The 143,274-nt window shown below is 50.9% G+C and overlaps 1 protein-coding gene and 1 long non-coding RNA gene across 3 annotated transcripts; both read right to left on the bottom strand.

Moving 5' to 3' along the window:
* Positions 1 to 53,670: 53,670 nt before the first annotated feature.
* On the bottom strand, positions 53,671 to 124,715 carry UMODL1 (uromodulin like 1). Its single transcript, XM_064379984.1, has 23 exons — positions 124,619 to 124,715; positions 120,182 to 120,424; positions 111,720 to 111,881; positions 110,569 to 110,690; positions 107,260 to 107,446; positions 105,303 to 105,443; positions 96,597 to 96,851; positions 94,476 to 94,588; positions 92,669 to 92,888; positions 87,469 to 87,606; positions 86,049 to 86,425; positions 85,439 to 85,898; positions 83,207 to 83,464; positions 81,157 to 81,269; positions 77,360 to 77,573; positions 75,461 to 75,598; positions 74,523 to 74,839; positions 72,489 to 72,634; positions 71,742 to 71,978; positions 71,160 to 71,319; positions 68,734 to 68,818; positions 59,046 to 59,248; positions 53,671 to 54,556 (listed from the first exon to the last, which is right to left on the bottom strand). Exons 1-22 carry the CDS (start codon positions 124,692 to 124,694, stop codon positions 59,067 to 59,069), a joined length of 4,344 nt encoding a protein of 1,447 aa, XP_064236054.1. The 5' UTR covers positions 124,695 to 124,715; the 3' UTR covers positions 53,671 to 54,556; positions 59,046 to 59,066.
* A 154-nt stretch (positions 124,716 to 124,869) lies between these two features.
* Positions 124,870 to 132,250, bottom strand: LOC105712114 (uncharacterized). 2 transcript variants are annotated; one of them, XR_010343944.1, is made up of 3 exons: positions 131,018 to 132,250; positions 127,441 to 129,007; positions 124,870 to 126,091 (listed from the first exon to the last, which is right to left on the bottom strand). It is a non-coding gene; the product is annotated as an uncharacterized LOC105712114 (long non-coding RNA). The 2 variants fall into 2 exon arrangements; XR_010343942.1 differs by having other exon boundaries at positions 124,870 to 127,561; positions 128,132 to 129,007.
* Between the last annotated feature and the right edge of the window lie 11,024 nt (positions 132,251 to 143,274).

The following is a 143,274-nucleotide window of genomic DNA, read 5'->3' as shown; positions in this document are numbered from 1 at the left end:
GTTGTTTTCAGTTTGGGGTTATTATAAATAAAGTTGCCACCAGCATTCTCGTATCTGTTCCTTTGTGGACACAAATATCCATTTTTGTTGTGTGAAACCTCCCAGGTAAATTGCCAGGTTACGGGACAAGAATGTGCTTAACGCTGGTGGATACTGTCAACCAATTTTCCAAATTTCTCCTGGCTTATACTCTCACCTGCAATGCGAGAGTCACAGAGGCTCCACGTGCTTGCCCTCACTTTGCACTGTCACTTTCTTTAAAATGCAATCACTCTGATTGGAGCATGGTGACCATATTATCAAGGTTTTAATTTGCTGTTCTGTACTGATGAATTTTTTAAGTTGTATTGTTTTGCTTTTAGTATTGGTTTGTAGAATTGCTTGATATTTCTGGATAGGTGCCCTCTGTCACACAGATGGATTTTGAATATGTTTTCTCAGTCTGTAGTTTGCCATTTACATTTTTGTTTGTTTTTGTGGTTTATTTATTTATTTATTTATTTGAGATGGAGTCTGCTCTGTCACTCAGGCTAGAGTGCAGTGGTACAATCTCAGCTCACTGCAACCTCTGCTTCCCGGGTTCAAGTGATTCTACTGCCTCAGCCTCCCAAGTAGCTGGGATTACAGGCATATGCCACCACGCCTGGCTAATTTTTGCATTTTTAGTAGAGATAGGGTTTCGCCATGTTGGCCAGGCTGGTCTTGAACTCTTGACCTCAGGTGATCCACCTGCCTTGGCCTCCCAAAGTGCTGGGATTACAGGTGTGAGCCACCGCGCCCGGCTGACTGTTTAGTTTTGTAATGGTGTCAGTTTTCATTTTTTGATGACAGAAGTTGAAGTTCTTAGCTTTAATGAAATCTAAATCTAGTGGGTTTGTGTGTATGTATGTGTTTTCTTTAAGAAATCTCTGCCTACCAGAAGAATAAAAAAATATATTCATATGCTTTCTTCTAGAAGCACCATTGTTTTCATTTTCAGAATGAAGTTTACGATGCATGTTGAATTAACTTCGACGTAGGCCGAAAGGTCCATTTTTCCCAAATGCTTTCTTAATGCCTCCAGCACTAGGGATTCATTGCCCTGGATCTTTGATATAATCAATGACCGTATATGGGAGGAAGGAAAATCTCTAGACCATCTGCTCTTCTCCACTGCTCTGTTTATCTGTCCTTGTACCAACACCGCACCATCTTAATTACAGTAGTTTCTAATTAAGTCTTGAAATATGATCCCCTAAGTTGTCCGATTTAGTATTTGTTCAAGGTTGTGTTGGCTGTTCTGGATATTTCTGTATGCATTTTAGAATCACCTTGTCAATTGCCATCAAAAAAGGGAGCGGGAGAGAAAGAAGAAAAGCCTGCTGGGATTTTGACTGTGCCAAATCCATAGATTAATTTGAGGAGAAATAATGTCTTCACACATTAAATGTCTTGAGCCATAAATATAGCATAGCCCTCCATTTACTTGTCTTTTAAATTCTATCCCGGCAGCGTTTTGTTTTGTTGAGACAGGGTCGCACTGCTGTTGCTCAGGCTGGAGTACAGTGATCACGGCTCACTGAAGCCTCAACCTCCTGGGCCCAGATGATCCTCCCACCTCAGTCTTCCAAGTAGCTGGGACTACAGACGTGCCCCACCACACCTGGCTAATTTCTTGTATTTTTAGTAAAGACGGGGTTTTGCCATGTTGCCCAGGCTGGTCTCAAACTCCTGGGCTCAAGTTATCTGCCCGCCTCGGCCTCCCAAAGTGCTGAGATTGCAGGTATGAGCCACCAGGCCCAACTCTCTGCAATTTTATGAAGTTTTCAGGGTTGAGTTCTTGCTCATCTTTATTATATTTTATTCTTAAGTATTTAATGTTTTTTATTTTATTGTAAATGATATACTTTGGTCTCACTGTCTACAAACATTTTGTTGCTAGTCTATAAAAACAGTATTGGCCTTTGCATATTGACTTTATAGCCTGCAGCCTTGCTAAGATCACTTCTTTCTGCTCTAATCTTTATTGACTTCTTTCTGCTTGCTTTGGTTTCGCTCTTGCTCTCCTTTTACTAGGTTCTTAGGTGGGAGTTTGGGTTATCTGTTTGAGGTCTTCCTTTCAACGCCGGCGTTGGCAGCCCTGGATCGCCCGCTAAGTACTGCCTTTGCTGCCTCCTGGGCCTTTTGGTATATGGTGTTTCTATTTATTTTCATTCATTTTAAAGTGTTTTTTGATTTCCCTTGTGATTTCTTCTTTGAACTATTGTTTATTTAAGAGAGCACTGTTTAATTTCACATTTTGGTGAATTTTCTAAGATCATTTATTAATGATAACACTTTATAGATTTGTTTAGAGATACTTGACTATGCTGTGCCTAAATATAATCCTTTAAAACTCATTCACCCGACTTGGATCTAATGTCTTGAATCTGTGGGTTGCTGTCTTTCTTAAGATTTAGAAAATATTTGTCTTTTTATTTATTCCTCTCCCTGCCTCCCTCCCTCCCTCTCCCTCCCCACTCGCCCCCTTCTCCAGGACTCCAGTCACACCTGTGTTGGTGTTGACCATGTCAACATAACGTGCTGTTTTTCCCATCTTTTTCTCTCCATGCTTTCTTTTGGATATTTTCTATGGATCCATCTCGAAGTGTATTAATCTTGTGTTCTGCTAAATGCAGCCTGCTGTTAAAGCCATCTGCGATACCCTCATAAATATTTATCTGTGCTTCTGGAATGGCCATTTGATGACTTTTCAGATTCCGTCTCTGCACTGGAAGGCTCACTCTTTGCACCCACCGTGTCCATTGTTCCCTCTGTTTTTAGCATATTCACCAGCATTACTTTTCAGTCTTTCATTGCTGACTTCCTTCTCTGGAGCGTGGCCCCTGAACACACAGCCGTTTCCAGAGGGGAGCAGGTAAAGCCGGCCTCCCACAGCTGCACTGCGTCTCACCCTGGCTTGCGGCTGCCGCGGTCAGTTTTGTCTTCCACGTGAGCATCATGTCTTAGAGTCCCCGGCATGCCACTTCCAGGAACCAGGCCAGGAGCTGAGTGTTGCAACCCATCTATAATAACAGCAGTGCAATCGCTCAAACTGCGGTGAGGTCACTGGCCTGTGACCGGCAGTCAAGGGGTGTCTTTCCTTTTCCACAAACGGCTTGGGAACCTGTCTTGGGCCACGCCAGGTCTATACATACAAATTGTGTTCACCATTTTCCCTTGAATCAGCCTATCCACATCCAGCAAGACGCACGCATCAACCTCCGCTCTCTGGCCACCTAGCTCTGGGTGCACTTGGATCCCTCAGCACCCCCCATCAGAGGTTGTGACTCCCCCACCCCCAGCTCTCCTGAGCCCCGGAGAGGAGAGCAGGACCCGCCTCTGAGACAGCACCGTTCCTGTAGCCTGAGATCAGCACGGCCCCTTAGCTGCAGGCGTCGTCTGCAGGTGCCTCTGTGAAGCCCGTCATCTGCCGTCCACCCATGCTCCTGTGGTGTCTGCCCTCAGCCAGCCCCTGTGGCTTCTCCAGCCAGGACAGCTGTGGGTGCCAGGACAGCTGTGGGTGCCAGCACCTCTAACAAGTATCTCAAGTGGGAAAGGCCTGAGTGTGGGGCTGCCTGGGGGTGACCGGCGCCCCCAGCCACATTAACCTTTCCTAGCCTGATCCGTTGGTCTAAGCCCGTGGGGCTGCTCTTGCTGTCTGCATCACCCGCTTGGGCAGTCTGAGGTCACCGCAGGCAGGATTTGTGTATGCACTCAGGCCACAAGGACATGAGGATGATGAGGGTTTTGCTTTGTTTTTTCCTGATGAGCCACAGGATAAGAAATGATTCACTTTGGGTCTGCTTGATTCACTCCTGAGATGTGGAAGGTCATACACTGAGGGTCCCTCTCTGTTCAAGCCACGGTCCTTTCTGTGTGGCAGCCAAGTGAGATGATGGGGCGTTCCCAGCGCCTGTAGGCCCAGTCACAGCATCACAGATGTGGGGAGCACAGGGATGTCCCTTCCTTCCCTTTGCTCCATTGCCTCAGGCATCGAGATGATGGCACGTGCCTCTGCAGCCCTGGGCATGCTGTGCCCTTCTTCTCAAACACACTTCCTGTCCCACTGCAGGGACCCGGCCCAGGGGATCTCCAGCTCCCAGAGTCCCTTTCCCAGCCCTTTCCCGATGGTCTAACTCCACGCTCCACTTCCTGCCTTATGGGGAGGCCCACAGCCTGGGAATCCCCCAGAGATTCTGATGGGGTGAGATTGGTCACCTCCCCATTCAAGAACACCTCCCAGGCAGAGAACGCCTGAACCTGAGCGTGCACAAGAATCACCAGGAGCTTTCCCACCTTGCTGGCCACGTTCTGGCTCGTTGGGTCTGAGGCTGCACATTTTGAACCAGCTCCTCGGGTCTAAGTGCCCACAGCACTTCCCCATTCCTTCTTGAAAATGGCATCATTGTAACATCGTCCCTGGCAGAGCGAGCTGACTCCCTCCCTGTCTGTCATGAACACATAACCCTCCAGCCCCACCCAGCCTGGCTAGGCCTCCCTGCCCCTTGCACAATGAGTGAGCATGATGCCAGGCCAATTCTGAAGCCAGGCTGCCCTGTAGAATCACCTGGGGGAGTGGCTGTTAAAATTGGTGATGCCACCCGTCACCCCTGACCCATAAGGCAGGACTCAGGGTGTGGGATGCAGGAACAGGGAACTCCGGTGGGCAGCTGGGGTTGAGGGCCATGCCTCGGGCCAGACCTGAGCAACTGGAGGTGGCGACACTCATGGCCAGTGTCCCGTCTCTTTCACAACGCTTTGCATTGTGAAAGAAGGGTTTGGGAATAGGAACACGAAGAAGGAAGCCGGGGACTTGGATTCCACGGCAGGGAGGCAGAGGGGGTGGTGTGGGAATGGGGAAGGCAGGTCACAGATTGTCACACACGATGCTTTCTGTACAACAGGTGTGGGGAGGGGGTAGGTAAGCAAGGGAAGGAGGGGACAGCCAGGACCAAAGATAGCGAACACAGAGCCCAGTGGCTTCACTGCTTTGCCCTGATCACTGAGGCCGGCTGCCCTGCCCTTCCATACGCCGATCTTTGGAGAACCTGCCCAGACAGTGTGATTCAGTGAGTGTGCGTGGCTACAAACCACACTGAGTGTGAAAGCATGCCTGGAATGCATGTCCCTCTGTTTTGCTGGACTCTGCAGGCAAATTTGTCTGCGTGAACAATGATCCATTTTAGATACAGCCCCCAGTGGGAACCCCACTCCCGGGAGTTAGACTTGGACAGACTGTGTTTCTTCATGATTTCATTTGTAAGCTTGGGGGGCTTGAGGCGAGTACAGACCGGCCACGCCTTCTTTCTCAAAGATGTTCACTTTCTGCACTGCTGTTGGCCCTGCCCTGGGATGCTAACAAATATCTTGAGCTCTGGGGCCGATGAGTTCTGGGATGTACGCTGCTGTCAGCAGTGGGATGTTTATTGTGTGTTTTCTGCAGAGAAGCAGCTGCTGGGTCCGTCCAGAGCAGGCCAGGTAAGCATGAGCTGTGACAGAAGATGAAATAGCGGTGACCAAAAACAAATACAGAGAGTCACCCTGGGCCAGAGCACGTTGCTCCCCAACACAGGAAGAGGGCTCCTAAGATGTTCCCAACTGACAGCGACAGAGTCTCACAGCCACACACCTACTGAATAGTTGCAGGGTGAAAGTGGAAAACCACATAAAAGTGTCTCCCGTAGCTGGGGCCGAAAGGCCTATGTGTGTAGCAGGCTGCCACTGGGTGTAATTCACAGACTGTCGTTGGCCAAATATCAAATCTGCTCACCAAGACAGTCCAGGTGCTGCCCGCATGGCTAGGACAGTCCCAGAGGCCGCAGGAAAACAAAAGGCCATTTGTGCATCGTGAGAGCCGAGAGGACAGAATAGCAAACCTAGTCGGTGCCTCCCTGGGGGTCCAGAGGATTTTGATGGCAGTAAGTTGGGCAATTCGGGGTCAAGATGAATCTTCCTCCTCAATGTGCTATGAACCTCCCACGGTCACCGCTGGAGGTGGACAGCGATTCCCTACCTTCAGGTCTCCAGGTGACGGCAGGGGCTCCGGGGAAGGGAAGGGGAGCTGAGTGGAGTAGGTTCACAAGATGGCATGAGACACCTGGTGGATGGGGCCACAGAAAGCTCACCTGTGGCCTGGAACCCTTGAGATCCTGGCCTGTTCAGGGCAGAGGGCAGGGCTCTTCCAGCACAGCAGAGCCAGGGGCAGCCAGGGAGTCACAGCATGATTACATTTCAGCCTTCCTGGCTCCTGGCTGCGCTCTGGCAAATCACAAGATCAGGAGTTTGAGACAAGCCTGGCCAATAGGTGAAACCCCATCTCTACTAGAAATACAAAAATTAGCTGGGTGTGGTGGTAGGTACCTGTAGTCCCAGCTACTCGGGAGGCTGAGGCAGGAGAATTGCTTGAACCCAGGAGGTGGAGGTTGCAGTGAGTGGAGATCACACCACTACACTCCAGCCTGGGCAACAGAGCACGACTCCGTCTCAAAAAAAAAAAAAAAAAAAAAAAAAATTGGGAGTCCTGTGTAAAAACCCACTCTAATAACAAAGGTTTTGTCTTTTGGAACCATAGAAATTTTAACTTTAAAACTCTGAACATTAGGATCTCTTTACAAAGCCTGGATGGAGCACTGGAGACAGGACCTTTAAAGTTACCATGGCTAAAAGCCCAGCTCCTTCACAGCCCCAGCTCTGCAGCGGGGGCCTCAGCGGCTGGCAGCAGGCGCCTCTGTCCACTCCCATGGTCTGTGGGCAGCGTGGACCATCCCGTGTTGGCAGTCCCAGGCGAGCCAGTGCTTTCGTGGGCTTATTGTTCAGAACTTAGAATGCATTTTCCCATTTGTGCCAGGGTGAGGTTCCCAGGCCAGTCCACAAAAGCCTGTTTTTGTTTCATTTGAGTATAGATTGCCTCACTGTAATTCCTCATGGTACCAAACTGTAGGACTCAGTACAGAGAGCTCTGCAACACTGCGGGTGCTGGAAAAATATTCCAAACTCAGCCCCTGGCCTCCAGGGGTACAGGCGTGGTCCTCCCTTCGCACAAGATCTCGGGCAGCCCACGCACCACAGCCACGCAGGCGCCGAGGAGTGCACAGGGGGCCAGGCGGGGTTCCGTGCAGGGGCAAGTGCGGCCCAGCATCATCAAAGGGTGGTTCTTGGCTTGAGGGGCAACCCCAGGCCCGAGGAGGGGGGATGGAGATGACAGGATATGGGTTAACACAGTCATTTCTGAAGGTCGAGACTGGAGAGCTCTGCTGGTTTCTAAACTGCACAGCAAGGGCTGATGGAGTGAACACCGACAGAGCTTCCGCCAGCACAAAGGATCTCACCTGGAGGAGGAGGCCGTTCAGGTTCATCTCACATGCCCAGTCGGATCCGTTGGTACGGCTGTCACTGCCTTAATTCCTGTGGAGCCAAGTCCGCACTCAGCAGGGTTCGAGGCTCTGATTGACTAGTGATGTCTGCCATGGAACAGGGCAGGGACGCTCTGCTGGGAATTTGCCAACCCTGGTCACATCTTCGCGAGGAAAGTCATACTTTTCGAATTCCCCGTGGAAAGCTGTGCTCTTAAATGCAAGTCGACACTTGGGTCATTTCCAGAAGTCCATAGTAGGAGCATTATTTTCCAAGGATTCTACTACTGGGCACATAAATCTAGAAACGTTCTATGTCAGATGGTGTCTATGCAAAGTCAGGGAAAAAGCAGGCAGTCATGTTCTGGGGAAAAGGTTTTGCTTTTCTCTCCACAGAATTAAGTATAGTCTAGATAGTTGAGATCACTAGTTTTGAAAAGTTGAATGTTTCTCACTTCCGTGTCCAGAAAAACTTAGCTACAAAGTACATTTATGGCCACTGTGTATTGCGCGTGAGCTGTTACTGTAATTTTATATTGCCATACTTTATATCTCTTTAAAGCTGTGTAGACACTAATATATTTTGAGAAGTTAAATAATATATTGTCAACTGATTTACAATATAGTTTAAAAGATGTATTATAACCAAAATGTTACAATTCAATCATTCTCTGTTTTATTTATTTATTTATTTATTTTTACTTTGAGATGGAGTTTCACTTTTGTTGCCCAGACTGAAATGCAGTGCGGCACAATCTCGGCTCACTGCAACCTCTGTTTTCCAAGTTCAAGCGATTCTCCTGTCTCAGCCTCTCAAGTAGCTGGGACTACAGATGTGCACCGCCACACCCAGCCAAATTTTGTATTTTCAGTAGAGATGGGGTTTCGCCATGTTGGCCAGGCTGGTCTTGAACTTCTAACCTCAAGTGATCCACCCATCTCGGCCTCTCAGAGTACTGGGATTACAGGCAAAAGCCACCACACCTAGCCCAATCGTTATCATTTTAAAGTGTTTTTCATCTATGACTGTCCTCTAAAATGTTAGGTATCAGTGAGTCTGGGAACTTCTCCATAAGCAGTTCTTGAGGGGCAAACAAATGATTAAAGGTCTCAAGGGGAGTTTCCTGGGAATCTGAGGATAGCAGAGGATTGTTGGCTGACTGCCATACTCATGCCACCCCATTGCAAGAGTTTGCACCATGGCACTGCTCAGCTCAGAGCGAAGCCAGAGAACTGGAACTGTTGACCCAGGAGCACTCACAGGGCTTGCAACCCGCTCCCAGCAGATGCAGGTGTTGGGCCTGGGGTTCATGTGGGAAGGGCTGGCTTCTGACCCTACAAACTTCAGCTTTCCACTGAAATCCACTGCCAAATGTTCATGCCTCTTAAATTTAAAAAAATACCTTTTTAGCAACATAACTGAGCTCAACCCATATGAAGTAACCCTATATAGGACATCTTTTTGAATGAAGAAAGGAATGAACCCATGATGAACAGATAGATAAAGAGATAGAGGATAGACACACAGATAGGAAGGCAGGGAGAGAGAAAGAGAGAGGGGCTAGATTTCTAAACGCGTGAATGCCGAGCCCAGCCCGCTTCTTGCTGAGCTATGCCTGACTTCCGCTCTTGGTTTCCATCTTAGCCCACGACCAGAGCTCTTCCTGGTTGTCAGCATTTAAGAGCCAACTTCTTAACCGCTGGCTGTCTCACTGTTGCTGCCTAGGCTGTGTGACCTGATCACAGGAAATACCCTGGCGTCTCTTTCTGGCTGAGTTGTTACTAATGCTCCTGCAGCCCTTCTCTACCTGCAGAAGAGAAGGAGGTAGCGGGCAAGGCCCCAACAAACTCTAAAAGCCTAGCAGTTCCAGACTGGGGGTGGTGGGCAGTTTGCCTTCCTGGAGCACTGTCCCCACCTCAAGTGGCCTTCCCGAAGAGCAGCTGCTATGTGTGAATTCGACTTAGAGGGCGCTCGGCCGGAGGAAGGAGGGTGCTTTTCAGCCAACACCGGCCTTACACAGTTAAGTAAAATAGAAATATGGACTTCTGATCAGCCACTTAGATTGGCTCCTTTATCATCACTGATCTCTTCTGTCAACCAGATTTTAATGTTTCATACTTTCTTCTAAGCAGATGTCTGTAAACTGCTTCCATTATTATGAAAATAATAATAACCTGTTGCCAAGTGCCTGCCCCATGCTCAGCACTCTACTCTCGGGACAGCCTGGCACTGTGGGAATTATTTAGGGTGACTGACTGTCCTGGCTTTGCCAGGACTGGGAAGGAGGGGAAAGGAGTTCCTGAAAAGCGGGAATTTCAGTGCTAAAACCAGGACAAATTGGTCACTCCAAAGTGATTCCCACTTTCCAGGTGAGGCAACTGAGGCACAGAGGAGCCCGTGGCTTGTCCAGGGCACACAGTGAGTGGGGCAGCTGAGTCCTGACCCCATTTACTCGGATTCTAGGGCCTGTGCTCCTGACCACGCCCTCAGAAGCATAGGCCTCTTCCTGCGTGTTCCTATGCACACAGAACAGTCCACTTGTCTTTCTCAGTGGTCTGGACATAAGCTTTCGGGCCATGGATGAACACTGCAGACATAAGGAACAGACATGAGCTGCAGCATTCAGCCCTCCTGTGGGGCACCCGCCTGTCCCTGCTGGGGTACCCAAACCCTGAGTCAGCTGCCCCCACCAATGGATGCCTCCCAACCTCCCCTGGCTCTCACCTCTACACCAGGCCTCCCCTCCATGAGCACGACTGTCACCCTACTCAAACCCGTGTCCCTCCTCTAAGCCAGGGCACTGCCCCACCCATGCCAGAACAGACACCTACCCTGCTCAGCCCACCTTGCGACTTTAGGACCAAATTATTCAAAAAACAAAAAGAAGCAGAAGATCTCTTTCTAAAACGAAGGATAGATTATAACAAAATAAAGGTACATGAAACGATGCTTAGAGCCTTTTTGACTCCCAATGCACATATCAGATACCAATATTAAAAACGGTGTATTTCTGCTGTGGACCCCCAAAATCCACATGCTGAACCCCTGATCTCCAATGTGATGGTGTCTAGAGGTGCAGCCTTTGGGAGGAGGTAAGCTCACGAGGGCGAGACTCTCACGTTTGGATTGGTGCTCTTTTAAAAAGAGAGAGACACCGGCATGTTTGTGCTCTGTCATCCCTACGCACGGCAGGACACAGCAAGAAGGCTTCTGTCGGCCCGCCTCAAAGAGGGCCCCCACCAGAACCTGATCCTGCTGCCACCCTGATTTCACACTTCCCAGGCTCTGGAACTGGGAGAGAGAAATGCCTGCTGCTCATGAGTGGCCCAGTCCCCATGGCAGCCTACGCTGACTAAAGCAGACGGTGGCCCTGAGGAGTGGGATGCTGCTGTAACCGAGACCCACAAAGACGGATGCAGCTTTGGAGCTGCATGATGAGTGGAGGCTGGAGGAGTTTTGGGGTCCATGCTAGAAGAGGCTGAGATGGCTGTGAAGGAACCCCTAAAGTCAATTCACTGAGGGCTCAGAAAGGAGAGAGGGGAGCTGGAGGGAAAGCATTCATCTTCTCAGAGGACACACAGGCAACCGTGAGCAGAATGCTGGTAGGAATACGATGGCAAAGGGCATTTGGGTGAGGTCTCAGAGGGAAATGAGAAACGTGGCATGGGACAGCGGAGGAAAGGTGCTCTTTGTTATGAAGCAGCAAAACCTCGGCTGACTTGTATTCCTGTTCTAGTGTTTTGTGGAAGGCGGACCTTGCAAAAGATGAAATGGGATCTTTAGCTGGGGATATTTCCAAGCAAAGTTGTGAAGGAGTGGCTTGGTTCCTCCTGACGGCTTATAGTGAAATGTGAGAAAAGATAATGGATTGAAGGAAGAATTGCTAAGCAAAACGGAACTAGAACTTAAAGATTTGGAAAAATCTCAGCCTATCCATATTGTAACAAATGAGAAAGCATGTTGAGAAGAGAACACAGGGTGTGGCCTCCAGAACTGTAAGAAATGACTTTCTGTTGTTTAAGCCACGCACTGTATGCTGTTGTGTTACAGCAGCCTGCGTTAGTCCGTTCCCACGCTGCTGGTGAAGACATATATGAGACTGGGCAATTTACGAAAGAAAGAGGTTTATTGGACTCACAGTTCCACATGGCTGGAGAGACCTCACAATCAAGGTGGAAGGTGAAAGGCACATCTTACATGGTGGCAGAAAACAGAAGAGAGCTCGTGCAGGCAAACTCCCCTCTTTAGAGCCATCGGATCTCACGGGACTCATTCACTATCACGAGAACAACAGGGAAAGACCTGCCCCCACGATTCAGTTACCTCCCACCGGGTTCCTCCCACAACACGTAGGCATTCAAGATGAGGTTTGTGTGGGGACACAGTCAAACCGTATCACACCCAAACAGACCAAAACATCCTTCCATAACTTCCTCTTTACTCATAACACATAAGTAATTGTGAATGTGTGTGTGTGTGTGTGTGTGATTTATGTGAGGTAGTTTTTCTTTCAAATCACTATGAAATTGTACTAGCTATGTTACTTTTTCCATATTATGAAAGCATTCCATGGCCATATGTGCAGATCCTACCCATGATTTTATTAGCCACATCATCTTTCATTGAATGGTAAGTGTCATGATTTATTCAGCTATTCTCTGATGTAGGAACATGAAATCTGCTGCCATTTTCTTTCCTGCTGATTCTGGCAGCTCTAGCTTTTCTTTTGTGTGTGCATTCTAGAAATGGTCAATAATATATTCTTTCTCTATTAGCCATGGATTTTCCTTAACTAATAGTTTGTTTTTAAGAAATTGACTGTTTTACATTATTTTTTCCTCTTATACTTGAAATAACTTGGGCTTGTTTGTTTTTGAATGACCATGTTGTTTATCCCTGGCTGACCTAAGATACTGAGATACTCACATTGTAACAGAAAATGCTACGGGACTATTCTGACTGATATAAGGGAATAATGAGGCCTCATCAATCTGAAAAGCCAAAAAGCCATGGCTCTAAGCAGTGGTGCTGATCCATGCTTAACAATCAGTTTTTGGGGTTAAAAAAAAAAATCCCTGACTTCTAGAGTTTGCCAAATTCCATGGTGTAAATAGTGCTACCACTGACCAACTGAAAGTGACCAATATGACTTCCCTGGACACACCCATCACGGAGTATTTCCACCATCAACGACCTCCAGAACCACAGAATAAAATGGGATAACGTAACTAGGAATTGATAAGGTTTGAGGATTCAGTACTTTGGGTTTTAAAATAATCCAATTTTGGACAAAGCGTGGGTTTAATGAGTGGTCCCTGCTGGCTCCAAGTCCCCACAGCTTCACTGGAGCCTTCACCTCTTCCTCCTCTTCTTCCCCCACCGCCAAACGCACACGTGACACATGTGAGGCTTACCAGAGCAACGAAATACTCTGCCCAAGGAATTCCTCACTTCTGGCACAAAGAAATTGCTTATGGTTTAAAAAAACTATTTCCCCATCTTCTAACCACTAATGTTATTAAAAAACATGAGGCCCAATTGTCCAGTGGGTCCCAGGTATGTTAACTCAGAGAGCTTCTCTTCACTTTTCTAGGCACACACACACCACAAACTATGCACACAAACTACGCACACCACGCATATATCCCCCATATACACCACATGCACATCACATACCACACATATATACCACACACACACATACCACACATATACACTACACACCACACACAAACCATATACACACCACACACACCCAAACACACATTTACCACATGCATACCACACACACACGCACACACACACACCAAACATATACACCACACACACACCACACACCATACACACACATTACCCATGTACCCAAACACACATTCACTACATACACACCACACACGTGTGCACACATATCACACATACGAACCACACACACAACACACACCTCAGACACATATCATTTATACAACACACAACACATACATCACACATACCACACACACAAACCACACACATCACACACCTCACACATATACCACACCACACCATACTACATCATATACCACACACACAACCCACACACCACACACCTCACACACATACCACACCACACCACACATACACCACACACACGCTCCATACACACACCCCACCACACACACGCTCCATACACACACACCCCACCACATACACACACTACACACACCCCACAGACACACTCACATCACACACACATACACTTTTCCCTCTTCTAATAAACATTTGGCTTTGAATAGTTTATGCACTAAGCAATTTCAGAATAGTTGGTATGTTTTTACACTTGTCTGCCTTATTTGTTTAATGTCATGGGGTCCCAGGCCTTAGTGATGTGTGTGCTCTGAGAGTCAGGCCAGCAGGCCTGGATTCCAGCCCTGGTCCCTCAGCTGAACAGTCTGTGATGCTGTACAGCCACACCACCTCTCCAGACCTCTTCATGAATAGGCCGGATGGTGTGGGACATGGTGCTGCCCCAAACATAAAACCTAGAAGAACAAAGCCGTAGCCAAAGCCAGGTTTGGAACGCTCATGGCCGAGGATGGCACAGAAGTGCAGAGTCACGGCTGGCTGGGCTCTGGGACTAGAGGCAGGTGTTGAAGGGTCAGGAGTGAGATGGGGATGGAGATGGCGTCCCTGCTTAGAGCAGGGGTCAGACCAGCCCTGCTGACGGAAGCCACTGGAAAAAAGCTGCTGCTGCTGGCTGGGCTGGGCTAGGGCTTCTCGGCGGAGAACTGTGGGCAAGGGAGGGAAGAGGCATCACAGATACGGCACGGAGAGTTCTGCTGGACAAGCCCCAGCCCCTGGGAAGAAGGAGACTGGCCTGGGTGAGCCTTGGGAGGGAAGGGAGCTGGCAGTGAGAGTTGCTCCTTGGTGGGGACAAAAAAACAGAAACCTAAGTTCTCACGCAACATGAGCCTGCAAACCACAGTTCTAAAACATATGGAGACGTCTAACAATCCACCGGCTTTGAACACCTTACTAAGCAGTTTCAGAATAGAGTTTTTATAGTTGTCTGCCTAATTTGTGATGCTTTCAAAGCTTTTTTTTTTTTTTTTTTTTTGAGATGGAGTCTTGCTCTGTCACCCAGCCTGGAGTGCAGTGGCATGATCTCAGCTCACTGCGACCTCCACCTCCCAAGTTTAAGCAATTCTCCTGCCTCAACCTCCTGAGTAGCTGGGACTACAGGCACAAGTCACTGTGCCTGATTAATTTTTTTGTATTTTTAGTAGAAATGGGATTTTGCCATGTTGGCCAGGCTGGTCTCAAACTCCTGACCTCAAGTGATCTGCCTGCCTCAGCCTCCCAAAGTGCCAGGATTACAGGCGTGAGCCACTGCACCTGGCCTTTCAAAGACTTTTTTAATCCCATGGAGTCACATAACTAAGTGCAGAGCATTCTGAAAACCGGAGCTAGCAGACCTAAATTCCAGCCCAAATGACCAACCCCCAAGCCAACACTGGAAACGTTAGAAACATGCATTCACATCAAATGAAGTTAATTTTATAGGACATTCTGGCAGAAATACTGAAGAAATCATTTCAATGTCAAAGAAGTAGAATAAATTATTAAATAAAGAAAAAAGATATAAAAAGAGAATCACATTTAAAATTTTGGAAGTGAAGAGTAGAATAATTAAAATTTTTAAAAATCTTTATACCTGGGCAAAAAAAGTAAAAAGAAGAAATTGACATAGATAAAAGTAGAAGTCGCTGAGTTAGAAGTCAGACACAGGAAGAGTGAATGAATGGTCTAGTTCTTTGAAAAATATCTCTGGGATAGAAAATTCAAAAGCCAACTACAAAAGTTGGTTTTCTGCTGAATCTTGAAGCTGCATCACTGTGGTTTGTTATATGATTCTACTTTTATGTTTAGAGATTTCTATATAGAAAAGTAAAAAGAGAGAAGAGAAATAGCAGGAAAACATTAACCAAAGAATACATGTAAATATCAGAAAAATAAATTTAAGGCAAAACCATGAGCAGTAAATAGAGTGTCAGTACTCAATGACAAAGCTTCGATTCACCAGGACAATGAAACACATCGTCTGCAGGCAGGAGGGGGCCTTTCCCCAGCTCTCATCCTCAGTGTCTGCTGGCTTTTCCTAGGAGTGTCAATTCCCAAATACTTCTGGCCTGCCCTGCCTTCTGTAGTTCCAGAAAAGCCTTCAGACACAGAGATGCAGGCACTGCTACTTGTGAGTTATACGGAACATCCCCAAATGACGGGGCCCCAGGGACATAGGTGACACCAACCGTGTCTGCGACACGAGAGAACACAAGCATGTTTCAGGCACAAGCAGAACATATACAGAAATTTACCTAAAGCCGGGACACAGAGAAAAACTCAAGAAATGTTAAAAGTTTGGTTTCACTAACATCTTATTCTTTTCCACAGTTAATAATTAAACACAAAAGAACTGGGGAGAGGGAGCGCATGTTTATGAATTAATAAGTACACTCTAACTCACTCATGGGTCAAAAAAAGAAACTATGTGGAAATTACAAAATAATACAAAAATTAACTCAAGATGGATTAAACACTTAAATGTAAAACTTAAAAGCATAAAAACCCTAGAAGAAAACATAGGCAATACCATTCAGGACATAGGCATGGGCAAGGACTTCGTGACACAGCAAAAGAAACTATCATCAGAGTGAACAGGCAACCTACAAAATGGGAGAAAATTTTTGCAATCCATCCATCTGACAAAGGTCTAATATCTAGAATCTACAAGGAACTTAAACAAATTTACGAGGAAAAAAACCAAGCAACCCCATCAAAAAGTGGGCCAAAGATATGAAGTCACTTCTCAAAAGAAGACATTTGCATGACCAACAAACATGAAAAAAAGCTCATCATCACTGGTCACTAGAGAAACACGAATCAAAAGCACAATGAGATAGCATCTCATGCTCATGCCAGTCAGAATGGTGATTTTTAAAAAGTCAGGGAACGATAGATGCTGGAGAGGCTGTGGAGAAATGGAACACTTTTACACTGTTGGTGGAGTGTAAATTAGTTCAACCATTGTGGAAGACAGTGTGGAGATTCCCCAAGGATCTAGAACCAGAAATACCATTTGACCCAGCAATGCCATTACTAGGTGTATAACCAAAGGGATATAAATTATTCTACTATAAAGACACATGCAGCATATGTTTATTGCAGCAGTATTTACAATAGCAAAGACTTGGAACCAACCCAAATGCCCATCAATGACAGACTGGATAAAGAAAATGTGGCACATATACACCACAGAATACTATGCAGCCATAAAAAAGAGTAAGTTCGTGTTCTTTGCAGGGACTTGGATGGAGCTGGAAGCTATCATTCTCAGCAAACTAACACAGGAACAGAAAACCAAACACTGCATGTTCTCACTCATAAGTGGGAGTTGAACGATGAGAACACATGGACACAGGGAGGGGAGCATCACACACAGGGCCTGTAAGGGAATGGGAGCAAGGGGAGGGTTAGCATTAGGACAATTACCTAATGCACGCAGGGCTTAAAACCTAGATGACGGGTTGATGGGTGCAGCAAACCACCATGGCACATGTATACCTATGTAACAAACCTGCACATTCAGCACATGTATCTGAGAACTTCAAGTAAAATTCAAAAAAAAAGAAATTAAAAAATAATATTTCAGCCATAATACACTATCTTAAATCTTTATTTTATTTTTTTTGAGACAGAGTCTCACTCTGTCTCCCAGGCTGGAGTGCAGTGGCACGATCTCTGCTCACTGCAGCTTCTCCTGCCCAGGTTCAAGCAATTCTCCTCCCTCGGTCTCCTGAGTAGCTGGAATTACAGGTGCCTGCCACCGCACCTGGCTAATTTTTGTAGTTTTAGTAGAGATGGGGTTTCACCATCTTGACCAGGCTGGTCTTGAACTCCTGATCTCATGATCCATTGGCCTTGGCCTCCCAAAGTGCTGGGATTATAGGCGTAGCCACTACACCCTGCCAACTATCTTAAATCTTTTTTTTTTTTTTTTTTTTTTTTGAGACGGAGTTTCGCTCTTGTTACCCAGGCTGGAGTGCAATGGCGCGATCTCGGCTCACCGCAACCTCCGCCTCCTGGGTTCAAGCAATTCTCCTGCCTTAGCCTCCCGAGTAGCTGGGACTACAGGCATGAGCCACCATGCCCAGCTAATTTTTGTATTTTTAGTAGAGACGGGGTTTCATCATGTTGACCAGGATGGTCTCGATCTCTTGACCTCGTGATCCACCCGCCTCGGCCTCCCAAAGTGCTGGGATTATAGGCGTGAGCCACCGCGCCCAGCCACTATCTTAAATCTTAAAGTGTAGATTAAATGTTTCTTAAAGAGATATTGGAAACTCTAAAAGCTTACATTAGAAAACAGGAGAGGCTAAAATTATAATGAATTAAGCTTCCAATGTAAGAAATTAGAAAAAGAACAACCAAATAAGCACAAAAATCCCAGAAGGAAGAAAATAATAAATACCAAACTGACGTTGGTGAATCAGAAAGCAAACGGCACCAGGTGCCTGCACACAGCTCAGATCTACGTGGTTTCTGTCTCATTCCAGCTGTGGCCTCAGCCAACAGCTGCATGGAGACGCCATTCTCTGCCAGCTGACCGCCCTCTCTTGTTCCTTGGACGAAGAAGTCTGAGAGAATTCCAGTAGGTCCCAGCAGGGTCAAGAAAAAAAAATTCAACAATTGCTCAGAGCAGTGGCCAACATTTTAGAATCCAAGAAATAAAATAATTCTTTCAAGCACAGTTATTTCAAGGTTAAATAACTGTAAATGAAGTTTTTTAAAAAAGTTTCAGCAAATTTTAAAAATTACTACCATCCAGGGCACTTTCTCAGACCTCAACGCAATTAAATAAGAAATCGACAGCACAAGCACTTCAAAAGTACGTTTAGAAATTAAAATGTCCTGTTAAGTGACTCAAGGATTAGGAAATGGCAGTTCCTAACCCAAAAATCATTTGGGTTAGGAGATGCCAGCTCCACCTGAATGGACGGAGAACACGTCGTATTGTCATAGATGAATATTACCCCCAGAAGCAATTTCAAAAAATCAACAAACTCAAAAGTGGGTTCTCTGTAAAAACTAATAGAATAGACAAACATCTAGCCAGAATGACTTAGACGGGGAGGGAGGGGGAAAGAAAGGACGGAGGGAGAGAAGAGGCAGTCAAGAGATCAAATTATGACCAATGAAAGGGGATTTAATGACACTGAAAAGTAAAACACATCTAAGAGATACTATGAATAACTTTGTCCAGTGAATCTGAAAGCAGCAATGGAATGGATAATCTTCAGAAAAGTAAACATCACCAAAACGGAATCAGTAGGAAATCAAAGCCTGGAAAAACCTATAACCATTAACATACATTGATTTGGTCATCAAAATTCTCCCACCTCCCTAGAGATTCTAGATAGAATTTCAGATGAGTTTTCATCAAATCCTCAAGAAATAGATTATCTTCATCATACACAAATTATGCTATACATGCACACATTAGCATTTATAAAAATGCTAAATTGTTCAGAATCCCTGAAATCAAGTTCAAAGAGTATTGGTAGAATAATATTCTTCACAGCAACGCTTTTAAGATGCTAGTGTAAGTTTAACTAGGGGAATATACATGTACAATTCAACCAAAAAGATTTACTATCTAGACTATATAAGACTCTATTCAGGCCAGGCATAGTGGTTTATGCCTTTAATCTCCTTATTTTGGGAGGCCAAGGCTGGAAGATTGCTTAAGCCTAGAGGTTCAAGACCAGCCTGGGCGATGAAGCGAGACCAGGCCTCTACAAAAAAATACAAAATTTAGCTGGGACCTGTAGTCCCTGCTACCTTGGAGGCTGGGGCAGGAGGATCACTTGAGCCAAGGAGGTTGAGGTTGCAGTGAGCCAAGATTATATCACTGCTCTCCAGCATACGCAACAGAGACCCTGTCTCAAAACAAATCAAAACAAAAACTGATATTTTAAATGTGCAAAGAATATGAATAGGAAATTCACCGAAGAAACTCAAATATCCACCAAGCACATAAAAAGATGTTCAGATTCGTCAGTAAACATGGAGCTGTAACTTAAAACAATGATAGACCATGTCATACTTGTTCACATACTTAGACGTTTTCAGACTGTCAATAACAAGTGTACCCCAGCATGCAGATAACAGGATTTCTAGCACATTCTCAGTGGAGAATAACACGATACAACCATTTTGGAGGGCGGGTTCATGGCATTTGGTGAATTTGAGGATGTGCATCCTATGTAACCTGGTCAAGATTACCAGATCAGTGTGTGGCAGTGCCCAGCTCTGTAGAGGGCTCTGCTCTGCCCATTAGGCTCACCTGCCTCTCAAAACAAGCGGATTAATCATGTGGGATTATCAATCTCTAATGACATTTGGGCATTTTAACAAGTCCACGTTTTATTCACTCTCATGACCTCATGATTTGTTTTCTAATAACATAAAAAAGAAACTTCCAAAGTGTTTAATCCAAATGGAAAATCTAAGCACCAAATGTTAGCTCCTTGAGTGTGTCGGTACAAGAGATGTCAACATTACAAGCAGAGAAGAAGAAAAAAACAGTGGGTGTATTTTTAGCTTTACTGTTAACACGAAGTATTCAGTGCAATCATGTGAGAATGTTTCCAAGAACATCTCAACCACTTAAAAATGGCCTGTTTTCTAAAAAGAAACCAAATGTATTTTGCTGGAGGAAATCCACGCTTCTACGAAGTCAGATTGGATTGTTCCCTCCCACAAGGACTGAATCATGTAAGGGACAAGGGACTGCTTTTAAATGACTCCTCACCAATCCTACCCACGTGTTTCGTGCCCCTAATATTTTTAGCTGAAGGAACATGGGAATCCTCATCTCCAGCACCTTTCTCCAGATAAGGAAAATCGTCTGGCATTTCCCCTATTTCACTGTGAGTGTGAGGTTAGCTTCTCCCCAGCCACGTTGTAGTCCTTCTCAGCTCTGGGAAGCGCATTGGCAGCCCAGCAGGAGGGCTCTGGTGAACCTCAGCTCTTCCAGAGGATGCACTGGAAGTCCAGTTTGGGGTCTGCATGTTCAGATCTTGAATCTTAAAGCATGCACCATTTTGAGGTTCCAGAAAGGAACACTGAAGCAGCTGCACTGTCTCTTGCTGTGACTATGTGGCCATCAAACACCTCCAGAAGGCTCTGGCGGCTGAGCGGGTGCAAGAGCAGGCTGGTGCTGGGGGTAACTATGATCTGGGAGGGCAAAGGGCAGACCCGGGAGTAGAACAGAAGGAAAACACCTTTGTAAATCTTGAAGGAAGCAGGTCTTGAGTCCATTTAAAAGTGTTTACTGAGCACTGGCTAGGAAGACACTGTGCAGAACCCAAAGCTCTGAAAAACTTGGTCCCCAGCCTCGAATTGCCAGGCTAATTAATGAAGCTAAGTTCTGTGCACTTGCACACACATGCTCAGACACACAAACACACGTGCCCACTCGAGCATTCAAAACATGACAAACATTTAAGCAGCATTTGATCAAATGTCCATATTCTGCAGAAGGCTAAAGGAGACAGAACTTGCTGTGAGATGAAGCAGGATGGCTTCTAGAAGGAGGAGGGAAGTGTGCCATGTCTATATTGGGGTTAAATCCGCAAGCATCACATCCTGTATGCAGGGAAGAGCCCACTCAGTGGATGGCCAAGTCAGCAAAGGAGAAAGGCTAGGTTCCCTGATTTTAAAGAGCTAAAGTGATTAGTGCTCCATAAAGCCAAATCCAAAACTGTGGTTTGAGGTCATTTCTTACTAAAATAATCAGATTTTAAAAATCCACATGGTAGCCAAGGGAAAGCAAGCGGAGCCAAGAAGCTGAGAAGCTGCGAGGGGCAGTGGGAGTGACCGGGAGGCTTCTGCAGCTGGCAGGTGGCTTGCGTGAAGGGGTGCGGACAAGTGCTTGAAGGATATTGGGAAAATGGATTGACATTTTTAAGGCCATTGACAGGAAGAATAAGGACATCCATGGAGCTCGCCTGCAGGAGGAATGCCCGGCAGGTTGAAGGTCAGTCTGTAAAGGAATTCAAATAGCCAAGGACGGTAGGTGGAACAGCAGAAATTGCCAGGAAATTCCCGTGTTAAAAAGCTCACTACTTAGCGGCATTGAGGGATGACTTGGCTAAATTTCTTAGAACTCTTTTTCCTCCCTCTTTTTTTTTTTTTTTTTTTTTTTTGAGACATAGTCTCGCTCTGTCGCCCATGCTGGAGTGCAATGGTACATTCTCGACTTACTGCAACCTCCGTCTCCAGGTTCAAATGTTTCTCCTGCCTCAGACTCCCAAGTAGCTGGGATCACAAGTGCCAGCCACCACGCCCAGCTAATTTTTGTATTTTTAGTAGAGATGGGATTTCACAATGTTGGTCAGGCTGGTCTTGAACTCCTGGCCTCAGGTGATCCACCCTCCTCAGCCTCCCAAAGTGCTGGGGTTACAGATGTGAGCCACTGTGGCCAGCCTCTCAGAATTTTTGAAATCAAGTTTGAAGTGTATATTGCTAGAACAAATGGCCTATGTGTGAGGAAATAAAAGTCAGACCAAAAGCTTAGCACAATCAAAGCAGTAATAACAGAGACAGCAGGCAAGGAGGTCTAATATAAAACAGTGTACATTTATGTATTGAGATCCAGCCTTGTTCCAGGGAGGATTAGGAGGATATCATCCACACTATTTGTAGGCCTATCAACATTAAGTTCATTTAAGACATGAACTAAGGGCCAGAAAAACAGGATCTGGTGAGTTTTGTGTGTAGAGTACCCTTCCGTGTCTTTCTGATGTCAACCAACCCTCTTTCCCAGGAGGGATTGTTTCCACCTGGCCCAGGTGGCGCTGACATCTTGCCAACCGTATGATCCAGCCCTGACCAGTCAGAGCACACCGCCTGCTGGCTATGGTATTGGTTTAAGCCCACTCACGTGACTCAGGCTGGGCCAATCAGACTCTCCCCTGGGCCCCAGGCAGTGGAGCCGATGGGAAAAGCTCTTTCCCTTCATTGGTAGGTTGCACCAAGGAGAATGTGTAGCCCAAGGGTCCACCTGCCTCCTCTCCAGCCTGGCCCAGAAAGCGCCTTTGAGAGATAGGAGGATGGGAAGGGGCTGGGGGAGGCTAGTAGCATCATTAGAGCCTGGCCAAGGGCCACGTGGGTGCACCCCAGACTTTCCACTTGTGTAAGCCAAGGGGCTCCCTGTTTTGCTTAGGCCGGTTTGAGGCTGCTTGCTGCTTAGACTAATACAGCCTTTCACCACAGTGGGGTGATAAACGGCATTTTAAAGAAATTACAGATAATAATCCCCCAAAATAGAAACAGAACTAGCTGTTAACTCAGGCCACTGAGAGAGGAATGAGCTGCAGTTTAGAGGTATAGAGAAACCTTTGCATTTATACATTATTTCTCTAAACTAATTCTCTGTGTCTCTCTCCTTCTCTCTCTCACCCACACACACTTTAGCAAGTGTTATGAGATGAAATCAATGTTCTCAGGTGCTAGAATGTCATTAAATACTTCAGAGTAGTAATTAACTAAATGGTACCTGATCATTTTGGAAGAGTTCATGGAACTTCTCAAACAATACCTGGCTCACTTTCTTAGAGTAGTTTTTGAATTAGTTAAATCAGGCTGAACACTTCCAGAAAACTCTAAGCTCTAGGGGTGATGGCTTTTTTAAAGGCAAAGAAGATACTGACCCTATCGTCTGTGGTGGAGTTGTTGGGAGTCTTAGATGATGATCTGGAATGTTCTGGAACAGATGTGTAGCCTCTCCTCCTTGAGGAGCCATGTAGGGTGTTTCCTGCGGAAAATGCCCTATCCCGATTTCCCTTGGAGGACCTCCTGGGCTCACTGCCATTCCCTGGGCAACCTCTAAATGAGAGTTCTCTTCTCCCGTGCCATCACACCCGGCAGCTCTCCACACTGGCCAGGGGCCAGATGGACCAAGAACAGGCTTTCTCACGGGATCCTGGTCTTAGCCTTCAGGCTCAGAGAGGTTCTGGGTTCCAAGGCCCCCTGGATGCTAGGAGCCCCGGCCACTAACTCGGCTGATCACCACTGCTTACCTGGCTGGGGCCTCACCCACGTGCTCAGAGGTATCAGCGCTTCCCAAGGGATGCCCCTCCTCCACACTACATCTGCTGCCCACTCTGAGAATGCAGGTGCAAGAGAGACCACACCGGCCCAGGAGTCAGAAGACCCCTATTGGGGCCAGCTCTGTCTCAGCAAGGGTTGAGGGAGGGGTGCATGGGACCTTGGCAGGTCACAAAAGGTCTCTGAGCTGTTGAACTTAATTTTAATTTTACATTTAAAAGAAAATTATTTAGCTTTTTAAATAATGTTATAGATGCCTTAAATATGCCTCTATGAAATAAGTCCTATTCTATAATAGAAAGTTGAAACTAGCTGGGTGCTGGGCACAGTGGCACACGCCTGTAATCCCAGCACTTTGGGAGGCCGACGTGAGTGGATCACGAGGTCAGGAGATCGAAACCATCCTGGCCAATATAGTGAAATGCCATCTCTACTAAAAATACAAAAAAATTAGCCAGGAGTGGTGGCACATGCCCGTAGTCCCAGGTACTCAGAAGGCTGAGGCAGGAGAATGGCTGGAACCCGGGAGGCAGAGGTTGCAATGAGCTGTGATCACGCCACTGCACTCGAGCATGGGCAACAGAGTGAGACTCCGTCTCAAAAAAAAAAAAGAAAAGAAAAAAGAAAGAAAGAAAAGGCAGGACGCAGTGACTTATGCCTGTAATCGCAGCACTTTGGGAGGCTGAGGTGGGCAGATCTCCTGAGGTCAGGAGTCTGAGACCAGCCTGACCAACATGGTGAAAACCCATCTCTACTAAAAACACAAAAACTAGCCAGGTGTGGTGGTGAGTGTCTGTAATCCCAGCTACTTGGGAGGCTGACGCAGAAGAATCGCTTGAACCCGGGAGGTGGAGGTTGCAGTGAGCCAAGATTGCACCACTGCACTCCAGCTGGGAGACAGAGCAAGACTCCATCTCAAAACAAAACAAACAAAACTAGCTGGGGACGGGGAGAGTGGGGAGAGTATTATTTTTGTTTATTTATTTATGTAGAAGCTTTTATTAAAGCACATTGTGAACATTTTTCTAATCATTCCAACATTCAAAGATTTAAAAGTTAGAGAAAGGTCAGTAAAGCAGAGTGAAGTATAACATAGTGCTGTAATTGTTCTGAACCCAAAATGCTAGAAGAGAAATATTTCTACAGCCTCAGTTTTAGAACTGAGAACACTGTTGCACATTGTGAGGCAGCTTTAACTGTTCCTGTGGCACACAACCGCTTTAGAAAGCATTTGGGGTATCACTTTAAAGCTCTGGGCATGAAATTTTCATACCCCAAATAATTAATAACACCCACACTATTAGCATCCAGTGCTCCACTTTAGTCGCAGAGAATTATTTGCAGTTGGTGATGCTGCTTAGATGTCTCAGTTTCCCCAGTGAGATGTGAGGGCTAGCATGGGCTCTGGTCCACTTCCCGGGCCCAGCTAGAACACGGATCCAGAGTGACCCACTCTCTGTTTCCAGACTCCACCCACAGTCACATTTGTTCACAACACAGACACACCCAAGGCCTCCAGACACAATGACGCACCAAACAGGGCCACGTTCAGCAGTCCCCGGCGGGCAGCCAAACTCATCGTCCACCTGAGTCCTGGTTTGTGACTTTTGAAAGTCTATTTTCTTGAAAGCACTCTATGATGGTCCATGATTTCCTCTTTCCACTTGCCACAGTTTGAATGAGAAGCTGAGCACTGAGAGGTGAGGACGGAGGGGAGGATGCGCACATAAAAGTTATCAAGGGGAGGATGTTTATCTGGTTGCGTGGGCTAGAGCCTGCCCCAACCTGTGTGTGGCGTGTGTGTTTCCGCAGGCTCGTCATTCCTTCATTCAGTCCGCCAGTCGCGAGGACAGTCAGGAAATGAGTGACAGTACATTTGTTGACCTCCTGCCGAGTGCCAAGCATTGTGCTAAGGTTACGAGATGAATAGATATTGTTTCTACTCTCAAGGGCCTTATTGTCTAATGCAAGAGAATGACAAATAAATAATAACAGCATAAAAATGCTGCAACTGAAGTACAAACAGTACATTCTGGAAGCAAGAGGAAGAAGCCATGTAGTTGCTGTGTCATTTTGACGTCTTATGTTAATGATGTTTGTATTTAAAAATTCTTTTTCCATTAAATTGTGATTGTAAAAGAAGTGCTTAAAAATGATGTGGAACGTATTGTGGGATTCCTGACAGGTGTAAAAGTAAAATGGATGAAAACAATAGTGCAAAGGAAGGGTGGGGAAATGAGAGTACACAGTTACGGCTGTAAGATTCTTACACTATGGGGAAGAGGTGCCCTGTCATGTGGAGCCGGCCTGTGTCAAACTGAAGATGCCCTAGAGCCTGACACTAAAAAGCAACAGAGCAATCACGAAATAACAAAAAAAAAGGTACAACCAACAAGCCGGTTGTAGAGATGAAACGAAACACTAAAAACCACTGAATTTAAATTTTAGGTTATGGTTATTTTGCCATGGTTTAAAAAAAATGCTAAATACTAAATTGATCAAAATAGGAGAGGAAAAAAAGGAAAAAGAAACAAGTAAATGATGCGACAAATGAAACAGATCACAAGATGGTAGACGTCAACTCAGCCTCACCCAGATTGCCTCACGTATAAATGGGCTAAGCACTGCAATTAAAAGACAAACATTGTCAAACTGGACAAGAAAGCGGGGCCCAAATTGATGCTGTCTACAAGAAACTGATTTTAAATGAACATAATGGCACAGATCGATTAAAAGTTAAAAAATGGGAAAAAATATACCCTATGTGTATTGGGCATGAAATTAGCTGGCATAGCTTTGTTAACATCAGGCAAAGTAGACTTTAGAACGAGGAATACTACCAGGGATAGAGAGGGACATTTCAGAATGATAAGGAAAGAAATGTATTATGAGGATCTAACAATTCTAAATGTGAATGAACCTAATTATAGAACTTCAAAAATACATAAAGGAAAAGCTGACAGATCTCAAAGAAGAAACAGACAAATCAACAATTAGAGTTGGCAATTAAACATTCTTCTCAGTAATGGAGAGAACAAGTAGATAGGAAATTAGTAAGAATATGCTCCTTAGGGACAAAATATCAGCCACTATCAACCTGCTTGCCCAATTCATAGCTACTGACACTCCACCCAATTACTGACAAATACACATTCTTTCCAAGTACGTGTGGTATGCTAACCAAGACAGATCGTATCCCAGGCCACTAAACAAATTACAATAAACGTAAAGTGGTTCAAATTATGTAATACTTGTTTTTTAACCATAGAATAATTAAACTAGGAATCAGTAAGAGAAAAATATATGGAAAATCTTTTAAGTATTTGGAAAATATAACTCACATTTCAATAGCCCATAGGCTAAAGAAGAATTACAAAGGAAATTGGAATATACTTTGAATTGAACAAAAATAAAATCACATCACATCAAAATTTGTGGAATGTAGCTAAAGTAGCACTTAAAGAGAAATTGATAGCATTAAATGTTTCTGTAAAAAAAGAACAAAGGCCTTAAATCAATTATCTACATTTGAAACAGAAGAAGAGAGAGAAAACAAATCAAATTTAGGAAGAAAGCAAATGATAAACCTAAGGGTGGAAATCAATAAAACAGGAGACAAAAAAGGAACAGAAAAATCAATGAAAATAAAAACAAGTTCTTTGACAAGATCAACACAATTAATACATCTCTAGACAGGAAAATGAAAAATTTTTTTAATGGAGAAAAGACAGAAGTCACTAATATCAGGAATTATAAAAAAGGACATTACTACAGATACTATTAACTTTAAAAGAATAATTAATAAAGGAATACCATGAATAACTTTATGCCAGTAAATTTGACAAATTGGTTAAAACACATTTCTTGAAAAATACAAACTACCATAGCTTATTCAAGAAAAAAATCAATAACCTGAATATTCCTATATCTATTAAAGAAATTGAATCTGTGGTTAAGAGCCTTCTTCAAAGAAAACTGTAGCCCCAGATGACTTCACTGGTGAATTCTAAGAAGTATTTTAGGAAGAAATAACATCAATTCTGTAAAACTCTTTTTAAAAAGCTTAGCATTCTTTTTTTGTAGAAATTGATAAGCTGATTCAAAAATTTAATATGGAAATGCAGAGGACCTAGAACAGCCAAAAGTTTTTTTGAAAATGGATAAAATTAGAAGACTTCCACTACATACTTCTAAGGCTTATAAAGCCAGAGTGATCAGGACATTGTAGTATGGATATAAACATGGACGCAAAGATTCATGGCACAGGACAGAGAGTCCAGAAATATACCCGCAATTAATTGCTGACAAAGACGCTGAGGTAATCAAATGGGGGAAGGGATAGTCTTTCCAACAAATGGTACCGGAACAACAGGGGATCCATATAAGAACAAGAGAAAGGAACCTCAAACCTTCCCTCACCACAAATGCATTGAACTGTATACTTACAATGGGTGCATTATTTAACATGCAAATTAATCTCAATAAAGTTAATCTTTTAAAGGGCTGTTTATTTTTTCATTTTTATTTTATTTTATTTTGAGATGGAGTCTCTCTCTGTTGCCAGGCTGGAGTGCAGTGGTGCAATCTTGGCTCACTGCAACCTCTGCCTCCCAGGTTTAAGCGATTCTTTTGCCTCAGCCTCATGAGTAGCTGGGACAATAGGCGCCCACCACCATGCCCAGCTAATTTTTGTATTTTCAGTAGAGATGGTGTTTCACCATGTTGGCAAGGATGGCCTCGATCTCTTGATGTTGTGATCTCCCGCCTCTGCCTCCTAAAGTGCTGGGATTATAGGCGTAAAACCATCTAACTTTTTACTTTACGAAGGAAGATATATGATGTCTAAAAGGTTCATGCAAAAATCATCAACATCAGGAAAATACCCACAAGCCACAATGAGATCACAACAGAACGGCTAAAATGGGAAAGAATGGCAACACCAATTGTTAGTGAGGATGTGGTGTGACTGGAACTCTCACACATTGGGAAGCAAAATGGCACAGCCATTTTGGAAAAATGTCCAGCAGTTTCTTCTAAAACTAAACATACACCAGCCCCATGAGCTAACCTCCCACGCTTAGATATTTACCCAAGACAAGTCAAAGCAACAAAATGATAGTTCAAGAAACGGTAGCTTTAGTCCCTGCAGCCAAATCCTGGAGTCGGTTTGTGTATCCGTCATCAGGAGAGCGAACTGACAAGCCATGGTGCACTCATGCAGTGGGGCAATACTCATCGCTCAAAAGGCTTGGCCTACCATCGCATGCAACAGTGTGATTCTCAGAACACCATGCCAAGTGAGACAGATCGTGCACAAGAGTACGGACTGTGCGACTCCGTTTATACGAAGGTCTAGAGCCAGCAAAACTCATCCCCAGGGAAGAAAATTCAGCACTGTGGTTGCCTCAGTGGTTCCACAGTGCCTGGGAAAGGTCACAGGGGATTCTCAGCTAATGTTCTGTATTGTGAGAGAGGTTTAGATAAGACTGAAAAGCTATGCACATTGCTGTTTGTAAATTTTATTTAAAAAAAGAACTATAAACTCATAATGAACTCTAATTAATGATATGCATGCTGCAACTTTTGCAAAGTGAAGTGTATTGGCGTCTACAACTTACTGTAAAACACATCTGAAAAACCAGTGGATTTGTAGACAGAGGAATTGACAAATGTGCGATAAAGCAACAACAGAAAAACGTTCATTTTAGAATCTAGGAAGAGTTTGGTAAACTTTTCTATAAAGGGTCAAATGCACATTGCAGATTTTATGTACCAGACAATCTCAGTCACAATGGCTCAAGTCTTCATCCATGGTTGCAAGAAGCCAGCCATAGTCACTGTGCAAATAATGAGTGTGCCGGGCTTCTGTGGTAAAATAAATACAACTTCATTTATAGATGTTGAAGGTTGAATTTCATATAATTTTTATGTGTCCCAAAATATTTTTCTTTTGGCTTTTTAACCATTTAAGAACAGGAAAAGCATTGTTAGCTTGCGGGCCGTACAATAATGAGTAGGGAGTGAGCTTTAGCCGACGGGCTGTGATTTGCTGACCCCTGACACAGGAGGAGGGTGTGTGGGTGCTTCCTGCACAATTCTTTCAACTTTTCTGTGTGTTTAAAACATTTTCATAGTAAAATATTGGGCACAATAAAAAAGAAATTAAATACATTACAACAGTTATTTTCTTAAAAGTCTCCTATTAGTATTGTGACCCTGCATGTGCCTCACTGTACGTCCCACAATTTTCACCTTTTGCATGTTGCAGCAGCTTTTTGGCACATAAATGTTTGTAATTGGGACATATCTCTTGTCAATTGCATTCTTTATTATCCTAAAGAACCCATTCTGGTCTTCCTGGGTGCTCGTCTCTCTGAACTCAGCCTTACCTGACATTAAGGAGACAAAGCCAGCTTCATTTCTGTTTGGAGCTATCCGTCCCTTCTTCACCCATCCTTGCATTTCACAAGCTTTCTCAGTCACAGAGCTTTAGGACTACCCGTAGACCCACCCGGGATTGAGTTTTTGATTCTTCTGTTTATCTCATTTATATTAAATGACCCGACGTGTTTGATCTTGGTTCTCCTGTACTTGTACGTGGGACGCTTTCTCTTTTTGTCATAAAAAGATACAACATCAACACACGGCTTCCTCATCAGACGCTTTGCTGGGTAACTCTTCCTTTAGCCCACATCCTCCACTTCTCAGAACCAACACAGGTGCAGGTGCCCCTCTGCCTGCGCATGAAGCTCACCTCCCTGCTACACGCCAGCTCTTGCCTTCGTGACTCGATCCTTCGTGGCCTTTTCTGAAATGTGTGCCTGCAGGATTCCGTCTCCATTTCTTCCTGCACCCTTGCTCCTCCCAGGCTGGAGTGCAGTGGCATGATCTCAGCTGACTGCAACCTCCACCTCCCAGGTTCAAGCAATTCTCCTGCTTCCACCTCCCAAATAGGTGGGATTATAGGGGCCTGCCACCATACCTGGCTAATTTTTGTATTTTTAGTAGAAATGGGGTTTCACCGTGTTGGCCAGGCTGGTCTTGAACTCCTGATCTCAGGTGATCCGCCCACCTCAGCCTCCCAAAGTGCTGGGATTTCAGGCGTGAGCCACCGTGCCTGGCCAGGTACTGCTTTTGGCATATCTTCCACCTCTCCTATGGCTTGAGGTCTCAGGTACACCCTGATTTTACTTCAGACAGAGTTTATGTTTCTTATTCCTCTTGTTGTGTGCAGGTCTTCCTAGATGTTAAGTGAAAATGTTGCCCTTAGACCACTGGTTTTGTTGTTGTTGTTGTTTTGAGATGGAGTCTTGCTCTGTCTCCCAGGCTGGAGTGTAGTGGCTTGTTCTTGGCTCACTGCAACCTCCACCTCCCAGGTTCAAGCAATTCTCCTACCTTAGCCTCCTGAGTAGCTGGGGTTACAGGTGTGTGCCACCACACCCAGCTAAGTTTTGTATTTTTAGTAGAGATGGGGCTTCACCATGTTGTCCAGGCTGGTCTCAAACTCCTGACCTCAGGTGATCCGCCCACCTTGGCCTCCCACAGTGCTAGGATTACAGGCGTGAGCCACCACACCCAGCCTAGAACACTGTTTTTAAACTGGAAGTCTTGCAGTGTATTTTAAATCAGCTTGATAATCATCATTTATATTTTTATTGAGCTTTTTTCTATTTAAGAAGAAAAACAGATGCTTTCCCTATTCAAGGAGAATCTAAAGCCATTCTTTTATATTGCTGCTTAGGATAGTAAAACAAGTTAGTCCAGAGGTCAATGTAATATGGTTGATAAGTAAACCTTATAAATGAACCAAGCATGAGTAAATAGAATTTCTCCACACAAGTAAAACAAGGACCATAGTCTCCAGGTTAAGAGTTATAGAAAATAAACCATCTTATTTTATTTATTTATTTAGTGAGTAGACTCTCATAGGGAAATTACTTCCAACAAGTGACTCTGTTTTATGACAGCAAGATGCATAACTGGTTTTATGTACAATTTTCCAGATAACTAAAGGTCTTTTTGTTCTCTGCAAGTGATCTACACACATTTTCAGCACAGTCTGCCTATTACACGATGTCAGACACACCCACACTGGGACTCGAACTCTCAGATGCATTTGTCCGGCACCTCTGCCCCTGAACGTTCTCATTCGAGTGTCCTTGCAACTTCTGGGCTCTGGTGCCAGCCATAATTTTACCCAACATCGAACCAAGATCTGGGGGTCAAATTAGTTTTTCTCCTTCCTCTGGCCACAGTTGCCTGACTTTGGACAGCTGCCTTTGACCCTGTGTGCAGGCTTAGAGGTTGTCACAGTCAAGAAGCTCCACCTCCTGGCCAAGTGTGCGGCTTGGACACAAGCCAGGCCAAGGGGACTCTAGTTTGCAACCCCGATCAGGGTGATGGAGGGATGGGAGTGAAACTGTCAAGACCAATTCCCCGCTGGGCAGTGACCTGTAGACTCGACCACCTGGACCCCCAGAGCTGCCTGGAAACTGCCCTTTCTTGGTTGGTTCTTTAGCTTCGAGTTCCCACATACCCTAGCCTCTGGGATTCTCAGCCAGTTCTGTATTCCAAAGACCTTGACTAGCTCCTCTGATCATTAGCCCCATTCTAAAACCCAGAGGCCCACGCCAGGGTTAAGGATTTTCCCAGGTAGTCTGCAGGTTGGTAGGCCAGGCATTCTAATTAGGTCAAAGATGGCTTAGAAACCAAGAACAGGAAAGTCAGGGGCACGGCCACCATGAGGAGAGCCCAGGGACCACCAACACATGGCAGAGAGTCCTGAGTCAGGCAGGACGCCACCACGGGCAGTGGGAGGCGGCACGTGAGCTCTCTCTGCGTTATTTCCCATAACTAGTATCTTATCTACTCTTCTGGTAATAATTGTCTCAAAATAAAAAGTTTTAAACGTAGAAGTCAACAGGCTCCCACCCATTAACTACCCAACACACTCCCCAGGCCGTGCACTCGGACCTGGGGCTCAGCTCCGGCTGCACTGAGGAGTGGGCACCCGGCACATCCCGCATAACCAACTTCCACTCCATCAGCAGGCCTGTCGGACCCCACAGCCCCCGAGCCCTAACATCTCCACGTCCACTCCCGTTCCCTCCTTCACCACCGCCTCTTCATCCGAAGCTGGCAGGGCCCTCTGTTCACAGCGACCCCGTTCCCCATTTCTCCAGCAACTGTTCCCCAAACCCTCCTCCTCTGCCTCTTCCAGGCTGTGTTTTCGCCTCCTGCCCTCCCGCCCACAAACCTGCCCATCTTGCACAAGGCGAAAACAAACCCTTGACTGCCTCTTACCATTAGCAGCCCAGGTCCCCAAGGAGCAATCTGCTCTTTGCCTCCATTCCTCATCCCTCACCCACTCCCGCCCAGCCATGCAGTCTCACCCTCACTAGCTCCTGCCCAGCCCTGTGAGTCTCCCTCTCTCACTCACCCCTGCACAGCCCTGTGAGTCTCCCCTCACTCACCCCTTCCCAGCCACGTGAGTCTCCCTCTCTCACTCACCCCTGCACAGCCATGTGAGTCTCCCCTCACTCACCCCTTCCCAGCCACGTGAGTCTCCCTCTCTCACTCACCCCTGCACAGCCATGTGAGTCTCCCCTCACTCACCCCTTCCCAGCCACGTGAGTTTCCCTCTCTCACTCACCCGTGCACAGCCATGTGAGTCTTTTCCTCACTCACCCCGCCCAGCCATGTGAGTCTTTTCCTCACTCACCCCACCCAGCCACGTGAGTCTCCCCTTCCTCACCCCTGCACAGCCATGTGAGTCTCCCCTCACTCACCCCTTCCCAGCCACGTGAGTCTCTCTGTCACTCACCCCTGCACAGCCATGTGAGTCTTTTCCTCACTCACCCCTGCCCAGCCACGTGAGTCTCCCCTTCCTCACCCCTGCACATCCACACAAGTCTCTCCCCACTTGCCCCTGTACAGCCAGGTGAGTCTCCCCCAACTCACTCCTGCACAGCCTTCCAAATCTGCCCCTCACTCACCCTGACTCCCCTCTTTCCTAACAAGTCCCCCTGCAGAATCTGGCTTTGCTGGTCCTCCGCCTCACTGGTAGCTTTGCGTCTTCCCTCCCCTGCTCCCCTTCCCTGGGCTGCTGGAGCCTCTGCTCACCCCCGCTCTGCTACTTCCTCTGTCTCCTCTGAGGTGGCTTCTAGACTCTTTCTTTGTCTAAAGAATAAATTGGGGAAAGGCAGCCTTCCTGCAGACCTTGTTGGAGTGAGGCTATCATAACTATTTTGAAAACTCAAAAGGGCTGATGATGGGGATGTGTTTGGTGGTGTTTATACAGAGAGGCCTGTGGAAGGTGGGTGCCGTTTACGCAGTGTGGCCTGAGGGCGGCGTGTGTGCCTGTGTGTGAGAGTCTGTGTGTCTGTACATCTGTGCGTGTCTGTGTGTGTGTATCTGTGTGTCAGTGTGTCTCTGTATGTGTTTGTGTGTCTCTGTGTTTGTGTGTGTCTCTGTGTGTTTGTGTGTGTCTCTGTGTGTGTGTATCTGTGTGTCAGTGTGTCTCTGTGTTTATGTGGGTGTCCCTGTGTGTATCTATGTGTGTCTCTGTATGTGTGTATCTGTGTGTCGGTGTGTCTCTGTGTTTGTGTGTGTCTCTCTGTGTGTATCTATGTGTGTCTCTGTGTGTGTGTATCTGTGTGTCAGTGTGTCTCTGTGTTTGTGTGTGTCTCTCTGTGTGTATCTATGTGTGTCTCTGTATGTGTGTATCTGTGTGTCAGTGTGTCTCTGTATGTTTGTGTGCGTCTCTCTGTGTGTATCTATGTGTGTCTCTGTATGTGTGTATCTGTGTGTCAGTGTGTCTCTGTGTTTGTGTGCATCTCTCTGTGTGTATCTATGTGTGTCTCTGTGTGTGTATATCTGTGTGTCAGTGTTCTCTGTATGTTTGTGTGCGTCTCTCTGTGTGTATCTATATGTGTCTCTGTGTGTGTGTATCTGTGTGTCAGTGTGTCTCTGTGTTTGTGTGCGTCTCTCTGTGTGTATCTATGTGTGTCTGTGTGTGTGTATCTGTGTGTCAGTGTGTCTCTGTGTTTGTGTGCGTCTCTCTGTGTGTATCTATGTGTGTCTGTGTGTGTGTATCTGTGTGTCAGTGTGTCTCTGTGTTTGTGTGCGTCTCTCTGTGTGTATCTATGTGTGTCTGTGTGTGTGTATCTGTGTGTCAGTGTGTCTCTGTATGTGTTTGTGTGCATCTCTCTGTGTGTATCTATGTGTGTCTCTGTATGTGTGTATCTGTGTGTCAGTGTGTCTCTGTGTTTGTGTGCGTCTCTCTGTATCTATGTGTGTCTCTGTGTGTGTGTATCTGTGTGTCAGTGTGTCTCTGTATGTTTGTGTGCGTCTCTCTGTGTGTATCTATGTGTGTCTCTGTATGTGTGTATCTGTGTGCCAGTGTGTCTCTGTATGTGTTTGTGTGTGTCTCTCTGTGTGTTCCTGTGTGTGTGTGTATTTGTGTGGGTGTCTGTGTATATGTTTGGGTGTATCTCTCTTTCTTTCTTTCTTTTTTTTTTTTGAGATGGAGTCTCACTCTGTTGCCCAGGCTGTAGTACAGTGGTGTGATCTCGGCTCATTGCACCCCCCGCCTCCCAGGTTCAAGCAATTCTCCTACCTCAGCCTCCTGAGTAGCGGGGATTATAGGCGTGTACCACAATGACCGACTAATTTTTGTATTTTTGGTGGAGATGGGGTTTCACCAGGTTGGCCAGGCTGATCTCAAACTCCTGACCTCAAGTGATCCGCCAGCCTTGGCCTCCCAAGGCTTGGATTATAGGCGTGAGCCACTGTGTCCAGCCTGTGTGTATTTCTGTGAGTGTGTCTGTGTGTCTCTGTATGTGTCTGTGTGTGTCTGTGTGTTTATCTCTGTGCGTATGTCTGTGTGTGCCTGTGTGTTGTAACCTGCTGAGGTCAAATACACACACACTTGGTAGCCCATGCCAGAGAGTCATTGTCACCCAAAGCCCAGGGCTCCTGAGCGGAGGTGTCTCAATCCTGCTTGCAAACTCATTGACAACTCTGTGATGTTCCCAGCCGGGGCTGCCTGAGAACAATTCTTGCCCCTAGCTCACCATCCACCGCCCTCAATTTCTCTGGACTACAAGGAACCTTGGTTCCTCATGCCACAGTGACCTTGTCTCAAAAAGGAGACCTGAAAGGGGAGGTTGGCAGGGGGCAGGGGCTGGGCCGAGCTGCTGGAGGCCAAGTGGGAAGGGCCCATCTCTCCCCTCCATCTCTCCTCCTGAGCGACCCTCAGGCCAGTAAAGCCTCCTGGAGAACATACAGGGGTTAGAAGCACTCAGGCTCCCAGGCTCATCCAACACGTCCCCAGCATGGGTTGTTCCCCTGGCCTGGCACCAGACGCACACCCAGCACCCGCACTGCCTCAGTTACTGCCCTACAGCCCCAGGGAGGATATTTCCTTCCAAGATGAGGATGTGGGAGGCCCTCACACTGGCTCAGCGCCGCCCCCCCCACAGCGCCTGCCTGCTGGGCTTGCAGAGTGAGCAAGGATGGGGGTCAGCACTGCACTCTAACCCAGCACGTGTCCACCGATTTCACACTCCAAGCAGAAGAAGAGGCAGAGGAGGTGGGGGCCTCCCAGGATGGGGTGCCACCACCTAGTGGGGTGGCGGGGACAGGAGAGGAGGCCCCGCCTCCCAGCCACCAGGGCTCTGGAGGGAGCGTGAGGGCAGAGGATGCCACAGGTGCCCATGCTCTGTGGGAACCGCAGCCTGCATCGGAGGAGCTGGCAGATGGCATTGGTGTTTTAAGATCACAATATGGAGTATTCTGTGGTGGTTTCAGGGCCTCGGTGGAAGGGCTGTCCTGATGCTGACATTCACCCAGCATGCAGACTCCAGTCTCCCCGCCCAGGTATCAAATGAACATAGCCCTGTGTGCCCACGTGGACTCGTGCACAGGGAAAGGGCCTGCCCCCTGCCTGGCTTTGGAGGCTGCCAGCCAGCACTGCTATCATTGTGATGACCTCACTTGGCATCTCTGGGACCCATCAGGTCTCCCCTCCACTCCCCCACTGTCATCCCATGATGAGCAGCTGCACTCACCATGGGAAGAGAAGGAACCCCACGTGGCCCCCAGGGCCCCACCATGACGGAAGCCTTCACACCTGGCTGACTGTGCCGGGGCTCCCGGGGGCTGCCTCCCAATTAACTGCCTCGCCTGTTCATCCTCTGAGCACACCTGGCTGCAGGGTCGTGGTTCCCAGGGTCCCCTGGGGGGAACACGAATCTGCCCCCTCTAAGTCTTGGGTTCCACATCCCTCATGCCTCTGTAGAAAGAAACTCCTCTGTCAAGGATGTCAGGTGCCTGCTGTATTGAAGCAAAAGGGTCCAAAGGGCTCTTCAGACATAGGGGCTGAGACGAGGCATTTTCCAATGCTCCCCACCCATGTGCCAAAAGTCTTCACGTGCCAGGACCCAGGGCCCCTTCAGAACCACATACCCATCAGCGCCTTCCCTCCCCTTGTCTGTTTTATTCTGTGCCTGGGAAGAGGCCTACACTCTTTATTCAGTCAAGAGCAATCCTAGCTCCTTAAGTGAATATTCTATTTGTTCTATTGAGTGAATGTTTATTGAGCATCTACTATGTAGGGAATGTGCTAGATTCTGAGGCACAAAAAAAGAGTTGTACGGCTCCACCAACGAGGCAGCCACAGGCCAGCCCTAAAGCCAGAGAAGCAAGCACGATTCCCGCAGGGTGGGATGGGGAAAGCCTGGGACCCTGAGAACACGGAAGGGCAGTGAGCCCACGCAGGAGCCCAGACAGGCTCTTGGGGAGAACGGCTGCTGAGCCGTGCCTGAAGGACCAACAGGATGGGCCAGGCAAGGGGACGGGGTGGATGGGGTGGGTCATCCCATGCTTGGCAGAGGGCGTGGGTGCAGCAGGAGGGCTCTGGAAAGTGTGCACAGCTCAGAGGACGAGAGCACAGAGTGTGGAGCCGGGAAGGTGAGGCTGGCAGGTGGGGGTTGGGAGGGAGGCTGTGGTGTGCTGGTAAATGTTTAACAACCAGCTCTCTGCAAAAGAGATGTGCGTGTAAACATCCATACATCCGTTCATTCTAAATTTTATCAGTACAAAGGAAGCATGCAATTTACCAATTTACAAATAATACACAGAAGTTTTTATCCTACATTCCATAGAGCCAACTGGTCCACACAGAAGCTTTTGTTGATTTTTTTGCCAAACTCTCTTATTTGTAGCCAACCTGTGGCTGCAATTCACCTATGATTTGACAACTTTTTGTGCTATTTACAATGTAACAGTTACAAGCATAAAACACTTGTAGATTAACCTGCATTAATCTAATATTTCATTTCCTTAAGTCTAGATAATCAATAAGACCATAAAATCAAGCTCTGACTTGTAGCACATGCTGACTTCCGTGAGTAACTACTCTCGTGACAGTGAGTTCCAAGCCGTCAACGTGACAAAGCTCAATGCAGAGACGGGCGCGCCGCAGCAAACCACCTGCTAGGCAGGATTTCTGCCAAACAGAGATAATAACTGCTGCAGCATAATTAACACACAATTATATCATAATAATATCATAAGACGTACAATTAATAGATTATATTAAAACAAAGGTAACAAATGCTCAAGACTCATGTTATCTTTGTTGTAATGCAATTTATTAGTTGTACATTTCAGCCGTTCCCCACTGGGCTCTCACAAGCCGGTGTGAGCTGACTCCAGCACGTGCTGCCGGCAGGCACAAGACCCCGGGAGGACCGCACAAGCCGGTGTGAGCTGACTCCAGCACGTGCTGCCGGCAGGGACAAGACCCCGGGAGGACCGCCAGGCCAAGACACAGAAAGGCCACAGAGAGCACAGATCTGAATGTGTCAACCAGCTGAAGCCCTTTCCGCTCCTAATCCTGGAAACTGTGTCTTGGTTGCCTTACATGGCAAAGTGAATTAAGGCATCAGGTGGAATGAACATTGCTAAGCTACTGACCTTAACATCAGGAGATTATTATGGGTTATCCTGGTGGGCCCAAAGTAACCACCAAGATCCTTAACTGTGAAAGAGGAGGCAGAAGAGAAGCTCAGGGGGATGATAGATGAGAGGTCCTGGATGCCAGCGCTGCCTTTGAAGAGGGAGGAGGGGCCAAGAGCCAAGGCCTGCTGGCGGCTCTCGAAGCCAGGAAAGGCAGGAAGCGGATTCTCCCTAAGCCGAGCCTCTGGAGGAAGCAACCCCACAGTACTTCGATTTTCGCTCAGGGAGACTGTGTTGGGCTTCAAGCTCTAGACCTTTAAGAGAAAAAATCTGCGTTGTTTTAAATGACCAATTGTGTGGTCCTAGAGGACCCTAGCACAGGAGCCCTCTGCATTTGAACATCCCATTCTTTCATGCTGTGACCCCAGGCTCTGTGGGCTAACAGCTGGGGGGCTCGGGCTGACCCTGCCCCACGCTGATCTATCCTGGGGCCCCAGGGCAGTTCCTCAGCTTCACTGAAGGGGAGCAGTGACAGCAGTGTTGACCTTGTCTGATTGTTATGAGGATTAAATGAGATTATAAATGTGTAGGGCTCAGTACAAGATGGAGCGCTATGAAGCTCTCCGTGGCCATGAGCTGTGATTATTGTGAGCACAGGAGGGTTGTGTCCTTATTAAGCCCGCTTCTCTGGGAAGACTGGGCTCTCTTTTTCCTTAAGCGGCAGTGATTGAAAGGCAGCCTGCGTCCTCAGGACAAGGACCACTGTGCATTGTTTCCCAACAGATGCAGCCGGAGTCTGCTCAGTCCCCCAGGCACCATGGCCTGGGGCCAGCCAGGCTGATGGTGTTTTCGTGTTTGCCTTTGTCCGTCCATGACTTGGGAGAAAGCCATCTTTGGGTGTTATTCCCTTCAAATAGATCAGCAAAGTGGAAAATTCCCCTTTTCTCGGCCACAGCTGGACGGGGGTATCAGGACTCCCACATTGCGAGTCCCCAGTGGCTCACGTTTTAGGAAGATCTGCAGATGTCTGCCTCTAGCCTGACTTGCATTCTCGCCTGGGAGAAGGTTGGGGAGGCCGGGCAGGTGAACCGCCCTCCAGACCCAGAGGCAGAGACAGGCACCTGCAGAGCAGCCCTCATCTTCACAAAAGCATCTTCTGAGAGAATGAGGGATAAACGCCCAAGACCCAGTCTTCTGCGTCTGAGGCACCCCACACCCCGCCTCAACAGACTCCACCCTTTACCCTCTAGTGTCTGACAAGTTGGCAATCCCAGGTCCTTCCAGATCAAAGGTTTGGGCTTCAAAGACTGAAAAAACCCACAGATTGGACTTGCTGCCAGAAGGGTAGACCAAGGGCAGCTGGAGCGGGGGATCCCAGGCTCCCCTTTTTGTTTTGTTTTTTGAGATAGAGTCTTGCTGTGTCCCCCAGGCTGGAGTGCAGTGGCATGATCTTGGCTCACTGCAACCTCCACCTCCCGGGTTCAAGCGATTCTCCTGCCTCAGCCTCCTGAGTAGCTGGGATTACAGGTGCCCGCCACCATGCCAAACTAACTATTTTTGTATTTTTAGTAGAGACGAAGATTCACCACGTTGGCCAGGCTGGTCTTGAACTCCTGACCTCAGGTGATCCACCCACCTCAGCCTCCCAAAGCTCATGCTGGGATTACAGGCGTGAGCCACCGTGCCTGGCAGGCTCCCCTTTGTGCATCTGCCTCCTGGCCCCTCCTCCGCCCACCCTGGTCTCGTGTCTCTGATCTGTTCCTCTCTCCAGCCTAATCGGCGTCCAGGCAGATCCGAAGTGGAGGGTGGTCTGGGAAGGAGGACAAGCTCCATGGCCCTGAGTGTGAGAAGCTGGGGTCCACCTCTCCCTCGCCAGCAGGTCGGGGAATGGCCTTTTCTCCAGGGGGAGGTTGGGCCTTAGGAGGAAGTGAAAGCTTTGCCTGGGGAGGCCATCTGGGCGGCTCCTATGTGAAATCAGTCCTGGAGAGCTGCGGCCTGGGTAGTGAGTGCCCGCGTTGCTGGATCGTGAAGCATTGGGACAAGGTTTGAGTGTCCCACGCACAGTGTCTGTGAATTGCAGGGAGACCCGCAGCCTCTCGTTTCTGCAGCATTGCAGGGGGTGCAGAAGCTCACTGCAGACAAGGGAGAAATGCCTCCTCGCTCTGCTGCCCACGGAGAAGGCAGCCACAGGGCGCTGTGGGATTCCAGTGACCAGGCAGTTGGGGGAGGGAACCCTCAAATCGCCGTTGCTCAAAATGCCCCAAGTGCGTGCGGGATGTTTCTCGGGGCAAGTTCAGGCACTGGAAGATCCAAACTCAGTAGGGACATTCTGGCCAAGCAGAGGGGCCATTTGCGGGGCTGGGCCAGGCCTCCAGGACGTATCCGGCCCCTGCTTGCTGCCCCATGACAAGCTCCGGGGCCAGAGCCTGGGCCTCCCCCGGCTGCCCCGGGCCTCCTGCAGACCACACTCCTGATGGTCCCCGGCAGCTGTCTGTCCCGACCTGCGATCTGGCTCCATGCCTCTCCACCCTCTCTGCTCCCTAGGAAGTTCTCTGGAGACAGGGCTGTGTGTCTTGTTTCTCTTTATCTCCCCAGAATGTCACTTTGCTTTGGGCACAGTAGATGTTCAGTAAATATTCACTTCACACAGCAGCTCCACGATTTATGGCACAACGCCCCATAGAGGCAGGCCCTGGGGATGGGGTCGCTGAACCTGTGACTCTGATTATCACTGTTGGCAGCTGTCACACTCCACACCCAGATCCAGTCACCAGGAGCAATGGAGCCTCTCTCAGATTCTGAAATCTGCAAAGAAGACCCCAGTCTTGCTTGCAGCACTGTGGAGAGAGGGCCACCTGCCTTCCAGTACCCCCAAAACACTTGTAAAAGCATGGTACACCACCAACAGATGAGCAGATAAAGAAACCGTGGTAAATAGACACACCGGAATCTTATTTAGCCATCAAAAAGGACGGAATCCTGGCATTTGAGATGGCGTGGATGGAATTGAAGGACACGGTGGCAAGTGAAAGAAGCCAGGAGCAGAAAGGTCAATGTAAGGTGGTCACCTCGGCGGGAGCTCGGACATGCCCACCCCCCCCCCCCCGCCTAAAAACCACGCCACCACTCCATGCCCACTTCTGCACTCAGCACACAAATCTGTAGCTCTGCACTCAGCACCTAGCCTGCCGTTAAACTCCCCTACGCCCACTTCTGCACTCAGCACGCAAATCTGTAGTTCTGCACTCAGCACCTAGCCCGCTGTTAAACTCCCCTATGCCCACTTCTGCACTCAGCACACAAATCTGTAGCTCTGCACTCAGCACCTGGGTAGAAGGTGTTGAAAAACCGTGCCAAAATTTAAAAGAAGCCCCACCAGAACCTGCCCAATAGCATTTTGTCCCGTCCAGGTCCCACTCCCCCGGGCGGCCCGCTCACCGGAAATCCCGCCTACCTGCCAATGGCAGCTTGCCCCATCCACGTCCTGCTTCCCCACAACCAATCAAAATGCCTCCACTCCCTATAAAACCCCATGCCCAAGAGGAGTCAAGCGCGACTTCTCCAGCCCCTCCTGTCAGACGGCAGAACCTCGCCCAGGAGCCGATTAAATTTCTTTATTCCAGTCACTGGCCTCAGTTGCCTCATTCGAACCTCGCTTGCTTCATTTAAACCTTACAGTCAACACTGCATGAACTCACGTGTAGAAGCTAAAAAATTTGATCTCATGGAAGTGAAACGTGGGACAGAGGATGCCAGAGGCTGAGAAGGGGAGGGAGAGGGAGGGATAGGGAGACACTTGTTGAAGGATACAAAATTGCAACTGTCTGGGAGGCATGGGTTCTGGCGGGCTACAGCCACAGCTCACAGTCACGCAAAGTTTCAAATAGCTGGAGGGAGGAGGCTGATGTTCCCAGCATGAAGGAATCCGTTTGAGATCATGAATCTGCTGATGACTCTTATCTGATCATTACACATCATCCGTATCAAAACATCACCATGTACCCCATCAATGTGTACAATTATTGTGTCAAAAAACACTTTTAAAAAGTGCGGGCACCCTCTAGTTCATTGAATCGGAAAGACTGTGTGTGGGGCCCAGGAGCTGCTGACAAGCCCCAGGTGGTCCTAAGATCTGGGAAAGTTTGGGAAGACCCTTCCGGGATCAAGTGCACGATGTGGCCCAGAGTCCCGCTAAGAGTGTCCCTGCGGCATCACACATTTTGATATTCTGACTCCACAGATGGGCAAACCTGGGCCGGCCACCTGCCCTTGGAGGAAGGGCTGAGTCCGACAGGGCCTGCACATCCCCACTACAGAACCAGGAAGGCTTCCTCCAGCCACTGCCTCCAGTCAAGCCGAGCTCCCGAGGTTGAGTTCACGGCCTCATTCTCCGTGGCGACGTGAGCATGTCGTGTGGACAGTGGAAGGGACACTGGCTCCCTCAAACTCCCCCCAGGTTGTCTCCTCCGGGCCTCCCCCAGGCCCAGCCTCTTTCTCACCCCCCAGCAACGCCCAGGGGTCTGTGAGGGTGATGCCTGGGCCGCGCACCTCTGGGAGCTCCGGCAGGCTGGTCCCTCTCGGCTCAGCCCCATAGACGCAGGCCCCCCAACACCCAGCCTCGTGCCTCTTCCTCCATCTGTTCACTGGGGCCAGAGAACTTTCTGGACTCCATTTAATGGGAATTGCAAACCCTCAGGAAGGGAACCTCAAGTGCTCATGGCTTGGCTTGTCTAATAATTCTAAAATAACTTCTCCTACTACCAGCCACAACCCCAGCTAAGACCACGGAGACTACGTGAACACACACAGACCCCAGCTCACACCTTCCCACCAGCCGCCGGCCATGCCTGGGGCGCCCCTGCTGGAAGGTTCAGGGTCTCTGGCTGCCTGCCTGGTGGGAAGTCCCCTTCCCCGTGGCCTCTGTGGAAGCCACATCCCGCGGCTTCTCTGCCCCCTGCTGCCTAATACACCACCCCAGCCATCTCCTATTACATGGTAGAGAAGGTTCAAGCCTCAACATCTTCATCCTAACAGACGGGGGAACTCCCACGCCCTCACACCCCACTCTTACAGACACCTGCAAAGCTATGACCTGGTGGGATCAATCAATTTTCCATAGAAAAGTCTGCATGTGAATTGTATTTTCTCTCACCTGTAGTTCCTTGGCGTTTTGTTGCTGTTGTTTCTCTCCCTGAAGTGCGCTGCTGAACTTTGCAATTCTTGGGCATCCCGGCATCATCGCTGTGAAACAGAAGCCCAGGCAGGTCATGGGTCTGGACCCGAAGGAGGAAGCCTGGCTGAGCAGTGCCTGGTCTCCTGCCCTCAGTCCTAGTGAGGCAAAGCCCCTCCCCAGGAAGCAAGGCGTGGCCTCAGGAGACAAGCCCGGGCACCAGCAGCAACAGCCCTTGTCACTGTTGGGGCTTCACGGGTCATGAAACAGGGCAGACACCAGCAGGGAGCCTGGAATTCCAACCATCAGGGGCTGTGAACGTTTTCAATCAGATCTATTCCACCTTCATCAAACCCATGTTCAGATCCATGTCTGCGCCCCTCTGCGTCCACCTGAGGTCACTTCTGCCCAGTGCTGGAAGGCTGAAGTCGCCGTGGTTACTGATATGTTTATTTTTGCTGAGTTGATGGAGGTTTCTGCTACTTAAGAAAGAGAATTTATAAACACCTTTGGAGATGTGTAGAATAGAATGCGGCCAAAAGGACGAGGGGCGCCTGCTCTCAGCTGTGCGCCGTCAGCTGCACACACCAGCTGTCCTTCCAGCAGGCGAGCATTGGTTCTGCACAGCTGAAGTCAAGGAGCTCCGAGCTTGAGCTAACGCCCACTTGACCTTTAGCACAGCTGCACCTGGGTGCTGGGGGTGGGACAATCCCACCCTGCAAGGAACTCAGAGCCAGACAAGGAGGGGCTGACCCCCAACAGCCGGGACGCGTCTTCATGGGACTCATCCCATAAAGAGGGCTGCTCCATGGGCGGAGTCACCCTCAGACACACACACCCTCCCCTCCAGACCACCGGTGGGGTTGGGGTGTCCAGCCCTGCACACTCCACAGGACTGGCTCCTGCTGGGCCTGGGGATGACCTCCAAACCCTTGGAATATCCTGCCCGACAAGCATGTCTTTGTAGGCCTGGGACCTGGGGCCCTGCTGGAGGGTTTACCCTAACTAGGGGATTTAGGTGAAGGTTTGCCCGGGTCTTCTGGGACCTTGGGCCACACTGTGTCGCATTGACCTCTTGGGGGCTGGGGGCTGAGAAGCTGTGGGCAGTCAAGTGGGTGCTCCATGCCTTCATGGCTGACCCCCAATAAAAACGTGGGCACCAAGGGTCATGTGCACTCCCAGGGTGGCAGCAAGGCGCTGTGGGTGTTGTCACACATCAGTGCTGAGGGAACGAGTGCTGTCTGGTGACCCCACTGGGAGTGGAGCCGAAAGCTCGCACCCAGCCCCTCCCGGGCCCCACCCTGGGGGCGTTTCTCATTTGCTGATTTTAATCTGCCTCCTTTGCTGTAAGAAACTGTCACTTCTGTGGTGTGTGGGTCTTTCCAGAGAAGCATCAAGCTAGTCCTGGGGACGCCAGCACATCCTTCCTCCCCCATAAACTGCCCCTGACTACAGCCTCTGTTGGAACAGGATGGAGATGATCCTGCCCCTTTATGAGAGAAGGATTTGCTGTCTGAGATTTGACACATTTTATCATAACGGGGGTCGGGGGAGGTAGCTATGGGGTGATGGGGAAAAGGACAGACTGGTTCCCCAGTCCTCACAACCTCCTTCCCTTGCCACTGAGACCTGAGAGAGACCCATCACGTGGCCCAGCTCAGGTCCCGGGGGTCAGGCTCCAGAGAAGCCGGGCATCAGCTCTCCCGTCCCGTGCTCCAGGGCTCAGTCCCGCACAGCCTGGTGCTGCTCCCGCTGATGCGCTGGGTCTTGCTCCCAGCCCCGTTTCTGAACCCCAGGGCCTTGGTGACCTGCCCAGGTGTGGCGTGCTTATCAGGTCGACGCTGCTCACGGATGACCGTGGGCAAGCGCCCCCTTCTCTCTGCATCCAGTTTCTCTGGCTGAAGAATAAGGAAAACGTTTCCTGCCGCCAAGAGCACATTTGAGGGCATCCTCTCTGTGAAGTGCATAGTTCACTGCCCAGCACAAAATAAAAGTTCAACATTCGCATTAGAAACCTTGCCAAAGCCAGGGAGTAGAGTCTCACTCCCGTGTCCCAGTCAGCCAGCGTGGCAGTGGAGAGCGCCGGCCCTGGATGGGTGTCCCCAGCTGGCTGCTCGCCCCCCACCCCCGGTGCAGCCTGCTGCTGAAATTTGGACACGCCCTTCCTTGCAGTGCCACCCTGTCCCTTCTGACTTGGTGTGGCCTTGTGTACAGCAGCCACTCTGCTGAGGCCCGAGTCCTGCCTGCAGCTGGGGCCACCCCCAGGATTTTCCTGATAGAGCTCACCCACCCTGCCTCCTCCAGATGCAGTTAGCGGGGCACCTATAACTGCGTGCAAAGCCACCACAGGTGCCATGCCTGGGCTGGGGTCGGGGGAAGTGCAGCGCTGCAGACGCTAAGCTCGAGCTCTGGGGTCAGGGTGCCTGGGCTGGAATCTCAGCCTCGCCGAGTTGCTTGTCTTCTGTGAGCTCCTGAGTGCCCATCTGTGAGATGGGGGTGGTAACAGTTCCCAAACCACGCTGTTCCTGGGGGGCGTCATTGAGATCATGTGTGTAAACTTCTTAGCACAGCATCCAGCCCTAAGAATGTAACCCATCAATATCTGCTCTTGCTATCCAAGTTCTGAGGGCACTGGTTATGCAGCTTGATGAGACCGCTTAACGAGCCTTGGCATCAATTCCTCACCTGTGAAGCTGGTAGGATGCCCGGTAACTGCACGGTCTTTGTGAGGATTGATGATAAGATGTGCCTGAAGGTCTCTAAGCCCACAGTCCTGTACAGCCCAGCAGCTGTGCTACACTCTGTAAGCTCACGTGGATGGGCTGGGTGGTAGGGTCTAGCTTTGAATAGGCTGAACGCTCCTTCCAGAAGCACTGGTAGGCCCAGGACCACAGTGGAGGAGCTGGAGCCAGATGCGAAATCAGAAGCAGATCAGGGACACCCCAGAGTGCCAGGCGGCATCACAGCACAAGAACCACAGGGCTGGGCAGGGCACGAAAGACACCGAGACTCTACCTGTGAGTCGTGCCCCTGCAGTTGAGAAGAGCTTGAAAATAACTTGAAGGAGAAGCAGAGAAGTTGAACGAATCAGTTGTGCTCCTCCAGTTCAGAAGAGCTTGACAATAATTCGAGAAGAGGCAGAAATGTTGACTCTAATCAGTGGTGAAGCCACCGGGCAATGGGCACAGATTAATCCAATGGCAGGATCGGGGAGTGATTTACGTGAACCAGGGGCACGCCTGGGAGACTGGCCCCTCTCGGGGATGTGGAGGTCTGTGTCAGGGCAACTTCTGAAGTTCTCATCAGTGGCATCACAGAATCATCTGGATGGCTTGTGATTCCAGGTCTTAAGCCCAGACTGAAATCATGCACATTCTTGCTACAGAAAATTGCTTCCATAGTGGAGAAAGCTCTTTAACTCCACGTAGGTTTACCATCATGTGCCGATGGTGAAGTAAATCAAGCCTATCATGTTAATACTTTCCTGCTGTGTTCTGGAATAGTCTGTGTATGTGTTTGAAAGCGTTTACAGTGTGTAAGAGAATGAGGCATAGCAGAGGCTCCCACAGCACAGATTTTCCTAGTTGATTCCCCAGAATAGCTGATTCTGGTTTAAAATGTGCCATTCTCTACAGACCAGTGATTCTAAGTTGAAAGGTGTGAGGGAAACAGACTAGATACGTGAGCAGAGCTGGAATGTTTCCTGGAGTCTGGGAGCTGCCTGTTCACAGGTGTGTCCTTAGAGTCCTCCGGGTCGGGCAGCTGAAGAGCCTTAAAGAGAAAATCAAATAAATGTGTAAGTTCAGTGTAAATGTCTGCGGGAATTTAATTAACAGAATTGATTGTTTATGAGGGTTTTTATCAACTGAGTTGGTCAAACATTAATCAAAAGTCCCTCGGAAAGAGATTGCCAAAAACTCCCAGATGAATATAAACAAATAAATAAGACTCATGAATTGAATTTACTTAAGGAAAACTAATCATTTTTAAATTAACCTCAATAAATTATGTATTAAATGTTCAAGCAGCCATGAAGGTGTTTTCTGTGTCCAGCAGCCTCCCGGAACAACCAAGCCCCTGGCAGCCCTGGTCAGCCCCAGGCAGGAGACTGGAGCCAGGATGCCATGGAACTGAATGCCGAGGAGGAGCCCAGAACCAGTGCAGGACAGTGGGAGGCCCAGGATGGCGACAGGGATCCAGGGGCCACCTGCTCCCCGCAGCTATCTCCTGCCTGACTGCCGGTGGGCAGGTATGGGAGGCACCCGGCAGAGGAACCCAGCAGGCTTGGAGGGTGTAGCTGTCACTTCCATGCCCCATGGATGACCCAGTGCCTGCCTCTCCCCAGCAAGGAGGGAGGGTCAATGAGGGACCTGTGGCTGGGAAGCCGAGGCATCTGGGCTGTGGGGCTGCCCAGAGGGAGAACCAGAAGAATCCCTGCAGATGAACAGGCCGCTGAGGAGGGCTCGCCTGGGGGCATGGGGTCCTATCTGCCCGCACGGGGATGCAGCCGGCCCTTGTAAAACCTCGGAGTTTGATGCACCTTCCAGGAAGGAAGAGGATCACCCAGGAGGGGCCTGATGGGTCAGATATTAGAAATCAGACAGTCCCAGGAAATGCTGTGTGTGATCGATAGGAGGAAGTCAGATCATTGTGGCCCTGATAAAGTGAAAGGGGGCTGCGTGAGAGGGGCTGTGTCTGGGGAAGAGCGGACCTGCCCCGAATGAGGCCATTCAGCCTCCGATTGGTCACAGCCAGTCCTTCATACGGTGTGACTAACTGGAGGCTTCCAAGGGCACCTAGGGTGTTACCAGATTCTTTTAGCTTAATGGAAACCCTAAAGAACATGGTCTTGGGGCTCCTGAGCTGCCTGCTGCAGCCGCTCCCACCCCGTGGAGTGGTTTAGCTTCAGTATATCGCGCGCGCGTGACCGTGGTTTGGCTTCAGTATATCGCGCGCGCGTGACCGTGGTTTGGCTTCGGTGTATCGCGCGCGCGTGACCGTGGTTTGGCTTCGGTATATCGCGCGCGCGTGACCGTGGTTTGGCTTCGGTGTATCGCGCGCGCGTGACCGTGGTTTGGCTTCGGTGTATCGCGCGCACGTGACTGTGGTTTGGCTTCGGTGTATCGCGCGCGCGTGACCGTGGTTTGGCTTCAGTATATCGCGCGTGCATGACTGTTATTTTGTTGCTTTCTTTGTCTTTCCTCGCTTCCTTCTTTTGTTGCTTGTTTGTGCGTTTTGTTTAACTGTTTTTTCAGCACAAAGAACCTGAACAACACCCAGTCAAGACCCTTTATCCGGTAACAGAACCGCTTTGGTGTCCTGGGTGTTGCAAGTGAGGATCTACAGTCCTTGATAAGGGGAATGATTTCTGCCCACCCGACTCAACAATCCGGTCGCAGGGCCACTCCCTAGGACCCATGACTCCCCTCAGTGTCCACGCCTTGGTGCCTGCCCCTCTGGTGTCCACCCTGCTCCCTGCACGCCTCCCATGCCTGGCCAGGGTGCATGGACCTCTGACAACTCAGGGTGCATGACTGCGAGGGTGCATGGACCTGTGACGACTCAGAAGGGCACCCAGGCCAGAAGCATGTCCGTTCTGTGTCCCTTGTGGAGCCTGCAGAGTCACACTGTCCCTTCCCTCTAGTCCTCAGCGCTCCTTCCCAGGAGTCCCACCTCGCACAGGCCATCTCCTGCCATGGGGACAAGCCTCGCAGAGTCAGCCTGTCTGGGCGATTGTCCCTACACCCTAAAGCTCTTGGGGATCCCCAGGGCTCTCCTCGGCTCCTTCTACTCTGACAGGCCTCTGCTGTGTGTGCACAGCCGGGCATTCGCCAGCCCCTGTGCACAGACCCCAGCCAAGGGCCTTTGCTCTGCCAGCGCGAGGTGGGGTGAACTCCAGGTCAACCCAGACACCAGTGGTAGCAGGGGTGGAGAAGAGGTCAAGCCTGATTCACTGAACGATGACCCCCCAGCCCAGCCAGTCGCCGCTCCAGCCTTGTTTCTGACCCCGCTTTGAAATATGCCAGGAGACGGGTCAGACTCTCGCCCCTCGCCCACCCCCATACCAGAGCCCGTGTACTCCTGGGGGCACCCAGGGCCACAGATGCGTGGTGTTCTTCTCCCGGAAGAGGGCTTAGCCATTCCCCAGTGGGCCTTGGGCTTCTGGGGTTCTGGGTCCCTGGAGGTGCTCATGTTCAGACACCATTGGGACCTCAATCTTCCTGGCCCAGGATCCCAAGCTGTGAATCATTGTAAAGTGGAAGATCTGATGGAGGTTGAAGACCCGCCCAAGCCAGGCAACATCGGCAATGCTGGACGTGAAGCCCACAGCCCACAAGAGGCACTCAGCACCCAACACTGTGCCGAGGAGAGGCCCACGGGCCTGTGTGCAGGGCGCCGCTGCTGCTGTGATTTCAGCAGCGGGATTTGTGCTTCGTACCTTGGGAGCCTGTGTGCCGGGCCCTCGGTGGGCATCACTGATCCTTACAAGGGCCTGCAATGCGGCCGCATTCCACAGAACGCAGAGCCTCAGCACAGGTGAGACTCCCACTGCAGCCCTCTTCCCCAAGAGGGACAGAGACAGGGCGTGGGGTGAACAGCAGACATTTAATACTCCCTCTCCAGGACAAAGCAAGTGCTCAGACTAAAGAAGACTGATAACCACCTGGTCACGGCTGAGGACAGGCGTGGGGAGCCCGTGTCCAGCCCCTCTTATCCGATGGCTTACGGTACGCATGGCCGTTCTGGATACTCACTTCTGGCTTAGGAGCTCATTTGGCTACCTTAACAGACTCCATCGCCCTCCACAGTAGATGGAGGTGTCACTAGGCATTGCGTGTGTCCCTTCCACATGCACAGGTCCTCTCCTGAGCCACAGGTATCTCACCTGGGCCTCCCCAGCATCAGCTCCTGGGGCTGCTGGCTCCCTGCCACCTGTCTTAGTCACCTGTCTTAGTCCATCTGCCCCTTTCCTCCCAGAAACAGGAAGCAAGGGAAAAGAAGGTGTCTCCCATTCTTGAGAAATCCAGATAGGAGAGTGGACGTCCGTGCTGTGGACGCCTGTGCTGTGGATGTCTGTGCTGTGGACCTCTGTGCTGTGGATATCCGTACTGTGGACGTCCGTACTGTGGACGTCCGTGCTGTGGACCTCCGTGCTGTGGCACCACATACACTCATTTGTCCTGCACTTTGCAATCACTCAGTGCTCTGAAGACCAGCCTCACCTTCTGAGCTATTTACAGGGCCTCTAAGGCACCACCTTTGCTCACATATGCCCCGGACCCTGCAGGTCACACAAGAGGCTCAAACCCAGTGAAGGAGAACAAACAAGAGAACCCAGGGCTGTGGTTGCAGCGGAAACACAGGTTTCCCACAGGCATGCTGGCCACTAGATGGCTTATGTCGCCATCTAGTGGCCAGCATGGAGAGCTGCAGCCTGGGCCAGGCAGCCCATTGAAGGCCCCAGTGATTCTCCACCTCCATCAGACCCTCCGCTGCCATCAGACCCTCCTACGCCACCAGATTCTCTTCCATCACACACTCCATCTCCATTAGATCTTCCACTTTACAGTGATTCACAGCTTGGGATCCTGGGCCAGGAAGATTGAGGTCCTAATGGTGTCTGAACAGGAGAACCTCCACGACCCAGGACCCCAAGAGCCCAAGGCTCACTGTCCATGGGGAACCCCTAAGCCCTCTTTCCACATCTCAGAGGTACTCTGAGTTCTAAAGTCTGCAAAGGACTTCCTTCCCGTCCCCCACAGGAAGCAGAGGGTGGCATGCACTTTACACCCAATGTGCTCAGTTTAAATTGCAGCTCCTTCGTGGCCAGCTGCTTGACTTCAGGAATGTTGCATACTGCCTCCATTTCCTCACCTGTGAAGCGAGAGCAATCATTTGTGGAGGGCTTATAATGAGGCTTGTACAGAATGCGTCTGCCTCTCTCTCACACACTCTCCCCTTCCACAGACAGGAGGACTTGAGCTGCCCACTCAGTCTGTGAAGAGATCTTCTGGGGAATCTCCATGAATCCCTTCAGGGCCAGGGAATCTCCATGGCCCTGAAGTCTGGCCTCACAGGCTGTACACTGCACAACCCTGGGGTGACATCTGTACTGGAGAGAAGTGAACAACTTCTACAGACATCCAATGGCCACCCTGGGTCCCCCCTTCCTCCTTCTGTTTCAATAGACTTTGGATTTAATCTCTTAAGCCATGCCCGTGGAAACAGTCTAGGATTGGAGGGTTTAAGCTACAAACAATATGCGTGCTGAGAATACTCTTAAACCGCAGTCATGACACAGCAGCACCCAAAGCCTTCCAATGAAGAAATGTGAACAGGTGCGCAAGACCATAGGCATAGACATGCATTTTTCTTAGTTTCTCTCCCTTCCTTCCTCCAGAGGCCTCCCTGGATTTACTGCACGTATTAGAGTATCCACAGGGGTTTCTCTTCAGGTGGATTGTGAATACTTGAGGGCAAAAACTCTGCCTCATTCTTCTTGTCTTCTTCATGTCAGTATATAAACTGGGACTCAACACACATTCCTTGGTTGAGTGGATGAAGGGATGGATGGATGGTTGGTTGAGTGGATGGTCGGGTGAATGGATGGGTGGTGGAGTGGATACTTTAGTGGATGGATGGATGGAGAGGTGGATGAGTGGGTGGATGCGTGGGTGAGTGGTTGGATGAATGGATGGATGAATGGCTGAGTGAATGAATGGATGGATGGCTGAATAGATGAACAAATGGTTAGATGGATGAATGGATGGACAGATGGGTGAATGGGTGGATGGGTGGGTGAATGGATGGGTGGTGGAGTGGATACTTTAGTGGATGGATGGATGGAGAGGTGGATGAGTGGGTGGATGCGTGGGTGAGTGGTTGGATGAATGGATGGATGAATGGCTGAGTGAATGAATGGATGGATGGCTGAATAGATGAACAAATGGTTAGATGGATGAATGGATGGACAGATGGGTGAATGGGTGGATGGGTGGGTGAATGTATGGATGGATGGACAGAGGAGCAGATGTGTGGGCAGGTGGACAGATGGGTTGATGTGTGGATAAATGGATGGATGAGTGGATGTGTGGATGGGTGGACAGATGTGTGGATGGGTGGGTGAATGGATGGGTAGATGGTTAGATGGCTAGATGGGCGAATGAAGGAATCAGGTCAGGGGCATCTCACAGCACACGTGTAATCATCACTTTCAGCACCTAGCATGGCTCCCATCATCTGATTTCAGTGTCTCCCTCCCCTACAAGACCGTGTGCTCTGTGGGGGCAGGGCTCTGTTTGCCTCCTTCACCATTTTGCCCAGAGCTCAGGGCTTGAAGCACCATGAGTGTTCAGGAAGTATTTGTTGAAGAATAGACTTGGATGGGGGAGGTAGGATGAGAGGAAAGCACGTTTTCATTATTATAGAAAACACAAATGAACAGACATGGCATGTATATTAAGATTACATGAAAGCTATAGACAAAGTTTGAAAGACAGGGTTTTTAAATACACGCCAATGACTTTATCTGAAATCCAGTGAGCCACAGAGTCATGGGGCTCAACACCCAGTTTTACTGAATATGTCGTGCTCTTCCAAGGAAGCAAGTGAAATTTCCTCAGCCGACATCAGAGCAGCTGGTGGTGACTTGGGAAGAGCCAGAGATGTGTTCCTGGCCTCCCCCGAGTGCCGACACAGCACCAGCCCTCGGTGGAGGCCCAGTGAGCCTGCAATGTGACCATCCCAAATGGCGCATCCAGCACAACCAGCCACGGTGCAGTGTCCTGTGCAATTGATTCTACTTATCAGAATCTGTGATCCACGCGTATTACCACTGTCATCCTTTACTGACTCTGAGAATATCCGGTAAATCAAAATATCCCTTTTCCCCAAATATTCTGTATGAATGACAATTAATTATATTCAACAAAGTTAATATCATGGATTGAAAACTAAGGCCATGTCATAGTTCTAAGTTTGTTGAGGAAAAACACTCTACTTTCAAATATGAGCTATCTAATACAATTCCAGTTTATTTCAAATAAAGTACAAAGCATTACCACTCAGGATGGTATAATGGAGAAAATGCTAGACTAAAATGCTTCTGTTTTAGAACCATTTTCTTGCTAATTCATTCTATGACCTCAATTAAGTAACTCATCATCTCCTCTGCTTTCTCATTGCGTAATGGCTAAATCACAGCCCCTCCTGTGGTCGGATTATGTGAAAAAAAATGGCTGTGAAAATGCTTAGAAAAATGTAGAGTGATGTGTATATGTTATTTCTACTTACTAAAAAGATTGTCATATTAATGGAGTGCCTTTTGAGTCGCTGTTGTGTAAATAAAAGCAATACCTTAGTACACAGGAGAAAAGCTGAGGAGCATAAACATCCACCAGAAATAGCATCAGCAGCAGATTTCTAAGACCGACCTATTTTTAAAAGAGCATTAAGAGCACCGTCAGGTCTCTCTGAGAATGTGGAATATTCTATATCTGCCAAAGAGTGACGAATGTGAAGGGAGAGCAAGCCCAGGAGGGTTCCGTGGGCTGCTGTGGAGGGTCACAGGTCTGGGAGGTCTGGGCTGTGGGGGCCATGTCGGTGGTGGTAGAGCCGGGGCACCCCCAGCACTGCCCCCATCTCCCGTAGCCCCTTCATCTGCCTGTGAGGTGTGGCTCCTCTGGGACCCACAGGACAGCCCGCCTCTTGGGGGAAGACGGTGGCTGCCGTCATCTCTGGGCTCACTCAGGCGCTGGCAGTGCACACCCATCAGAGCAGACCCACGTTAAGGCTTGAAGAGTTAAGAATCGAGGGATGGATGGAGATGCAGAGAGACACTGGGGATCCCGGGGGAACCCGCCAGGGAAGCTCCAAGGTTCTGGAAGCAGGTTGACTCACGGCGACCTGCATGGAGGAAGAGGTCACCCGGGTCAGCTTGCAGGAACGAAAGGTGAAGCTGATACAGAAAACCCCAGGAGGATGTGTGTTGGAGGAACCACCAACCCGAGGGCGTGGCGTCTATGCTGACCGGAGAGGGACAGATGCCCCAAATGAAAATCCAGCCAGCCACTACCAGAGTGCACAGTGGAATGGGGGCCATGGGGCTGTGCCTGCTCTCAGGTGGGTGACGCTCTCACCACACCAACTGGTGCAGATACTTCAGCTGGACAAGCACACCTGGGGCCCCTGCACCTTTGCACCATCCATGGAGAACCCACCAGCACTCTGGGAACATCTCTGAGTGGGGCTGCCCAAGGACCAACCTGGCAGGGGGTGGGTGGGTTGGCTGATGGTTTTCAAACAGCAGATGTCTGGGAACTTTAGAACTAGTGATGAGACCGTTCTCACTTCAGAAGACAGAAGCCCCAGGAGAACAAGGAAAGACGAGAGGCCAGTTTTCCCTCGGATGTTTTGATTTTGAGGAGGGGACATTCAGCATGACCTTGGCACCAACCCACCAGACTTCCTTAGAAAGCTAGCAAGACAAGTGTGGGCCTCGTTGCTGGGATTCACATCTTAAATATTAAATAAGAGGCACTGACATTTCCTCGTAACTCTATCCAGGGAGGTGACTGGCCTCTAGCACTGGCCCCATCTGTGATGTAAGAGTCCTGAGACCCCAGAATAATGTGCACATTAGTTACCAGGAGTCCTGGCAGGAGAGGGGGTAAGACAAAGCTAGACAAGCGTCCCTCTCACACTGGCCGACTCACATCCACAAGCGGGTAGCCCAGCGAGGGCAGCATGGAGGTTGCCTTTCGGAGACGTGTGCTGTAGACTTTTGCTGTGTGACCTGGGAGGATTTCCTTGAGTTCTCTGGGCCCCATTTCCTCATTTTAAGATTGAGGCCAGTATCTACCACACGTTGCTGAGTTGTTTCAAAAATCTGTTATCTCAAGAGAATAAGGACCTGAGCACAGGCAAGACAGGCTTGGCTGGAGAAGCTGCCTGCCTGGTGAAGAGGGGGCAGGCTGGTATTGACAATGTCTCCTGCCCAGGATGGAAGGCAATACGATTTGTGACGAGGGGTCTTCATGACCCAAACCCCATGGGCCACAAGCCAGAGGCCAAAAGCTACCAAGCTAAGGAAGCTTATTTATTTTTCTCTATTAGAGTGTACCGTTGAACTGAAACTTCACTGCTGTCCCCTGCCCCATTTGGGATTCTCAGAGGTGGCTGAGGACCCAGACCACAACTGAGCAGCGCCTGCCTCCCCGGGAGGCTCAGAGGTCCTGGGAAGTTTCTTTTCCTGTTCCCACAACAGTTGTTCCTTCTAAACTGGGACACCTGGTGCCCCCACTGCAAGAATTATGAACCCCCTTGCACAATTGCTAAAATACAAATTCTCCAGGTCTCTGATGAAGGGGAAAGGCAAGGGCATCATTCTAAGGGCCCATCAGTCACGTGCATACTAGCCTTAGAAAGGCTCTAAGGTGGCTGGGTGTCATGGCTCACACCTGTAATCCCAGCACTTTGGGAGGCTGAGGCTGGTGGATCACTTGAGGTTAGGAGTTCAAGATCAGCTGACCAACATGGTGAAATCCCATCTCTACTAAAAATACAAAAATTAGCTGGGCATGGTGGTATGCACCTGTAGTCCCGGCTACTCGGGAGGCTGAGGCAGGAGAATCACTTGAACCTGGGAGGCAGAGGTTGCAGTGAGCCAAGATTGTATCACTGCACACCAGCCTGGGCCACAGAATGAGACTCTGTCTCAAAAAAAGAAACAAGAAAGAAAGAAAGAAGGAAGGAAGGAAGGAAGGAAGGAAGGAAGGGAGAAAGAAAGGCTCTAAACTTGGTAGCTAAGAGAGCTGACCCCAGAGCCAAATGGAAATCCCATGCAGTCTCAGCTCTGCCACCTCCTAGCCATGTGACCTGGGTCATCTATTCCTTTCTGCCCTGGATTCCCACCTATAACACAGGATGCTAGTGCACAGTGCTAAGGACGATGCCCCACCCACGTGTGGCCGCACAGCCAGCACTCTTGGCTGCTGCTAACGTTAGTAGAAAACATAGTTCCTTTCCCAAGAGCCTGTTTTGGGGGCCAGCGAGAGAAACCTGCCTGGGGAGAATCCTGGAGAGAAGGCAGCTTAGGTCTGGGAATACGTGCGTGGAAAACCCTAGCAGCGGCATGCTTGGCCTTCCCGCCCACCATTTGAGGGCATCCAGAACATTCTTCATTTGGGGTCTTGGCTTAGAGGGTTGGCAGCTGATATGGTGTAGACCTGCATTCCCCACCACGTTTCATGTTGAATGTGATCTCCATGTTGGAGGTGGGGCCTGGTGGGAGGTGGCCGGATCCTTCATGACTGGTTTAGCACCATCCCCTTGGTGCTGTCTCATGACAGAGTCCTCACAAGATCTGGTTGATCAGAAGTCTGTAGCACCTGCCCTGACCCCTTCCTCCTGCTCCAGCCATGTGAGACATGCCTGCTTCCCTTTGGCCTTCCACCATCATTGTAGGTTTCCTGAGGCCTCCCTAGAGGCCAATGTCACCGTGCTTCCTGTACAGCCTGTGGAACCATGAGCCAACTTCTTTTCTTATGAATGACCCAGTCTCAGGCATTTCTTTATAGCAGTGTGAGACTGGCCTAATGCAGAAGTAGTGATGGGTCCATGGGAGGGTGTTTCCTGGGTGGAGACCAGAGGGACCAGGAGAAACCTTCACACAATAACATTTGTTGAATCGAATTCAATTGGATGGGAAAACCGTCTGCTTCCCCAGGGAAGCAGCGTTCCTCATGCTAGAGGAAAGGAAATGTACTTCAGACAGGAGAGAAGATTCCTCCCATGGTCTGCAACCTCCGCAGCTAACAGGGGCATGAAGAGAGAGGGTTGGTTCCCCTAACACCGCCGGAGCTGGGGAAGCTGGTGGTGGCCTCTGGGGAGGCCGGCCAGTGTGGCGGCATGCGGTAGGAAGGTGCCCCAGAGCTGGCCTCACTCCACGTGGCCTGGGCAAGTCAGGTCTGTGGAGGAATTTTCCGTTTCCATCGTTTGAAGTTACCATGAAGCAGGCTTCTCTCAGTAAAGGTTTTTGCAGGAGAAGTAGAGAGAGAACAACAAGAAGAAACGAAAACGCAGTCACCTGTAAAGAAATACTCTGGACGAAGGAAGCCGTGCTCAGTTCTGCCTCCTGAGTGGCCGCGTCCTGCCAGGTGAGGCGGATGCAGGGAGAACACACGGGTGAGGGAGCAGTGCCTGGACTAGAGCCCAGCGTGGGGGCCCAGATCAGTCCCAGCCCCCTGCATCACCTCTCTAACCACGGGCACCTCTAGAGCATCTGGAGGCAGCAGTCACATGCCCTGCCAGATAAGCCTTGTGGTCCCTTCTCTTCTTCATTTATTTATTTATGTTTGAGACAGGGTCTTCCTCTGGAGTGTAGTGGGGCGGTCTTGGCTTACTGCAACCTCCACCTCCTGAGCTCAAGCGATCTTCCCACCTCAGCCTCCCGAGTAGCTGGGACCACAGGTGTGTGCCACTATATCTGACTTATTTTTGTGTTTTTTGTAGAGATGGGATCTTTCTATGTTGCCCAGGCTGGTCTTGAACTCCTAGGCTTAAGTGATCCTCCCACCTTGCATCCCAAAGTGCTGGGATTACAGGCATGTTCTTTGTTGGAAAAACCTCAAAATCTTTACAAAAGTCACAGTCTTGGTGTTTCCCACTAAAGGTTTATGCTAACGATCCTGCCTCCATCAGCTTGTCATTCATTTGTGGCAGACTATGTGCAGACCCAGGAAAAACAAGTCCACGGGGCAGATCAGCCTCCAAAGGTCTTCAGCCTCGAAAGGTCATATGCAAGTCAGGGCTGTGGGCCTGAGCAGCGAGGTGTGTGGGTGCACTGTGGTGTCCATGCCACATGTGACAATCCCTGCAAGTGACGGGTTTCAGGGACACTCAGCGGAGGACAGTCATCAGGACCCATCAGCGATCGAGGGCGCAGGACCCCACAGCGGGGCCTCTCGCGCATCTTCCCATTTGAATCTCACACCCTGTACGTGGCCGGGACTGTTACCACATTTCCTTTTACAAATGCGGAAACCGAGGTATCAAGAGGCTCAAGACCTTGCCTGGGCGGCCCAGAGAGTGAGTGGCAGAGACAGGATTTGTGGTGGGCACCTGGGTCCCGCGGTCACCCGTGTGGCACGCTGGTATCATGAAGCCAGTCCAGCGAGCGTGTGAAGCAATCAAACCTTCACCAATGTACCTACAGTTTCTCCTCTCTGCCTCCTCATGGCTGCCTTTTCAGAAGGGAGGCTGCACACCCTGTAAGGAGCCACACAACACAGACGCACACACAATCTACCCTTGGCCGAATCCCACTCTGCCGTCCCCGTCACCGTGGGTGGCCAAGGCAGGACCCATGCATCAGAAGCGCCCACTCCGCACCCACCTTCCTGCCAGCCTGCGCCTCCTATTCGTAGAACACCCGGTAGCTGAAGTTGTCGGACTGGATTTTAAAGTTGTATCTCCCATTCATTCTCCGGTAGCGCACGATCAGAAAGGTGGCTGCTCCCACCACCAGCACAAAGATGGCCACCACAGTGAGGACCACATAGCCAGCGCCCAGGCCTGCTTCTGCACGTGGAGGCTCACCTGGGGGAGGAGACAGGCACAGGTGAGCGATCTGCCCGAATGGGAGGAAGGCGATAGACAGTATGTGTTTTATCGTCCCGGTGAATCGAAGCTTTGCCATTGAGTCCTGACACTATTTACTGCTCACGGTTTTGCCTTTATTTTTCTGATATTTACATGAATTTGTCAGTTTATGTTTTCCTGCTATTCCTCTTCTTTTTATTTTTTATATAAAAATGGCTAAACATAAAAGTAGAGAGAATTGTATACCAAACTACAATAATACATCTTCAAGAATCAGCAGAAAATCGACTTTTGTATTTTAAACCTGTTTTTAAAGAACTAAGTTGGCTTTTGAATTTTCTATCCCACAGATGTTTTTCAAAGAACCAGACCATTCATTCATTCTACCTGTGTCTGATTTCTAACTCAGTGACTTCTACTTTTATCTATGTTAATTCTTTCTTTTTACTTTTTTGCCACGTATAAGGTTTTTTTTTTTTTATTTCAATTATTCTACTCTCCATTTCCAAAATTTTTAAGGTGATTTTCTTTTCATATTTTTTTCCTTTATTTAACTCTCTACCCAGATCTGGGGCTGATGGATCTGAAGCTTGGGGAATGTGAGGCCCACGTGTGCACCTGTGTGGCTGTGGGTTATTAAAGGTGAGGCAGGTGTCCAAGCCCAGGTCAGCACTGCAGTAAGGACAGAGCAGCCTGGGGAGGCCTGGGCCACGGGGGTGCTGGGAGGAACCAGCAGGTCTTCCTGTGGGGTGGGGAGAGCCCAGCCAGGTTCCCTGCATGGAGACACAGGTTGGGCCTACACAGGCTCCACAACACAGAGGAATGGGCCGTCCCCAGGCCCAGAGGAGCAATTGAAAAACACCCTAAAAGACGTGAAAACAGGGACTCCAACAGCTACCTGCACATCCGTGTTCACAGCACCAGCCAAAGGGTGGCAACAACCCAAATATCCGCCACCTGGTGAATGAATCGACACAGTGTGGCCCCAGCATGCAACGGAACGTCACCCGGCCAGGGCGGGAACAAAGCGCCGACCCACTGCAATGTCAGTGAGCCTTGAAGACGTCACGCTGAGTGAGAGAAGCCAGGCGCCAGAGGCACGTGCAACACGATCCTGTTCATAGGAACTGCCCGGAACCGGGCAGAAAGCTGAAGGGCGATTTCCAGGGAGGACGGGAAGGCAGATGGGGAGTGACTAGTGCCTATGAAGTTGCATTTAGGGTGAGGAAAGCATTTTGAAACTAGATGGAGTTGGTGGCTGTGCAACATTGTCAACGTACTAAACACCACTGAGTGATTTACTTTAACACAGATAGCTTGAGGTTACGTGAATTTCATCTCAATTTAATTTTTTTTTTTAAACAGAGTCTTGCTCTGTCGCCAGGCTGGAGTGCAGTGGCACAATCTCAGCTCACTGCAACCTCTGCCTCCCAGGTTCAAGCGATTCTTCTGCCTCAGCCTCCTGAGTAACTGGGACTACAGGTACCCACCACCATGCCCAGCTAATTTTTGTATTTTTAGCAGAGACAGGGTTTCACCATGTTGGCCAGGATGGTCTCAATCTCTTAACCTTGTGATCCACCTGCCTTGGCCTCCCAAAGTGCTGGGATTACAGGTGTAAGCCACCACACTCGGCCTTAATTTTTTTTAAAAACTGAGCTGCCTGAGAAAGATGCCAGCCATCTGCCAGCTCTCTGGCCAGCCCCCATCAACCCAGGGGGAGAGGTGGCCCCTCCCCACTTGGTGGCCCCGCCCTGGGGAGTGCACCTTGTAAGTGTGTAACTCATCATCAAGGACATCTGTAGCCACGTCACAGCCACATCCTGCAACATGTTTGTCCCCACCCAGTCCCCTCCATCTCGGGGTGTTCATCCCCACATATCAGGAAGGTCCACTTTGGAAAGAGCCTTCCTGGGCAACCAGGAGCACTTGAGATCCCGTTTTCATTCGCTGTATTGATTTCCGGGCAGTCTGCCCAGAGTGGATGCTGCTTTGGGTCCCCCGAGAAACAGCACGGGGGCGTCGCCATCAGCAAAACTGTTTTAACAGTGGCACTGGAGGATCCCTGGGATGCTGAACAGTAAGTTGGCTAGAATCAGACCACCCCTCCAGAGAGAGGAACAGGGAACTCCCGCTCCTCCAGCCAGAGTGATTGCAACCTCCCCAAGGAACAAAGCCCCCCAAACCCCGGCTGGCCACCTCCCCAGACAACTCCTAAATCACGATGGCCCCTAAATCCAACCCCAAAGAGCTCTCTAGTGGACCTTCCTCCTGTGCCTTGAGTTACGGGCCACCTTGCCAGCACAAGGCGGGATGCCGCCCTGAGGATGCTGGAGCAGAAAGACCAAGGAGACCCAATCCTGCTGGCCCCTTGCAGCCTGGAATGGCCCCAGACTGTCAGCTCTGGGAAAGACACATCCCTGTTCAGTCGCCACCTCTCCAGCTAGGTTTCTGTGACCTGCAGCTGTGTGCTCCTGACTGATCCACTAGCTCAGGGCTGGCCACAACGGGTCTGCAGACCAGTGCTGCCCACTGACTGACACCAAAGTCCAGGAATGGTTACTCCCCAAGGCGAGATTAGCTAGAAATGGAGAACAAGCCCTGAGAACTGTGGATCACAGTTTCCCACAGCCATTGGCAAGGTCCGGCCAAACAGGGCATCTCCCTGCTCAGAGAGGTTCCATGCCTGTGGCGTGAGCTGTGTGTGCATCATGACCATAGGACCACATGTCAGTCCGTGATGCGGGGGAAAATTAAATGATGGCCAGGACTCTGAGCCATGGCTGCTTTTGTAAACGGGGATATAACCCAGTGAGGGAAAGGGAAGAATTCAAGTGGGGCTCAAAACCTAGATGACAGGTTGATAGGTGCAGCAAACCACCATGGCACATGTATACCTACATAATAAACGTACACATTCTGCACATGTATCCTAGAACTTAAAGTAAGATAAAAAATTAAAAATAAAAAATGAACCCAGGTGTAGAGGAAACAGGGCCCTTCCAGAGGTCTGAGTTCCGGTTCAGCCACTGCCTGGGGCTCCTCAGTCTCCTCACTGCTGAGCGGCCTCAGGAATTGCTGCAGGACCTTCCTGCCGGGACACTGAGCACTCCCTGGACACTGTCCTCAAACTTTCTCTGCCTTTCAGCACAGGGACATTCTCATGAATGTGAAATAATTGGGGAAGCTAGGAAAGGAAACACCGTGGAAGATTTCCAGAAAATGAATGCAGAAATTATGATGCTGATATGCTATTTGTTGGTAGCATACATTCAGGGAAGATGCCCAAATGGATGCTTTCTTAAATTGTCAATACACAGGGTTATCTCTGTGTTGAATTGTGAACCCCTCACCTTCTGCAAAAACAGATACGTTGAAATCAAATGGCCATACTGCCCAAACTAATTTATAGATTCAATGCTATCCCCATCAAGCTACCAATGACTTTCTTCAAAGAATTGGGAAAAAACCACCTTAAACTTCATATGGAACCAAAAAAGAGCCCACATAGCCAAGACAATCCTAAGCAAAAAAAAAACAAAAAAAAAAAACACAAAGCTGGAGGCATCACACTTACCTGACTTCAAACTATATTACAAGGCTACTGTAATAAAAACAGCATGGTACCAGTACCAAAACAGAGACATAGACCAATGGAAGAGAACAGAGTCCTCAGAAAGAACACCACACAACAACAACCATCTGATCTTTGACAAACTTGACAAAAACAAGCAAAGGGGAAAGGATTCTTTGTTTAATAAATGGTGTTGGGAAAACTGACTAGCCATATGCAGAAAGCTGAAACTGGATCCCTTCCTTACACCTTATACAAAAATTAACTCTAGATGGATTAAAGATTTAAACATGAGGCCTAACACCATAAAAACTCTAGAAGAAAACCTAGGCAATACCATTCAGGACATAGGCATGGGCAAAGACTTCATGATTAAAACATCAAAAGCAATGGCAACAAAAGCCAAAATAGACAAATGGGATCTAATTAAACTCAGAGCTTCTGCACAGCAAAAGAAACCATCAATAGAGTGAATTGGCAACCGACAAAATGGGGAAAAAAATTTGCAATCTACCCATCTGACAAAGGGCTAATATCCAGAATCTATGCAGAACTTAAACAAATTTATGAGAAAAAAACAAACAACCCCATCAAAAAGTGGGCAAAGGATATGAACAGACACTTCAAAAGAAGACATTTATGCAGCCAACAAACATGCAAAAAAAAGCTCATCATCACTGGTCATTAGAGAAATACAAATTAAAACCACATTGAGATACCACCTCACACCAGTTAGAATGCCAATCATTAATAAATCAGGAGACAGATGCTGGAGTGGATGTGGAGAAATAGGAACCCTTTTACACTGTTGGTAAGAGTGTAAATTAATTCAACCATTGTGGAAGACAGTGTGGTGATTCCTCAAGGATCTAGAAATAGAAATACCATTTGACCCAGCAATCCCATTACTGGGTATATACCCAAAGGATTATAAATCATTCTATCATAAAGACACATGCACACGTATGTTTATTGCAGCATCGTTCACAAAAGCAAAGACTTGGAACCAACCCAAATGCCCATCAATGACAGATTGGATAAAGAAAACATGGCATATATACACCATGGAATACTATGCAGCCATAAAAAAGGATGAATTCATGTCCTTTGAAGGGACATGGATGAAACTGGAAATCATCATTCTCAGCAAACTGACACAAGAACAGAAAACCAAACACTGAATATTCTCACTCATAAGTGGGTGTTGAACAATGAGAACACACAGACACAGGGAGGGGAACATCACACACCAGGGCCTGGTGAGTGGGGTTTAGGGGAGGAATAGCAGGGGGTGGGGGGATTGGAGAGGGATAGCATTAGTAGAAATACCTAACGTAGATAACAGGGTGATGGATGCAGCAAACCACTACCATGGCACGTGTATACCTATGTAACAAACCTGCATGATCTGCACATGTACCCCAGAACTTAATGTATAATAAAAAATAAAAATAAAAATAAAATAAATGTTTGAGATGACAGACATGCTAATTACCCTTATCTGATCACTAGATTTCTGATCACATATCAAAATATGTACCCCATGAATATGTAAAATTATTTTATTTATTAATAAAAAATAAAATATTGAAAAAACAACTTGTTTCAACCAAAAAAAAAAAAATCCTGACCCCCAGTACTGTGGGGCATGGCCTTATTTGGAAATGGAATTGTTGCAGAACAATTAGTTAAGATGAAGCCACACTAAGGCAGATCAGCCCTTAGTCCTACGTAACTGGTGTCCTTATAAAAAGGCGGCCATGTGCACATGCACACACAGGGAGAAGGCCGTGTGCAGACGGGGGCAGAGACTGGAGGGAGGTAGCTGCAAGCCAAGGTCCCCCAAAGATTGACCACAGCCAGCAGAAACGAGGAAGGCGCAAGGGAAAACTCCCCCCTACAATGTTCCGAGAGACTGAGGCTTTGCCAGCACCTTGATTTTGGACTTCTGGCCTCCAGAAGTGGGAGAAAACAGATTTCTGTTGATTAAGCCACCCAGGCTGTGAGATTTTGTTACAGAGGTGCCGGGACATCGTGAGTATGATGTGAGGGCTGGGGTGGATGGAGGCCTCAAAATGAAACCAGCCCAGTCCCCTGGGGACAGAGAGAAGAGGGTGGGTTATAAACAGCCTGGGTCTGCACTCTCAGGCCCAGCTCATGCAGGTACCAGCTGTGTAAGCTTAGGCACATTCCCTAAAATCTCGGAGTTGCTCTCATTTCTTCCCTGAAGTGGAGGTGATGGTGATGGCAGAGACAGAGCATGGGAGCTCAGAAGCTGTGGATAGAGGTGAGGTCCTGAGGAACCTGTCTGCCAGCCTCCTCTCACCTCTGCAGTCTCCAACCGTGTTTCTGTTAATACAGACTATTAAAATGTAGTCAAGTCCCCACCAACTGGGAGACTCCATGTGTCTAAATTTTGCTGTGTATTTGTATGAGTCATAGATCAAACAAAAGCTACTAACACAATGAGAAAGAATGTTGAGCCACATGAATATGTAGTCATTGTTCTTGAGCCTGAGCAATTACACCCTTATTACATTTGGTGCTTCCTGCTTTGGTTACGCCAGTGTAGTGCTCTACTGGTTACAAGTGAAAAGTAGCACTTATCAATAACTTCTATGGGCCAGGCTCTGCATGAAGTAGGAATTATTATTATTTCCATTTCACATAAGGCACAATTCACATGCAGCATGCACAAACTCACAAAATTATTAAGTGTCAGAGTCAAGCTTTGAATCCAAGGAGCCTACTTTCAACCTCAAAAATCTTAGCCTCACAAAGGATTCTTAGTTATCATTAGACACTCACAACAACCTTACAAGGTAGGCAGGGGCATGTTGCAAAGAAAAATCAGAGCATCTGAAACATAGTAGATGAATGAATTAATGAATAAGTGGATAGATGGATAGATAAATGGATGAATGGGTGGATGGATGAATGGACAGATGGATTGATGATGGAGGATGAATGGATGAATGATGGAGGGATGAACAGATGATAGAAGGATGGATGAGATGGATGAATGGGTGGATGATAGATGAATGGATGGATTAACGAATGGATGGATGATAGATGGATAATGGATTGATGGATGACAGATGAATGGATGGATGAACAGATGATAGATGAATGAATTGATGGATGGATAAATGGATGGATGAATGGGTAGATGATAGATAAATGGATGGATAGACAGACATATGGATAGATGGATGGATGATGGATGAATGGATGGATGGGTGAATGGATAGATGATGGATGATGGGTGAATAGATGGATGATAGATGAATGAATAGATGGATGAATGGATAGATGATAGACGGATGATAGATGATAGGTGAATGGATGGATGGATGAATGAATGGATGGAGATAGAGGGATGAATGAATGAGTGGATGGATGGATGATAGATGAGTGGGCGGATGGATGGATAGATGATATATGAATGAATGAATGGGTGAATGGATGGATGGATGATGGATGAATTAATGAATGCATGGATAGATGGATGGATAGACAGATGGATGATAGATGAGTAGATGGATGGATAGATGATAGATGAATGGATGGATGGATAGATGGATGGGAGAATGGATGGATGACAGATGGATGAATGAATGAATGAATGGGTAGATGGATGGATGGATAATAGATGAGTGGATGGATGGATGATAGATGCGTGAATGATAGATGGATAGATGGATGAATGGGTGGATGGATAGATGGATGAATGGGTGGATGGATGGATGAATGAATGAATGGGTAGATGGATGGATGGATAATAGATGAGTAGATGGATGGATGATAGATGCGTGAATGATAGATGGATAGATGGATGAATGGGTGGATGGATGGATGGATGAATGGGTGGATGGATGGATGAATGAATGGGTGGGTAGATGGATGGATGGATAATAGATGAGTGGATGGGTGGATGATAGATGAGTGGATGGATGGATGATCAATGAATAGGTAGATGGATAAATGGATGGATGGAGAGATGGATGGATGGATAAATGACAGATGGAAAGATGAGTAGATAGATGTATTGGGGGATGATGGATGAACCACGCAGCTCATAAGTGTCAGACTCTATAATCGAACTCAGGTGTCCCAACTCCAAGTCTCATGCTTTTCATCCCCTAGTCATGGCATTCCCTATAATATCAATGAACGAATGAGAAGTTTAATTTCTATTCATGAAAGAACACATTATCTATTAATGAGAACACATTTCATACATATGCCATTTCTTATAGGGTGAAAGAAATAGGCTGACCCATTCTTCCCAGCAATTTAAGAAAATGAAGAGTGAGGAGAAGCAGGTTGTCCCGGCACCTCGACCAGCAGTCACCTGATGATCAGCCCAGGGGCCTGGGACCCAAATCTAGAGATTCTGAGTGCATAGGCCTGGGTGCGGCCTGGGACCTGTGTCTACTTTTTTAGTTTTCCAGATGCTTTGGGTGAGAACCAGCAGATGAGTCGAGAAAGAGAAAGAGCAAGAAGGAAAGAGAGAAAACCAAAATAGCAGTGGCTTAAAGGACGTGAAAATTTCTTTCTTCCTGGCATAAAAGTGGAGGTCAGAGCCCAGGCCTGCCTTGGCCCCTTGCCCACAGTGTCCTGGGGAAGCCAGATCCCTCCAAGGACTGGGTCCCATGGCCCTAAAGAAGAAAGTGGCAGGCGGGGCACAGTGGCTCACATTTGTAATCCCAGCACTTTGGGAGGCTGAAGCAGGCGGAGTATGAGGTCAGGAGTTCGAGACTATCCTGGTCAACACAGTGAAACCCCGTCTCTACTAAAAAATACCAAAATTATCTGGGAGTGGTGGCAGGCAACTATCATCCCAGCTACTTGGGAGGCTAAGGCAGGAGAATCACTCGAACCGAGGAGGTAGAGGTTGCAGTGAGCCAAGATCGTGCCACTGTACACCAGCCTGGGTGACAGAGCTAGACTCCATCTCAAAAAAAAAAGAAGAAAAAGAAAGCGGCAGACAGTGGGCACAGACATCTTTTAAGGAGGGTGTACCTCTAAACGTTGTCACATGACTATTCCATTTACATCTCATTGGTCAGAACTTACTCACGTGGCCACACTTAACTGCCAGGAGGTTGGAATTACAGTTTTTATTTCTGGCAGCCATGTACCAACAAAAGCCGGGGACTTGGTTCCTATGAAAGGCGATGAGGACAGACACTATGGGACAGCTAGTGGGTTCTCTCTCAATACCCAAAGCACACAGTTTCCCCCAAACCAATTTTTTTTTTTCAAAATAAGATGATAGATCATATAGAAAATAAAATGTTTTTTCTGGAAAATTGATTTGGGGTTTTGAAAATGCATGCAGTTAATTGGCTGATGGAAGTCTTAAACTGAGGGGGAACAGACATGCCATTTTTTGCATCTTTTGGATAAAACAGCTTTCTCTTGATGAATGGATAAATGGGTACACATTTGTGCACACACGCACGCACACACACATACACACAAGTTGGCATGGCCTGATTATAGCTTGAATTCTTATATCTTAAAAACTACTCGATGTATTTGCCCAGTGTCAGAAAACACCACTGGCTTGATATTAAGCAGCTCAAAACATTCATTATGTAACTTTGTGCCTGACCTCTTGAAGCCTCAGTCTTTCCATCCGCAGATGAATATGGTAATTGATGGTGCTCCCCGGGGTTGCTGAGAGGAGCATGTTACATTCTGCATGTGAAGAACTTAGCGCCATGCTGACACGTAGCAGCTCTCAGTGAATATTAACTATTGGTGTTTCTATTATTATAAGCCTTTCAGAAGTCTCTCCAGAGTTCCACATTTCAAAACAGTTGCTTTTCTGTATACACGCTGGTGAAAAGGCATTGGCTGCATCTATTCCTTAGTTGACTAAACCAAGTCATCAACTCACCTTCAGACCGAATGAGGGGTCCCCAGGACATCTGGTGTGTGGCAGAGGTTTCACTATTTTTCAGCAACCGAAAGTCATTGCAATTCTGGGTGTTTTTTTTTTTTTCCAAGGAGAGAAACATCAAATTAGTTGAACAACATTTATGAGAAAGTAGCTCACCATCAAGGATGATCATCTGATTCATACGATTTTATCCTGCTGAAAGTTGCAAGGCAAGGGGGCTAAGTTTAGCCAGACGAGTGGGTGACCTGGTGAGACCAGGGTGGGGGGGTCCCGATGCTATGAGAGGCAGGCCCCGGCATCAGTGGGGAAGGAGCTGAGGTCTGCAAGAGCAGCAGGCTGGAGCAGACCCCTTGAGCTGCTTTTGGTTCCTAGAGCTGGTTCCTCGGATCCCTTGAGGACCGAGTCTTGGTCACAGGCCTCAGAGTCCCTCTGTGTTCTCCAAAGGCTGCGGCAGCCATTTGCTCCTCTTTACATCTTGGCCTTACAAAAAAGGCAGCCCGGCTCAGTGACACTGTGGAATCTGCTCACTATATGCCTGAGGTGGGTTGCAACATATCCTCCAAAAAGGGACTGAAGTCCTAAACCCCAGCACCTGTGAATGTGACCTTATTTGGAAACAGATAATCAGGCTGAGGGCCACAGGGCCTGCTGTCCTGATGTAAAGGGGAAATTTGGACACAGACACAGACACAGATGTGTGCCGAGGGAAGACGAAGCAAACAGCGAAAATGCCATCTACCAGCCAAGGAACGCCCCAGGCCACCAGAGGCTGGGAGAGAGCCCCGGGACAGATCCTTCCTTTACAACTCTCAGAGGGAAGCAGCCTGGCTGACACCTCCAGCTTGGACTTCCTGCCTCCAGAACTGAGAAAGTACGCGGGGGAAGTAGAAAAGCTCCTTTTTAAAGTTTCTTTTCTTGTTAAATTATAAGTGTGCTAATAACTTTGTGAAGCCCTATCCTATTAGCTGTTAGACACGCCATGCTTACGGGCACGTAGTACATTCTACATCCTTGTACTTTAACCAAGATATCTGTGCTGGACGTGCTCACAGGCATGTCCCAGCTCTCCACTGCTTTTACCTGTAGAAAACTTTTAAGTTATTAGCCAATCGGGTTTTAGTTTAGATTGTGAGGTCTGGCTCCAGCCAACAGAGATCAGACATGGCAGTAAGGATGGCCCCAAATGCGTAAGGGATAAATTTGTCTGTTTTCCTATGTTCATTGTACTCTCATGGCACAATGGCTAGCGAGGGTACCCTTCCTGCAGTCCAGGAAGTAAAAATTGTGTTGCTGAAAGATCCTTTGTCTCAGTGCTAATTTTTCTTTGTGGCACCGAGCATCTATTTCCAACAATAAATGTCCATTGCTTACGCCACTCAGTTTGTGGTGCATTCTTACAGCAGCCTGGAAAGCTCATACACTATCCATCCTAAAGGAGCTTGGGAGAAAACACCGTGTGCAGCGCTCTTATTGTAAAGAGCTTGAGAGCCAGCCACTCCCTGCAAAGACAAATCCTGGCGGTGGCTGTCAGTGCTCCTGTCGCCTCTGAGGCTCCGATGGAACCAGGGGCAGGCTCCTCGTGTGTGGCCTTCAGCCTGCTGCCCTTAGGACCTGAGGTTCCTTCTGTCCCATTGCTCAGGAAGATCTACTGTTTGAGCAAAACGGACATGAACAGAATCAGCCTTCCCTGTGTGTCTTCCCTATCCACGTCCTGCAGGCGCTCAGAGCTTGGTCACCTAGGAAAACAGCTGCATTCTGCGACGCGTGCTCAGGTGAGCACAGAAGCAAGCACACCCTCCGAGGAGAGAGAAGCATTCGGTCACTGAGCAAAAGGCACTGGAGCACTCTAAGCTGTCCCCTGCCTCAGACAACAGTGGCCGCCATGTGGCCACCTCATGCACTTGTCTGTGGTACAAAGAACAGCTTTCAAACCTCAGGATTACAAAGCATATTTCAAATTCAAAAGTCTAAGGATGCAGGAATGTAAAATTGCCCCTGCATGAATGTTGAACAAAGGAAAGGGAAAAACAACTTCATTAAATAACAGAGTGGCTGATATTCGGTATGTTCCATCAATGTTAAAGAAACATTTTTATACGTACAAACCACCTTAGAAGCACTAAGTATCACGGCCAGACAGTGCCGATGTGACAGTCGGTTGAACATGATAGCCTCAAGAGGGACTTAACTCAGTCACTGAGAAATGGGAAATGCCACCAATTCACATGGGTCCTCCACCCAAGCGCTGCCTGCTGCGGAAATACCATTTCAGACACGGAGTCTGCAGGACAAGCACAGCAACTTCGCCCAGACGCCAGCACCCCGGCCACTTGAGCCCCAGGCTTTTATTAACAGAGCCTTTCCTTGTAACAGTAGGGAACGCGAATCCAACCAAACGTTTCGAAAACCAGAAAAACACTTACAATTTTGCACGTGGCCCCGGGGGAGTCCATGCAGACGCGGAGTTTGCAGTGCAGGTAGACAATGGAGTTGTTGATGAAGGAAAAGATCCTCAGCTTGAACTGGGCCTTGCTGGAGTTGCCGTTCTCAATCACGTGGGTGTATGTGTTGGGCACGGGGCAGCTGAGAAGACAGGAAATGGGACTCCTTGGTTGTCAGTAAGCACCGCTGTCTGTCCTTCTCAGATGAGCTTACTCACGACTACATCTGAAGACGCTCACAGATTCCACAGGCTCCGGGGGAGTCAAGGACAGGCCGCCTCATTTATTCCCCAAAACGCAGGTCCTTGACAGCACTTGCCTAGAAATCCCACAGAGCCCAGAGCCGCCACACAGCCAGGCCAGGCAACAGCAGTGCCCGCACGAGCCCCACCTGTTGTTAACGAAGCATTGCTAGATGGGGGTGTCTGGACTCCTGAGCTCTACCTGTTAGTAACAAAGCCCTAGGCATTGCTGAACAAGGGCACCTGCACTCCGGAACCCTACCTGCTGGTAGTGCTGGATGGGGCATTGCTGGATGGGGCTGCCTGTGCTCCTGAGCCCTACCTGTTGCTAATGAAGCTGAAGGTGACCGGGTCCCGGGCGTTGCTGGACGGGGTTGCCCAGCACTCCATCAGGACCACCTTGAGGTTGCTTTTCTGCCTGTAGAGCCCCACTTCGATCTTGACGTCATCGCTGGCAGACACACTATGATTCTGAGGTATGGGAGAGTCTCCAATAAACAACTGCATTTCGGTAACAAAATTCCCAGCGCCGTGGAGGTCCTCGATGACGGTGTAAACCCTGCAAGAGGGAGCAGCTTGCAGGAGGTGTGTTTCAGGAGGCGCATTATCACGGCCCCTCTCGTTCCCACTTCTCCCCCAACATGCAGCCCCAGAGGAGCGTGAGAATGAACGAGAAGAGAGCACATGGAGGCTGTTTCTTCAGGGCAGGCTGGTCCAGGGGTGGCCTCCCTCACTTCTGATGGTGGAGGTGGCAGGTGAGGGACCACCTAGCATAGAAAAAGTGGTGCCTGATGCAGGCTGTGTGTGGGGGCCTGCCGGTGGCTCACTGCAAGTGGGGCCATCCGATGGGACTGGCCAGGGGACATACTTGGCCTTCTCCAGCTGGCCCTGAGTGGAAAGTGGAAATGAAGGCTGGGGAGCCGGCAGCTGCCAATGCAGCCTGGCCAAGCCCGTTTGCATATTCTGTCTCAAGGAAGGGTCCTTAAGTGGTTGAAACCCTAAAGAACTCTCAAAGGGCAGGTGCTCTAGACGCACGTGGTGTGGCGCAGCGGGGGCGCGTCTCCCTTACCCCCACTCTGGAGTGAAGCCGGAGGATGTCAGCAGGTCGTTCTGGAAGGCGCAGTAGATGGGGCTCAGGATCTTCAGGTAGTGGATGATGCCCTCTGGGGGCGAGTCGTTCCTCAGTGTGGTCCTCACCACCGTGCTCGTCACGTTCTGATCACAAAACGGGGTGTGAGGAGTTCCCAGGCCCCAGCCGACTCCCCATGCCCTGCTGTGGACCACAGCTCTAGGTGCTGGGGTGGACGGGGGTAGGGGTCTTTTCTAAAGCCTCTCACCAGAAGCATTGAGACCCTGGCGATTCTCCCAACCACAAATTGCCTAAGAGAGCCTAAGGGTCGGCCTCTGCTGATTCCCCGTTGACCCAAGGGGGCAGAACCTGAGCCTGTGCGGATTTCGTGGCAGTTGCACAAATAAGCCTTTCTGGGAAACTTAGTTTCTGACAAGTGTCAAAAACCTCCAAGAGCTCCTGTGGATTCCAGGGCCTGGGTGACTCATCAGAGACACATTTCCTTTTCTTTCCACATGCCCCAAACCCTGCTGCACTTAATAATCAAGCCAGGTGTGCTCAGAAAAACACAGAGGTAGCTGCTGGCCGCAGAGCCCCAGGCGTGGGAGGCGCTGCCTCTCCACTGGAGCCGCGGGTGTGCGGGGGTGCTCTGAGCAACAGGCAGGCTGTCCTGTACCCTCAGCCCCTCCACCTGGCCCCACAGCCCTGCAGGAGCCCTGCGTAGGCTTGAGGATGCTGTAGCAGCCTGGGCCACATGCACCTCTCACCCCAGACCTCCCTCACCACGGAAGCTGCCGAGAAGCCACAGTAGCCACGGATCACTGCCCATCCCCCTGCAGACAGCCCTCGGGGCTGCCACTGCCTGGCCTCCTGGTGGGCATCTAAGAATCTTTAAGGGAATAAAAACTAATCCCGGGCAGTTCTCCTTAAGTTGTGCAGGTTGAGGGGTTGAGGGGGTGGGGAACGTTTTATAGCTGTTGAAATAGTTCAGGTCCCTTCTTCAGCCCAGGGAGGGTCCAAGGAGCCCCTGAGGGAGTGGAATGAGCTCAGCAGAGTGGGCTGTGCCTCCCAGGCAAGCTTGCGCTCTGTGACAACCTCGGACTGTCCACCTGAATCCCTTAGCTTCCTGGCCACCCTCAGTCCCAGCTCCAGGCTCCAAGTGGTCTCCACACCGTGGAGTCACCTGACGTCCCCACCTCCCCACTTCGTCTCTCGGCCTCTGGGACTTTCTGGCCTCTGCTCCCCAGGGCTAGCTCCTTACTCAGCCCTGAGGTCCACATCCCAGCCTCCTGCTGAGGACACCCCATCACCCCGTTCCTACCTTGTCGGCTCCCAGACATTGACGCCCCATGCCTGAGGGAGCGGGCTCTGGGCTTCATCTGCCAGGTTTGCCCTGCCCAGTGCCAGAGGCCACCCTGTCCCCACTAGGGGGTGTGTCCAGAGCCCCAACCAGAAGCAGCGCCCCCCTGCCAAGGCACCTCGAAAGGCAGAGCCACAGGGACGGGGCTGCGTCACCCAGGTAGGGCAGCTTTGACCCTAAATTCCCATGGACCCCGCCAAGCACCCACACACTCATATCCACACATGACTGCTTGGCTTTCCTGCCACTTCTGGTCCCCTGGCTCTCCATCCTGTCCGTGCAGGCAGGAGTTTTAATCCCTGATTCTGAAGCCTGTCCCAGGCACTTTTCTCCAGAGTCCCTGCTGGGTGGACTCACATCTCCCTTCTGCTTCTGGGGTGCAGCCGGGTCCCTGGTTGAGAACTCAGCCCTGTCCTGACCCCCCTTGCTGGGTTCCCCTCGGAGCCAGAGTCTTGCCTGGCCCCCCCATATCAAGGCCCATACGACCTAGAACCCTCTGTGCCCTAGCATGCATCCTGAGCCCTGCACCCAAGCGTATATCCTAAGCCCTCTGTGCCCTGGTGTGCATCCTGAGCCCTGCGCCTGAGTGTGTGTCCTGAGCCCTCTGCACCCTGGCATGCATCCTGAGCCCTGCGCCTGAGCGTGTGTCCTGAGCCTGGCTCTCCCAGCCTTACGCTCTGCATGACGGTCCCACACTCGCTCCAGCCGGCCTCCAGGAGCACGTGTGTGCCATTGCTGCGGCTCACGTTGCAGGAGGGGTGGCTCAGATACAGCGAGGACTCAGGGATGGATTCCTGCTGCAGGAAGCGCTTCTGGATGGTGACAACCACCTTTTCGATCTCACAGAGCACCCTGACTGCTCCGGTCAGGTTCAGCCGTTGGGGCAGGCCCTGGGGGGTGGGGCTGGTGCCTTGCACAAAGGCAGCCTCGGTCCCCGCTGCGGTGAGGGGCCTCTCTGGGCTGGTGGCACTCTCGCTGCCAGCAGAGTCACCTGCAAGGCACAAGGAGGAACAGGGAAAGAGTGGCTCTGTGTTTAGGGTTGGCATGGAGGGGAGGGAGTAAGGAGCAGAGTGGAGCTGCCCTGCACTCTGCGGCAGCCACACCTGGGAACTGCATGTTCCAGCCACAACCACACACACACATGCACACACGCCACATACGCATGCACACACACATGCACACACACATGCACACAGACACACTAAGTCCACTAAGGCCCCTCTTAACAGGAAAAGTGCTGGCTGGAAAGAGTGGCCGAGAGGAAACAGTCCCCTTGTCGCTTGTCCACGGCTGCGTGTTTCACACGTCAGTCGTTCAGCATCTGCACGTTCACACCTCATGTACAATGGATATCAGAGCCAGCACTTGGAGAGATAAAGCACCGCCCAGAAGCCTGGACACGTATGAAAGAATGGGAAGGAGCATGCACACACATGCACACACGCACGTACACATGCGTCACACGCACACATGTGCCCACATCTCACACACACAGCAAACTTGCCCAGGACATAAAAATACGACCTCATAGGGACAAGAAGCCCTTTGCACGTGAATGTCCTTAAAAAACCCGATGATGAGACAACATTCCAGAAAAAAATGATGACGTTACCTTCACAGCGTCTCTCAGAATATTGCACAGAGAAGTCGGCGGCGCCTCCCTCGCAGCCACAAGTGAAAGACCCGACGGTGTTTCGGCAGGCTGTCCCCGGCAAACAGTCATCCTCCTTCCTTTCACACTCGTCGTAATCTGCACAACATTTAGAACACAAAACACGAACACCCCTGGGGCTTGCAGGCTCCCAGCAGCCTCTTGGGGGTGACGGCGGGGGGCGGCGGGGGCGTGTTGTGCATCTCACAGACAAAGCTGGAAACTCCAGCCAGAGCAGTCCACAGTGAAGCTCGCCAATTCTGGAAGAGTATGGGAGGCTTCCTGCTGCTGGGGCCGGGAGTGGGCTAGGGATGTCTGCAGGGCTGTTCTGGAAGGAGGAGTCTGGCCCAAGGCTGGGGTGGGGGGTGGGCATCTGGGCAGAGCAGAGCCATCCCTTCAGTTCCAGGAAGTGACCAGGAGATACCCAGGCCCCGAGACCCACCTTGGTCCAGCCCAAGGCACCCAGGCTGTAAGCCCAACCCCAGGCAAAAGGCCCTCAGGCTGTTTGTCTTTCACCATGACACTCAGTTGCTTACTGACAGCAAAATAGGTTTACTGCAGAACATGGATAAGAACCAGAAAAGCATGGCCAGGGGCGTGTTGGCATGTGGGCCTACTTCCTTCCGGCCCTTTAAAATGCAGGCACGCTCTGAGAGCACAGCTCGCCTCTGCCACCAACTAGCGGCATGCAAATCCACAAGCCTGGATTCCCATGTTTGCACAACAACCTGGGGCAGGGCCACGTGGTAACTTAGCACCTTCACTGTCACCAGACCAGCTGGCGATTTCCAACTCTTTGGCTTTTAAAGTAACGCTGAAGATGAACATCTTTGTATTTAAACTACAGTCCAAGCTGAGACTAAATTCATTAGGACAGAGTCATTAGAGGTAATGTTTCAGAATCAAAGTGGATGGCCACTTTGAAAGCACTTGGCTTATATCACCAAATTAGTTTCCAGGAAGCGTGAGCACATCCTCCTCCCCCCGGTAATCTGTGTAAACACCTGCCTCACTACACTTTCACCAGGAAAAAGAAAAGACCCTTTTTGCAGTTTGATGGGCAAAAAGTGCAACGCGTTTTAATGGGGAAGGCTTTGGTCACCACATCTGTGTGGGTCGCTTGTGTTTCTTCTTTTACACCTCATCTGTGTAGCTCTTTCGCGCATTTATCCATCAGGATCTTAGCATTTACCATCTATCTGTATGATCTCTCTATATATTGGGGATGTCAATACGTCATCAAATTATTGAAAGTTTTTTTGTTTACTTTGCTTTAAAATTGTGCGTTTATTTTGATTTATCCCTGCACGTAGTCGGTATCTCATCCTTTTCCTCTGAAAATCGTATTTCCTTTAGGAAGTCCTTCTTATTTTAAACATCAGAAAGATATTAATCTTCAATTTTTAAAAAGTCTTTGGTTTCTGATACATGTATCTATAAGCCATTCATCATTTATGTTCAAGTATGATAAGAGAAAAGAGTGCACGTGGTCTTTTTCTCCCTGCTTTTCTTGTTAATTATTTTTACTGGGATCTCCCTGGGAACCGTGCTTGGGAGAAAGTCTGGCTGCAGAGAGGGACACGTCTGCCTTCTGTCCATGGAAACAGGCAGCCGAGGAGCGGCAGACCTGAAAAGAAAACAGCACCCCCGGGAATCTGCAGATTCACCTGAAGATGTTTTCAACACGTCAACCGCAAACGTTATCATCATAATAAGAGGGAGGGACAGAGATGTCCCTCTATTTCACATGTTCATCTAATTCCGGGGAGGAAGGGCCACCACACAGCCTCTTTCAGAAGTGCAGGGTCGTGGCTGCCGCTGGTTTGGGAGCATGGGAGGGGCCGTCCCAGCCTCCCGTACCCTGTATGTAGGTGTCTCCTCTGATCACCTCCAGCAGAGGCGCGGTCTGGAAAGCGGTGAGGAATGCAGAGGACACCTCCTGGACATCCAGGTCTGCGATGATCAGCAAGTCAAACTCCACCACGACGCTGCCGTTGGTGACACCAATGACTTCCATCCTGACCCCGCCGGCGTCCACGTGCTGACGCAGGGCAGCTGGCAGGGAGCCCCACACCTGTGGGGGAAGAGGCCATGTGAGGGGATCTCCACGCTGAGAGAAAACAGGTGCCTGTCCCAAGGCGGCTCCTCCTGGGAGTCTGCCCAGAAGCTGGGCTGGCCCGTGGCACAAAGGTCAAAGCCACAGGCTGGTTCTGGGCCCTTTCCCATCTGCCGTGTTTTCAAGCCCAGCACAAATGCTTGGGAGCATCTCTGATACGGGAAGAGCCCTTGCTTTCCCATAAACCAGCAAATGGCTTCAGAAAGACACCTGTGAGTAGAGGATGGGACTTGGGGCACAGGCAGAGACCCTTCCTCATGGGGCTTAAAATTTGCTGGGGGCTCACAAGGGCTTTTAGACCCTCATACTCCTGTTTTGAAGCCACAGAGGGCGGGGGGCTGAGTGCGGGGTGGTGTGGAGGGAGGCCATCTCTGCTGCTTTCTCTGGAACAGCCCCTTTGCTCCTGGCACTGCAGAACATGCCCCCTTTCATCCTCCCTCCCTGCCTGTCCCCAGACTGCTTCCCATGAGCATTTCCACCAACCCTATCAGGACAGTGGGTTCCTGACCCTGAACGGCCTGCTTTCTACTCTGTCCCTTCGGGCAGAGTCACACACCAGACACTCTATGATTCCATGCTGACCCATCATGGTTAAAGCACCCAGAAAGGCAAACAATCTTGTAATGAGCGTCAACCATCCACAGTGCGAATCTCCTATGGAAGGGGCTCCCCCAGGGGTTGTCCTCACAGGTGCGGTGGCCCAAGGCCCGGGTCACGGACTCACCTCCCGGCCTCTGAGTCACCAAGGGGAACAGATCCATCGTCCCTCTCAGGGACCTTGGACTCCAGGGAGACCCCAGCTGCCCTTGGGTGGCACGGGCAGATGACTGTTTCCATGATCATCTTCACAATCAGTTCTTCCCTCTCTTTTTCTCTCAGGGGAGTCTGTCATAGTCTTGGACTAATGTCACTTTCAGCTGCATTTCAAATCAACCTCTAAGCAAAGTTCCAGGCCCCTTGCGAGGAAGTGGCGAGGAGCCAGGGACCGAGGCACGCAGACACTACCTCCTGGACATCCACGTCTGCGGTTACCAGCAAGTGAAACCCCGAAATGTCTCTTAACATCCTACTTCTGTGATTAAGTTGTATAAGTATTTGCTGTCCTGAAATTCTAGGCAAACAGAAAAACAGCAACCCCAAAAATGGGCAAAGGAGGAAATGGCTCAAAGAGGAAACATTAATCAAGAAACTCGGGAAGGAAAGGCAGCCGCCTCGTTTGACCACTAGAACCTGGTGGAAGGATTCAGCGTTTGTCGTTTAATATTGTAATTACTATTCAACCTTATCAATCAAACCACATTATTAATCAAGCCATATTATTAGTCAAACTGTCAACAACTCTTGAATGCACGCACCGGGAGCTGGGAATGAGCTAAACCACCGGGACTGTTCCGGAAGGCGGCGGGATCTTTTCATCCATGGGTGAAGTGCTGGGGGTTCCAGCCTTGCTATGATGTTACCACAGCAGACCACTAGGTGGCGGTGTCAAACCCTCTCTATGCTGAGTCTTAAACTCCCAGACTCAGGGAAAGCTACGATGTGAGATTTCAGGCAAACGAAATCACTAGATTATGACAAGGGCACTCCCTATAGCTCAAAAAGTCCGTAAGAATGCATGTCAGTAAATGGTAACAGATAGACTCCCAGAGAATGTGGAGGGGATGGCAGGGAATGATGCAGGAAAGAGCAGGAAAAGAACTTTGGTTGAGGAAGGACATTGCAGCAATATTTATTTATTTATTTATTTAATTTAAACAGCATTTCACTCTTGTTGCCCAGGCTGGAGTGCAATGGCACGATCTCAGCTCATCACAACCTCCGCCTCCGGGGTTCAACTGATCCTCCTGCCTCAGCCTCCCCAGTAGCTGGGATTACAGGCGTGTACCACCACACCCGGCTAATTTTGTATTTTTAGTAGAGATGGGGTTTCTCCATGTGGGTCAGGCTGGTCTTGAACTCCTGACCTCAGGTGACCCGCCCACCTCGGCCTCCCAGAGTGCTGAGATTACAGGTGTGAGCCCCCGCGCCCGGCCCCACAGTACTATTTATAACAGAATGGGGGAGCCACCCAGTGCCTGTCAGTGAATAAATGGATGAGCCTGCATGATAAGGTTGCACCCTAGCCATAAGAAGAAATGCAGGAGAATCGCTTGAACCCGGGAGGCAGAGGTTGTGGTAAGCCAAGATCACACCATTGCACTCCAGCCTAGACAACTACAGCGGAACTCCATCTCAAAAAAATAAATACAGAAATAGTGCTGACACATGTTGCCACGTGGATGACACCCGAAAACCTCATTTTAACTGAAAGAAGCCAGACACAAAAGTCACATATTGCACAGTTCTATTTCTTTGAAGTGTTCACAGTGGGCATATCCATAGAGACAGAAAGCAGATTCGTGGTTACCAGGGGCTAGAGGAAGTAGCGAGAGGGAGTGACTTCCTTTTTTTTTCTTTTTTTTTTTTTTTTGAGATGGAGTCTTGCTCTGTTGCCCAGGCTGGAGTGCAATGGTAAGATCTCAGCTCACTGCAACCTTTGCCTCCCGAGTTCAAGCAATTCTCCTGCCTCAGCCTCCTGAGTAGCTGGGATTACAGGCGTGTACCACCGTGCCCGGCTAATTTTTGTATTTTTAGTGGAGATGGGGTTTCATCATGTTGGTCAGGCTGATCTCAAATGCCTGACCTTAAGTGATCCACCTGCCTTAGCCTCCCCAATTGCTTGGATTACAGGTGTGAGCCACCGTGCCCAGCTGGGAATAACCTCTAATGGGTGTGAGATTTCTTTTTGGGTGATAAAAATGTTCTGGAATTAGTTAGTAGTGATGGTTGCACAATTTTGCAAAACAGTCTAAACTACTGAACTCTACAGTTTAAAAGTGAAGATTTTATGGTCTATGAAATAGACCTCATTTTTTAAAGGCTTTAAAAAAAAAAAAAAAAAGGACGGAATTTCTGCTTCATAGGTTCCACAACTAACAGGTTTCACTGGACAGAAAATTATGTGAAGCAAGGATGTGGCAGAGGAAGGGTCGTGTCTGCTGACTGTGTCTTTGCCAGGGAGGATCCAGGGATACTCAGAGAGCCAGGCCAGAGTTTAAAGTCCTGGCTTCCTTCAGAAATGAGGAGTTCATAGGACCTACAAGTCAAATTCCTAGTTGGATGAAACTAGAATTCTTTTTTTTTTTTTTTTTTAGACAAGGTCTCACTCTGTCTCCCAGGCTGGAGTGCAGTGGCACGATCTCGGCTTACTACAACCTCTGCCTCCCAGGTTCAAGAGATTCTCCTGTCTTAGCCTCCCAAGTAGCTGGAATCACAGGCATGCGCCACCAGGACTGGCTAATTTTTGTATTTTTTTGGTGGAGATGGGGTTTTACCATGTTGCCCAGGCTGGTCTCGAACCCCTGAGCTCAGGCAATACACCGCCTCTGACTCCCAAAGTGCTAGGATTACAGACATGAGCCACGGCACCTGGCCTAGAATTCAATCAGCCTTCCACCCCTTCCCTCCTGAAAGGAATTAAGGGCTGATATCGCCAACTCACCGTCCTGAAGAATAGTTCTAGGAAATGTTGATACTCCTGGCTGCTTGCATTACCAAAGGATTCTGAGTACCCGACATTTGCGATTCTGACCTTTCCAGTGAGCTTCCGGGCCGCTGCAGGATGGAGGATAAGCACATTTGGAATTGGCGATGTATTTGATAACAGACTATCAATTCAGTCTTAAAAAGCGTATTTTCACATCCGGGAAGAACATCACACCAAGGCTGGGCTGTGCTCTAGAAGGAAGGAATAGTGCCGGGGGCCCAGGGAGACAGCCCATCAGATTCAGGAGGACACAGGACAAAGCCTGAGCCCAGTGAGAGAAACTTCCAGAGCCAGCTCAGCCCCTGCAACTCTCCCCACAACACACACACAGCCTTCCTTCCTTGCTGCCGTTACCCATGCCGGGGTGTTCAAACAATTTACCAGCAAGCTGGAGTGACTTAGAGCACGTGGAGGCACCATTAAATAACTTTGCCAGGGCCACAGGTGCAAACTGGGCTGTCCCAGGTACACCAGGACTCAGGACCCTGGCCAGGTCTCTGCTCAGTGCCCATATGGCCACAGGGTGCCCAGGGGCCTTGTTTAGAGCCAGCCCTTCTTCCTCCCCCAGCAGCTCCACCTCCCCTGGTCTATGGGCAATCCCTGTTTCGGTATCACCTGTTCCATCTGAATCTTTTCCCTCCATGGAGGGCTTCTAGGAGTATGTGGTACATAAACGTGGCCCAGGAATGTCACCACCCCATCCTGGCCTTGGCATGGCAGCCACGCCAGTGTTCAGTCAGTCCCTCTAGATATTTGCGAAGCACCTGCAATGTGCCAGAGGCATTCTAGACAGTGAAGGAGAAAGACACAGCTCTCCTCTCAGGGGCTTAGAGTCCATCTCCCCAGAGTTTCTCACTCAGGCTCAAGACAAACCACAGAGCCATTCTGCTCTGCATTCCTGGGCCAGCCCCAAACTTGCTGCCCCTGAGGGCCTCTGCTTCAGTCTCCACGGCTGGCATGGGCAGCCCAGTCTGAAAGCCATCAGCAGCAGGACAGGTGCACAGGTGAGAGCAGGTGTAGACTTGTCTGCAGGCTCGGGGTCCCACATGCAGCCTGTCCCTTCCAGAGCAGCTGAAACCTTTGGAGGCCCAGCTCCGGCTCTCAGATGCCAGGGCCACCGTGCCTGACCACCCAGCCAGCACTGATCTCCCTCCTCTCAGGCTGGTCGTGAACTTGCACAATTAACGCCATGCACTCCATCTGCTGTATAACTTCCCAGGCCATGGCTGACCAGTGCTTTAAAGCACATACACAGACGTTCTCGACTCTTATTGCTGCCTCCCATTAGGCCATCTTACACCTCCCTCAAGGAGCGTGCACCCCACTGCACAGGCCACTGCTGTCAACGCTTGGGAAGCTGCCTGCGGTGTAGCAACCAACCTGCAACCTCACACACGCCCTTGACTATTCAGGAAAGGTACGCAGAAGAAAATACCCAGGTGGCAACGCTAATGGAAAAAAATAGGAATTTCATCCAAATACGTGTAACATTGTCACTGCTCAGCTCAACAGCAGAGTCTCTGTTTGATTCGTTATGGCTCGATTCTTTACTTTGTGGCCCCGGGCTCTGGCTCCAGCAGGCTGCTCACAGATCATCTGTGTGCCTGTTGATTATCTGTTGATGTCCTTCCTGAAAGCCAAGTCCTTTGAGACTGTTGAGATCAGAGGGAATGGGTGCAGCTCAACAGACGGGCACCGCACATGTCTTCTGTGCTGCATCCCCATGAGGACACGTGCGAGCCCGCACCCGCAGCCTCCAGGCACAGTGTGCAGCCCTCTGCCTGTGCCCAAAGGCTGCCTAATGCCTTTTCCTGAATAAGCTGCCTCCTACCTGGATGTTCTTGCGTGCCTGCTGAGGATGAAGCTGGCCGGATACCCCTAAGCTGAGAGGAACAATGACACCTAGCAGCCCACAAACAAATCCAGCTCTCTTAAGTCTTAACCCACTGAAAGTCTTTTTCGGGCCTTTTATTCCTCTCTTTAAAAACAAGTGGAAGCCCATTACCTGTCCTCACTTTCAGACGAGTTCTGGCTCCTTCTTTCCCACATGCTTTGGCCACGATCTCCACCAGGTGCAAGACCCCAGGCTCCAGCCCCGACAGGGTCACACTCGTGTTCCAGGTCTCTAGGACCACAGTGGGGCTCCATGCAGAAGTCAGAGTGAGTTGGAAGGCAGAGCCCAGAGCGAGACCCGTCTCCCACGCCAGGTGGAAACCTGTGCTGCTCACACTGGAGACCACGATCCTCCCAATGGAGACGGGAACTGGGAAGTGGAATACAAACAGCAAAATTAAAATCAAGTCATTCCTAGGAGAAAGGAGAAAAGAAGCCTCCCCAATACCAAAAATCCAATTCATCACCATGGGGACATGAGTGATTTGCAGGTGGTGACTGCCAGGGTAAGTCTTGTGATGGGTGAGTCAGATCCTGTACAAAGCTCCCGAGCTTGGGCTTCCTGGGACTGCACCCCTGCCCCTCCTCAGGATGATAGCAAATGGCTTCTGGTTTTGTTTTCTTTCAGCAGATGGTTCATATACATCCCTGAAGCCCCTGGATTTCCCAAAATGAAGGCCTCTTGAGAAGGTTCTTGGTGGATCCTCAGATGGACTGTCCATCCTTGACCCTTGGGTGGATTTACCCAGGGTCCACCTAAGGGTCAGGATTGGTAACAGTGCTGGCCAGAGAGCCATTCTTACAGGAAGACCCCAGGTCCCTTGGAAATACTGACTTACAGGGGCTTAAGAATTTAGTCTTGACCATGTTGGAATACAATTAGAGAACTTAGTATTTTGACGTACCAAGACCTATTTTAAGTTTAATATTCTACCTTTGCAAAAACTTTAATTAAAGATGTTATTAAAAAAAAAAAAAAGATTTAGTCTTGGAGCCTGTACTGCTTAGCAGAGGAAATGCATGGATGGAGATCACTTTTAACAGTTAATTTGGGTGAAATCCAGAGGCAGGCTATCTCTGCAAGCTCACAGGACTGTCATGGCCGAGACCCAGTTCCTGCACTCATCTGCTGTGAATCTCCTGAGATGTCACCTAGGGGCTTGGTGATGGCTAAATATTCTACAGGTAACATGGAACTGCTGGGGGTTACAGTAGGACAAGGGGTGCAAAACAGCTAAGGGGGTGCAGGAACCCTGGATGTGTAGAGCAGAGGGGGGCACGAAACACTTATGGGGTAAAAAAAAACTGGGTGTGCAGAAAAGCTGACAATGCAGAGCATCTGTGAGGGTGCAAAACATCTGGGGGGAAGAACAGCTAGGGAAGTACAGAACAGCTGTGGGGGCAGAACAGCTGAGGGTGCATGAAGCAGCTGGGGAGTCACAGGGCAGCTGGGGAGATACAGAGCAACTGGGGAGATACAAAACAGCTGGGGAGGTGCAGAACAGCCGGGGAGACGCAGAACAGCCGGGGAGACGCAGAACAGCCGGGGAGACGCAGAACAGCCGGGGAGACGCAGAACAGGTGGGGAGACGCAGAATAGCCGGGGAGACGCAGAACAGCCGGGGAGACGCAGAACAGGTGGGGAGACGCAGAACAGCCGGGGAGACGCAGAACAGCCGGGGAGACGCAGAACAGCCGGGGAGACGCAGAACAGGTGGGGAGACGCAGAACAGGTGGGGAGACGCAGAACAGGTGGGAGTACAGAAAAGCCAGGGGTGCAGAAAGGTTGGGGCGCAGCACACGTTGGCGTGCAGAGCAGCTGCCGGGCTGCAGAACACTTGAGAGGGTGACGGAACAGCCGAGGGGTGTGGAACAGTGCAGATGCAGCACAGCTATGGGCATGCAGCAATACTGCGGGGTGCAGAGTTGTTGTGGGGTGTCATCACACTGATCAGGGCTGGGGAGGCTGGGGCACAGCCCTGCTAGGAGGCAGGACAGCTGGGGTGGCCAACACCTCAGGGGATGGCTCCAGTACCTAATGTGACAAGTAAGCCCAAAGACTGCTCCTGAGGCAGACCTCTGCCCCAGCTGCTGCAAACAGGGAGTCCTATGAGGTGGGAGGAGAGGGCTGGGACAGGTGAGAAGACCAAGCTGCCTTCCTAATTCGACCAGAAACCATCTGCTGGACACCCCTGTTTCCTTATGCACAAGATGAGGATGCCGCCTGAGCCAGGCTAGCAGCCTGTGCCTCCACAGCTGCAGGAGATATGCCACCCGAGGCTCACATAGGCTGCATGGCCCCTCTTGGTCCTGGGCCCCAGCATGCACCATTGGAGGAACTCACCACAGGCAGGGCTCTCCAGAGGTGTAAGGGTGGGGGTCAATGGCAGGTCTGCAGAGCTGGAGGGTCCACTGTCCTCATTTTGCAGCCACGTGGGATTCAGAAGTGTTTCCCAGGTGGGACGGGTGGCATGCCATACGATGTGGCCAGTGGGGTCCTTGGTAGGGGAAGGCCAGGAGGATGGCTCCATGGTGGAGTTTCCCAGTAACTGTTCAGGGAGGGCCAGTGGGCCATCTGTGGCCCCAGGAGGGAAGTTGTGGGTTGACCCAGGAGTCTTGGGGGAGGAGGTGGTGCTCGCCTGGCTGGTGCTCGCCTGGCTGGGACTTGCCTGGCTGGTGCTCCCCTGGCTGGTGCTCCCCTGGCTGGGACTCGCCTGGCTGGTGCTCCCCTGGCTGGTGCTCCCCTGGCTGGTGCTCCCCTGGCTGGGACTCGCCTGGCTGGTGCTCCCCTGGCTGGTGCTCCCCTGGCTGGTGCTACCCTGGCTGGTGCTCCCCTGGCTGGTGCTCGCCTGGCTGGGGTTTGCCTGGCTGGTGCTACCCTGGCTGGGGTTTGCCTGACTGGTGCTCCCCTGACTGGTGCTCCCCTGACTGGTGCTCCCCTGACTGGGGCTCGCCTGGCTGGGGCTCCCCTGGCTGGTGCTACCCTGGCTGGTGCTCGCCTGGCTGGGGCTCCCCTGGCTGGGGCTCCCCTGGCTGGAGTTCGCCTGGCTCCCCTGGTCCATCCCCAAACCTGGGACAGTGCTGGGCGCCTCCTGCTCCATGCCTTTTCCTGTGTTGTTCCTGTCATACCCAACCACACTGCTGTCCCCTCTCCTGGGTGGGGGCCTTGGGGTCCAGGCCTGGCCTGCTGCCAGGGTGCCCCGAAGGTGCCCAGGGCTGGGTGACAAGGTGAAGTTCTCTAAGCCGAGGGCTGTTGTTCCCATGCCAAGAGCTGGGACCGTGACCCCTGTTGCCGCAGACAGCCCACCGCCCGTGGGGCTCACCAGGTCACCTGCCAAGACACATCCACTGTCAGAGCCTGCTGCATCCTGCCCACGGCCCGCAGGACAGACAGCTCTGCATCCCACGTGGACCTGGGCAGGGAGGCAGGCGGGCTCAGCCGGCGTTGAGGAGTGTTTCACTGGCCAGTGTTTACAGGCTCCCTGGGGCTCCCTGAAGGCAAGTCACACATTTCCACCGGATAAATGAGGAAACTGAAGCTGAGGGTGAGGGATCCACCTGGCAGGGGGCTACAAAACCCCGACTTGAATGCAGGGCTTGGTTCTCACAAGCCTCAGATTAATCCATCAGGACTTTGGGAAAATGGGACAACTTCCCCCAGATTTGTGCTCAGTGTGGGACTTGGTGCTGCCATTGGCTTGCAGGACATTAGGCAAATAAGAAACACAGGGGAAGTCAGGCTTGGGATGTTAGGAAGCGGTCAGCACACACAGCGGCTAAGGAATATTCTCCCAGGGAACAGGCCTCAGCTGCTGACTTCCAGCTAAAAAGGCCTCCTCAGGGGCTGGCAAGCCGGTGTCTGGGGGCCTCTGCCACGCCCGCATCCGGGCAGACATTGCTAATCAGGCACTGCATTTTAGGTCTGCACGTGGCCTCCTCCTGCTGCTCAACTCAGCACCCCAGGTATCCCCAACCCACCCATCAGGACTGGCCCACAGAAAAGACGTGGGGCTGATACAGCAGGTCTAGAGTTCAGGGGCCCCCCTCGTGACTTCCGTGGACCCAAGGAACTTGGCCTTCACGGACCCCTGTGCCCCTCCACTTAAAAATCTATCAAAAATTACACTTTATAATGGCATTTGGATAGAGATGAGTGTCATCCAGGCTGGATTCATTGTTTTATGTATATTTACTATCTTTCTATTAATTTCTCTTCTGGTTTTAAAAGAGATTGAAATGAAACATTTCTGTGAGCCCCTAACATTACCATAGGTCCTCGGCACTGCGCCTGATGGAGGATCGGACCTTGCCTCACCCCCAGATCCCCACGCAGGGGGCCTTCCCAGAGTTGGCGGAGTAGGGGAGAATACACACCCTCACAGATCCGGCCCACGCGGGAGGGCATGGCGTCCCTGGCTGTGAGGCACTGGCAGGTGTATGAGCCCTCCAGATTGATGCACCAGGCAGCCGGCGAGCAATCGTGCTCCACGCTGTCCACACACTCGTCCCAGTCTGCCGGGGGAGACACAAGGTAAGACCCAGGAGAAAATGGCCAGAGGGATCAGAAGACAGACCCATGCTGGAAGGAGTTCTTCCTGGCCATCTTTGCAGTGAATGGTCGGAGCAGGGGCACTTTTGGGGCAGAGGTGGGGCATCCGTCCAACACCCTCGTGACAGCTATGGCCTGCCTGTGCCTACCTTCACATTGGTTGGCTAATTTGGGGGCAAAGATTAGGAAATGTTGGTTCCTTTGGGTGATATTAGCATCCACAGGTGTGCATATATCTCTCTCTTATTTATTCTCTGTTTCCACACCCAAAAACTTGAAATGCTTTCTCCTCTCTTTGATGTGCCCACATTCTCCAATACTTAGTGTCTCAACCAAGAAACAGAAAAATGACTGAGCCGGTGGGGGGGGTCCACCTGAGTCTAGCATGAACTCGCCGTGCCACTTTAGACCACCCAGGTGTCTCAACGGGTGTGCACTTCCTCCTGTGCCCCAAAGACATGGGAAGTCATGTCACTGGGGGGCCTGCCTGGGGGAATGTCGGCGGGGAGGACAATGCAGTTCCCATGGGGGTGACTGAGCTGAGGTCATCGGGGCGGGCCCTGCGAGATGGTGACAGTGCCTTCTGTGAGTGCTTCTGCAAAGCAGCAGGTGGAGGTGCCCAGGAACCAACCCATGCCCAGACTGCCAGAGAAGCTCCAACTCAGTTGGAATTTAAGCCATGACGCGGGACCAGTTCGGTTGCATGCAAAGAAACCCCTGCCGCTGAGAGCTCAGAGGCTCGTTTCACCGTTTTTCCTGTTGTGCTGCTTTCTGTCTCCACAGAGGCAGCTTCCCTGGAGAACAACACTCAGCACAGCTGCCACAACAGCTGTGCCACCACGCTGGCATGGCCCAGAGGCTGCCTTGCCATCAGAACACTGCTGGTGCCAGCCCACACCTCTTCCTGGGGTGCCACTCAACCCCCAGCCTACAGGTACCTCTCCTGGGGGTGCTCCGGGTTGGGGCTGGAGCATAGGCTGGCTGGGCTGCAGTCCACGGAGGACAGCAGAGGCACCAGGCAAGACGCTGGCTCAAACCACCAAGCACCTGGTGTCTATTTTGGTGCGTGGTGATTCACCTAGCCTTCACTCCCCCGTCCCCCCAGGCAGCTCCCAAGCAAGCTCAGAGGAAGGCGCTGACAGCTGTATTTAGTCTTGCATTAAGCCTTGAGGCTTGCCGGCCCTGTAGTTCAGAGGAAGAGGCAGGTGTGGGAGCAGAAGAGCTGGCAGTGAGCCTCTGCACCCTCCCAGGCTGGCCAGGCGTGGGCATAGAGGGGGCGGGAGCCCAGGGCAGGATGCTGCACGCTCTTCCCACTGGCCCTTCAGCTGGGACAAGGGCTGAGCCCTCTCCTGGAGTGGTGGGGGCAGCTGCTCCAGAGGCTCCCAGCCCAGGTGCCCCTCCTGAGCTGGCCCCACCCACAACAACAAGCAGGAGAGGGTCTGGGAGCAGGTAGAGACCCCAGACTCCCTGGGCCACCGTGTCCCAGCAAGGCGTAGGCTCCTAAGTAGGACCATGAGCTGTCATTCAGGGCCCAGGGTGTTCTCTGGAAGTGGTGCCCCTCAGACTCTCCTGGGGGCATGTGTCAGATTCACACTGGGAGAAAGAGGGCACAGAGCACCTGGGCCTAATGCCACTGCGAATGGGTGCTGGACAAACCGCGGTGCCCACGAGCCTAAGGAAAGGAAGCAGCCTGCAGTAGGTGAGCCTGGCCAGCAGGCGAGGGGGACGCCAACAGCCCCAGGCCAGGACCCTCGCTCACGGCCCTTCTCCCACTCTACAGAGGGGCTGGAAAGGCCTGGCACAGTGGCGAGGCTGGTGGGAGCAGGTGGCCAACTGGAAGCTTTGGGGAGTTCAGCTCAATCTGCTCTGACTGGCCCCAGGAGAAGCGGTGTGATTCCAGGGTCCCAGAAGACCCACACGGCCTCTCACCCAGAAGGATGCCAGCGGGGATCCCACTCCTCTGGCCAAGGTCGGTGCAGAGGGTTCACAGCGGTGCCTCCTAGAAGCCCAGTGATGGCCCTCACTCTAGGACAAACAGGCACGGTATGAGAATCTCTCCTGAGAATGGGAGAGAGGAGGAGCAGGGGCCGTGCTGTTAGGAGCAAGAGATTGAATGGGAGTGATGTGAGGGCCAGAGAGAGGAGCCCTGAGAGGAGGAAGGACCAGTGGGAACCCAAGGGTTGCTAGGGGACCTTCCTAGGTGAGCTCTCAGCGAAGATATGAAAGTTAATCCTGGAAGAGAGTTAACCCTGCATGCTGGAGGAACATCAGAAATGCCCTGTCACCATGCACAGGTGCTGGGCCAACCCACGCGGGCACTGTCCCTTGTTACCCCACCGCCACAGGAGGGGACATGGTGCTGAAATCTTCTCATTTCACAGAGGAGCATCCCGAGGCCCAGAAAGAGGAAGTCATCTGTGCAGCGTTGCATAGTGAGTGAGTGTCAGAGCTGGGATTCCAACCCATTCCACCGCCTCCTATGAGGCAGTGAGCAGGAGGCATGGCTGCGCTGAGGGTTCGGCTCATAGGCACAGGGGCCTCCCAGCGTGGGACCTACCCTCCTGGGGAAAGACTGGACACGTGGCCACCTACACAGTTCACCATGACTGGCTCAGGGAACCCCAGGCCCCAGGATGGATGGCCTAAGGGTAAAGATAAGGTCATGACAATCTGACTCCTGCACGGGCCGCGGCCCTCCTCACCCACGGGCAGTGCGGGCTCCTGAATGACTCAGGGAAGCTCCAGTTGTGCCAACGACAGTGTTTCCATGTGGGCCACAGTGCAAATGCCTTTTCTTCTTCCAAGGAGCTTGGTTTTTTCTTGGTTTTTTTTGCAGCGTGGTATCGAATGTCTTCTGCAGGTCCTCACCGTGAAGGTGGGGCTCTCGGGGAGGGGTGGGAGTCCCCCTGTAAGCTGGGCTCGGGCCTCACGCTGCTTCCCCAGGTAGGGGCGGTGCCCAGGGTTGCTCCCCCAGCCCTGGAGTCTGAAGACATCAGTGGTGACGGAGCCAAAAGACAGCAGAGGCAGGGCTGTCTCCCCAGCCACGCACAGAGCAAGGCGTGACCACTGCTGGCCACACAGCCAACCCCACAGCTCAGGGACTGGCCGGCAGCAGCACCTCAGCTCTGAAAGTTGTAGGAAGCAGCCCACAGCCTGCGAGGACCCTGACGGGCAAGAGCCTGCCCAAGGAGCTTAACACCTTCTGCGGGGCCACTGGAACTGCATGGGGAATGGGTGATGGGAATACTTAAGACAGAGCATCCAGTCCTCAGGATACAAGACATGAGCCTCCCGTGGCTGCCATCTCGAACACCACTAGCTGGGGGGCCTGAAACGACACAGATGATGTATTCCCGCCATTCCAGAAGCTGGAAGTCCAAACTCAAGGTGTCGGCTGGGCTGCCCTCCCTCTGGGTGCCAGCAAAGGAGCTTTCCTGAGCCTCTTCCGGCGGCCTATCTCGTGGCTCCACGAGTCCTCAGCTTGTGACTGCATCGCTCCAATCTTGTGCCCTGTGTCTCTGTCTCCACCTCTTGTCTCATAAAAAGACACTTGTCACTGGACTTCAGGCCCACCCCAAATCCAACGGCAGGAGGGCCTCATCTTGACATCCTCACCTTAATCATATCTGCAAAGACCCTTATTCCAAATAAGGTCACATTCTGAAATTCCAAGTGAACATATCTTTTTGGAGGGGCCACCATTCAACCCATGACATCCCTGCTGTCCAAGTTCTCATTTGGCAGGGTTCCAGCACCGCCTGAGCCCTGGTCCCAGAGGACAGGAGGAGGGAGGCAGGGAGGTGTGGAGGACGGGCTGGGCTGCATCCGTCTGAAGGCTGAATCCCTCTGAAGGTTGGATCACGGGGTCACACGCTGAGCACCCTGCTGAGGGTATAACTGTGGACCCCACCCTCAGGCCCTACCCTGCAGCCCAGCTAGGTGGGGTCTTACTAGGTACAAGGGCCATTGCAGTATGTCCATCCTTAGGGGTTGCCAAGTGAACAGGGTGACCCCCAGGCCGAGGTTTCCAGGCACGATTTCGAAGCACAGACATCCCCCAACCCACATCCCTAGTTCTTCCCAGCACCTCCTGGTGGGGGAAGTTTGGGACAGCAAGCAAGCATATGGCTAAGCTCCAAGACCCAGCACCCCAGGATACGCCCACTCCACAGACTGAGCCCAGAACTGGAGCTTGTGGATCTAGACACTGCGTATGGCCTCACAGCGAGGAGAGAGCTTTGTGCCTGCTGTGGGATGGCAAAACCCTGGTCTCCGTGCCTCTCTGTGTCTCTCTTTATCTCTGTCTTTTCGGCTGTCCTCTGTCTATGACCTCCTGCTTCAAGGCAACACCAAGCAAAATGAAATAACACACAGGGTAATGAAATAGACCCACAGAGGCTGGGCACAGTGGCTCACACCTATAATCCCAGAACTTTGGGAGGCTAAGGTGGGAGGATCATCTGAGCTGGCCAACATGGTGAGACCATCCTGGCCAACAGGGTGGAACCGTGTCTCTACTAAAAATACAAAAATTAGCCAGGCGTGGTGGTGGGCGCCTGCAATTCCAGCTACTTGCAAGGCTGAGACAGGAGAATCACTTGAACCCAGGAGGCGGAGGTTGCAGTGAGCTGAGATCATGCCATTGCATTCCAGCCTGGGTAACAAGAGCAAAACTCTGTCTCAAAAAAAAGAAAGAAAAAAAAATAGACCCACAGGTGGGCAATTGCACAGCTGCCCAGAAGTGCTGGGGGGCCCTGACCACAGACACAGTGAACTCCTGTCCCTTTCCCCTGAGGGGACCCTCCAGCCCCATTTCATTCAGTGTCCTGGGCTGACCGGTGAGACGCAGGTGGGCTGGTTGTTCAGGGCTACTGCCCCAGCCCCTGGTTCTGGTGGAGGAAGCTAGAATAAGGATTTGCATTTCTTTACCCTTTGAAATAAAGGAAAGACTGACTCAAATAAAGTCGCCAAGAGCACTTGTGAGCTGGAGGGCAGCAGGCAGCAGAGCGGGCAGACAGACTGTACCTTGCACGAGTGTCCCCTGCTGGTCAATCTGGAACACCGTGCTTGCCAGCAGGGGCTGGAGCATGGGGGCCAGTGTGGAGACACTCACAGGAACACTGGGGTCCTGCACGGTGAGCCTGAGCCTCACGGCCACGCTTCCCGCCTGGAGAGACACGATCTGCATCCTCAGTTTCCCACTTCGGTACAAGTCAGACACCACCGGCGGGAAGGAGCTCTCAACCTAGCCAGGAAGAGGCAACAGCTACTCAGACAGGGCAGACATCCATGCACGTCTTCACGACCGTTAAGCAGGGTTCCAGGCATGACCGATGGATGGCGCATGGACCGGTTTGTCTCCTCTACAATCAGCAGGAGGCCTCTCAGAGCAAGCAGAGAGCCTCCTGTTCACAGCACCTGAGCTGAGCTTTCCCTGGGACGGCCGGGCCTGGCCTAGTGTGTGCTGGAGACTCACAGTGACCACTGCAATCAAGCTCCCAGTCGTGGAGCATCAGATGAACAATCCCCTCTTGAATGTCCTGAGAACTGGTGTGAAGGTCACAGGTGTGAGTGTGCGAGAAAGACTACTGGATTGATTGATAGATGGATTGATAGATGGAGAGGCCTCACCAAGGAACAATGCCTATGGCCATTTGGAGCTGTCCCCTCACTAGGCTGTATCCTGCAGAAAACACACACACGGAGCCAGGTGCTCAGGACTGCCCATGCCCAAGCAAGGGAGATACCAGCCTGGTTCCCTGCCTTTCCTCAACCCCACACTTGCACACACAATGAGTTAACATTAAAAAAGAGGGGATGATCTGAAAACATGCAAAACTGGATTCCCCTGCAGGCAAATGTTGGGAAGCATCCTCTGTGGCTCTCCGGCATTTCTACGTACCTGGCAAGTAGAAGCACTAACTCCCCTTTTGTTCCAGAATATCCTTCCAAGGATGTTTGCATAGTGAACAGCCTTGAGAGGGAGAGATAGTGGCCCCTCCAGAGCAAAGGGCAGGCTTGTTACTGTCCAATGTAATAGATAATTTCTACTTCTGGAGCAAGTGCCTGCACCCATTATAAAAGATTCAGGTTCCCTAGGATCAGGGTTCCTCAGCTCAGGTGCAAACCCACTTTGGGTGCTTCATTCCCCTGGGCCCCTGTGCATCACCTCTGTGGGACTTGGGTGCAGGAAATGGCACAAAAGCACATGCATGCTGCCTGCTGTGCTGTGAGTGATACAGTCTTTTGTCTCTGACCCAGGAGTCTCATGTCTTCTGCCAGCATCCATGAAACTGTGGCAGACTCACTTGTGAGTTTGCAGGGAGGGTAAAACCTCAGACCTTATGTGATTCTTGGCAGCTTAGGAAGTCCCCCCTCTCTCCGATGCCCCATCTGTGGATAGATGGTGCTTCACACTGGCTCAATTCTCCCTGGCTGTCTGCTGATGTCTCCCTTTAGCCACGAGGGAGGAATGGATGCCGTGATTGTCGGTAAATGCTTCGCTAATGAAGCTACCCCAGAGCTGGAAGACAGAGCCCTCAGACAGAAGCTTCCACAGAAAACCCAGCAGTAGGATTAAGTGGTGTAGACCATTTGAATAAAGGCACATATTTTAAAGATGGACGGCCCCAGTACCTGGATTAAGTACCGAATGAAAGCAAGGGGAAGCTTTTGAAAAATTAATTTGCGTTTGGCCTCCCCGGAAGCTGAAATAACATGTATTTTTGCCACAATCCCAGCGGAAGAGCTGGGCAGGAATTAACGGCTTCTGTTTGATGGCCTCACTCAAAACACCCAAGAAAAGGTTTCTGTGTCTGCATCGTGGCTTTACCTCGTGAAGCAGTTGTCTAGAAAAGTCCTGGTACTCCACGCTGCTGCGGTCACGTAACTGCTCCGTCAAGTTTCGGTTTATGATCTTTATTGTGACTTCAAATACCTGGGCTTCTGAGACAGACAGTGAAACAAATCAGCCTGTGGTCAAAAGTCACACACTTTTCTGTTAATGTTTTCCGTGAAGCCTATTCTTTGGCGGGGAATTTTTTTTAATAGAGTGAGGCATGAATCTTAGATTGAGGTACCCTAATTGGGGGAAATAAATGTAAGAAAACACACACTTTCACCTCCAGGGCAGAGGCATCCCAGGAGGGAGGTACAAACGTCACACACAGGTCACACCCACAGGACCTGGGATTCAACCAGCACACAGAGGGCCCTTTCCTGTGGGGTGGATGCAGCTTTCCTTTGCCCTGTTCACAATCACAGGGCCCAGCGGGTACTCACATGGGGCCCTTACTCAGGCCTCCAACATCAGAGTGACCAACAGATTCCAATCTGCCCAGGGACGTCCCAGAATTGAGCTCTGAAAGTCCTGCCTTTCAAGAACGTGCTCTGTGACAGTCAAACTGGTAGGCTTGCTCACTTACAAGGGAGGTTGCCTTATTTTGGGACATAAACAAAGATGGAAAAAAGGTTCAAGATGGGACACGGGAATATTCGTCTCTCATTACTAAGAGGAAACCCAGCATGCACAACCCAAGAGCCGGCGGGCACAGGAGCAGACCGGCCACAATTCTGCACATTTCTCTGTTATCTAACAGCCACCCACAGCTGTGCCCCACCCTGGCTCTCTCCCAGCTGGTAAGCTATGGGCCATGAGAGTGTGTCACCTATGCACGCCACACTTAAGGCCGCAGAAGTGCCATCAATGTTGTATGTTGTATGTTTCCCAGTTGGGTCCCCTGCGGATCTGCTGTCTTAGCAAGAGGGAGGAGCACCCGTTGTGTCCTCCGATTCTCAGGCCCCGACAAATCGCAGAGCACTGTGGACAGGCGGCCTCCTCCAGGGCCCTGGGAATTGGACTCCCCGGAGGCTTTGGGCATGAGCTGCCACCGTAACACCTGCTGCCTCCCGGCATCACAGGCTCATGACAAGGAGAAATTAGACAAGGTGGAATAAGACAAGGCCTTTAAAGCAAATTGAGCTGCTTTAAAAAGGCTCTACAAAAAAAAAAAAAAAAAAAGGCATTTGTATAATATGGAAAAGGAAAGAAAAGGCTGGGATGTGGGATAGGTTGGTAATTCAAGAGTCTTCTAGAGTCTTCCAAATTATTTGTGCCTGGTGTTGGGATGTAAGTTTTTTCCTGAGGGCAAGGGGTTGGTGGGGTGGGGAGGGAGCTGCTCAAGTGATCCCTGAGTTTCCTCCTGCAGTCACTTGAGCCTGGAGTTTGAGACCAGCCTGAGCAACTTGGCAAGACTCCATCTTTATGAAAAATTAAATAATTAGCCAGGCATGGTGGTGTGTGCCTGTGGTCCCACCTACAAGGGAGGCTGAGGTGGGAGGATCACAGGGTCACTTGACGGCAAGGGGTCGAGGCTGCAGTGAGCTGTGAGCACACCACTGCACTCCAGTCTGGGTGACAGAGCAAGATCCTGTCTCAAAAAGAAAAAGAGTTTCCTCCTGGCACAAATCTGGTGGGCACTGCATTCACTCTACATGCATCACGTGGAAGCGAGGCGTGAAAATGACAGCAATGCTCCTCTCGGGGAGGGAACTCAGACGGCCTCAGCGCCGCAGGGTAAGCACGACAGGGTCCTGATCTGCCTGCCAGGAGCTGCCACCTTCTGCTTCATTATTACAATTTTATTTCTTTGTTTCCCTCTAGCTGATGCCTTATTGGTGCTTCTGAGTCCCCATGCCGTCCCCTCTCACGGCAGAGTGAGCCCTGAACAGGACGAGACGTAGGGAAGCGAGGGAGCCCGGGAAGGTACCAGTGGGCCAGTGCAATGCGGGGCAGGCTGTGGGACAGCTAGGAGGGGACGGAGGAAATGCAGAAATATCCGTGACTACTGGTGCCCTGGTTATAGGAAAACGACACAGAGCGCTAGAGCCACAGGACTGGGATAGAGGAAGGCAAGCTTGCGAGCTAACGTGGGTCTCTGGCTGGTGGCCTTACCGGTCTTGACGGTCAGCGTGGTGGAGACGTCTGCCCCGCACCCCTGGTAGCCGGTCTTCACCCTGTAGAGCACCCCAGCCTCCAACCCAGACACCGCCAGTGCCAGGCCCCGTGTCCTGGTGCTCCTGAGCAACGCCTCACCCCGGTAAACCCGGACATAGAAAGTGCGGTTCTGCGTAGAATTCAAACGCCATGATACTTGAAAACTGCCACCGGTGACGTTGAGGATCATGTAGTCACTGAGTGGAGGGCAATCTGTGAAAGCACAGAAAGAGAAGACGAGCACAGGGTCAGCGAGGGCAGCTTTGTCTTCTGAAGCAACTGACGCAGCCTCGTCTCAGCTTGGTTCTCACCGACCTATTGATCAAGTTGACCCATGCAGGACAAGACTTGCTTTTTTTTTTTTAACCAATTATAAATGAAACCCATTCATTCAAAACAGAGGCATCGATCTTCTCTCTCTCCAGGCTTCTGAGTAACTTTGGAAGGTAGTTCAGGATTGCACTCGGTGACGGGGATATCTGAGATGAAATGGAGAAGCCAGAGGTCTGAGCTGAAAGCGTGGCCCCTCGATCACTGAGACACGTTAGAGGGTGGGGGTCATCCAAGTGTGCCTCGGTCTACACCGGGAACAGCATTGAGTCGTGGGGCTCTTTGAGGTCCAGAATCTGTGGTTACTACAAGGTCAGAACGCTCTCTCTCTCGGGACCCGTCAGCAGTCATCGCACAGAAAACATTTGTAGCGATGGCCCCGACAGCGTGAGGTTTCAGTGCCACATCTGCAGATACTCCCTTGCCAGCCTGTCCCAGGGCCCCGGGCCACTCTGATTCATGACAAGCACTTGATCATTTGCACAAGAACTTCTGCACTGGGCTGACTCATCACGCAGTAAACAATGGCCCCATCAGGAAGCAGGACTCAGAAATCAGGCTGAGTTTCCTTTATCGCCATTTTTATGCTTTCCTATTGAAATCCATGCCTTAGGGAGCAAAGCTCTGATGTACCAACCTATATATATTCTGGTGCTCAAATAGCACTGAAGCTCTTTTTTGGTTGAAAAAATTCTGGCTGTACAGCAAGTATCTGGACAGTAAGAATTATATAAACACTAGATGCCCCCAGGCTGGCCACCGACATTTTCACATCAGAAGGTAAGTTCTCTAAAAACAAACTATGAGGAACTTTTAAAAATGTAGTTTGCAAAACCATGGTAAAGAAAATAATAATTTTATCATGTGTGTCTTCCCAAAGCCTTTTATGTAAGGATTGATAGGATATATGCTTTCCATTATCATGAAAAAATTCTGTTTTTAGACACATGTATCTGCTTTCTCTCAATAACAAATTAAAAAAAGAGAAAACCAACACAATCCAGCAAATTTCCCTTTTTGCTTTCGCTGTCAAGAGGCTCAGAATCCAGTGTAGTGCCCAGTCACCACCAGGCGAGATGGCCCTGCTGTCTCCTCCTTCCAACCCGAGACTACGCTGCCTCTTTTGAATCTCGGTCCCTGTGAAGGTGAGCTTTTCCAATGAAAACCCTGCCACTCCACCTCCCAGTAGATGGGCATCCATTACTGGAATCTGGACAGGCTTCACTCGGACAGGGTTAGTGACATCCATCCAAATTCTGATGCCTCCTAATAACACTTTTAGGGTGTGGGGTAGAACACAGTTTTTAAAAGACACATCTATACTTTTTACAGGATTGTCCAGTGACTTTCTGCATACTGAGCAGAGAAACAGACATGGATGCTGGTTCATACTTCATGGTATTTTCTTTTGTGGCAAGAAAAGCAGAAATGCTTCAACTGAGGGTGGCCCAAAGCTTGGGACCTGAGACTGTGGGTGGCACCCGTCTCCAGGGTCACCGGAACCCTGGAATCAAAAAGACCCCCCACTGCCTGGCCTTCTAACAACCACTCCGCTTTTTAAAGTCTGTTTCTTGGGAACATATGTCTCACTGAGAAAGGAAGGAAGGGCTACAATTGCTTTTCCAAAAAGTCTGCTAAAAGCACTGACGGTTCTATTTTTGTACAGTCAGGACACAGCCCGAAGCATCTTTTTATCCATGTCGGTGGAGGATGGGGTGACAGCGAAACGCCCTGCAGATAGGAAAGTGGGTCAACGTGAGCAGGCCCAGCAGCTTGAACAGCAGCCCCCAGCCCACATCCAGGGCTCCGGCCCTGCCTCTTCGTTGCCATCATCTCAAACTTGACATGGAGCGAGAAAGCACATGGGTGGGACAACAGATGGCCCACCCAGATTACCGGCCACTTAAAAGCACATTCTATAAGGAGTGCTTCCGAGCAGAGTGGAGTTAAAATTAAAATGGCGTCTGCATGAATTTGAAAAGAACACAAAGGAATGGTGTTTGGAAAGAAGGCTCAGAGGGCACGGGGCTGGCAATGCATACTTTACCTCTCTTAATAAACATATTCACTCTTTAGATTAAGATGCCAGTGGCTTTTTGGATCACTGGATGGGGCACTTGCACACCTGGTGTTTCAAACACCGTGAAACCCACTGAGGCATCTGCGGAAGCTGCCATCAGTGAATTCTGCAGCTAAGAGAGATTGCGAGCATTTGGAGAAAGAGAATCTCATCTAATCCAAAGGAATGCATTCTTCCCAAGGACGACGTTCCCATCCAGTATCTGTGTGGCCCTTGCTCCGGTCTGTTACTTTGAGGCATTTGACATCGTCCATATTTGACCATGTTTGACCAATGAGGGCACCAATTTCTTATGGCTCATTTTTGTTTGTTTGTTTTTGAGCATCTACTATGCACCCAGCATCGCCATAAGCACTGGTAAAACCATGATGAGTTAACGTCCACAGTGTCGAAGCCAGCACAGCCTGCATTAACAGCCATGGTAGGAACTTGCAGGGAGCTATGAATTAACTCCCCAGCATCAGCCCCCTGCAGCACTCCCTCCCATGACATCCATGTCACAAACCAGCCAAGCTATTGGCGACACGGTTATAGGTGAAGTTTCCTGGGTGCTGTGTGCACCAGGCACGGTATCCTCTGCAGTCCTTACAGCAATCCCAGGTAATGGGATCTAGGATCCCCATTTTACAGAGGACAAAACTGAGGCCTAGAAAGGGCACGTAGGTGGTAAACAGCAAAGCTGAACAATAGCAAATGCCAGGGTCCACTTACTCTGCCACTAAGCTATCCTAGCACAGTAGTGGGCTGAATCATGACCTTCAAAGACACCAGGTCCTAATCCCTGCAACCTAAGAATATGACCTTATTTGGAAAAGGAATCTTTGCAGATGTGATTCAGTGAAGTATCTTGAGATGGAAAGATTATCCTGGATTTCTCAGGTCCATCCTAAATGCAATCACAAGTGTCTTTGTAAGAGAGAATCAGGGAGATGTGCGCACGCACGCGCGCACACACACACACACGCAGGCGACATGAAGCTGGAGTGCAGAGGCGGAGAGAGAACAAAGACATTCACTTTGAAGATGGAGTAGGGCTAGGCATGGTGGCTCACGACTAATCCTAGCACTTTGGGAGGTCAACGTCGGCGGATGGCTTGAGCCTAGGGGTTCGAAACCAGCCTGGGCAATATAGTGAGACCCCATCTTTACAAAAAATCCAAAAATTAGCCGGACTTGGTGATGTGTGTCTGTAGTCCCAGCTACGTGGGGGGCTGAGGTAGGAGGATCAACTGACCTGGGAGTTGGAGGCTGCAGTAAGCCAAAATTGTGCCACTGCACTTCAGCCTGAGTGACAGAGCAAGACCCTTTCAACAACAAAAAAAAGCCAACAAGAAGAAGGAGTGATGCAGCCACAAGCCAAGGAATGCTGGCAACCACCAGAGGGCAGAGGGGCAAGGAATGAATTCTCCTGGAGCCTCCAGGCGCACAGCCCTGCTGGCATCCTGATTTGGGCCCAGTGGTAACTATCTCAAACTTCTGGTCTTCAGAACTGTGAAAGGATACATTTCTCTTGTTTGAAGCCACCTAGTTCAGGGGTCTCTGTTAGGAAAACCCAGGAAATTTATGTATCTCCCAACCCTTCTTCTTTAATTAACTTTCAAGGCAGCCATTCCTGTGGCTAGACAGCACAGCTTGGAGAGTTTTCTTTTCTTTCCTTTTTTTTTTTTTTGAGATGAAGTCTTGTTCTGTCGCCAGGCTAGAATGCAGTGGCATGATCTCAGCTCACTGCAACCTCTGCCTCCTGGGTTCAAGCGATTCTCCTGCCTCAGCCTCCTGAGTAGCTGGGATTACAGGTACCTGCCACCACACCTGGCTAATTTTTGTATGTTTAGTAGAGGTGGGGTTTCACCATCTTGGCCAGGCTGGTCCTGGACTCCTGACCTCGTGATCCACCCACCTCAGCCTCCCAAAGTGCTGGGATTACAGATGTGAGCCACTGCGCCTGGCCAGAGAGTTTTCTTTGTATTGCAAAACCAACCAACTTCTAACATGCTAAGGTCAATCTCCCTTTTGTTGGACAGACCTTGGGGTATTTTAAAACTAGAAATCTTCCTTCTACCCCTGACTCCTCCCTTCCAGGATAGGCCCCTATAACTTGGTTTTTGTTTTTTTATTAGCCAAGACACCCTCCTTTGGTTACCCTTAAATGGGGACCCTTTTCAGTGTCCCCCTTAAAATGTGGCCCTAGAAAGTGCTGCTCTTGACTCTGTGTTTGCGTGACCCAAGGGCACGGCAACGTGGATAATTCAAACTCCAGGCTCCAGAGCCCTTGCTCCACAGCCCTCCCCCTCCACAGGTAGGAACACAAGTCCAGCACTTCCCTCTTTCTGGGTAAAACACTCCGAATTCTCCACGTCTGACAGTCTGGGCCCTTGTTTCTTCCAGGTGGCTGTGACTCATCTCTGGTTCAGCAGGGAAGGTGCTGGGGACGCTGTTTCCCTTAGCAATACATAATTGGAATTCACTCTAGATTGCGGACCTGGAAACGCCAGATGGGTGTGTCCTGCCCTATCAGAAGTGAAGCCAGGACCGCGTGGCCTCCCGTTTGTGTGTGGCGGTTGCTCGAGCGGCCCTGTGTCCTGACGCAATCTGGCAGCTCACCGTGCCGAGCAACACAGCAGAGTGTGACTGCCAACCATGAATAGAATCTAATATTTTTCCAGATGACTGACCAGGGTAAAAATAACTATTTGGAAACTACCTGTTTTCCAATCTTCTGTGCTCACAAAAGGGACGGGACTCTCACCCTGGAAGCCACGGAGTAGAAATCTACAGATGGTTCTTTGCAGAGCTTAGTGGGTGGCGTGGTGTGTGGAGTGGGGCACACAGGTCTAAGTGGATCTCAAGGCCACGTCCTGCGGGGTAGTGGAGTGTTCTCAGTGTTTTGCTGCCAGATCTGGGCTGGAACTTGCCTTTTATCTTTTTTTTTTTTTTTTTTTTTTTTTTTTTGTAATACCTGGAGACCCTGGGGATGGCCACAGTGATCCACGAAACATTTGTGGAGTGCCTGCTCTTTGCGGGGCACCAGGGATTCATCTGCCAGCAGGCAGAAGGCGAGGCGGCTCTCCCCACACAGCCTCATTCTGATAGGAGGGGAACATTCCCGGTTGGGGGAGGCAGGAAGATCTGACCCTGGAGCCCTCCATATCCACAGCGGGCTCTGGAAACTGGTCCACTCCCTCCACCCCTTGCCTGCAGGACACTGAGAAGAGCTAGCCAATCAGAACCTTAGGCTGGGCACAGGGACTCCTGCCTGCAGTCCCAGGGCTTTGGGAAGCCGAGGAGGGAGGATCTCTTGAGGCCGGGAGCTTGAGACCAGCCTGGGCTACACAGTGGGACCTCGTCTCTACAAAAAAATTAAAAAAGAGCCGTCTGTGGTGGTGCATGCTTATGGTCCCAGCTGCTCCAGAGGCTGAGGTGGGAGCCTGGGAGCTGAAGGCTGCAGGGACTGGTGATCACGCCACTGCACTCCAGCCTAGGCAACAGAGTTAGACCCTGTCTCTATTAACTAACTAACTAACTAACTAAAGAAATAAATAAATAAAAATCAGAACCTCATACTTCTTTTTTAAGTAACGTTCTGGAACACCAAAGAAAATAATTTAATTTTTCTAGAACTGTACCCAACTCTTGGTCCTAAGCACTCATGAAGGTAGGAAAGGGCATGGCGGTTTCCCTGGGTGCACCGGGACAAGGGCAGCCCTGAAAGATGGGGGAGAGGCCATCACACTCTCAGGCAGGCCCCTGCCAGAGGGCTCCTATGGAAGACGGTCTCGGGACAGGGGTGACAGGGAGTCGTGAACAGCCTGGCTCATGTGCATCTGCAGAGAACCAGCTTGGGGATCTCATGCAAGAAAAGGATCTTCCTCTGCCTCAATTTCCTCTTCTGAAAAATGAGCTTAAGAAGAGTAGTTGCTCCTTGTGGTTACTGTAAGAATTTAAACAAGGGAATACCCACAGAGTGCTGAGAGCAGAGCCCAGTGCGGGTAAAGTCCCTGGCAGCTGCCAGCTCTGCTGTTATTGTGAACAGAGGGACTGTCCTCACTGTCAAGTCCCTTTTAAGGAAAAAGAACCTGCACGTTAAATGAGTAATGAATACAAATTGGGTATAAGGAGATTCTCCATAACTCCTATCATGATATTACAGTTCCAGACCCTTGGAAGCAACAGAAGTGCTCCCGTGATGGACTCGGAGCAATATTATATGATTGCCTTAGAAGACCATTAGTTTTCAAGCACCAATAATTATCCTGGTGAAGACCAGGTTTCTTCTCGGAAACTTTGTACACACTACAGGAAATGAAGAAAGCAGCTTACAGAATTACACATGTAGCAAGATTTAAATAAGGTTAAAAACACGTTCAGTGAGGTCAAAACCTGGAAAGGAACAGGAAGTAGAAAGAACCCGGGCTCTGGGAGGTGTGGAATCAGCATCGCCTGTCTTCTGAGAGACCCCCGGGAGTCTACAGCCTCCTCCATGTCAGGCCTTCCTTCCCTCTGCCTCTTCACGGTCAAGCTTCCCTGCAGGGTTCCGGTGGTTTGCCTTCTTTCTCCCCTCCAGCTGTCTTCCTAACCAGGGCCGGCCTCTGGCTTCTTCCCGACTGCTCTCCTTAGGTTCGCCCCATCCCCGAAGTTCCCGTGGGCGCTTTCCTGCCAGGCGTTGCCCGTGCGCGTACCCTCCCCGCTTGCTGTCCGGTTTACCCTTGGCTCTTGCGCTCTTGGGGCTTGCTGAGCCTTCCCAGATGCCCTTCCTGCTGTTTTCCCACCTTGCCCACGTCCTCTGCAGCCTCTCTTCCTGCACTGACCTGGCACGGATGGGGTTCTCTGGCCGCAGGCCCCAGGCCCCTTCCCTTCTCTCAGCCATACTATGGTTCAAGTGTCACCTGGAGGCAGGTGACCCTGGACTCAGGAATGCAGCCGGCCCCGCCTCTGAGCTCCAGCACCACGCGTCCAGCTCAGTCAGCACCCTGGCACCTCCACTCACTCCATCTCAGCTGTAACTGGACAATAACAAGAACAGCTGCGCCTTCCCCGTCCCCTCCAATGGAAACACCCTCCACTCCCTTGTTCAATCAAGACATCTGGACTCCGTCCTCTTTCCTTTTTCCTCTTCTTCACTGAATTCATCGGGAAGTTCCAGGGGTTCTATCTCTAAAATGTTGCCGGAACCCCCTTCCCCACCACCTTCTGCACCCTGGACTCCTGCACTCAGTGTATCGTCTTTACAGCACCTTCCTATGTTACAGATTACACCGTTACTTCTTATCCCAAGCCTCCTGATGGCAGAGCCAATCCTGCCTGCCAGTCCTGGTTGGTACATCCCTCCCCACTCCCAGCAGGGACAGAGTCGGGCATGTTCTTCTACGCGCTTCTCCCTGCACTCAGCACGCTCTCCTGCTCTCCAGGCTGACCCTGCAAGGCTAGGGATGGTCCCAGCTTATCCCTGTGGTTCCAGTGCAGACATCGGTCATGCCCTTTCACGTGCCAAAATGTCTCCATTTCCACAGTCCACTAGACAGGCAGAGATTAGGATCTGCTGAGGCAAGCTTCCATTACCAGCACTTAGCACAGTGACTCGCACCTAAATAAACATGTCCTAAGCCAAAGAATGAATGCAAGAGTGGCCCAATAGGACATCAGTAACTTAGGTTGGAAGAACTAAGTATATTCCGTGCCTGTGAGCCTCTGTGGTCTGAGGACCAACCGGCCTTTAAAAAATGCCTTCACTCTTCTCATTTAGAAAAAAGATAGTGCAGCTCACTGCCAGCACTCATTTAATTTTCTGTTAACATGCTCTTTGAGGTTGAAAATCTGATTTTCAATATGAAAATAAAATATAAAAACTGTTCTTGGAGTTATTTCTAAACGGACCTAACAGCAGAATCGCCTGAGTCATCAGAATCGTCTATTTCAGAGAAACCGGGTTCAGCAAACGAATCGCTGGCCGGCAACTTGTTGAGAGCAACGTGAGCATCACGCGGACGAATGCTGTTTTCTAGGATCTGACATTTGCAACGATCGAGAATCTCTATATTTTATAAATGGGAATACCACTACTAAAAACAGAATCCTATAAAGAGAATGATGTCTTTTGTTTCCAAAGTCAATATACCAGATTAATGCAAAAAAGCAAGATATTTCATGGCAAAGGTATCTCAGGGTAAGTGCTGTAGCCACAAGCCCTGCCAGTGAGTATTCCAGGGCAAACGGGAATGAAGCCATTCCCACGCCATCCGAGAGAGCCCAGCCATTACCTTCACACTCGGGGTTCGGCTTCCGGGGAGACGTGGCCGGAGCTTCCTGGTGACAGACGCACCGGTACGAGCCCTCCACGTTTGCACACAGTTCCCTTCCAGAACAGGCGTTGAGCTCGTCATAGAAACACTCATTGACATCTATGGGGAAGGAGAGCAGGACCCGCACTCAGCAGTCGCAGCCACTTCATCCTCCTCATCCACCTGCACAGGCGTGGCCTCCGTGGACTCACACCATGGATTCGTGCCACGTGACCTGAGGGGTCCCTTGGGCAGTGGTCCCGAGGGGGACTATGGAAGCCTTGTCTTAGAGGGTCCCGTGCAGCTGCTGGCCATCTTCATCCTAGCAGCGGCCCACATTCAGGCAGGGCTCGAGCCTGGCTCACCTGGCAGCCTCCTGGGAGCAAATCACTTTGGGCTGGACTGAATCTGAGTGGTCATGAAAAGATGGGGCCAAAACATCCCACCCCAAGCAGAAAGCAAAGGAATGGGTGTTTTCTGCACCAGCAAGGAAACCCAGAGCCACCCCTGACGTTCTGAGGCTGGCCCAGACCTCCCAGACAGAACCATCTCACAGCAACCAGCCTCAGACATGGCCTCTTTATAATGCTGTCTAAGCACAGACAGGGACAAGCTCACATGTCACCCACGAAATACCAACACCCCTCTCTTGGCCAAAATAAGTGATTATTAGTTCTTTACAAATTACAGCTTATCGTCGTGCAATGATTCCCGTCCTTTTGCTGAGATATATTGAGATTCCCAATCATGGAGTTGCCTCCACTTTCTGACAACATTCAATTTAGAACAAAATCACACTTCCCAAGACCCTCCCCAAACCACCCATTCAAAACCCACATCCTAGAGCAGGCTCTTTCTAACAGCCTCTTGCTGAGAGACTCGCTGGTTCTTCACGGCGCAGGTTCTCCCTCGCTGCCTCAAATAATAAACTCGACTGGTCCACCCACAGGTGTGCTCCTGCAACCTCTGGCCCAAGGACATTGACGGGGCAGACGACAGAGCGAACACTTTGCTTAATGGCACAAGAGCAACGCAGCTTGGTTTTGAGGAACATGCGTGGATGGGAAGGGAGGTCAATGCAATCGCTCGAGCTTTCACATGGCTCTGAGCCCTGGTGTCATCACCTGCGTCCTCACTGTCATACAAGAGGCTTCACCAAGGCAGCCACCTTCCCGCAAAGCCCTGAGAGCAGCAGACTGGCCTGGCTGCCTCCTGCTTGGGGACAGGAAGGTGTATGGGAGCCTGGCAGTTTGCTTGGGGACTGTCTGTGGCTGCTGCAGCAGCAGGGCTGAGTCGTTGAGACGACAGAGACCACATGGGCCCACAAAGCCAAAAATAGGTACTGTCTGGTCCCTTTTAGATGAGATTTCCCAATTCCTAACACAGAACAGCAACTACGAAGAATAGGTAATTTCTTCCAGAAACAAGGCCACGTCTATGTGCTTTACCAGGTACAAATTCAGCTTCATACAAATTCTGCTGAAGGAGCCTTTGAGGTACAAGGATGTCCTTGGCAAGCGTGGGAAAGAGGTGAGAGGGAAATTTAGGAAACCAGAGAACTGAAGAAACACACTTTTCATGTGTGGCTCTGGGATTTGCACTCTAGTGTCCACTAGGACAGACGGAGAAGCCTGCCGACGGGGAAGGAGGCCAGAGGGAGCCGAGGAGAGATGGAGGGAAGGGGAGGGGGCAGGAAATGCGGGCTGAAACGCGTTCTCGAGGTCTGTACTTGGGGACTTGGAGTTTACAGTGTGAGCTGAAGGTGGGTCCCACGCCTGTGGGGTGAACACACTTGAACCAGTTACTCTTTCACTCCTGAACTTAAACCTCCTTTAAAAGACAAAGGACTGGCCTGGCCTTAGCATGCACCTTACATTTTGGCTGTTCAGGTGCCACCTTGCAGCCTCCCCAGAGCGAGGATTGAGGGAAGCCCAACCTTGCACCTGGATGCTGATCACTTCGTAGACACGCTTCGCGATGTCACCCAGCAGGCCGGAGACGTCAGCCATGGGCAACGGCCAAGGCAGGCCCAGCAGCAGCCGCGACACCGTGGTGGAGGCATCCCCAGGGGCCGAGTGCAGGTGGTGGACAGTGGAGGCCAATGGCTGCAGGGCACTGGTGACCTGTGAAACCAGAATCAAAGCGTCACACAGCAGAAGGGGACCCTGTCAGGCAGACAAGGAGACGGAGGCCACAGAGCTGAAATGAACTGTACACACACACACACACACACACACACACACACACACACACCCCATTCCACTCCTCAGAAAAGAACCTGCACGGTACTTATACATCCTTCACTATCCCAGTAAAAGTCCTGCAAACCAGAGCTACCAATCCCTTTCAGCACCAGTTGTTACGGGCCGAATTCCGTCCCTTAAAATCCATATGTTATCCCAGCACTTTGGGAGGCCGAGGCAGGCTGATCATGAGGTCAAGAGATTGAGACCATCCAGACCAACATAATGAAACCCTGTCTCTACTAAAAATACAAAAATTAGCTGGGTGTGGTGGCACCTGTAGTCCCAGCTACTCAGGAGGCTGAGACAGGATAAGCACTTAAACCCTGTAGGCAGAGGTTGCAGTGAGCTGAGATTGCGTCACTGCACTCCAGCCTGGCAACAAAGTGAGACATTGTCTCAAAAAAAAAAAAAAAAAAAATCCGTATGTTGAAGTCTTAACTTCCAGTACCTCAAAATGTGACCTGATATGGAGATAGGGTCACTGCGGGTATGATCAGTGAGGGTAGGTTCTAATCCAGTATGGCTGGTGCCATCATAAAAGGGGAGATTTGAACACAGAAACAGATATGAATGAGGGGAAGGTAATGTGAAGAGACGGAGACCGCCGTCTGCACACCGAGGAGAGAGGCCTGGAGGTCCAGGGGAACCAGCCCTGCCGACACTGTGACTTCAGACTTTCCAGCTCCCGGAACTGGGAGAGAGTAAGTTTCTGTCGTTCAAAGCCCCCAGTCTGTGGTCCTCAATTACAGTGGCCCCAGGACCCTAATACAGCAGCCAGCCCCAGGACCCTCCGTCTCCCACCCTTGCCAAGACTACAGGTCTCTTGCAGCTGATGACAGAGAATTAGAACCAGAATGAGACAATTCGAGATCAAAAGCCATGGTCTCCTGTTGTACACAACCAGTTACTTTTTTGAGGTTTAATGATCACTTTCCTCATTTCATATGCATTATTTTTATTTCAGCTTAATATCTTGAAATCTCAACCCTTGGGAAGCCAGGTGAACTGCACAGCCAAGCCAGCGGTCATCAAAACAAACTTTGCCAGCAAACCCCCGTCTTCACTGAGAACCCCAAAGGAGGTTTGGGGAGAGCTGGAGTCCTTCTCCGAGACACACTTGAAGCCCCTTCCTGGGAGGAGATGTGGCCGGTAATTTAGAAGACAGTACTAGGAACCAGCCCCGGCCTCATAGGAACCCCTCATTCAGAAGCAGAAACGGGCCTCGGAGCCCAGCTCCTGAGGCCGCCAGAACCCTGTGCAAGGCAGGCATTTCTGCGTGGGGTCACGGTCTGGTTGCAGAAATCGACGCGAGGAGGCAGCAGGCGGCACTCAGCAACACTGAAAACTCAACCACCAGCACATCTCCGGCCCCGCACGTATCAGGAAGCTCAGGAAACACCTCAAGCTTTTTCCATGCATGATTTAAACTCATGGCCCAGTCTCAGGCAGAGTCACGATGATTTCTTCTATTTATATATTTATTCAGAGACAGAGTCTCGCTCTTGTTGCCCAGGTTGGAGTGCAGTGGCACAATCTCAGCTCACTGCAACCTCCGCCTTCCAGGTTCAAGCAATTCTTCTGCCTCAGCCTCCTCAGTAGCCGGGATTACAGGCATGTGCCACCATGCTTGTATTTCTAGTAGAGATAGGGTTTCATAGGACGTTGGCCAGGCTGGTCTTGAACTCTTGACCTCAAGTGATCCGCCTGCTTCGACCTCCCAAAGTGCTGGGATTACAAGTGTGAGCCACCACTCCTGGTTGATTATTTATATTTAATGGAGGAGGCACAGAGAGGTTAAGTGACTTTCCCAAGGTCACACAACTGATGAGTGGCGACACCAAGGCCAGGCAGTGTGGCTTTAGAGCTGGCTTCTTAATGGCCAATTGAGCAGGCCCCTCAACAAGCTAAGGGGAAACAGGAATCACTCCCAGCCGGGGCTGTTAAGGCTGAGGCTGCAGACTACCCGTCCAGCAGCCCCCTGGCCAGTGGCCCAGAACAATGTGAGGTGTGCACCATCTGCCCTGGGCTCCCGGCCAGCTTAGTCTAAGGGCTAAGGAACGCCCCAACCCTGGGTCTGACACCAAGACCCCCAGGCACCCGTGGGATGCACAGGATCTGAAGCGCAGGACAGCTGCACAGATGCCAAAGAAAATGCGGGGCCCCTTGTCTGAAAAATGTTCGGCATTTCCAGAGGCAACAGCAGCACATGAGACCAAGCTGGGGCCCCTCTGAGCGCAGGCTCCTGTCAGCAGCTGGCCCTGAAGTCAGACCATCCCCAGGGAGGGCCGTCTTGGGGGCATGCAGTGCCCTATCCACGCTGGGATTCCCGAGACTGGTGGTGGCCTGAGCTCGAGAAGACATCCTAATTGGAAATCACTGATGAGGGGCCAGAAAGTGTGAGCCGTGTCATCAGCAGGTCTCAGCCAGGGCGTTTGTTTTCACCCCCGGGGGACAGTGGGCGATGTCTGGAGACATCACCCTAGGGCATGCTCCTGACTTCTGTGGAGAGGCCAGGGGTGCTGCCAACCATCGGACCCCAGGGTGCTCTCCAGCCTTTAAGAATTAGAATTTGGGGCCAGGCACAGTGTCTCACACCTGTAACCCCAGCACTTTGGGAGGCCAAGGCAAGCAGATCACCTGAGGTCAAGAGTTCACGACCAGCCTGGCCAACATGGTGAAACCCCGTCTCTACTAAAAATACAAAAATTAGCAGGGCATGGTGGTGGGTGACTGTAATCTCAGCTACTCAGGAGGCTGAGGCAGGAGAATTGCTTTAACCCAGGAGGTGGAGGTTGCAGTGAGCCAAGATCATGCCACTGTACTCTAGCCTGGGCGACTCTGTTTCAAAAAAAAAAAAAATTGGTTCAGACTCAGTCATTTGGGGTCACTTGTGGAACATCACCCTCCCCAACCCCCAGGTCTGTTCCACGGCCCCACCTGGGTCTGCCTGAGCAGCTGCCGAAAGGAGCATGCAGACAGCCCCTATCTTTCTCGCCTACCAAGGAGTGCAGAAGGCGCATGTGGTTCAGGAGCCTGGGGTCCACCCGCTGCAGTTCCTTGAAGTCCATTTTCACCAGCATGGTGACGTTGTACCAGGAGCCCACGGGGTCCGTCTCTGGAGCTGCATAAGGGCAAACGTTGATGATTGTGGCCCCAGGACAGGTGGAAGTCACAAGAGCCACTGGGGTGGGGGAGGGGCAGGAGAGGAAACAGACCCTACTCTGCATTTACCTCCTGCACAAAGGCATCGGCCACGGGAGACGGGCGGGGATGTCCCACTGCCTGCCCCTCACTCCTCTCCATCCTGATGTCCCTGAGGACCACTGATCCCTGCTCAGGGGTGACCTGGGCCTCGACCCGCCGCAGCAGGCCTTCCCTTGAAGAGATCGCCTTAGGAGCTAAATAGAGCCTGTCAGCCTCGCTATGCTGTCATATATATTGATATGGAAAACTATTTTATTCTGTCATTATTTTATTGATACTACAAATATAGGATAGTATAATGTCACACAATATATATTACATAATAGCTTGTAATACAATGATATATTATCATATAACACTTGACGTTGTGTATACTATTGTTTTATCACTTCGTACTATACTAATGCCATAATATATATTTAAAATATTAAATAATATGCCACATTATATATAACATATCTATGCCATCCCATTCTCTTGTATGCAGACCCCAATCAAAAGAGAACTTTCCAGACCAGCCCGCGCATTTGAGGCAGCGGGGACCGTCTGTGGGCGCTGTGGAGCTCATCGGGCCCCTGTGGTGCTGCGGGTGCAGCCAGCTTCACACCTGCCACAGATCCACCTGGGGCTCCTGCCTCTCCAGGCAAACTGGGAAATCCGCTCCACCACAGCGGATTTGGTCTCTGCTCCTCTGGAAGCGTTTTCCCATTTCAGGGCTCCTGCGAGCGCCGTGAACTCGTCTCCCTGAGAGTTCAGCAGCCAGATTGTGACTAAGAAATTATCTAAGAGCAGACGCCACCTGCGCACACAGTGGGGGCTCCCGGTGAAAGGGGCTAGGCTCCTAGAAACCCACTCCTCCCCACGCCTTCAGGTAGATCACACAGCTCAGGCCTCATCGAGCGCCTCCTTGGCTGCAGGTCCATGAGCACAGCCCGAAGCAGCCTACCTTGGGGTGCAGGGGCCATGCAACCATAGCCCCCTGACCAGGGGCAGCACTTCTGAAGTCCAGGACAGTCAGTGTCCAAGCTGCAGGAGGAGGTGGATGGTTCAGGCCCCTCTGGGGGGCAGACCCCAGGTCTTGATGTGAACTCACTGGACAGATTGAGGGCTGGGAGAAAATGATACAATTAATGATGCTGGCAATAGAAGACAAAGCCCTGATTTGCTGCCCAGGGACCTGATGTGGGTGTTTCCTGGTGCTGAAGTCCTCCTGCGGGTTTGTGGCCTGTTCAGGACCATCCCCATGGGCAGACACTGGCAGCTTCAGCTGGGGTCCTGGGGGTCTCTACTTTCTCTAGGCCTCAGGAGTCCAGGTCCAGGGGGCTCCACCACCCCCCGAGAGGGCCCCTGCTGCTTCAAGTCCTGATAGCTCACTCACTCCTTCATTCATTCAATATTTGTTGAGCACCTGCTCTGTGCCCAGCACAATGCTGGATATCCAGGACCCAGCCTTCAGGAAACGTATATTCCAGTGGGGAAACAATAGTGCGAGGAGACCTGCAGATGCTCAGACAGGGCGAGAGCCTCGGGGGATGCAGCGGCGTGGGGGACGGGAGTCTGGAAAGGCCGCTCTGGAGGGGGGCTCATGCCTGGGCTGGGCCGAGGGGAGCTCAGAGCAGCCCACAGACATCAGGCCCGGTGCCCGAGAGGCGAGGTGTGGGCCTGGAGTGGGGTGTGGTGGGGGCCGGCCCAGGTGACAGTGCAGGCGAGTGCAGCATGGGACCCTGGGGAGATCAGGTGGGGGCACCCACAAGATGTGCTGACAGACAGGATGGGGGGATCAGAGAAGAAGAAGCTTCAGGAAGGCTCCCAGGTTTGGGGCCTGGCATCCCCGGGGCTCCATTCCTGAGCTGGGGAAAGCTGTGGGAAGAACGGCCTGGGGTAGACCAGGAGTGTGGCGGTGCAAATGTGAAGTCTGACACGTCCACTGCTCGCCCACGTGGAGACGAACAGCAGAGTGGCAGTGGAGGCGGCCGCTGAGACCAGCCCACCAGCTGCTGGCTGCACAACTCCTAGCCCTTGACCATGTGAGCGCAGCTCGGACGCAGCTCCAGACACAGAAATGCACCGAGCCTCTGCAGGAGGCAAAGATAAGGAGGGTAAGAGGCCAACTGGTGGAGTCCCCATGTGAGGTGCGCTGGTCCTAGGGACCAGATCTCAGCCAGGGCTGCAGGGGGAGGCCACGGTAGGCTTTCCGGAAGAAGGGCTTGTAGAGCTCTCAGAAAGCATGGTAGTCTTCCCAAAGGGAAGTTGTCAGGAGCCCAGGGGCTGACGTTCAGGGCTCCGAGGAGCACAGGAGGAGGGAAAACAGAAGAAACCGAACCCCACGGACAGGAGACAGTGGAGCATGAGCCCGATGCTGGCAGACTGGCAGACCGGCAGTGTGCCCTTGCCAAGACAGCAGAGGCAGGCCCAGGGCAGGAGACGACCCCATCTGAGAAGGGGGGAGCTCCAAGAGGCTCAGGGCAGCAGAGAGGACACAGAGGGAGGAGGGACCCCCATGCTGGGCCCCGGAGAAGTCTCGCCCAGCTCTGCAGCCTCCACAGCCAGCCACCCTGATGATGGGTACCATCCCCCCGGGGCTTTACTCGGAGCTGTCCAGCTCATGCCCAGATGCATGGCAAACTCTGTGTCTATGGCCCGGGGAGGTTTAGAAGCACAGCCTGAGACCCCTCAGAGCCCAGAAGACTAGAGGAGGCCAGCTGGTAACTGCGTCCTGGACTCGCCCCCTGTGAGGGTAGGGAAAACTCGTGAGATTGGTCAAGTGGAAGGAAAGCCTCAACAGGCTGTGGTCCCAGGGACCAGACTCTCGGGTCCCCCAGGGTCTCTGCAAAGCCCTTGCAACCAAGAAAGAAGGTGGCGGCCCTGCTGAGAACCCGGAGGGCTCTGCTTTGTCCCCAGTGCAAAAAGCAAAGGGCTCAGGGTTAAGCCAACATGTGGACTAAATGCAAGGTGGGCTCCTGGGACAGAAAAACATCTGGGGGAAAGCAGGGAAATCCAAATACAGTATGGAGTTCACTGACGATGCCCAGCGCGTCGGCTCCTGGGGACAAATAGGCCCGAGAGATGTAAGATGCTGAGGTTAGGGGAAGCTGGAGTGTACAGGACCTTCCCGCGTTATCTTTAAAACTTTCCTGCAAATCTAAAACTATTCTAAACTAAAAGGTTTATTTAAATAGAAACAATCCCCCCAAAAATTGGCTTCCAAAAATAGTTGCCTAATCACCAGGGCCTGTTTTAGAGTGAAAAGGCTGCGTCTTAACTGGGTAGTGCCAGAAGGCCCCTCCATCCCTCGGAGCTGGCCAGCTGACTGAGCGCCCTGAGAACGCTGAACAAGTCCGACTTGGTAGAAAGTCAAAAATCTCCTTCTCTAACTCAATACAAACAATAAAACACAACTGCTCAGCTCCTGGCAACACGGTTAGTCATGGGTCAGGGAGGCAACAGGGGAGCTTTCTGTTTGAGTCACAAAACCCGAGGCTCCCAGGGCTGAGGGTTGGATGGGCTGGGGAGGAGTCGTTCCTGTCTCCCTCCTCCCTCCTTGGCGCCTCTTTGCCAGGTCGGGACAGGAGGTTCTCATCAAAGGGCCCCTGGTCATCAGCAGGTGGCGACAGGAAGTTTTGGGGAATCTCCTGGTCCAGTGGGGTCCTGGACTTGCCCAGTGAGGCTGAGTGTGCCAAGAGGTTGATTCTGTGCAGAGCTGGGGTGTCACTGGAATTGGGGATCACAGCTAAGTGCTGGGTTCCACTTCTCAGAATTCATCCTGAGTGTATAATCCAACTTGTGCCCAGCCACATTTGTACTGTATGATGTTCATCACAGCATTATATATGATCATGAATAATCAGAAACAACTGAACATTAAGTGGTGAGAGCTTGCTCAATGAATGCTGATGCGTTTATGAGCTCATGCCATGTGGCCATAAAAGCCTGCAGTGGGGTGACGCTTACGCATGTGAAAGCTGCCATGGACAGATTGCTGAGTGGTAAAATCATGCTACAGAGGTCTTGGATACAGTGACCATCCTCTTGTGAAATGTCTGCCCTGGAGGGAAGACCACGTGAAAGGTGGTTACTCACGAGCAGCAGGTTTGGGGTAGTTTCCTCTCGTTCTTTTCTGTGTTTCCAAATTTTCTGCATGGCTCGCGTATTCGTTTTTGTAAGTGTATTTTTTCAAAAACTTAAAATAATGCACAAGTTGTCATTGCATTCCAAATGCTGGACTGAGCAAGTTGAAAAGTCACTGTGAGTCATATGTGTGTTCATGCTTCCCTTTCCTTTTTTGCATAAGTCATTATTGAGTGGGAGGAGAAAGGAGGAAGCACGGCTGGCGTTTTACCACTGCCTGGGGGACAGGACTCCAAGGCTCAGAGCCCCAGGTAGCTGAGGTGCACGTCACCCACACTCAGGCAACCTGGAGGCCCCGCCACAGAAGAAGGAGCGTCTCCTACCCTTCATGCCTCCCAGTATTTCCAGGTGCCTCCGGCATCTGCCAGGTCCAGCTTCGGGCCCTGCTTCATTCTGTACAAATCAGAGTCGCAGCTCTCGACAGGTCTGTTACTGAGACCATCTCACGTCCAGCTCCAAGGAGCCAACCCGCCGCATGGCATCCCGGGAAAAGCACCCATTAACCCTTCAGGCTTTGATCAAAAGAGCTGTGCAAGCAGGAGAAGGCTGTGCTTGCCAGAATCCGGCGTGGAAATCCACCCGCCACAGGCACCTTCACACTGGCAGCGTGATATCTCCAAGCTTGGGGCTGGGAAGAGATAGAGGCCCACGGGATCCAGGCCCTCTGGAGGCAGGAGCTGCAGAAGCTTCGTGGGCTGTGCCCTTCACCAGGCCCTGGCACAGGCAGGGACCTTCCTGAGAAAGAACCCTGTGTCCTCAGTGCCCTGAGATGTTCCTCCTCCTGCAATCGCCACAGCCACAGTACTCAAATGCCACAAACTCCCTACACTAAAGTGCAGCTTGGTAAACCCCCCAAAATCTGCCTGGGGGTCAGAGAGCCCCGGGCCCACATCCCCGGCCTGCCTCCCAGGAGCTGTGCCACGGTGGTGGAGGCTCAGCTCTCCCCTAGCCTGGATCCCCACCTGCAGAGCCAGGGATGCTCGGTCCTTTGGTGCCTGAGAGATTGGAGGGTCTCCTGCTCTGGCTTCTTAGATAGAATGAACGTGGGCAATGCCCATTCCCCTGCATCACCTCTTCCTTCCTCCTTCTGGGTCTGCCCCCTCTTCACTGTGCTAGAGTGAGCCTTCTAGAACCTGAGGGGCCATGTACTGAGGGGCTCAGGGCACGCAGGGTGAGTCCACTTCCCCTCCTGCCCCACATCCTTCCCTGAGGCCTTGCTTTCCACTCCCTGCAGCTCCCCAGGGCAGCCCACTCTCACCCACAGGACTCCCTGACTGCAAGGGAATGGCCCTGGAGAGCCCCTAATTAAAGGTGCTCACACTCTAAAAATGGAGCTGATTCCCACAAGAGGCGCTTCCTGGAGGATGGTCTGCAGAGGGGCAGGTGGTGGGGAGGGGCCTCCCTGTCTTCTGGGACGGAATTAACTTGTTTGTTGCAGCTGGCCAGGGTCTCCTATAGAAGGTGATGGTAGGCATGGGTGGGGCTGGTGTGGCCCTGCCAAGCAGGGGCAAGGAGGGGTTGCCAATCAGCCTCCCCCGGGGCCTCCTCCCCTCACTAGTTCTGAAAGTGCCCACAGGCAGGAAGAGATGTGGCCTTCACAGGTAAGACAGGACAGGAAGGGGCAGAGCATGTCCTGACTACAAAGCACACGTGCTCTAAACCAAGGTGCTGTGGCCCCGACACCTGTGTCCTAATGACCCCCCGTCAACCCCCAAGAAAGGGGAGGCTGCTCACAGGGCAGGGACAGCAGCAACCATGGCTCAGCAGGCTAGCCCCTCTGTGCGTATGGCCCTCACAGAAAGGGAAAGTGGAAATGGGGGGCAGGCATCAGGACAGGAGGGGTCTCCTTAGACCAGCACCTGAGCAGCATGGCCAGGGCACAGCTTCTCCCTGCCAGTGGCCCTCTGGGGAACCAATGAGAGTACAGTAGAGCCATTGCTCTGGGGTCAGCTGGCTCTGCCTTGCTTCTATTGTTGATGAAAGTGTTTCTCTGGGGTCAGCTGGTCCTGCCTGGTTCTATTGTTGATGAAAGTGTTGCTCTGGGGTCAGCTGGTCTGCCTGGCTTCTATTGGTGATGAAAGTGTTGCTCTGGGGTCAGCTGGTCCTGCCTGGCTTCTAATGGTGATGAAAGTGTTCTCAGGGGTCAGCTGGCTCTGCCTGGCTTCTATTATTGATGAAAGTGTTTCTCTGGGGTCAGGTGGTCCTGCCTGGTTTCTATTGTTGATGAAAGTGTTGCTCTGGGGTCACCTGGTCCTGCCTGGCTTCTATTGGTGATGAAAGTGTTACTCTGGGGTCACCTGGTCCTGCCTGGTTTCTATTGTTGATGAACATGTTGCTCTGGGGTCACCTGGTCCTGCCTGGCTTCTATTGGTGATGAAAGTGTTGCTCTGGGGTCAGCTGGTCCTTCCTGGTTTCTATTGTTGATGAAAGTGTTGCTCTGGGGTCAGCTGGTCTGCCTGGCTTCTATTGGTGATGAAAGTGTTGCTCTGGGGTCAGCTGGTCCTGCCTGGCTTCTAATGGTGATGAAAGTGTTCTCAGGGGTCAGCTGGCTCTGCCTGGCTTCTATTGGTGATGAAAGTGTTTCTCTGGGGTCAGCTGGTCCTGCCTGGTTTCTATTGTTGATGAAAGTGTTGCTCTGGGGTCACCTGGTCCTGCCTGGCTTCTATTGGTGATGAAAGTGTTCTCTGGGGTCAGCTGGTCTGCCTGGCTTCTATTGGTGATGAAAGTGTTACTCTGGGGTCACCTGGTCCTGCCTGGTTTCTATTGGTGATGAACGTGTTGCTCTGGGGTCACCTGGTCCTGCCTGGCTTCTAATGGTGATAGAAGTGTTCTCAGGGGTCAGCTGGTCCTGCCTGGCTTCTAATGGTGATGGAAGTGTTCTCAGGGGTCACCTGGTCCTACCTGGCTTCTATTGGTGATGAAAGTGTTTCTCTGGGGTCAGCTGGTCCTGCCTGGCTTCTATTGTTGATGAAAGTGTTTCTCTGGGGTCAGCTGGTCCTGCCTGGCTTCTATTGTTGATGAAAGTGTTTCTCTGGGGTCAGCTGGTCCTGCCTGGCTTCTATTGGTGATGAAAATGTTACTCTGGGGTCAGCTGGTCCTGCCTGGCTTCTATTGTTGATGAAAGTGTTACTCTGGGGTCAGCTGGTCCTGCCTGGCTTCTATTGGTGATGAAAGTGTTTCTCTGGGGTCAGCTGGTCCTGCCTGGCTTCTATTGTTGATGAAAGTGTTTCTCTGGGGTCAGCTGGTCCTGCCTAGTTTCTATTGGTGATGAAAGTGTTGCTCTGGAGTTAGCTGGTCCTGCCTGGCTTCTATTGGTGATGAAAGTGTTCTCTGGGGTCACCTGGTCCTGCCTGGCTTCTGTTGGTGATGAAAATGTTCTCTGGGGTCAGCTGGTCCTGCCTGGCTTTTGTTGGTGATTAAAGTGTTCTCTGGGGTCACCTGGTCCTGCCTGGCTTTTGTTGGTGATGAAAGTGTTCTCTGGGGTCACCTGGTCCTGCCTGGCTTTTGTTGGTGATGAAAGTGTTCTCTGGGGTCAGCTGGTCCTGCCTGACTTCTATTGGTGATGAAAGTGTTCTCTGGGGTCAGCTGGTCCTGCCTGGTTTCTGTTGGTGATGAAAGTGTTCTCAGGGTTCAGCTGGTCCTGCCTGGTTTCTATTGGTGATGAAAGTGTTGCTCTGGAGTTAGCTGGTCCTGCCTGGCTTCTATTGGTGATGAAAGTGTTGCTCTGGGGTCACCTGGTCCTGCCTGGCTTCTGTTGATGAAAGTGTTCTCTGGGGTCATCTGGTCCTGCCTGGCTTCTAATGGTGATGAAAGTGTTCTCTGGGGTCAGGTGGTCCTGCCTGGCTCCTATTGGTGATGAAAGTGTTGCTCTGGGGTCACCTGGTCCTGCCTGGCTTCTGTTGGTGATGAAAGTGTTCTCTGGGGTCAGCTGGTCCTGCCTGGCTTCTAATGGTGATGAAAGTGTTCTCTGGGGTCAGGTGGTCCTGCCTGGTTTCTGTTGGTGTTGGAGGTGTTGGTCATGGTGTTGTTTTAACACTCCTGAAAGAGGAACATGCCTGTTAAACAGCACACCTGGAACCATTGGGCCCTCTCTGTGCCTGGCTCTCTGAACAGGACAGCAGAAAAGCATCAACCCTCCCTGTCAAATGTGAATTCCCACTGGAGACTGAGGGAGGGCCCACTCAGGACGGCCCAGCAGACAGGTCTATGCAGACCCCTGGGGCCCTTGGTTTCTGGAGGAGGCAGGCACCCTGGTTTGGGCAGTCTGTGCCCCATTCTGCTGGTGTCCTGGTCTCAGGCCACAAGGAAGGGTCCTGTAGGACCCCCATGGGGGCACCCAGGAGCTGGTTGCTTCTGCACTCTAGAGGTCACAGCCCTTGTGTCTTAGTGACCCGGGCCGACACCTAGTTGGAGCCACACCCTCCCACATCCTTCCACAGTGGGGCTATGAGGCAGGACCTTCTGACTATACAGAAACTCACTGCAGACCTGCTATTGACTCAAAATTAGCACATACACACACACACACACACACACCCCTCCCCTGGAAGAGATCACCTGCGTGTCAGTAGGCTGAGCCCTGAGCCCCTGCCCCATCCCAATGCCTCAGACCCTGGCCCAGCATAAGCACACCAGTCACCCTGGTAACTGGCCCCAAGCATCCTACAGGCCCGCAGCTTTCAACCTGCACTGAGGAAGCAGGAGGACTTGGGCACTTAGGGTGGCGCCTCGGGGCTCCTTCCAGCTCTTTCATGTATTGGAGTTCAGAATAGGATTTCGGTGGCAAAAGCATTTCACTGCAGCTTTTAGCAAGAAAAGGCTGCTGCAGAAGAGAGTGAAGTGCTGCTCTCACACTCAGCGGCATGTGAGAATCACTCTGGGAGCTTTGAAAACTCCCAACACCCACGCCATGCCACGAACCAATTCCCTCCCACTCTCTCAGGATGAGACCCAGGCATCTGCATTTTTAGCGCTGCCCAGGAGCCCTCTGAGAACAGCAGAGTTTCTCAAAGTGGAGTCCCTGAGCCAGCAGCATTAGTGTCACCCAGGAATTTGTCAGAAAGGCCAATTCTTATATTTTACCCCCACCCACGGACTCAGAAACCTGGGGGTAGGGCCAGGGACAGCCCTGTCAATGACCCTGCTGCCCAGTCAAGGCTGGGAACCGTGCTCCTGGAAGATCTAGCAAGTTCCGGGCCAATGGGTGCCAGTGGTGACTGTCCCATCAAGAGTCCTGATGGCGAGGGTGGCCCCGCCCCAGCCCGGCAGCCCTGGACTCACGCAAGACGCAGTAGAGGCCAAGCTGTTCATAGCCCTCGCAGCAGTCGGTCACGTTCCTGGACTCAGGGACCTCCACCACCAGGTACCGGGTCCGGTAAACAGTTTTGGGGCACCGCCTCCAGGGGATCCAGCCACCGCAGGACACATAGGTCGTGTAGGATGTCTGCACGGCCTCCACCTTCTGTTCAGTGTGGGTCACACGGTGGCTGCACAGCTGGTAGCCCAACAGGGAGAGGCCTTTTTCTAAAAGAGAGGCAAGCAAGGAGGCAGACCGAGACCCGGAGAGGGAAGGATGCCAGGATCAGATCCCTGGAGCTGTGATCTGCAAGGCGCCCTCTGCAACAGCAAGTGAGACCACAGCTCCCACACTCGGCAGGCCTTCAGGAGCTGCCCACCAGCCCTCTCCACGGGCCTTCTCCTGCTAGTGGGCTGGGAAGGCTGCTGCATGAGTGAACGCAGAAGAATAAAGCACAAACATAGCCTGGCCTGCTAAGAAAGCTGCTCTGAGCAAGGAGGAGACGCCACCTGGCCCCACGTATGCTTCCCCGAGCACAGGGATCTCACGACCAGTGTAAGAAGGAAAGAGCACAGCATTGGGATCAACCCTCAGAGATCACGTCCCTTTCTTCTACTCCACGTGGGCTGATTCCACAGGCCGCAGAATCTTGTGCATCTATCTCCTGGTCCCCCTGAGCCTCCAGGTTGCCATCTGGGAAAGGAACGTGCAACAGCTCTCCCTACAGTGCACGCTGAAGGCCTACTGCGGCCAGGGCATGACAATGACAGCTTTCTTTTCAGTGGCGTGGAACGTAAGTAAACAGGTAATTAAAGCACACATGAGAAGTTTGTCTATGATAAAAGATCAGTTCAGACTGGGCGCAGTGGCTCACGCCTATAATCCCAGCACTTTGGGAGGCTGAGGTGGGCAGATCATTTGAGGTCAGGAGTTTGAGACCAGCTTGGCCAACATGGTGAAACACTGTTTCTACCAAAAATATTAAAAAAAAAAAAAAAAAAAAAAAAAGCTGGGTGTGGTGGTACATGCCTATAATCCCAGCTACTTGGGAGACTGAGGCAGGATAATTGCTTGAAGCCAGGAGGCAGAGATTGCAATGAGCCAAGATCGTGCCACTGCACTCCAGCCTGGGCAACAGAGTCAGAGTCCGTCTCAACAAAAAAAAAAGACTAGTTCAACTGTTCAACTGTTACCACTGTGATCATGAGGAGGCAGGGTCACCCCTGCAGCAGGACAAGCATCAAGTTAACCGTATTGGGCCCCATGCGTCTCTCACTGGAGCCCGGTTCCTGGGCATAAGGCCCATCACCGTCCATCAGCGTGACACTCGGTTCTCGAGACCCCTGGCCCCATGACATTCACCACGTGCCTCTTCGTCATGGACATCTTACAACCTGGTGCCTGGGCTCCCCATCTCCCAGGGAACCCCTATTGCCTAATTCGAATCGATTGTGTTTCTCCGAAAATTCATATATTAAAGTCCTAAACCCCAGTAACTCGAAGTCTGACCTTATCTGCAGCTAAGTCTTATGGAGGTTATCAAGCTAAAATGAAGACATTAGTGTGGGCCCTAATGCAATATGACTGGTCCTTATACCAAAGGGAAATGTAGAGACAGGCACACAGGGAGAAGAGGGCAGAAACCGGGGTGATGCTTCTACCAGCCAGGGAACACCAAAGATTGCCAGCAACCCCGGAAGCTGGAGCCTGAAGCAGAGATTCCCGCAGCAGTCAGGAGGGGCCAGCCCGCCCGCACCCTCATCTTAGATGTCTGGCCTCCAGAACTGTGAGAGAATCAATCCATTTTTGCCATTTAAGCCACCTCGGCTGTGTTTCATTGTCACAGCAGCCCTAGCAAGTGAACACAGGGACGGTGAAGGGTCCCCTCCTGCTCCCCTGTGGCACCTTGCAGGGGGCTCTGAGTTTGTGGATGCTCCATGCAGGAGGAATGGAGGGTTTGACCTACAGTGCCTGCATTTCAGATACTCAACTGAGCTCTAAGCTTTACTTCCAGCCAAGAGGTGGGGGCTCAGTATTACAGTTTACTTCCCTCAGTGAGCAGCTGGATTGATTTCTGGGGAAGAACGTGGAGATGCGAGCAGAAATGATCACAAAACCTGGCTGTCCTTATTCCCTCCACTGGGGCAGCAGCTCTGAGGACTCCCTGCTTGGACCTCACAGCAACCTACCAGTGTGCAGAAAGCAGGACTCAGGGGGCTTGTTACTTGCCCCAGGAAGAAACAGGGCAGAGCCAGCCCTCAAACCAGGTGAGGGAGAGGCTGCAGCTTTGCTCTGGGCGGAACATGGTGCTGGACCACACGCTTGCCACAAAGCGACCCCACTCCACGAATAACAGGGACTGGAGCTGCAACCTCCTCTGGGGATGGGGACCACCTCTGCTTGCCATCACCAATGGGGTAGTTCCACAAAGGAACAGAGGCCCTTGTCATAAGGGGTGGAACAGGACAGATCAGCCTCTGGGACCAAGGCAGCTTGGCCCAGAGCCTAGAAGTGACTTACCCGAGGAACGGGGGAATACAGCCAGAAGGAACGCAGTCACCTACTCAGTGACCACACCGAATAAGCAAAGGCCGAGGACTTCCTGCCCCGAGAATCTAGCAGGGTGGATCTAGCTTGTTTTTCCTCTTAACCTGAGCAGAGATGCCAACCACATTAAGGACACTTACAGCTGCTGGTCTCTAGAGAGCTGCCAGGGACCCGTTTAATCGTTACAGGGCCCCAGCTGGTCCACAGCAGAGCCCTCCTTCACGCACGCACACACACATACACGCACACGCACACACATGCATGCGCACACGCACACACACTCATCTCCTCTGGAACCCGGGAGATGTTTGTCCTGTTTTGTCTTTTACATTTCATCCAAGGCCACGTGTCGTCCCAAGGCTGGCTTCTTGGCTGAGCCCAGAGAAGAAAGTGTTTAGCAGATCCTGCCATTCCGCAAAGCCCTGCAAGGGTCATCGGAGCAGGAATTGGGGGTCTTGCATTCCGGTGTCAGAGCGGGGAAAGCCTGATGCTCTGAGGCTGACGAGAGTTCTGGGGTCAGACGGACCCGCGCTCACACCCGGGCTCATGAACGCTTGCTGTGTGATTCTGTGCCCGTGTCATGCCTTCCAGGTGCCCTCCTCTTGTCATCTGTGAAATCATAGCCATGCCCTGTGGCTGCAGAAGGCTGAGGTGGAGCCATGCCCATGAAGGCAGTGCTGGCACCGGGAAAATTCGGGGCGGGTGAATGTGGGGTTGCTGAGGTTCTGCCCGGTGTCCTCATATACAATGAGGGGTTCTGGAAACACCTCTTAAGACCTTCTCCACTTCCCAGGATTCCCACCCATTATGCACCTGAACTGTCGTGTCTACACATTACTTGTTCCAATAGGGACATCCATTTCACAAATCGCAGTAGAAGGAATGTCCTGCTTCTGGGTGACAAACTTTAAGCTAGTACAAAAGCACAGTAGATTTTAGAAACGGAACGGATGCCTTTAAATTTCTAACTGAATGAGACAGATTTTCAGAGGAATATGATTTCAAAGTCTGCAGTCCCATTTCCCTCAATTCTGGGGTTTCAGAACCCCCACGTGTTTTTTAGCGGCTGCTCTGCCCTCCGCATGCCTGGGAAAACTCCGGACGGAGCCCTCGCGCGGCCCCTGGCTCCCTCGGTGACTCTGCCCTTGGAGAGCTGCATGCCCTACGCTGAGTCCCTGATCCACTCTGGGTCCGCCTTTCTTTTTTGTTTTTGTTTTGTGTTTTTTTGTTTTGGGGGATTTCGCTCTGTCACCCAGGCTGGAGTGCAGTGGAACAATCTCGGCTCACTGCAGCCTCAACCTCCCAAGCTCAAGCGATCCTCCCACCCCAGCCTCCTGGGTAGCTGGGACCACAAGTGTGCACCACCACGCCTGGCTAATTTTGTTTTTTGTAGAGATGGGGTTTCATGATGTTGCTCAGGCTAGGTCTCCCTTTTTTTTTTTAAATCTGTAAGCGAGGACTTGAATGCACCAGGGTTTGGGAGACCTTTCCTCTGTGTCTGTAGGAGTTCACTCTTCTCAGCGGGATCCAAGGACCCACAGCATCTGCATCACCCACAGACAGGCAGAGTTCCAGGCCCTGTGCCCCAGACCTGCTAGCTAAGAATCTGCATTTTACCCCCATGAATACCCAGGTGATTCAGCAGCAGGCTCCCACTGGGGGAATCTCCTTCCCAAAAGCCTACCCGGCATTCCTGCCCCACCTCCACAGCTGCTACCGTGTGCACTTATAAAAAGCTTGGCCACCAAGGAACAGATGTCAGCTCTCAAAGCAGAGGTGTCCTTGCCTGCCCAGGTCTCAGTAGGGGGCTGTCCTCATGAGACTCATGAGCCCCCCTTCTCACGAACTGCCCATGCTAAGTCCAGACCTCTCACCTGTGAAGCCGCTGGCCTGGCTGGGGCCCACAGCACTGACCAGAGCCAGCAGGGCCAGCCCCAAGGTCCTGAGCATCGTCCGGCAGTGGTGGTGGCACAGGGCTCTGGGCCTCTACCAAGCAGCCTGGGTCTCTCCTACGCCAGGGCACATAGGGGCCAGAGCCACCTGGACCCAGAGAAGGGCCTTTCTGTCCCCTGCGCTGCTGTGGTAGCAATGGCTTCAGAGGAAGCACTGCTGGGAGCAGTCCCTTATGCCTGCTGGTTAACGCCCACCACTGCCACGGCTGTTTCCCTGGGGGCACCTGTGTGTCACAGCCTATTCGGCTCCAAGCAGATGGCATCTCTTAGGAAAGGTGAGTATCCAACAGCCCAGCCTGCATCACTGGATTCCATCTCGTTGTTACGCAGAAAACACATTTCAGACCCAAATCTGACTCTCTCCATCAAACACAGAGTATTCTCTTACCCTATCATTCTGAACTGGCAGGAGAAAACAGCATCAAATCAAAGTGGTACATCGCATTCAGAAAAGTGTCTGTCACATGGTTCCACAATGCAGTTCAAAAGTCATAAAAATGTCCAGGTGCTTTGACCCCGTCCTCTCCTCCTGGAGCTTGGGCTGGGAGCACGAAACTGTGGTCACAGGGATGTACATTACTTATTACGACTTTAAGTGGAAAATTACACGATTGAACCACCACAGGAGAATGGGAGAGTAATTACTACAGAGCATCTGGATGCAGTATCACACAGGCCTTGAAAGGCTCACCGGGAAGATTTAGCAGCATAAAAAAACACTTAACAATGTGAAATCAAAACAGCAACGCACAAAATTTCATCTCCATGAAAATGACAACTCTGTACAGTTACATAACCATGGAGAAAACTCCAGAAAGAGCCATCGGAAGGGAAGAAAATATTTTGAAGAGTGGTAAGAATATAGGTGATTTATGTTTTATTTTGGTAATCATCATGGTGCATGTGAAGTAGGTTTTTAGATTTCATGTTCAGTTCTTTCTAGTTTATGACGTCTTTGTACCACACTCTTGATTGCCTCTTACTGCTTGGTGTTGACTGCCGAAGCCCAATTTTTAACATTGGATGAATAAGATCTTGTTGATTTTGCTGAGGAAACGTTCAGATGAATTAACGAAGATTCATCTTGGCTGTGTGGTTCGGGAGCGTAACTCCCTGGTGTTCTAGAAACAAAACAATTCCTCCAGGAGGGACCTTCTTGCCTAACGCCCTCACCAACGTCGCTACCTCTTTTATTCTCTGTAGACGGATGTCTGAGATGATGAACTGCTGCATTTGCTTGGTTAGTAACTAAATGTCAGGTGCCATGACAAGAATACAAAAAGGAGGCTGGAAACGTTCACACAGTGAAGGGGTTGTGCCCAACGGGTGTCCTCGGAAGATGCAGCCTTTATAGAAAACCAAAAGCTTCACGCAGAATCGACTCATTAAAAAAGGCTTTAATAGGAAAAGAATAAATATTAAAGTTATTATATAATACTCAAAAAATGAAATTTGACAAACACTAAAAGAATAAATTAAAAGTATTATGATTTAAGTGAATCTGGACTTTCAAAATGCAAGATGAATTTGTATTATATTTTATATATCACCTCAGAATGTTTGCTACTGTAATGTATGAATGTTTCTATAAAATATGAAGGTAAAATCGGGGATAATGTTATGGGTTAAAACTTAGATTTGTCCGGCGCACCATTGTCTCTCATCTTCATGACTCCTCTATGAAACAGGTCGCTTGTCCCCATTATACAGGTGAGAAAACAGGTTCAGAAGGCCACACGGCAGTAAACAGGAGATTAAACCTAGACTCGTCCAAGCCTCAAGCCGGAGTTCTTCACACTCCACTCCACTGCCGGTCTATCATGATTTAACCACAGACCCCAAGACGGGGACAAAGTCAAGACATTTTGCCAGTTGAGGACTTCATAGTCATTTTCTAACATGCTGTCTCCTTATGTCAAGTGATTAAAGAAAAAATCTCGAAATGAACAGTGTGTTTCTAGCTTGGTCTCTCCTTCAACCTCCCTTTCATCCTTTCATACAGGCACAAGGAAAGATACCCCTGCCTCTGTGTGTGTGTGTGTGTGTTTCTGTCTGTGTTTAATCCACAGAAGGCATTTTTCTCCAGTTACTCTTTATGCATATTTTTCTGCACGATGGCCAGAGGGATTTTCCATGTTTGCACTGTCTGTGTAAACACTTTGAGAAGGAAAACAGCCCCATACTGTAACCCAACAGGGAGAAAATTCTCCAGCATGTGGTGCCCGACACTCCTGGGGCGTGTCTTCCACAGTCCATCCAGCAGAGAGCCCATATTTGCTCTCCCTAGTCAGGGCCTCTGTGCAAAGGCCAGCATCCCCCACACAGCATCCAAGGGCTGGAGAACCAGCGGAGGCCTCAAGTGTGCCATGCTGGCTTTCAGGGCACACATGCACAGGCATTCACACCCACTCACACTCACATGCACTCACACTGGGCGTAAACACAGACACATCCACACTCACACGTGCACCCACACCCACACACATACTAAAACACGTTCACACTTACACGCACTTACAAACTCATATGCCACGTCACTCATGCTTGCTCATTCACACAGGCTCACGCTAACACAAGTCCACATATTCACACACTTGCATACGCATATGGGCATACACACACATAAGTGGACACACATTCACACCTTCACACTCATGCACACTCACGCATGTTCACCCTGGAATCTGCACACCCACACACATGCTCATACAGTCACATTCACACTCATGTACTTGCACACTCACATGCACACGCATGGGCCCAGTAAGCGCTTCCCATCCTGGCCTCAGCCTCTCCCCAGGCGTGCACCGCACCTCCTGTCTCCAGCGCTGGTGCCTGGGCCGGCAGCTGCCCTGTTTTCTCCACCTGTGGATGGAGAGATTTGAACTCCTTGACCTCCACGGGGCCTTTCTCATCTCAGGTCAGACTTCCAGGACCCTATGTTTGCAAGCTCACAGAGGCTCAACAAGTTCTGCCACAGAATCACACATCTGTCATTACCCTATGGCCAAAATGTATCCCTGCCAGGGCAGGAGGCAGAAATGGCGGTGCGGCATCACCACACGTTCACAGCCTCCTCTTTGTATCCCCATGACAGCCAGCCATGGCAACGGCTGCCAGGCAGGTGCACGGCAGGGAGAGGCAGGGCGGGAGAAGCCCTCATCTCCAAGGGGTGGCCAGGTGGGTTTATTTTCAGGGAAAGCTGGTTGTGTTGGAGAGCATGAGGAAGAGCTAGGGAGGAGGGTCATGCAATGAAAAAATGTTTTAGACTTGGAAGAGACTTTGAGTCTCCAGTCCAGCACCCAGCCCCATCCAGGTGGCCCTCCGACAGCAGCAATGACGTAACACCGTGTTTCTCAGGATGTGGGTGAGGACCACCTGCATGGGGAGGGGACATACAGAAAATGCAGGCCCCCAGCCTCACCCCTCACTCACTGGGCACTGGAGGATGGGCCCCTGGCATCCAGGTGACTTGGGTGCTCACGCAACCTTGAGGACGGGCCCTCATCCTCCTGAACACCAGGCCGTAGATCCAGTGAGACGGCCCCTTCTGTGGACAGATGGCTCTGCCCAGAAATTCCTCCCGACATGGAATCACGGTTGGCCTTCCCGCTGGAACAACCACACCAGAGGAGCCTGCCCACCGCCCCCGACACTGGACGGTGAGCACCACTCCTGCACGCAGCAGCCTTTGGACCCTTCTGGAGAGTTCTCTGGGTCTCCTCTTTTTTTTTTTTTTTTTGAGACGGAGTTTTGCTCGTTACCCAGGCTGGAGTGCAATGGCGCAATCTCGGCTCCTCTCTTTTGCTCCCCCGAATCTCTCCCTCACAAAGACACGTGCCCTCGTCTTTTCTCTGTTTCTGTTTGCCTTTGCAGAAGCTCGGCCTTCCGATCACAGCCTGGATGACTTTTCCCTTTTCACATTAGCGTTAGGACAAAGGTTCTTATAAAGGAACGAACGCAAGTCAGAAACAAAGATCCACCCACATCTGAGTCCTAGAACCCGGCAGTGAAGGGCAGCGTGGTCTGGAGAACGGGGTGCCAGCCAGGCCCGCCCTGTGTCCGGACCTCAGCCTGTCTGTAAGAGCTGGTGCAGTCCTTGGCCATCTGGACTTCAGGGTCTTGATTCCAGAGAGTGAAGAGAGAGAAGATGACGGCTCAATCCACACCTGCACCAGCATTTCATGACTGGCTCATCTGTCAGGCCGGGTCGGACCATGGTGCTTCTAGAACCGTCAGGGCTGTTCTGCACCAGTCATGGATATCATCATGTGGCTTTGCGATAATGAAGCAGGAGCAATAAAATCTGAACTGAAACGCAATAATTACAAGAATGAGTTTATAGCGGGACATCTTAGAAAGCTTTCTACTGGAGGCCAAACTCAGAGGGGGCTGTTCTCCACCAGCCCTCATCACAACAAGCAGCTGCTCTGTCACAGTCATTCCCGGAAAACACCAGCGTCCCAGGGCACAGAGTCTGTCCGCTGGGACTGACGTTGGGATAAAAGCGTATCACAACAGTGAGTGCCCCTACCTTGAGTCAGGCTTTAATTTTCAAGAGGAAAAGAGAGAAGGTATATATTCCCCCAGCCCCAAGGATTTTCAAGAACAGAATACAACAGATTCAATAGCTCCAATAAATGATTTTTAAATTCTCAAATATTCACTCTTTGTCAGGATGTTCCAGAGAAACAAAAAACTGATAATAAAAGAAATTTGTGGGCTGGGTGCGGTGGCTCAAGCCTATAATCCCAGCACATTCGGGGGCCAAGGCAGGTGGGTCATCTGAGGTCAGGAGTTCGAGACCAGCCTGGACAACATGGCAAAAACTCATTTCTACTAACAATACAAAAATTAGCTGGGTATGGCTGCCTGTAGTCCCAGCTATTTGGGAGGCTTAGGCAGAGGAATCGCTTAAACCAACCTGGGAGGCAGAGGTTGCAGTGAGCCAAGATCGAGCCATTGCACTCCAGCCTGGGTGACAAAAGCAAAAGTCTGCCTCAAAAGAAAAGAAAGAAAAAGAAATTTGTGATGATAAGAAATTGGCTCACACAGTTCTGGAGCTTAAGTCCAACACCACGTGCTGCGTGAATGGGCAGGCTGGAGCCCAGGAGAGCCAATGCATAGTTCCTGTGCCAACGCGGGCCCAGGGAGAGCCAATGTTTCCGTTCAAGTCCAAAGGCAGGGAAAGCTGATGTTCCAGTTCAAAGGCCGTCCGGCAGGAGGGGTTCTCTCCTCCTCGTGGGCAGGGGCAGCCCTTCTGCTCTTTTCAGGCCTTCAGCTAATTTCACGAGGCCCACCGCATCCTGCCTGACTCAGTCTATTGATTCAAATATTCATCCAATTAGATCAGAGGAGGGACCTGCAGAGGCACGGCTGGCAGAGAAACCATCGGGCTGGACTGTCAGCTGAGAACTCCAGGGATCTGATTCACCAACAGCCTTGCGGACATTCACCATGGGCTCCACAAACTGCCAGAACTACCCCCACCCCAAGCCCAAAGGCATCCAAACAACGGCCAATTTATTTCAGATTGACACAGGTCCTAATGTACAAGTCAGCCCACACATCCCACGTACTCTGAGCATCTCTTGTTGCTCACCCCAAATAAACTCTGCTGAAACTGAGGGGCCGCAGGTTGTAGAGAAGAGGGAAGGTGGGCAGAGGGCAAAAGCGGGTGGTTTGCTCTGCTCCACCCATAGGAGGCTGGTGCACACCGCTGCTTCTGAAGGGCTTCCTGTTTTAATTGCAGTGCTGAGACACGGCGGCTCTCACACCCTCTAATTCAGGCAAAGCCGCCACTGAGACTAAGGGGAGGTGGGGGACAAGCAAGCGGCCGTTTGGGAGTGAAGTTCACGGTGTCTCCTGGCATGCACCAGCCAAGTCTTAGAGGGAGGGATTCCTCCAGGGGGACTAAGATCAGAGGTTTCTACTGCTCCTGCCGTAACCATCAGGTGAGCAACCTCCCTGGGTTCCTGTGTCCGAAGCATCTCTCAAGAGGAAGGAACTTCACCACCTTTGCCAGTAAAGTCTCCTGATGCCCAAGATGGGCTGCTCACCTGGTGGGAAGCTCTTTAACAAAATCCCAATGAGTGGCCTCCAGCCCCAGGAAAAGCAGCTTAGAATCTCGCCTGGGGGGAACCCCAAGGGGCAGCAAGGTTGATAGCCTCAACTCAGTCCAAACACAGGGCAGCTTGCCAACGAGGAAGTGAAAGCAAAGGGCCCTTGGCCAAGGTTACCCTGTGCAGTGGGTTGAATGGCAGCCCCCCGCCGCCCCCCGCCCCTCCGCGGAAGATATGTCCAAGTCCTAACCCCAGGTACCTGTGAACGTAAACTGATTTGGAAATAGGGTCTTTCTGCAGATGCAATTTACATGAGATCATCCCGGACTTGGGGTGAACCTAAATCCAATGTATGGTGGCCTTACAAGAGAAAGGAGAGGGAGATTAGAGGTGCCTGGAGGGAAACCCTGGGATGTGGAGACTGGAGTGATCCGTCTACAATGAGCCCGGGGATGCCAGGAAGCTCCCACCCCAGAACCTAGAGAGGCAGGGGACAGTTTCTCGCTCACAGCCTCCAGTGGAAACCAGCACTGCCAGCACCTTGATTTCAGACCTGCAGCCTCCAAGCTGCGAGAGAGGGCCGGTCTGCTGCTCAGCCTCCCAGCTCGTGGTTCCTTCTCTGCACAGCAGCCTCGGGACGTTGGTTAGGGACGCGGCCTCGCTCACCGTGGGACCCCTCCGTCGGCTCTTCTCACCACCCGCTTTTGCCCTCTGCCCATCTCCCCTCTCCTCCACCCCTGCGAGTCCCGCCCCAGTTCCAGCAGAGTTTATTTGGGGTGAACAAGAGGCGCTCAGTGCACGTGGGGTGCGTGGGCTGACTGGTACGTTAGGACATGTATCAATCTGAAATAACCGGCCATTCTATCGATGCCTTTGGACTTGAGGGGGTTTCTGACAGGTTGTGAAGCCCAAGGTGAATGTCCACAAGGCTGCTGGTGGACTGACTCAGGTCCCCGGTGGTCGTGACTGACAGTCAGCCCCTCCCTAGTTTCTCCAGAGAACTTGTTTCTCTGCCGGCTGCGTCTCTGCAGGCCCCTCCCTTAGATCTAATCCATCTGTAATGCTTTCATCTTACTGAGAAATACCTCCCCCCGCCTCTGGCAGATGAGAGTAGCGCTCGGGGCTGGATGTATTATCTCACCACATCTGCTTCACTTTCTCTGCAGAGGCGGCTCGGCGTTGGCACTGGCTATGGCCAGGCACAGCCCTAACTTGCTTCTTCGCGATCCTTCCCCCACTTTCATTTGGAAACGTTCTCACATTCTCTGCTTCTTGTAACCTCAACCATGGGTAATGTTGAGAAAGTGTCATTTTTGTCCCAAGGCCCTTCTCCCCGTTGGACGGTCCCAGGGCTTGGCACAGTGGCCTTAGCAGGGCAGAGAAGGAAAAGGCCAGGAGCCCAGCCTGGGGTGCAGTCCAGGGTCCCAACCCAGATTCTCTGCCTGCCACGAGTTCACATGGGGAAGGCCGATTTGTCCTGAGGAAGCCACAGTTCAAGGGCTCACCATGATGCAGATGACAGTGGCAGTCAGTCCCCACTGTCCCGCTGTTGATCTTGCTGATTTTCTGAGACAGAGATGACCTCAGAGCCTCTTGGGTGGAGAGGAAAGCTCCCAAGATCAAAGTCAGGGCCGGTCACTGAGTGCCACTGTGTAGGATTTTGCCCTGGGGACAGAGGAGAAAAATGAGGTCTGAGAAGAGGCTACCTCACCTGCCCCTGAGAGAGCCCGGCGGCCGCGTCACTCCTGCAGACCAGTGTTCAAGACCCCACTCCCCGCAGGGCAGGTGCTGGGGCATGCTGGGGCTTGCTGGGGACCTGTGTGGGATCCAAGCACAGGGACAGCCTCCAGCCTGTAACCTGTCGCCGCTTCTTCCTTCCAGAAAAAAAAAAATACGTGCCTTGCCGGGGCAGGCCCAGCCCCGCAGGTTCAACTTCTGAAGCAGCTCAGGCAGAAGGCTGAAAACAGGAAGTGAGACTTGGGTGGCGGGAGGAGGGTGTGGGCGAGGGGGCGGGATGCTGATACAGAAAACTCACATTTGAGAAGAACCAAATGTAGAAGAAAGGAGAGAGAGAGAGAGAGAGAGAGAAGACACCAGCACGACCTCCTGTGGAGGCGCCAGTGTTTCTGTCTGCAGAGCCTGCCCTCACCCAGCCCACGCCCTGCCGGCTGCCGGCCACCCCAGGGCCTCGGCAGGACAGCTCACGGCCTCCAAAAGCCTTAAAGTCTCTTGTGGGCTACATTGTGGCCCTCAAAATGATAAGTTGAAGTCCTACCCCTCCAAACATGTGAATGCGATCTTATCTGGGAACAGGGTTTTTGCAGGTGTAGTTAAGATGAGGTCAGATCGGAGTAGGGTGGCCCCTAAATGTATTATGTCCTGATAAAAAGAGAGGAATTTGGACGCAGAAGCACAGAGAAGGGAACACCATGAGACAGCGGAGGCGGAGGCGGAGGGAGGTGGCTGCAGCCGGGGCACACCGGAGATCATGGTCCCCGCACGCGCCAGCGCAGGCCAGGAGGGCTCTGCCCGGACAGCTGGCTCTTGGCCTGGCGGCCTCCAGAGCCGTGAGGGCGTCAGTGTCGGTCGCTTAAGCTCCCGTTTGCCCTGCTTTGTTCCTGGCCTAAGCCGACTCGCACAGAGTCTAATCCCACGCCCAATTACGCCCGGACAACAGGGTCCGTGGTACCGAAGCTAGGCCTGAAGGGAGGAGGGTCAGCTGGGCCCTCCAGAGAGGCTGGGGCAGGAGCTGTCCTCACCCAGGAGCCCATGTGGAGGGCAGGGAGGCCAGAGCGCAGGGCACAAGATGCATTCCCCCGCCCCATCACTCCACCCTTCGGGCCACACGCCAGGCCCCCGCCCTGCCCAGCCCCCAGGACAGTGTAGCGACTGAGAGCTCTGCCTCTCTGGAAATGGGCATCAAGGCAGGGCACCAGCCAACGTGGCCCCGGTCACCATCAGTCCCCTGTGCAAGGTGCGACCCCTCATAGGGCTATGGCGACCGTGGCCTCTAGATCACTCAGGGCCGAATCAGAAGCGGCTGACTTCAATTTCAGCAGGAATTTAGGTCAGATAACGAGGGCTGTTAAGCCCCAGCCTGCTTTGTCGGAGGCGCTGTGATGAGAAACACCGGCGCTGAGTGAATCTGCCAGACAGGCAGTGCTCCCCCACCTACCCTGTCCATCCCCACCGGGGCCCTCCAGCCTCCATGCCTGAGTGACAGCTTCAGAGCAAGGGAGGCTCCTTCCCGAGCGGGTGGTGTCAGTGGAGGGTAGACAAGGAGCTCAGCCCTGAGGTGCAAGGACGCCGCGATTGGTGAACAGAGACACCAGGACCCACTGGCCGCTGCGGAAGACAAGGAGGAAGAGGGCTGCTGTGGCCCTCGGGACCTTGCAGAGCCAGGTCTAACCCCAGATCGACTGGCATTTGCTTTCTAGATGGCCTTTGGAAGACCCTTGGCCTAGCATCTCATCTGCAAATGAAGCAAAAGTACATGCCCACCAGTGGCAACTGAGCCAGCTTGCTCCGAGAGCCCAGAATGCAATTAGCGCCTCGGAGAGCCTGGCTTCCTTGCTTCCTCCTCGGGAAGATCAAGTGCAAGAGCGACCCTGAAATCAACCTTCCGTGCTAAGAAGGGCTGTGTCACGTCCACTGCAGTCACTGTCCATGGTCCACTGTCTGTGGGAACTGCTAGCCAGACGGACTCCTTGCCATTGGTGGTCTCTGGGCATAGGCAGGCAGGCAGTGAAGGCCTGGCCTAGAGGTAGCCCCCAAATGGTCCGGACTGGGGACATTCAGCCTGGGCCAGGTCAAGGCTTCCAAGGGAGCCCAGCAGTAGCCAGCCAGTGTTGAGGCAAGCAGGTGACAGCATGATGGACAGGACAGTGTGGGTCACAACAACGTAAGGCCACAGACACGGGATTGGGGGTGGGGACCAGGCAGCTGGCCTCGGGAGGGTCCTGGCCTCGGAAAGGCAGGGCTGACTCCAGGCCCAGAAACTCCTGACACTGGGACAAAAAATGGCAAGAGCCATCCCCAGGGCCAGTGAGCCACTGAGCAGATGACCAGAACCAGACCTCAGCAGAGGCAAAGCTGAGTGGCAGCAACTAATCCAGGGTCCACGTCAGCCTGGGGTCAGAGGCCAAGTTCAAGTAACACAGTCGGGGCCCTGCCTAGGAGGACGCTAGGCCACAAATCAGCATCAAGACAAAAGGGAAGAACAAATATTGACCCAATCAGTGCCAGCTCAAACACTCATTCCTCCCTGCTGCCTTCCAGTCCTCGGCCCACCGCCATCCCACTCCCAGACACCCAAAATAGCGCTTCGCTGTCACCTCTCTCAGGTCATCAGTCCCTTTCTTCTGTGTGACAACGTGAGGGAGGGTCTCCCCTGCCCTGATAGGTGATGGGCAGCAGAAAGAGAGCAGTCAGGTCTGGGTGCGGTGCCTCACGCCTGCAGTCCCAGCACTTTAGGAGGCTGAGGCAGGAGGATCACTTCACACCAAAAACTAGAGACCAGCCTGGGCAACATAGTGAGACCCCTGTCTCTACGAAACAATACAAAAGAAACAATGTGCCAGGCGTGGTGGTGTGTGCCGGCAGACCCAGCTACTCAGGAGGCTGAGGCAGGAGGATCACTCGAGCCCAGGAGGTCTAGGCCACAGTGAGCCATGTTCAGGCCACTGCACTCCAGCCTGGGCAGCAGAACAAGCCCCTGTCTCAAAACCAAAACCAAAACAAAGCCACATCAAAAGGAGGAATCAGGACCCAAGACTACTTCCTCCTGGGGTCCAGCCCATGTCTGGCATACAGTAGGTACTCAATACGTGCTTGTTAAATGGCCTGGGGTCAGCCCACAGGCACACTGGCGAGGGCCAGGAAGAAGCAGGCAGAAGAGGGCTCCCTGCAGCCGCTGGTGGTTCCCACTTCCCGGCGTGCATCTTCTTTTAAGGACCTCTCCACGGTCTCACAGAACCACAGCTGCGTTTCCCAGAACAGCAGTGATCAGCAGGAAAACACTGCATTCTGACATTCAAGGCTCAGGCGGGTCTTCTTTTAAGGACTTCTCCACGGTCTCACAGAACCACAGCTGCGTTTCCCAGAACAGCAGTGATCAGCAGGAAAACACTGCATTCTGACATTCAAGGCTCAGGCGGGTCGCATGCTCTTTCCCACAGAGATCACAAACCAGGGAAGTCACTTTTTCAGCAGCTCTTTTCATCTACCTCCTGCCGAGAGAATCCAGGAGTGAGAGGAAGTCACTACCAGCTGAGAAACTGGTGCCCTGTGATCCCTTTGGTCTTGGGAATATATTTAAATGCCATGTGATTATATAGTTAAAATTCTTAGAAGGGTGGTGGCTCCCTCTAAAGCTGGCCATTTGACAAACCGCTAACCTAGAAAAAGACTCTCACTATTGCTCCGTAAAGATGAAGGGGGACTCAGAAGCTGACAGCCCCCCGACGTCATCCTCCCGGCTTCTCCACCTTTCCAGGCGCGCAGAATGCTCGGGCGTTAGGAGAACCGTGACGCAGGGCAGGCACTGCACGGGGGCTCTTTCCCGGCAGGTAGGAAGACCCACTGGAAAATCCTGGCCAGGAATTCACACTCATGACCCAGACATCAATGCTGCAGAAATCGCTGCCAGAAACCCAGCCCGGCGACAAGGCAATGCCGTCTCAGCATGCTGGCGGGCGAGGTGACTGCAGTCACCCAGGGGGTTTATGGGTCCTAAAGACTTGGAGTTTCCTTCCAGATGAGTAACTTCTTTTCCATTTTCCAAAGGTTAGGAGGTTTTTGTTAAGAAATACATTTGGAGTGATGTTAGGAAAAACATACCCTTCCCCCAAAACCCCAAGGAATGTGAAGAAAGTCCATCCGCACACTCAGCACCCGAGTGGCTTTCCTGGAGAAGGACGGGTGTGGGCCCCAATGCTGGCACTTGCATAGTGAATGAGGGAGTGTTTACCAAGCAGTGTTCAGTAGTTTGAGGCTTGTATAAATAAAAGATAGACAGATGAGAAAACCCAAGTGGAAAGACCGGCTTGGAACGTCTCACTGACTGACTGGTGGAGCCATGGGGAGCGTTTTTCCATCCCAGAAGGAAAAAGAGAAAGCAGCATTTCCAGCAAGACTTCCAGGGAGTCTGCGGAACTCATTAGGGAGGTGTGATCTCCGCAGTGCCTGGGAAACCACCTGGTGTAAGGGTCTCAGCAGAGTGTCTGAAGGGAAGAACAAGTTGTCAGGGTTGGGGGCCGCACCCTGAGAAGGAAGAGATCACAAAGACATGTTTGAATCCTGTCTCCTCAAAATTCATGTCCACCCGGAATCTGCGGGTGGGACCTTGTTTGGAAAGGGCCGTTTCAGATGCAAGGATGGAGATGGGATCGTCCTGGCCTAGCACTGCCCCTAATCCAGGGAGAGCATCCTTTTAAGCCACAGCAAAGGACTCCGAGGAAGCAGTGGTTGGAGATATGTGGCTGTGAGCCAAGGCGCCTCACGGTTTGCCTGTAACACCGGCAGCTGGAAGACGCAAGGAGGGCGTCTCCCCGAGAGCCTCCAGAGGAGGTACGCTCGTACCGAGAATGAGATCTGTTTGCTCATGAGCGCCGACGCCTCTGGATGCTAGACAGGGTACAGATTTTTAATGGGGTTTGCCCTCAAGATTGCCCAAACTATTTTTAGAAAATCAGTTGAGGACACTGTGGGGCTAGCTGGTGGTGAGGACGGAGGTTGGAGCTCAGGTGTTCTGAAGCCCCGACCTGACCTGCAAGTTTTGGTGGCTCCTTCTTGTTTGGCCTATCCTTGCCGTGGTCTGTTAGACGAAGTGGAAGGACAGCGCTTAGCCAATTCCGGGAGGGCCAGGTGGCCCGGGGGTAGGGAACAGGACCAGAGATACCCCGCCAAGTTCTGCTTGGCCACAGCTTTACGGGCGTCAGGCAGCCTTGTGACCTGTACAACCTCCATGTGTACCTGTCAAGGCTGGCTACAGGGGCACCTCCAGGGCCTTCAGAACCAAACCCAGGGATGTAAGAGGCAAAACTATTTCAACTCTCCTTTCATCCATTTTTATACAGTAGAAATAAAATGGCCTTTTGCTCATCCGATCTGTCCTCTTGGAAATAACCTTTCTTGGAAGAAAGAAGTACAGGGCGGGAAACACCGAGAGTGATGGTGGCTCCTGGAGGTCAGGGTGGCTCCTGGAGGTCAGGCCGTCTCCCCGCACTTCTGTTCTGTTCCCCACACTTGGCAACCCCACCCCCCACCACCTTTAACACTGGTCCAAGTCTGGGTCTCGGTCCTACAGACGGCTCCCAGCCTGTGTCTTGGAGTTCCAGCAGAGAATTTCTGTGACTTTGGCCTCCTACTGTATCCCCATCTATTGCTGAGAACCCCCCAAAATGGCACCCTCTGACCATCTGCAGCCCAAAACCTCAGTGACTCAGAAGAGGGGAGCAGGGCGCACCCCTCCTACCACCACATCTGGCCTGCTCAGCCCTGCCTTCCTCATGTATAGAAAGTCCCGGGGACTGAGACCCTGTTCGACTTCCTGTTCCAGCATATTTTGGGGTTGTGCTTGTGATATAAGGACACCCTCTGCTCAGAAGCAGACGGGGAGAGACCCCAGATGGGCTGTGAAGCCGGCACTGAGGAGTCACTCCTCCTTCCTCCTCCTCCCTGCTATTCCGTGGTCTCTGCTTGCCAGGCTCATAATGCCCACCCACCCCACTGTTGTTTCCACCCAGGGAGCCAGAACCGCCTATGTGTGTGTGTGGAGCCAGGTGGGGGCATGGCAAGGCCTGGTTGGCCATCTGCAGCCTGTCATGCCGCCTGTCTACCTGAAGGCCACTCCTAAGCCTCTGTCCACTCTGGTTAACGCTGGTGAACACACAGGTCCTCCTCCCCGTGGATCTGGCTACACCCCTGATTCACATCACACAGGGAGAGGAAAGCCTGGTGAACACTGATGTGCTGCAGAAGTGGGTGGGGTGGCAGTCAAGTCAGTCTGTGCCCACATATAGGAATAGCTCCCCTAGAGAAGACCCAAGGCAAGCGTGATGACAGGCCACAAAGTGTTTGGAGGTCTGCCATAGGATAGGAACTCATGTCTATTTGGTAGAGTCAAAAATTAAACAAGGGAGTAAAGAAGTTCCTCCCAGGTGGGTTTTGCTCAGACAGGAAGAAGTTTCTCGTGGCCAGAAGTGAGTGGCAACAGGTCCTCCAGCAGTGACGAGCTACCTGACCTGGAGCATTCACATAGACCAAAGGCCGTGGGGGTTCCAGGAGCCGGAGCAACAGGCCAGGCTTGGAGCATGGTGAAGGCCTTGCTGGGCAGCAGGGGTATACTCTGCTACATGAGAGTGGTCCCTGAAGGGATACGTGAGTTTGTCCAAGGAGCAGGAGGGAAGCTTCAGGGACAGAGGACAGCAACAGTATACGCTGAACTTGGATGGTTCGAGAACGTTCAAAGGCCAAACCATCCTCGTGCGGCCACTTATGCTTTCAGGAAGGAGGGGCGGTGTGGGCCCAGATGGGATCTGAGAGAGGCTGGACCCGTTTGAACATCGCACACCCCCACTCCTGCTGGAGAAGGGAGCCACAGTGGGCTGAGGTGTTCCCAGACTCGGTGTCCACAACTCCATCCATCCGGAAGGCTTTGGGCCAAAGCCGTAAAGAATGAGAGCAGGGCCAGGGAGCTGGGCCAGGGAGCCCGCCCAGGACGACTGAAAGCGCAGCGAGTTCTCCGTCTGAGCCTCCGAGGGTCCTCTGCCTGGGCGTTCTCTGTGCCACAGGCAGGAGTGATCATCTCTTAGAGGTTTTCTAAGGGCTGAGTGAGAGACAGAGGCAAGGAGTTTCTGTAAAAGCCTCCAACACTGAGGAAGTATTGGAATAACTGCCAGGGGGCTGCTGAGTCCCAGAGGGAAGCCCAGGCTCTTAGTCCACAGGGGCTGAGACCTTTGCTTATCAACTCTGCAACCTCAGGCGATGACGCTTCGTGGGCCTCAGTTTATCTGTCTGTGAGGAACTGACACACTAGGTAAATTGGGGCCATTAGGAGGCACTGAGCACGTTAGTTCTTGTTCCTACATCCCCAGGGCAAGACTTCCTCCCGAGACAGGTGATCCAGTGACAAATTCGTTCATACCTAGACGTGAACAGCTGACCCCTGATCCTTCCCTGAAAACGATGGAAGAGGGTTGGGCGCAGTAGCTCACGCCTGTAGCCCCAACACTTTGGGAGACCAAGGCAGGTGGATTGCTTGAGCTCAGGAGTTCGAGACCAGCCTGGGCAACATGATGAAATCTCATCTGTAGAAAAAAATCAAAAAAATTAGCTGAGTGTGGTGGCATGTACCTGGAGTCCTAGCTACTTGGGAGGCTTAGGTGGGAGGATCAGCTGAGCCCAGGAGGTTGAGCTTGCAGTGAGCTGTGATGGCACCACTGCACTCCAGCCTGGGTGACAGAGTGAGACCCTGTCGCCAAGAAAACAAAACAATGGAGGAGATGACAAACCAAGTTACCAAAGTCCTGGTGTCTAAGAGCACAGAAGTGCCAATGGGGCGGCAGCAGCGGTAAGAATACATTTTAGATTTTCCACATAATTTTTGGAGAACTGGCTCTTGGTTTACAGATTTGAATTTGGATACATTTTAACAGACTTCAGATGGATGGAAACACAGCAGAAGATGAGGTTGAACTTTCTGGAAGGTTACCGATGTTACGCTGTGGAATGGCTGACATCTGTAAAAGCCCTCGATGTGTTGCTGTGGAGCAGCTGGAACACACAAGCCTTGCTGGTGGATATAGGGTCGTGCGGCCGTCTGGAAAAGGGTCTGGAAGTCTCTTATAAAACAAAAAATACGCCTACCCCAGACCCAACCATTTCAATCCTATATTTACTCAAGATAAAGGAAAATTTATGTCCACAAAAATATCTGGTCACACCAGTTTTATGAATAATAGCCAAAACCCAGAAACAGCCCATTAAGAAGAGAATGTGAAAACAAATTATGATATCTTCTTAAAATGGAATACTGCTCACTAACAAAAAGCAATGAATTCTCAGTGCATCACAAATGACAACAATACAGCACAAAACACACTGAATGGAAGAAGCCAGATAGAGCTGCTTATGTACAACACGACTCCCTTTCTCTAAAGTTCTAGAACAGGCAAAACAAATCTATGGTGAAGAAAACCTAAGAGCGGTGCTTCCTTTTGAAGAGCGAAGCGGGTACTGCTTGGAAAGGGTATTAGAGAACTTTCTAGGATTCTGGAGATGTTCTAAGCCTTGAAGGAAGTTGTGCATTTGTCAGAACTCAATGAATGTACACTCAGCACTTGCACATTACACTGTATCTACATTTTACCTCAAAAAAGGGCTGTAAACACATATGAAGCTCTAATTAATGATATGCCAGGTGAAATATTCAGGAAAACAAATGGAGTTCTGCAAGTTGCTTTGAAATGCATTAAACGCAGGATGCCACAGGTTGATGGATGAGAGAGAACGGGTGTGTAGGCATGTGCTAAAGTACCGCGAGTGTTCACGGTAGAACCCGGAGTGTCTGCTTTATGATTGTTTCCATTTTTCTGTGCGTTTGAAAATTTTTGTAATGCAGTGTTTCAGGTAACATTTTGCTCCTGCGAAGTGCCTTCACTCCCCGGTCAAGGGCAGGGAGCCCTCAGCAAGGAGAGTGCTCTGCAGCTCGTAGGGCTTCCCACGTCCTCCCCACGTGCTGCTTCGTCATTCCCTGGGCACCTGTTAACATCCAAGCCACTTGCTTGGTGCTTTTCTACGCATGGCCTCATGAATCCTTAAAACAGCTCCCTGAATTGAGAGGGTGCTAATGTACTCATTTCACGGTAGAAAATGAGGCTGCCAATGAAGATCATCTGATTCCTGCTCCGTACCCTGCCTCAACAAGGACCTGGGTGCTTTGTGCAGAAATATGGACTCAGGGGCTGCCTGGGAACGGATTCCCCATTCAGTGGGGTACTCCAGCCCCCACCGTGTAACCAGGAGGTAGCGTGGTGACCTCTGAGCTGGTAAACTCTGGGATGTGACCTCTGGAGGCGGCTTCTGGAACAGCCTAGTTACACCCTTTACCGGCTGGATCACCTTGAGCGAGTTTCCTACACACCCTCCACCTCACTCATCCTCCTCTCCTGCAAATAAGAACAAATGTTCGAGAAACGTCATTATCCAAGCACATTTAGGAAGGTGAGACCAGTCCAAAGCCCCACGTGGAAAATTCTAATGTGTGGCCCAGGCGACGTTTAGTTCATTTTTAAGTGTCTCCTGTTTATCCATGAAGCATTCTGGACATTTTGCTGCTAGGTAAAATGTGTGATAAACATTTAAAAGTTGAGGTTTCTCAAATACTTATAGCTAACTGATCTTCAACAAAGCAAACAAAAATATAAAGTGAGGAAAGGACACCCTTTTCAACAAACGGTGCTGGGATAACTGGCTAGCCACATGTAGGAGAATGAAACTGGGTCCTCATCTCTCAGCTGATACAAAAATCAGCTCAAGATGGATTAAGGACTTAAACCTATAAAAATTCTAGAAACTATAAAAATTCTAGAAGATAACATTGGAAAAAACCCTTCTAGACATTGGCTTAGGTGAGAATCTCATGACCAAGAACCCAAAAGCAAATGCAATAAAAACAAAGATAAATAGCTGGGACCTAATTAAACTAAAGAGCTTTCAAAAGGCAAAAGGAACAGTCAGCAGAGTAAACAGACAACCGCCGAGTGGGAGACAATCCTCCCAATCTATACGCCTGACAAAGGACTAATATCCAGAATCTGCAACAAACCTGAACAAATCAGTAAGAAAAAAACAATCCCATCAAAACGTGGGCTAAGGACATGAATAGACGATTCTCAAAAGAAGATACACAAATGGCCGATAAATGTATGAAAAAAATGCTCAGTATCACTGATAATCAGAGAAATGCAAATCAAAACCACAGTGTGATACCGCCTCACTCCTGCAAGGATGGCCATAATCAAAACCCAGTAGATGTTGGTGCCGATGCAGTGGAACAGGGAGCACTTCTACCCTGCTGGTGGGAATGTAAACCCAGTGCAGCTACTATGGAAAACAGCGTGGAGATTCCCTAAAGACCTGAAGGTAGAACTTCCATTTGATCCACCAATCCCACTACTGGAGAAAAACAAGTCATTATTTGAAAAAGATACTTGCACACACGTTTATAGCAGCACAACTCACAATTGCAAAGTTGTGGAACCAGCCCAAATGCCTGTCAACGAATGAGTGGATAAAGAAACTGTGATATATATGGAATGCTCGGCAGCCATAAAAAGAAATGAATTAGCAGCATTTGCAGTGACCTGGATGAGACTGGAGACTATTATTCTAAGTGATGTAACTCAGGAATGGAAAACCAAACATCATACGTTCTCACCGATATGTGGGAGCTGAGCTATGAGGATGCAAAGAATGGTCCAATGGACTCTGGGGATTTGGGGGGAAGAATGGGAG

The sequence above is a fragment of the Aotus nancymaae genome, unplaced genomic scaffold (genome assembly GCF_030222135.1).
Source record: "Aotus nancymaae isolate 86718 unplaced genomic scaffold, 86718_ANA_hifiasm-v0.15.2.pri h1tg000022l_1, whole genome shotgun sequence".
Taxonomy (NCBI): Eukaryota; Metazoa; Chordata; class Mammalia; order Primates; family Aotidae; genus Aotus; species Aotus nancymaae.
Note: the sequence above shows the minus strand (reverse complement) of the source record. Positions and strands in the feature narration are given on the sequence as shown.

Coding starts and splice junctions, on each gene's coding strand:
- UMODL1 (XM_064379984.1), bottom strand. CDS start 124,694: ATGCTCAGGACCTTGGGGCTGGCCCTGCTGGCTCTGGTCAGTGCTGTG. Junction 107,447..110,568: donor TGCGCCTTCTGCACTCCTTG/GTAGGCGAGAAA, acceptor CTGGTTTCACAG/GTCACCAGTGCCCTGCAGCC. Junction 81,270..83,206: donor TCGTCTGAAAGTGAGGACAG/GTAATGGGCTTC, acceptor TCCATCCTGCAG/CGGCCCGGAAGCTCACTGGA.